Raw genomic sequence first — 144,179 nt, forward strand, 5'->3', positions numbered from 1 at the left:
TCTTTAAATCTGATAATACCAACTAGAGATGTGCACAAACAGGAAAAAAAATTAACACAATGTTCGTTGTTTGTTGCCACCCATGAACAGGGACTCACGAACATTTACGACCATGACCTGTTCATGAAAATGTTTGTGGTTGGAAGTTCGTGGGGGCTAGAATGGCCTCCTTGGGGCTTAGAGAGCCCATTTTCGCAGGGAGTGTTCAGCAGGCTGTCCTCCAGCCATCATCCAAGTTTGGTCAAGATTGCAATATGGAGTTATACATTCCCAAAGCTGGCGTCCCCAGGAAACTCCCATTCAATACAATAGAAGGAGGCACAAGGAAAGGTAACAATAATAAATAATAGCTTGGCCCCAGAGCCTTTCAGCAGCCCTGGAATCTGAGGGTAGGTAGATCCTTACAAACCACTCCAATGCACTCTCCCTCTCTCAAATGCCAACAACAACTCTCTGCTGAAACTGAAAGCGAGATCTAGAAACACTGCCTTTTCCAGAGGTCCCATAGAGCAATACAGGAGGTCTGTGGTTGGCAGCCATAACTGCCTAACAGGGTTTGGAGGGATGAGATTGGTGTTCCCATGGCTACAGAACACCCCCTTCCCCCCTGCTCTTTGATCCCATGTAAAAATATGGGAGCTCCACACTTGGTAAGTTGGGCTTAGATTGGGGTTTCCAGGGCAACAGAAGGAGTTCAGACAGAGTTCAGACCGTCCCTGCCTATGTTGCCAAGGGAATTGATTGATGGTGCCAGACTGTCTGGCTTGATGAACGCAGACAAACGCAACGAATGGGGCTTGGAACGAACAGATGTTCGTTTGGAACAGGGCCTCACAAACAGCTTGCTCGCAACAGCAGAATGGGCTGTTCGTGACTTTTTTTTGTTCGTATTGCTGTTCGTGCTCATCTCTAATACCAACATTTTTAATTACAAGCCAGCAACATAAGAATTATATCTAGTGTTTTGTGCCTCACGTCAGTGAAATGTTCTTTTTAAAAACATCTACATTATTTTCAGTTCAAACCTCTGCCTACCTGCCTTCTTATTTTACCTTCTTGTAAATAAACCTGTTACACTTTGACGCTCCCCAAGCCTTGTGTGCCAATTCCAGTTTATGGGAAGTGCAAACCCCTGATCTTTCCCCTACCTGGACTTAGCTGGGTAACCATACTACTTATATATTAGGGTGGGAGGGTGGGACAAGAAATAAAGTTGAAGCTTAACATCAACCATGCTACTAAAGGCTTCCCAGCCCAGTATACAACTTCACAGCTTAGAGAGGAGAAGTTTTACCTCAGGGTAGGGGAAGATCAGCCTACGATTGAGATGTGGGTTTGTGACAGGGGTGTATTCAAATAGTAGGTGAGCAGAGTTCTCTTTAAACCTCAGCTGCAGCTGCATGTACTCTGCATTTGCATGATGAAAACAAGAAATTTGGTGTTGTGTGTAATGCAGAAATAAGAATCCTGAGCTTTAAATTTTTACAGCAAGTTTCTAATTTTAAATCCCACTCCCCCCCAGCCCCCCAAGCTCATCAACATTACCCTTACAACAGCAGGAGGTCAACAAGACTTCTTTAGTGACTGTTAGGAAGTAGTACAGGGCTCCAGTGGTTTCTGTGCCATACAGATGGGCTTGCAGAGTTCTGGTCATGCTATGAAGGTAGGTTTGACTGAAATTCCCAATGCATTTAGAATGTTTTCTTGAGAAAGTCCTCTTTGGAGCAGCTGTGCTATTGTACCAGTGCTGGGTACTTAATAGGGTTGTGCAGAACAAAAATCTCAAGCTGCAAAAATTTCCACCCACTGGTCTGGGCTGCTTGGTAGTCACAAACCCCTCCCTCATGAAATGTGTGTTTTTTCCCAAGTTCCAGTAATTACCAATGTTCCACACAACCGGTGGACCGAATGTCCCTTAGCCAATTTCAAAAGAGACACACGAGGAGTCCTGTGAGAGAGTGCAAGACTACAAAGTTTATTAAATGTGGAGTAGGACAGGCACACAGAAAGTCAATGCCCCTCTATGCCTGTTGCTCATCAGGGCTCCCACAGCTGTGCATGACATTTTATACCTGTTGGTTCATTAGCACAAATTACAATACTGGTGACCACATTGGTCTGTGCAGGTGACCACCCCAATCACTTGGCAGTCTTACATTGGCAGATCAATTCTGGACATCATGAACCATGCATACTTTCCCAATTAACATCACTTATCACTTTAGAAATATTATCATTTCAAGGAACATCTCCTTCTCCCCTGTCACTTTCCCAATAATACAGTTGCCATTTTGTTCTTGCACCACGGAAATATGTTGCCATCCAAGGGCACCTTGACTGTCATGTTTTTCGATACTCTGTACTTTATGATCATTAAACAAACAATTAGCATTCTAATTGTAACTACTTTCTTCTTTGTAACTGTCTTGCTTCATAGATCAAAGTCCAGCTGGCATTCTCTTGCCTCTAAAAGTTATCTATTTATTCTCTTTTTCTTGGTTCCTTGGACTACATGATTAACTTGAGAGTCTCTCCTACTAGTCTACAGATATAATGACATATATGTATTTTGCTACTCCTTAGGCTATATGTATATGTATGTATATAATCTTCTATTAAATTGCATGTTACAGACATTCAGATACATTCACTGTAGCTGGCATCACACAAGTGGTATAGCCTCCCTGCCTGATTCATTCGCCTCAGTGCTTGCTCCCTGTCTTACACAGTGAGGGTACAATAAAGGTGGAATGAAAATATTCCAATCCATTTAATCCACATCCTGCACCAACAATGAAGCATGAGCTCATGTATCAATTGACTCTGTATTGATTTTTTTTTCTCCCTTCCAATCAGATTGTTGCTAAGGAGGAGAAAAGATCACTCCCAGTCAATCCCAAAGAGAGTTGCCATTTTCCTTCCCCTCTTCCTTCCCTCTTCACATCTCCTTGGGGGCTGGAGAGAGAGACCTTTTTTTTGTGAAGTAGAGAAGCCTAATGGTGGGTGGGGGGCTTGCTCGGAGGTGTGTAGAATTCAAATGCTTTGCCAAATCGTTTGAAACTTGAGGGTTCTTTCAAGGAGAGGCAGAAGACACACCGTTGAAATTTTGTTGACATATGATTAAAAAACAGCAACTCCAGCCCCTCCAGAAGTCCCCAATAGGAATTAATGGAAGTAAACAATGGCTGAGTGTGTTGTCTGCAACGGAAGCCTTCCTCACAACAAACCACAACAAATGAGGGAAGGCAAATGTAGAGTTTTCAGTGGAAAGGTATTTTTTTTTTAATTGTCAGGCACTGTAAGAGTAGGGAAATGGACAGAGTAGGGAAATGGACAGGGAGAGAGTGGTGGTGGTTATGCCTCTGTCCGATCTGGTGCTCTCCTACTAGGCTGCTGTCATTTTAGAAATCAATAGAGATAAGTGCAGCTGAACAGAAAGGTACATACTTGGGTAGTCTGTAAAATGTCCCCCACTGTTCAATATACTTGAAATTTAGGGTCTTTTAAGATTAGAGGAAGGAGTGTGTTCTGTGTGATTTTGGTGCCATTGAGTGCAAAAGCAGCTGCCCCACAGCCTCCAGTTGGTTACACATGTATATTACTATATGGTTAATATACATATGTAGCCATTATTGTGATTCTTTGTTATTGGATGTGTAACTTCATCTTGTTACTGTATATTATGATCTGAGTTTTTAATGGTACCTTATGTGGTGTTTTTAATCCTAAGATTCTGTGCACTGTGTAACAAATAGCTGTATTTTATTTTCTGGTTGCTCAGCCTTTCGATTCCTGACCTCCTTCCTCCTCTCCATTAAAAAGTATGGCCATGAGAATCATGAGGGGGAAAAAAACCTAACAAATTTTGAGTCAGAACCAGCAATGCCCATCTGAATAACTACCCAATCACAATAAACATTTCAATCAACAGTCACAGATTTGAAAACATCACAATTTTTTAAAAAATGCATACCCCCAGTGCTTAGCATCCAACCAAATATTCAGGGTTCAATAATCAATCCATTTGGACTCAGAAAGTCATTCCCTCTCAAGCAAATGATTCCAAAGTACTTTCAGCTGACTTCTAGCTGCTTTGCCCTAGATGACTTTTTAATTGTTTGTCCTGTAGCATAATGAGTCCTACTCTTTGTGTATTCTACAATGAATGATGTGGGCTAATCCGTGAAGAATGTTTGCAGATTGTGAGGGTATGAGTTAAAAAGGCAGAAAAAAATAAATGGATGACCCCAGCTCCGTTCCAGTTTTTACAATTTAATGACTATATAGGTTTCTGAATTCCTTTTTTAAAAATAGAATTTTATTCACGTAAAAAAGTACACAAATATAAACACAATTAGACCCCCCCCCCGGAGATTGTAAAAGAATATACTAGCTTCAAACATAAGGACAATCAAAGAGAAAAACAAAGTCTATAGTCTTTTCTTCATGCTAGGATCCCTCTGAATTCCAAATAATCAGAGATAGGGTTCCAGATTTCTGAATTCATTTTCAGAAATACCTAGAAATGATGTTTCTGCCCCCTCTGCTGGCCAGGTGATGCAAGTCTCATCTTCAGAAATCTCTTTGGAAGAGTATTGCAGGCAGATGCTGAATAAGGAGAGCCATTGGTTGGGATACTCAAGGGCCAGCTTTTATTAATTTCACTTCTAATCAGCATTTGCAGCAGCCAAGAGCACTTAACACATTTCAGACCTGTTCTGCAGTATAGGTGCTTGATGGGATACAGGCCTCCTTTGTCTGCATATCCGATTTCAAAGTGAGGCCACCCTAGTTCTGAGACCCAAGCTGTCACACTGTATATAGCTCTGGCTCCTCTTTGACAAGCATCAGATAAGCTCTTGAGGGAGGTGTGCCATGTCCTTTCCCCCAAGCAATGTATTTGGGCCAGGATAATGGTAGCTTAATACATACCCCTCAACTGGTATACAAAAATGCAAAGTTATCTGCATGCCAATAACTTTAATTTAGTATAGGTGTGATATTTCTTGATCATCTGTAACACTGTACATCATCATTTCCTCATGCATTGTTCTAGCATGAGCAAATTCAATAGAAAATAGTAGGGTACAGCAACAAAAGAAATAAAAGTTCACATTAAACAACAACTCCCTGGTTAATGCAGCTCCACAGACATGATATATACCTGTGTTTTGAATGTTAGGGTAGTGGGGAAATTGCTCTTCCTCCAACCCAAGGATAGGAAAGTCTTTTAGCAATCTCTCTGTACTATTTCTCATTCCATCTTACAAAAGTTACCAGAAATCTATGTCAACATGTGTTAGAAAGGACATTACTTATTTTATATGACACACTAATTATATTAACTAGGAGTGTGCATCCTGAAAAGATTCGGGTTTCCCGCTTCAGCAAGCTGCTTCAGAATTCTGGTATTTACTTGCTTTGGAATGCTCCGTAAAGATTCGGAGCATACTGAAGTGAGGGGGAGCAACCCCCCACCCCACCCCCACTTACCTTGGCTGGCAGGGAGAGGGGGAGGGTGATCAGCTGGGCAGCAGGCTGCCACCACCACTGCAGCAGCAGCAGCATGTGCGAGGCTGGGACAGCCCAGAGCCAGTTCCTCTGCCGCTGCGAGGCCAGGAGCTGGCTCCTCTGCTGCTGCACTGCCTCCTCTGGGCCTGCAGCGGCTTGCAGGGCAGTGGGGAAGGCCGGAACCACCTCCTCTGGCCCTTCCTGCCCCTCAAAAGGCCGCCGTGGCGGACATTTGAGGGGGAGGAAGAGCTTTCTCCACCGCCTCCACCACCCCATGATCCCCCCCAGGGCAGCAAGGAAGGCTGGATCTGCTGCCACCGCCACCATGCTGCCTTCTCTGGGCCACGGCCGCCATTTGAGGGGAAGAAAGGGTTTTCTCCACCTCCTTCACCACCCCGTGGTGCCACAGGGTGGCAGGGAGGGCCAGAGTTGACAGTGCCGCTGACGCCACCTCCACCACCAGTAGCAGGGCCAAGGTAAGTGGGGGTGGGTTGCTGGGGGTGGGGGTGGGGAGGATGTTTAAAGGGCCCTGCCGCTTGCAAGTGGCAGGAAAGGGGGCATTTAAACTCGGCCCTGAAGCTTTCTGAAGCATTACGAATGCTTCAGAAAGCTTTGATTCAGGATTTCCGAATCGGGGCCAGCATGCTGACCCCAGTTTGGAAATCCCAAATCTTTACAGATAGGGTCCAATTTGGGTATTTTACCCAAATCAGAAACCCGAAGTGCACACCCCTAGTATTAACCCTATTCTATGCAAGTTACCCCAAACTAAGGGGGGGGTGCAGCCCTAAGAACTAACTATCTCTCAGAGGGACTTCTTAGATGAAGGGGCAGGATTATCTAGGTGGGATAACCTTAACGTTTACTGCATCTAATATATTTTTCTAATTGATCTTTTTATTTTCCCCTCCACACCTACAGCTCATCTCCTCACCTTCTGTTTTCAGTAAAACTTCACCACCTTCTCTCACTTTTCTATGTATTATGTGTACATCATTTTTCATTTCTTTTTGTAAGCCTGATGGCATGAATATGTACAGAGCTTAGCTGCTGAAGGCACTTGATAAATATTAAATATTTATCATGGTTAAGAACTGCAACATTGCAAGATGAGTAACAGACAGCAAAGGAAAGCAAGGGCAAAGGGGGAAACCAAGCCTGAAGGAAGCCGTTTGGGCAAGGCTGACTAGTTGTGTGTGGGCAGTTGGTGGAATAAAACATAGCAGACAGCAGTATATAAAAGAGCCTGAAGAACAAACGTGAAGTAAAGTCACACAAATACTGATCAACTACATTCTCTCTGTGTATTTTCAGTCTTTAAGAGGGAGCTATTGTTTGAGTATATATCCCTTTTTTTCTGAATACCAGTTGTCCCAGGTATCGCTTCTTTTTTACTACCAGCCTGTCTTTTCTCCCAGCTATACAGACAGGGAAGGCCTTACCTATGGGGCAACAAGGGCAGCAGCCAAGGACTCCCACTGTGGGGCCCCCACAGTGACCCCCAGCTGCCATGGTGCTGATACTGAAGTCTTTCCTAGAGTCACAATGCTTAGCATTCATTTCAGGCCAATGGCTACTCCATTACCTAGGAACCCAGGCATTCCACCCACCCACAGGGCTGTACTCTGGCACCTAGTGGTGGCATCAAGCTAGGAGACCAAAAGAGGGATGGTGCTAAGCTGCCTGTAGGAACTGCACAAGGATGTGTTGCTGGGGCGGGGGGGGGGGGTCAAGGCAGCACTTCACAATTGGCTCACCTGCCTCAAGGTTGGGTAAGAGGAGCAGGCAAGCATGGCCTGCAGTGGCTGCTTGGGCCCATGCACTTGTCCCCTTGCTGTGGCAGTGGCTGAGTTGGATACAGTCCCATGCAGGGCTTGGCCCACCTACTCACTGCCATTGTGTCTTGCCCTCTGCCTGTGGGAGCACAAGCCACTCCTTACTTGGGGCTATGGTGGCACTGCCAGGGGGTCAGCAGTGATTCTTGGGCCCCAAAATCATTAAGACCACCCCTACTTGGAGAAGTTAATTTAAATCCCGTCAGATATATCACAAAGACATGGAACTGACATTACCTTTGACTACTATAGAGAGGTGAGGAGTAGTTAATGTAATAATACTACCTCTGAATTTGCTATCAGTGATAACTGCAAATTACTGTTTTTGCACTTCCCTGACAAACTCTCCAGCCACTTGCCTTTAAACCTCATGACTGTAGGCAACACTCAATTAAAAAGCTGTAAGTTAGTTGCCTTGAATCCAAGAAAGACAGAAATGCAATTGAAAAAGACATCTTTTAAAAGTACCAGACAGAAAGGACACTGTTGTTTTAATTGTGCAGGCTGGGTACAAGACTCCAGAAACCTGAATTAACTTTGTGGTGATGGGTTGCATACTATGTCACAGCATCATCAATTCATTCAGGAAGATGTGTGAGAATATTTAAATAAGTTTTACATCATTCTATGTTTGTACCCACAATTAGCCTAATTTGACACAATGATGCTATTAACCCAGTAATATGGCTATCAAAATTTAAGTTAAGTATTTTTATTCTATTTTTGTTCTGTAAATGAAAAAATAGACTCAAATGACCATCAGAAACTTCAGCAGATGCTAATATTGGGCATTGAAGAAGAGTCTCTGTTTAAATTCCTCAGATAGCTTATTCTACCATGTTGCTAAACACATTTTATGCAGTGTCCAAAACTAAGCCCCACAACCATGCACTATGAAATAAGTTTTTGTGCTGATAGGCATATGGGATCCTTAAAAACTGAATGAGAAATTATAAAAAAGGAACAGAAAATGATGAATACTGTTTCAGTCTTCATAATCTTACGTATTACATATGGCACTGATTATTTAACTAGTCAAAGGCACATGTTATTGACACATGTTGAAATCTGCTTAAAGCAATGGTCCAACCAAACCATTCAATGAAGTTTCAAGTCTTCCTGTCATAGCACTTCTATCTGAGGAACAGCCATGTTTTCAAGAGGAAATCTCCTTAAGCTGGAAGAAGGCTTCATACTTTGCTGAGTGGAGTAGGGTGGAAGTCAGTATATGTGTGTGTGCAGCTGTTACACAGCCGTACTGAGAGAGAGAGAGAAAGAGATTTTATTCCTTCCACCCAGTTTAGGGTCCCCAAGCCAGCAAACAATAAAAAGATTAAAACATGAGTACAACCACATATGTAAAGCATTTTAAAACTATTAATACAAAACACATACAGACATGAACAGGAAAGAGGTCCTTTCTCAGGTTGCCACATGTCTAGCCTCAGATGGTGGACCACCTAAAGCAGGGCCTTAAAAGATAACCATAGTAACTGGGTAGATTCATGTGGGAGTAGATGGCCCTTAAGAGCATATGTGCCATGGTACGTTTAACTGAGCATGTCAAAATTTTGTCCCTAAAGCAGAAAGTGGAAAACCACAACTGGAGGGCAAATAACCCAATAGAATTTTTTTTTCTTAGTTTTTAATGAATGGTAAAGCAACTAGTGCTCTAATCAGTTAAATAAGTTACCATATATGAATAAATAAATATATGATAGCTTATTTAACTTATTAGAGCACTAGTCACTTTATCATTAATTAAATACTAAAAAAAAAAAATTCTGTTGGGTTATTTTCCCTCCAGTTGTGGTTTTCCACTTTCTGCTTTAGTCTTATTTGGAGGGCTCTCCATTTTTATATTCAAAATTTTGTCCCTAGCAGCTATATTTTGCCTCAGCCTTTGAAATGACTTCTTCCTGTTTAGCCCTTCAGCAGGACTTAGCCCTGGAAGCACAGTTAGCCCCTCTCTTTTTCAACAGGCAGCTTGGCCAGCACCCTCCCCCAGTTGTTTTATAATTCTTTATTTGTAGTGTAGTGTTGTTATATGTTGCTGTTTTTTTTTCTTTCCTTCCCCTGCCCCCCTTCTTTCCCTCCGTATTGTTAGTCAATGTAGGTAATAAAAAAATAAAAAAATTTCCAAAAAAAATATGATTCTTTATTCAGGATCTTTGTCCTACCCTTCTTGAACCCTTTTATCTTCTGTAAATCACAGCAGCATTTGCTACACAGGTCTGGTTTGGATCATGCTAAAATTCCCTGGATTCTTGTGGCTTTGTTTGCTAATATTAGTTTTGTCCTTCCCCTATCTGGAAGAATCAAACTTCGAAAAAGGCTCATATCCTATGACTAGATTTCTGGAAGCTCTGGAAGCCTCCCCACTTGATGGTATACTGATCCAGTTTGTACTGTTTTCATGAGTGGCCAGAAATTGCAACATGTCAAGCTATTTGCCTCTTTTGTAAAGGCTTGCCACATATAATAATTCACAATAAAAAAGGGATCTACTGCTTTTGTATTAACAAATCCAGTTTAATGACTGAAAAGCAATACAGGGAGTATTCATGCCATTATTTTTGGGTAACTAGAAGTTGCTGTATATAAAAACTGAACCCTGAGAGATTGCACTTGGAATTGTCAGAGTATTAGATATTTTTTTTCTCAAAAAGCCTTGCTTTTCATTTCTGTGTATTATCTTGTTCTCCACTTCAAGGATAGCAGTATGCTACAGGATGTGGTTATGTCAGTGAATTATGATTCACTTTTGTGTTTTTCATTGATATTTTCATGAAGAATTCTGTTTAGCATTCAGAATATGTTCTACGTTATCCTTTCACTATCCTCTCCATGGGTAAACAGACTGTGGAAATTTTGCCAGGTTACCATCCTGTGTACAATTCCTTGAGATTGTCATGTTTGGCTCCTTGGTGGCTTAGGCTTTGGAGCCAAATCCATCAGGAAGTTTTCTTTAGACCTTACTGAAACAGACTGAAAAATTGCAAGACCATAGCTAAATGTTTTGTGCTGTTGAAGTGTTCCTTTGCCTCATTGATCTGCAAGTAGAAGTGAAATGGTAACAATCACACAGTTCTTAATATTTTAGCCTCCTTAAATATCTGCAAGGCTTGCCTCAAACAGCAAGATCCAATATTATCTCAACTTGAAAGTAAGCCACTTTCAGCACATTATTGCTTCTCTGCGCAACTGTTGCTTTAGATTAATGTCTCAGCTGCTTCTGCAGCCCAGCTTTGTGCCTCTGTCTGTGAACAGATCCTTACCTGGGACTGGCGGAGAGAACATTACTGCCTTTCTCTCAGCTAAAAATGTGCTCATTATTGTTTTTGTTGTGATAGTAATATTGTAATTATGTGATGATGATGATAATACAAATAAAGAATCATCACATTTGCTTTGAAGGGGGATAAAAAGCTTCTCCTGCCCCAGGTAAAGGATATATGCTGGAATGTTGGACCATCAGAAGGGAGAACCAGAGACAAGAGCATTTAAATGATTTGTACAGTAGCCCTGGGAGGTCTCAGTAGTGCCTTTACTGTCTGCACATGATGGCTGCTATAGATCAGTTCACAAAAAAAAATGACAAAGAACAATGCAAATGACACTGTAGTACAGTGTGCTTATCTCAATGTCTAGTCTCCTATAGCAGCATGGAGAAATCAGTCAATCCTGGTATGCATTGGTGGAGATATTGCTGTTACCCCCTCTTGCTGCATCTCCTTGAATGCTAATTCTCCCAACTCACAAGAAGTCCCCTCATTTATGGTAACAGCAGAGTTACTGATCCAGGATTATTCAATTTGATCTGGCGTAGTCAGATTATGATGGGCATAAATCCAGCTATTTAGCCCAATTTTGAATCCCAGATCATACACCCACATCATAGAATGATGTTGTGTTAGTGTCACGCGGATAGCACCAGAACATATGAAACTGTATCTGATTCTGCTCTCAAGAAATGCCTTTAATTGATGAACCAGCCTAGACTGATAAAAAAGCACACGTAACATTCTGCTTTTCTGTCAGCAGAGCCAGGAATCCTTCCAAGCTGTGATCCTGATCCTTCAGGAGAGAGCAACCTTGATGCACAATACTTTTATTTCTAAATTTGTTTAGAAATCCAGCCTTGTATTGACTTCAGACATCTTTAGGGTTTCCATCACCTACCTGAATTTGATAGAAAGGAGAGATACTAATAAATATCAGTTTCCCAGTATTTTGTGTAGATATTAAAAAGCATGGAATGGAAAACGAAATTCTTCTATGCACCATATGTCAACAGCAAACTAAACTTCCAACAGTGTCTTCTGAAAAAGATTCACAGGGTAAACTAAGAGCCACTACAAAAAAGTGCCAAAGATACCAAAGTCAATAGTATTAAAAAACTGCAGACAGCTTCAGGAAAATGAGCAGGTCACCATATGTCACTTACTAACATAGTTTCCATTCGGAATGTGTGCCAGAAATCAAACTTAAAAGGGTCCAAATAGTCCATATAATCCAGAATATCTGGAGCTGGGATGCCACCAGAGTCCCAGCATCCCAGAGTCAATTTAAGTAGCCAAGATTGGCAAGGGTGGCAAATAGTGGGTCTTATCTATTTAGGTGGAAGTCCAATAAATATGATTGAATTGATCAGTGAAAATGCTGCTCAAACACACAAAGCCATATTATATCAATTCTGGCAATTGGTCTAGCTATTTCAGTTTAGTGTGTTTTGACTGGCAATGGATCTCAGGCAGAGAAAAGTCTTTCCCATCACTTCTACCTCAGATTTTTTTAGCTGGAGGTATTATGGACCTGAACCTGGGATCTTCAACATATAAAGCATGTGCCCCCTCATTGAGAGTCTGACATGAGTTCTTCATGTGTCAGGAGATGCAATGTTAGCTGGGAAGTGTAGTTTTAAAAGACAGAGAGGATGGATTTTCTCACTGCCCTCCGCCACTTTTGGTGTGCCCTTTCAGAGCCTTTGCCCTGTTGAGGCAAGGACGGCACTTGATGACCGTGGTCCCAGGCATCTTATGTAGAGAGACTCTATGGCTCAGTTTCTGTCAGTCGACACTGACCATTGTTATCTGAGACCATTATGAAAGTGATCTGCTTTCCATGCATTTTAGTTTTATATACTGGAGACACTCCTTCTCCTAAGTGGTGCTCATGTGTTTCGTTATCTTGGCATAGTTTTAAATGTTTACAGCTTGACATGGGGTAAAATGTGCTTGCCTGACTCCTCTTTTCCCAGTTTGCAAAACTATAGACAAAGGGCTGTTTTCTTGAAAAAAGTATGCTCCTAGTTAAGAATTGTGGCAAACTAGATGTATCCAGCTGGTGGTGTCTACCATAACAGCTTGTTGTCTGGGGAACAGTGTTATCCTATTATTTCCTCAAGCATTCATACTGAAAATGTGTTTGTATCTCTCTACCCAGAAAAATAAGCCTCTCATTTATAACAATGTTGCATCATAAAATCCAGTGAAATACAACCCCAAATCCTCACCTTGCTGCCTCATAAGCTTATTCAAGTCAAACAAAAAGAGAAAATAGCCAGCCTTTGCAAACAGCTTATCAATGCACAACACTATTTGGAACAGCAAAAGTTCCAGTAATTGTAAAGACAAATAAAGATGCCACATAATTTAAGAAGCATAGAACAGGAACTGATTTTTTCCCTTTTGTATAAAATGATACCCCTATACCCTGGACAATAGCCTAGGGTGCGGCGGGGGCGGGGGAGGGAGAAGTTTTTCCCCAGGCCCCAGTGCTGCTGCCCCAGCCAGTTGGCAAGTGAGCCTTGAGCTGTCCAAACATTTGTGTGTGAGTGTGTGTGTGGGGGGGGCACTGCTCAGGCCAATGCTTCTGAGGTGTAGAAAATCCTTGGGCCAGCTCTTATATCTACATCAACATACTTTTAGCAGCATAGGACAGTTACCATGACAGACAAGTATTCTGTAAAATTGAAATTATTTTGTCATGTTCTCCCCACCTCCTCTTCCCCCTGAGTGGTGTTCACTGCGAATCGTCCTCTGGCTTTCATGCCAATGTATTTGAGGAGACATAAGACCTGTTTCCATTTAACTTCATTTGGAAATATTAGGGCTTTTGGAGAATGAACGCTTTGTACTTCTGCAATCCTTTGCCCTTGTTCTGCACAAATGGAGGCATTAATATTAATACCAGCTTCGCTTCATGGACAGTAGAATGAACATCTGTTCAACTAAGATCTTGCTAAATAACAAGTTACTATCTATTAATGAAGCAAGACAGCTTCTGTTTGATATATAACAATGGGCAGGGGGGATGTCAGTGCTATCTTAGAAGTGAGTTTTGCTCTATGAGCTCTCCTGCCATTCTTCATATTTATATGAAGGATACACATTGGTTTGCCTACCATGGCTTGGCAAATTCCTGGAGATTTGAGGACAGAGCCTAGGGAGGGAAGACATTGGGGGGAGGGGGAGCACTCAGCAGGGATGTAATTCCATACAGTCTAGCCTCCAGAACTGCCCTTTCCTCCAGGAGATCTGTTCTATATAGTTGAGAGATGAGTTGTAATTTTGGGAGATCTCCAGGTCCTATCTGGAGGATGTCAGCCCCTGCTACATGGCCCACTTGTTAAAGAAGAATAAAACAAGTGTGAACGAACTTTCCTTCTATCTTTTTCATTATTACTGTTTTTTACAAGAAGAGTTTCATGGGTCATTGAACATACATGGCAGCAAATGTCAAAGAAAATTTCTCTGTAAGTGCAAAGAAAGGAGTTAGTTGATTGCAGATGTACATTTTCTTTGATTCAGTCACAACACAGAACGGTTTTTCAAATATGAGATACTGGTCCTTTTTATAATGTACTATCATTGATATGGCCAGGAATATAGGGGAATATTTGTTGGTCTTGGACAATGGTTATAGAGGATGTCTTTGTACATAGAAACAAAGCTAGCCTGGCCTCTCAGCTAAACATTTTATATATTTTATTTTTATTTTACTTCATTTATACCTTACCTTTCTCCCAAATGAGGACCCAAAGCGGTTTATATAGAGCTGCTGTAGCATAGTGGTTAAGTGGCTGGACTGCAAATCAGCACTGCTTTGAATTCCACTACTGCCATGGTGGCCTTGGGTAAGCCACTCCTCTTAGCCCTAGCTCCCCAGCTGCATTGTGGAGATGATAACAACAGTGACTTTGTTCACCACTCTGGGTGAGGCACTAATCTGTCTAGAAGTAGTATAAAAACACAGTTACTACTACTACTACTCCTCTCCTCCATTTTATCCTCACAACAACTCTGGGAGGTAGGCTAGGCTGAGAGTGAGTGAGCGTTCACAGTAGAGAGCAGATTCCAACCTGGGATTTCCAGATCCTAGTCCAACACCCTAATCACTACACCACACTGGCTCTCAAACATGCCAAAAATATGCTAAAAGAGAGTTTAAAGACCCCAAATAGACTAGCCTTGGAGAGGGGCAAGAAACAAAGAGTAACACAATTATATGGCATGTAGATTAGAAGCTATCTAGCCCATATAAATAGATATTATGTGTTGAAGCCCAGGTATAGAAGCATCTAAGAATGGCAAGAATGTACAACTTCACATAAGAGAAGGTATAATGTTCATATGTATGAGAAACTTGTAATCACAATTTTTAAACTTAACAAAGTCTGTTTAAAAATTGTGATTACAAGTTTCTCATACATATGAACATTATACCTTCTCTTATGTGAAGTTGTACATTCTTGCCATTCTTAGATGCTTCTATACCTGGGCTTCAACACATAAGAGGAAAACAGAGGAAAAGTAGCAAGAAATCGTAAAACAAGAAATGGAATGTTTAAACATTGTAGTCCTAGGTGTGAGTGAACTAATGTGGACCAACTCAGGACATTTTTAGTTACAAAACCACACAACGTTTTATTGCAGAAATGAACTCGAAACAGTATTGCTCTAATAGTGAGGCGAGACATAGTACAAGCAGTCAAGAGTTACAATTGAATACTGTGTAGGAAAAAGATTGTATTTAGTTTGTGAAGATACACAGGAGTTGGAATAGGAGATGTAATATTGAACTCTGATTAAGATATGTTCTGCGTACTCTGTATTTTATTATAACAACTCTTGTAGTGTAAAATCTATCTTATTGTTCCTTTGACCCTATTACCCCCCCTTCTTTCTTCTGTACCTCTCCTTGTTCTGAAAAAAGAAAAGAGCTACAATGCAAAGTCTGACCAAGTAATATCTATCAGACTTCAGGGAAAGCCTGTTAAGATAACCATCATTCAAGTTTATGCACCAATTACAGATTATGATGAAGAAGAAATTGAAAACTTATATGCAAGTTTCCAAGAAGAAAGTGATCATACACCTAAACAAGATATGCTGATAATCATAGGTGACTGGAATGCAAAAGTAGGAGATAAAGCAGAATCAAAACAGTTGGAAAATTTGGACTAGTGTCACAAAATGAAGCAGGAGAGCAGCTCATAGAATTTTGTGAAGCCAACACTTCCAACTACTTTGTCAGATTGCACAGGGAAGCCACTGAAATTCATAAGCATAAGCACAATTTTAACAGGAAAGAAGAGAGGTTAAGAATGAATTGGGCATGGTTTCCAGTCCTGAAAAACACCAGAATAACAAAATACTCTACATCTTACAATAGCCCTGCAGATAAGATTAGCATATCAACCACCAATCCGTATGTAAAAGAACCTCCTCAGGATACAGTGAACCTTTCCCCCATTAGCATTCCAAACCCTGGGAAACTCTTACAGGATGACTCAGCCCAAACCCACCTTCTTGAGTAGATATAAATTACCTGCTAACATCTTCTCCCCACATTGACACTGAGATATCTCTGTCTTTCAGTGCTACAGCTCTGATGATGCCAGTCACAGCTGCTGGCGAAATGTCAGGAACTACAATGCCAAGACCACGGCCATACAGCCCAGAAAATCTACAACAACTAACCTGTTCATTGCTAACACATTCTTCAGGCAACCCAAAAGACTATTGTATACATGGAAATCACTGGGTGTCCGATACAGGAACCAAATAGATTACATAATTGGAAGCAAAAGATGGAGAAGCGCTAGTCTCTGCTAAAACAAGACCAGGAGCTGATTATAATATAGATCATAAGTTGCCAATATCAAAAATTAGAATAAAGCTGAAGAGAAACACTAAAAAGAATCATAGTGCCAAAATACTATCTAAATAATATTTCTGAAAATTTTAAAGACCAGGTAAGGAACAGATTTGCAAAACTAAGTTGAATTGATCATTAGCCAGAAGAACGATGGGCTGAGACCAGAGATATTATCAAGAAAGAATGTGCAAAAGACAAATCCTGTAGCCAAAAGAAAGGAGAAGCCTAAATGGATGATTGAGGAAACTTTTAAAATGGCTAAAGATAGATGAGAAGCAAAAGGCGACAGAAGTAGCATGCAGAGACAAAGAAATCTATTATAATAAACAATGCAAAGAAATAGAAGACACCAACAAAAAAGGAAGAACAAGAAATCTGTTCCAAAAGATCCAAGAAATCAAAGGGGAATTCAAGCTATGGCTTGGGATGCTGAAAGATCAACACGGAAAAATTTTGTCCTCATCAGGACAAAATAAAAGAAAGATGGAAACAATACACCGAAGAACTATACAAAAGAGATGGAAGGATGACAGATACTTTCAACAAAAAATCTTTTGATGAAGAACCAGAAATCCTAGAAAGTGAAATAAAAGCTGTACTCAAAGCAGTTGGGAGAAACAAAGCACCTGGAGTAGATGGAATACCAATAGAGCTACTTCAAGCTACAGAAATGGAATCCATCAGAATCTTAACAAGAATCTGTCAACAAATATGGAAAACAAAACAATGGTCCACGGATTGGAAATGCTCAGTCTACATTCCAATTCCAAAAAAAGGGGATACCAAAGAGTGCAGCAATTATCAGACTATCGTATTAATTTCCCATGCAAGCAAAGTGATGCTCAAAATTCTACAGCAAAGACTCGTACCATACATGGAACAAGAAATACCAGATGTTCAAGCTGGATTCGGAAAAGGAAGAAAGAGGTGTGTGGCGGTGGAGCCAACAAAGATGGACGCCTGCTGAGCAAGCTCTGTCTTCAAGCCAGCACAAAGCTTTATAACAACCCTATTCTGATCTCTGTTATGGCCAAACAAGAAAACAAAAAGAAGAAGCTACCAAAAAAGCTGTTAAAAACCTTCAAGAATACTTTATTGCCTCGAGCCAAGCCAAGCCACAAGAGACGAGTGTCAGAGACCTCTTTAAGATGGTGGGTGAGCAAAAAACAAACACAGCTAATCTGCAAGAGGCTTTTGATCCCACTCTATCACCACAACTGGCTAAATTAGAGTGAAACATTTTAAACCAAATGGCTCTCCTAATTCAGCCACTTGCTGCTCAATTAGCTGAAATTAAATTGGAATTAAACAAAACAAATATAAAAGCTGAAAATGCACTAGAAACCAGCAACCTGTTGCAAAATGAAATGAAAGCTTTACCAAAAAACAAATACTACACTACAAGAAAGAGTGCTTAAATTAGAAATAGCCGCTAAACAGAGAGACCTCAAATTTAGAGGTGTGGATGAGTCTCAGACAACAAACGAAGACCTCCCAATTTTCTTAGCTACTTGGCTAGCAAATGCTCTCCAGTTGGAAGATGGGGTAGCCCCAGTTATAACAAAAGCCTACCGAATGGGTTAAAAAAACAACACAACATTCCAAGAGACACTGTTGCAGAATTTCCTGAGCAGAGAACCCATAAAAGAATAATCGATGATGCAAGGAAAAAAGGCTTGAACCTGTTTAAAGGTTCTCCCATATTAGTCTTTACTGACTTGCCTAATGAAATACTTATTAAAAGAAAGGATCTAAAATCAACAATAGAAAAGCTAAGACAAGCTAACATTCCATACAGATGGATAGATTTTGTCAAACTGCAAGTGACTTTCCAAGGAAGACAACACTATGCTACAGATTCAGAATCAGGATTGAAACGTATTGCGAAGCATCGTCACCAATGGAGCTCGATAAGACTTCACAAAAAAGAAAAATATCTCCCTCTCCTTCTCCGACTAAAGGAAGCAAGATCCCAGTTCACTTTAATTAATGGCAAAGTAGAGAACTCTATATTCTCAGCAGTTAGGGTAATGTTACAATTTATAAGATCCTAATAGTATGTTCCACTGAGGTTTTGAGGTAGGGAGAGAAAAGACCTCCCAAAGTCTACCTCCTTAGTGTTAGTTACAATTCAATGATATTGGTATAAAACCAATAATTGTTGTGTGACTTTTAACACGCCAGTTGTAGTGTGCTGATATATTTGTTTAATTTGCATTCATTTATAGTGAACTAGAAGTAAAACAGGGGAAGGGAGGGTAGAGTGGGAGGTAAAAAGAAGGTAAAGGGGTAAAAAAGGGGAGGGAGGGAAAAAGGGGGTTCAAAGGGGGAAGAAAGGGCAGGGTCTACAAAAACCAGTGTTTATACACTAAAACAAGGGAAGGGGGCAGATTGGAAAAGGGGGGTAAGGGGGAGGGGGGAAGAAGAGGGGGAAAAGAGGGAATATTGTGTCCCAAAATTACCAATTAGCAGATATTTTATACCTGTTTATTTATACCTGTTCAATCTCTATGCAGAGTATATCATAAGGAAAGATGGATTAGATCTAGAAGGTGGAGTGATAATTATGCAGATGACACCATGTTATTGGCAGAAAATAGTGAAGACTTGAAATGACTACTGATGAAGGTTAAAGGAGAAAGCGCCAAAGCAGAATTACAGCTTAACATCACGAAGACAAAAGTAATGACTACTGAGGAACTGCACAATTTTGAAGTCAACAATGAGGAAACTGAAATTGTCTAAGATTTTCTATCATCAACTGAAAAGGAGACTGCAATGAAGAAATCAGAAGACAGACTTGGAAGAGCAGCTGTGAGGGAGCTAGAGAAGATCCATAAAGATAAAGATGTCTCTCCGGGAACCAAGATCAAAATCATCCAAACTATGGTATTCCCCTTTAACTATGTATGGATGTGAAAGTTGGACACTGAAGAAAGCTGACAGGAAGAAAACTGATTCATTTGAAATGTGATGCTGGAGAAGAGCTTTGCGGATATCATGAACAGCCAAAAAGACAAATAAGTGGGCACTAAATCAAATCAAGCCTGATTTCTCCCTAGAAGCTAAAATGACCAAATTAAGGCTATTGTACTTTGGTCACATCATGAGAAGACAAGATTCTCTGGAAAAGTCAATAATGCTAGGAAAAGTGGAAGGCAGTAGGAAAAGAGGAAGTCTTAAAACGAAATGGCTTGATTCAATAAAAGAAGCCACATCCTCCAGTTTCTGGGTACTGAGCAAATCTGTTAATGATAGGATGTTTGGGAGGTTTTTCATTCATAGGGTTGCCATAGGTCGGAGGTGACTTGATGGCACATAACACACACACACACACACACACACACACACACAGAGTTAAGAATGAATTAACTTTTTAATATATATTTCAGCTACAGATAACTTTGTATGGTGTTTGAAGTTGTAAAATAGTTAGCTAAGAATATGCACCCTACCAAGGGGGACTGCTAGCTATTGTTAAGAAATTTTTAAAAAATCTATAAATATGAGAAGTTGAATTCATTGGGAGCTTCTGCTCAGAAAGGGTCCCTTGCTTGTGATCTGTTTATTTTTGGGTAAGATACTTTTATCTCCTGTAATTGCTCTCCTTTAATTATCTATGTGATAGTAATGGATGGTATAGATTTCTGTTGATTTAGATGTTAAAATTGTAATGGTAATGTTTTAATAAAAGATTAAAATAGAAGCAGGGTTAGTCTAATAGTAATATTACTTGAGTACCTCTGCTTCCATTGTAATCGTTGTACAAGTATTGCTTGCATACTGTAGCCACATAACCCATAACAATGCAATCCTATGCAGAGTTACTGCATTCTAAGCTCATTAACGTCACTGTAAGTCATTGATTGCAATGTAAGATCTTATTGTGGTTTCACGTTTTGCCAGGAAGTAAATAATCTGATATAGGAAAGCTAAAAATTAGACACTTATTTAATAATAAAAAAAGCTGGAAACTTAGACGGAGGGGCATGCCATACTTTAAGAGTGGGGATTAGAGATATACCCTAGTCTTTTTGACTGTACATGTAAAATGAATAACGGAACGCAAAGTAACGTCTGAAGACCTCATCTGCTACTTTTGAGCAAAGCTGAAGTGATTTTCTGATTCAAAGTACAGGCATGGCTTCACTTCCTGCCACTTGAGCATGCCCATATGAAACTTGTTCAGTAGTAGGCCGGAAAGGGAATCAGGCTGGGCGAGGTTGTACGGTTGAGAACAGAACGAAGCCCGGCCACGACTGACTCGTTTCCCCCCCGCGGAACCGATCTTCTCCAGCTGCTTGGCAGACCCGGATGGTTTGGGGGCAGGGATCGTCGACGCTCAGCCCGCAGAGGACGCTTCCTCCTGCAGCCTCCGGTCCCTTCCTTGTTCGCTGCCGGCCCCTCCGCAACTCGAGGTTTGTTTCGCTTCGCCCTCCTTTCCCCGCGATGCAGCCCTACATGGTTAACATCAAGCTGTCAGCTCGGACGCTCACTGGGGCGCTCAGCCCTCAGAACCGGGGAGCGGCGGACTGGTGAGTGGCGCAGGGCGAGAGGAGCGCGCTGACGGTGCGAGCGTGCGCGGCAGGCTGGGAGGCGGGCCGGTGTAGGGTTTGGTGCCGCGGATCGGAGACTGAGGGGGCAGCGCGGTGTGCCTCAGCTGTGCAGGCTTGTTACGCTCCAGACCCTCCTTGTCTTTGGTCCCTCCCTCCCGTTTTCTGTCCACTTCTCCTGGCGAGGGGAGCTGGCTAGTGCGTGCATTGGAGTGGATAGAAAATGGGACGGAGGGACCGAAGGCAAGGAGGGTCTGGATGAGAAGTGTGCGGGGTCAAACTAGTTGCCTTCTATTTTGCAAAGTGCTCTGGAATGCCTATGACAGGGTCTCAGATCCATTTAAACCGCCCTTTTCCCAGGTGATGCACATTCCCCCCCTCCCCTTCTCTTATTTTTTTTTTGCACCACTAATTTAGGCTGCGGGAGTGTGATTGGCCTAATGTCACCTAATGGTTTCATAGTATAGTGGGGATCTATAGTCTGGTTTCTCAGATGTTATAGCTGCTAGTGTTGAATACTGGCTCATGCCACTTCTGCTTGATGCTCCTCAGCAGCTGGCATTTAGGTATGCTAGCTCTAGGCACTGAGTTCTCATTCAGCTGTGATGGCTAATGGCCTAGAACCTCTGTCATTCCCTTTTAAAATCATCTAAGCCAGTGACCATCATCACATTCTGTGGGAATGAGTTCCATACGTTAATTAAATGTTGGGTGAAATACTTTATTTTGTCTGTTCAGAGTCTGCTGCCAATCATTTTCACAAGGTGATTTCCAATTCTAGTATTACAGTAGAGGGAGGAAAAGTTCTTTTTATCTGCTTTCTCCAAACTAAGATATAATTTGTGTGAACCTTTATTATGTTTTCATCCTTAGAGGGAAAGTGTGCAACCTGTTGATGCTTTTGGTTGCCCTTTTTGCATTTCTTCCAGTTCTTTAATAACTTATTTGAGAAGGGGCAACCAAAACTGTTTATACTGTTCCAGGTGGTGCTGTGCTGTAGATATAGACAACATTTAAAAATGGGTGCTTTATTTTCAGTCCTGTTCCTATAAAATATCTAGCATAGAATGTACTGTTATCATGGCTATCACATATTCGACATTTGCACTAAGCTGTCAACCACATTCACAAGGTCTCTTTTTTAGTCAGTCCCCACTAGTACACCTCTCTCTACCATGATATCTGTATATGTAAATATGCAGAATATTTTGGTGAACTTGGCCACTTCATTGGTCACCACCAATTCCAGATTATTATGAACAAATAAAATGGTGCCTGTCCCATTGCTGGTTCTGTGGAAACCCAGAGCATCTTCTCTCCAGTGTGTTCATTTACCTTTTTTCTGTCATTAAAAAATTAGTAATCCATGAGAGGACTCCGTTTACTGAAGTACTTTTGGTGATCTTTGGCAAAAGCTTTTTGAGAGTCCTAATATGTGTCATTAGTTCACTCTTATCCACCTGTTTGTTAATATTCTTGAAGAATTCCAAAAGGCTGGTGAGGCAGGACATTGCAGAAATCATGCTTATTCTTCCTCAGTAAAATTTGTTCCTGTGAGTGCTTAAGACTATAATTCTATCTTTAATAGTTACATCCACCAGTATATATGGAATAGGCATTAGGCCGACTGGCCAATAATTTCGCAAATTCGTCCAAATCCCTGTTTAAAAAATCAGCATCATGTTAGCTACTTTCTATTAATCTGGTAGGAATGCTGATTTTAGAAACAAGTTGCATATTATTTTCATCAATTTCACATTTAATCAGTAATTTTACATTTAAGTTCCTTGGGCATATGCTGTCCAGACTCTGTGACTTTTTAACTTGTAAATTGTTAATTAGTGCTAAAACTTCAGCTCTTCTTACTTCCATTTGACGCACTCCCTTTTTTATTTTTTTATTTTAATTTTTTATTAGTGCAAAACAAAAAAAATAAAGCAAACAGGAGAAAAAAAAGCAAACAGTGCTGGCTATAAAAATACTATTGGTAAATCTATACATAGGTATCTATAAAAGATTTCCAAATATGAGATATGTATACAGAGTTCTCAATTAATAGTTATCAGGTTGTGACAGCCAGCATTACCAGCTGATGTCATCCTTGGATGCCTCTTTTATGCTCAGGCTGCCATGAATGTCAGGAGCCAGCTCTTCCACAGGGCTCGTGGACAGCTGACTCACTTGTCTACCTACTGTGTAGGATAGCTCAGGGAGATGAGGAAGGGTCCCACAAAGTATTGGGGCTTCTGCCAAGCCATTCCCAATGGGCTGCGGTTTCTGTAGATTCCTCTGGGTAGATGTGGGGCACAGCAGTAACCTTGAGTATCTAGCATGTTTGATTGACTGGCAACCCTTTCCCCAAGAGTCCCAGATAGTAAAGCTTTTACTGTATAAGATTGCTTACATAATATAAACTTGTTTGGTGTAATAAAAGTTGCCTTGAGGGTCTTTTTTGTTTACTGTAATTTCTCTATTGTGTCTGATACCTATAAGACTCACCCCTCATGGAGACCCCATAGCTGTTAAACCCTAAAGGTCTTCTGGCTAGATTACTGAAGGTAAAATGTTCAGTTTGATATTAAATTGACGGGGCCCTGAAACTCCCTTGGAAACTCAAAAGGAAATTTCAGGTGGGTAGCTGTGTTGGTCTGCAGTAGAACAGCAAGATTTGAGTACAGTAGCACCTTAAAGACCAATGAGATTTTAGAGTGTAAACTTTCAAGAGTCAAATCCCTTCATCATGGTATCTTATGAAGGGAGTTTTGACTCTCTGAAAATCTTGTTGGTGTTTAAGGTGCTACTGGACTCAAATATTGTTGTTCTAAAAAGGAAGTAACTCACCTGCTGGAATTATGTTTTAACTCTTTCGAAGTGGCATATTGTTACATGATGCACTTGCTGGTATGTTACGGCCTATGGCTACAACAACAATAAGCTCTTACTATTACTTACCTCCTGGAATGCCCTATGGAGTACATTGATAAAACATCTTAAGTCTCTAGAACTTCCTCACCCTGTCTATGAATAATTGATTCAGTTCTGCTGGACAATAACTGAGGGCCAAGCTACAAGTGACGAATGACACTTGAATGGCAAGTGGATTGAGTGGAGGGCAAGTGAACAGGGAGAAATACACTTGCCGTTCAAGTGTCATTCGTCACTTGAGCTTGGCCCTGAGGCTCCTGACTTTCCCCAAACCTCTCTAATCCCCAACTTGATTCAATCAGGTTCCTAGGTGGAACTTCCAGCCCTGTCTCAGCCACTGACTGAATTGTACTCATTACTCCTTAAAGGGCCTTGAATATATGTAATTTCCCTGATACTCCACAATAACTCTGTGAGAAATGGAGTGATAGCTGGCTTGTATGATTGTGAAGAAGGCATGTTTTGATTTATAATATAAACAATGAATGGGCATATGGATGTAAACATTGAATGGGAGGGATGGGTGCAACCGCAAAAATAACACTTAATAGAAACGAGTTCCAGAAAGGTACCAGAGGAGGGACTTGTGTCAGAGGCCACATAGAACAAAGCTGCAAGACCATTCTCACTAGAAAATCGAGAAGATCCTCTCGCAGGCAGTAAACTGAACATGTTTTAGAGGGATACGAAGTGTTAGGTTCATAATAACTAAAACTTTGGGTCATGAAGTTTAATTCTGCAGTTACTGTGTTTCTACACTGCTTTGTCTTGTTTTTGGATCCCAGCAGCAGCAATTCTGCTAAGTTTAAACAAATATTAAATGCATGATGATATAATTATCCTTTTTTTAGGGGCTGGCAAGGCTTGATTGCGTATGGATGCCATTCTCTTGTTTTAGTGATTGATTCCAAGACTGCTCAGACCCTACAGGTTTTGGAAAGACACAAAGCTAATGTTGTAAAGGTAATCCTTTTAAAAATATTTTTGGAGGATTGCAAAGTTAATGTTTTATTATATAATATGAAAATGTTTAACCTAAAATGAACAAATGACTACAAATGAAAATCCAAAACATTCATTAGATTGTAGCTTTAGGGGACTTTTGGGAGAAGCGTAGGATGCAGTGCAGAAAGTTGCTGCAAGTGGGGAGGAATCAGCTGAAATTTCCCTCTCTCACACACACACTCCTGTGTGAGTTCTTGCTCTGTTTATGGACAAGGGAAACTGCACCCCCCACCCCCTGCACTGCATCAACTCTATTCCAGAGACTTTTAGGACTAGATATTTTGAGGTTTCAGGAGATTGAAGAATGGGAGAGATCTGTTCTGTGAGCTTGTTCCATTTTGGTTCACAGTTCTGATTCACTGTCTTATTTCTGTTAGTATTGGTATGTAACATAGGCTGGGACTGGTCATTTGTAAGAAGATTATTTTTATTCCATTTGGTTGTTGTGGGTTTTCCGGGCTGTATTGCCGTGGTCTTGGCATTGTAGTTCCTGACGTTTCGCCAGCAGCTGTGGCTGGCATCTTCAGAGGTGTAGCACCAAAAGACAGAGATCTCTCAGTGTTGACACTGAGAGATCTCTGTCTTTTGGTGCTACACCTCTGAAGATGCCAGCCACAGCTGCTGGCGAAACGTCAGGAACTACAATGCCAAGACCACAGCAATACAGCCCGGAAAACCCACAACAACCATCGTTCTCCGGCCGTGAAAGCCTTCGACAATACATTTATTCCATTTGTTTATGATATTTTTCCTTTTAATTTATATTAATAACCTGTCAGTAGTGAAAACTAGCCCTTTTCTTTTAGAACTTTTTAATGATACTCTGTTGTGAGTCAAAAATAATCTAAAATCTTTGCTGCTCAAATTTATGTTACAAATGCTTGCCAATTTTATTTTGTATATTTAGGTTAAATGGGCTAAAGAAAACTATCATCACAATATTGGATCACCTTATTCTCTGCGCTTGGCTTCAGCTGATGCCACTGGAAAGATCATTGTTTGGGATGTGGCTACAGGAGCTGCTCACTGTGAAATCCAAGAGCACACAAAACCCATTCAGGGTAAGACAACTGCTCTGTTTTCATATTATATTGTGGCAGAATAGTAAATAAATGCATAAACAAGCTCCGTGAAGGAATAATAACACTAACTTATTCACTGCTCTGGATGAGGCACTAATCTGTCTAGAAGAGCGGTATATAAGCGCAGTAGTAGTGATGATGATGATGATGACGACATGATTCTTAGCCAGATTCCAAATATTTGAGCAGTTGTCTGTCTTTCAACATATCCTTTCATTCATCATTTCCTTTTAAGCAAATATACCTACCTACTCCTTGTGCACACACTGTGGACTCTTTTTCCTGGCATTTGTTTAGAAGTATTTTACTCGTCCCTGGAACTGGCGTGAGGTGGGGGGAGACATTTTAACTGCAGTGTAACACATGGATTCCATGCTTGCTGTGGCAAATAAAACTTTATTTTGCATGTGAAAGTAGTTTCAGTCTTTTTGTGCAAATTAGTGGTGCTTGGAAAGTATTCGTTATAGCATATTTAACAAAATACTAAGTGTTTCTTTAAAGAATTGTTAGATAATGGGAATGCATATAAAATATGTCCTATGGGTTGCTAAGTTCTTTCATTGATGAGCAGGACTTCACCCCCCTCCCCTGCCTCGCTTTGCATTTTGCTGCACTTAAATTAAGTTATGCAAGATCATGGCTTGCATGCTATGGTAAATTTCTGCTAATGAGGTGTGTGGCTTGCTCTCATTGATTTTGTTTATATGCATGGTTACTTCCCCCTTCACACAGTCCCTATTGATACTGCCTTGCCTCAGGCTTACTGATACAATATAATAAATATAGATTGCTCAGAGCTTACTAGGTGCTGTTACATTTTAATGAATGTGTTTAATTCAGCTTGCCTTGATATTGCTATATGTCTAGATTAGTCCTTTGGGGAAAGGACTACAGGGTCTGCAGAGCAGGCCTATGGCTTTCAGTTCTGTTACACATGGCAAACTATGGCCCCTCTAAGTGTGCTAACGCTTGAGTTTAAGAAGAGAGCCATTCAGTTGCTAGGCAACAGTTTCAATTGGAATTACCTCTGTAGCTGCATGTCACTAGGTGGTGGTGCTTGTAAACTAGCATATATTGTGAGAGGGGATTGTTTTTGTGGCTCTGTAGCATTTAATCCTTGCTGGGCATATCAGTGCTTGCTTTTCCATTTTACAGTTTTGGGGGAAAGAGATTTTTGGTCTTTCTCCCAGGTAAGAAAGTCACAGGTACTCCCAATAACTTTCCCTTCTTTTCAGCTCTCTGAGTGCTTTTTTATCCACATCAATGGAACATTACAGAGGAACACATACAGACTGACAGAAGTGAACCAGAGCAAAGAATATTATATGGGTTCCCATGTTAGCAAATAAATGGGTTGAACCCTACTGGGTTTTCTGTTGGCACAAGAAGAGTAATCTTGTTCCATTTCCCTCCTCATGCAGCTATGTCTATTGTGGGGGTTTTTTGTCCGCTTGCGTCCCACAATTCTTTATTATATTTATTTTTGCCCCCCCCTTGCACAAGTTCCCCCGTTGCACAAACAGAAAAGGTGGTAGTATCCTACCTATAATCTGTAATTCTGATTGTCTTTATTATCTGTGCTATAAGTTACTGTATTATTTATACATTGTTATACCTTATTTAGCTGGCACATTTTAAATCAGTGTATAGTACACTATAGAAGTGATATATACCAAACTATTTCTAAACACATCATAGTACTTGTATTGAATTACTATGTACCAGTGATAGTACTTAGGTTTGAGATATGAAAGAGAAAGCTAAATCCACAGGTTATTTAATGCTTTACTATGTCTTGTTTGTAAGAGGAACATCCACAAAATAAACAAATGACAGTTGAAATGGAGTATAAACATTGGCTTAAGGTCAAGTTCGCCAAGTCAGCAGCTCTCATTTTTCATAGCCTGCTAATCTATTTACAGGCTGCTTGGGTATAACTGTAGTGTCTACAGTGAAGACATAGTCCGATGAATTTGTTCGTAAAATGAGAGAAATAGAGGGGAGATTCTGCAGAAGTTGGAGCACAATAGATGAAATGAGGAATGTCCAAGCCTGGCTGTTCTGATTTTTCACTTAGTGTTTCTCTGCACCCCAGATGCACAAATTTGACCGGGTTTTTTTTTTTTAATTCTAAGTCTTTACATCAGTAGCACCAGTCATCCAGCCTAAACTTGAAACTTGTAGAGACTCAACTATAGCTTGATGGGAGAGTAATTGTTTAAGGCCTGGATCATGCACATACCCATATACTTTTTTTGTGAAGTAATCTATGTATGCTGAGTGGAGGAGCATCAAAAGTGATTTAGAGATGGCATAAACCTAAATATGTCTGATAAATAATACTATGAACACCTGTTTGTTTTAACGCAAGTGCCTGTTACTTAAGAGATGTTGAAAGGTCTATGCCTGAGGCAGTGTGTGAAGTGGGATGCAACTCCCACCACAGGTGGAGTGGTAAGAGATGGCTTTAAGCAGTGATTCATTGACTAAAATAGGACATGTTGGAGTTTACCTGTTTGTGGCTTCCTCCTTGTAATGTAGGAACTTGTCCCTAAGTACTGGATAAGGTTATGTGTGGTTACTTTGTAATGAAGGACTTTGGATGCAGGGGCCTCTGGCCATGTATTTTGCTGGAAAAAATCTTGGTGATCCTTGATGCCATGGTGGGATGGTAAAGAGGAGAACAACAGCATCTGGCTTTGTTCATTTCAGTCTGGATTCAGGCCTGGGTTTGGTATGGAAATAGCCTTGGTCACCCTGATTAATGACCTTCACCAGGAAAACAACAGAGGGAATGTATGCCTGTTGATTCTCTTGGACCTCTCTGAGACTTTCAGTACTATCGACCATGTATCTTCCTGGATAGGTTGGTTGGTTTGGTGTGGGGAGCACTATGCCTTGGTGGTTTCTCTGTTACTTTACTGGCTGATTGTAGAAGGTGATACTGCTTGGCTCCATGGCATTTATGCTGGGGGGTCCTGTAGGGCTGCTTCTTGTTCCCATGCTGTTTAACATCTCAATAAATTTGCTGGGAGAGGTCATCCTGTGGATTGGAGTTAGGTGTCACCAATAAACAGATGATATCCAGCTCTGTTTCTCCTTAAGACCCAAGTCAGGTAGATCTATGGAAGTCCCAAGTTGTAGCACCTTGATCAGCTTTAGTTGATACGGAAGCTGTGGCCGTTCCTTGAAATGAGTGATCTGACCACCGTAATCCCTGCTCTGATAACATCCAAGGTGGGTTTCTGTCACATGCTCCAGAATTTTCAGTTGGTCCAAAATGCAGTAGCCAGGATGTTGTCAGGGGCTCGTTACCACACTTATGTTGAAAGATGTATGCTGGCTACCCATCTTTTTCTGGGCACTTTTCAGTGTGTTGGTTCTTATCTGTAAGGCCCTTTAATTGCTTGGGGCCACTGTGCCTGAAATACTGCCTTCTTCTGTATTGTCCAACCACCAGTTCAGATCTGCCTCTCAAACCCCTGTTATCTGTGCCTTCACCTTCCTAGGTGAGGCAAGTGGTGACTAGAGACAGGACATTTTCTGTGGCGGCACATGGCCTTTGCAGTGTCCTCTCCCTTGAGGCTGGCCTGGTGCCTATTTTACTACCTTTTAGGTTCCAGGACAAAACATAATTTTTCACTTTTATGGCCTGCTTCTGATTTGAGTTCTGTTTTATGGACAGTTTTATTCTATTTTTATATCTCAGGGCTTATTTTAATGGCTTGTTTTAACAGCTTGTTTTTATATTGATAATTTATTATTTTATTTGCAAGCCACCTCACGCAGGACTCTGGAGAGGTGGCATAGAAATTTCCTAAATAAATATTAAATAGCTCAGGCACAGTGAGGCTGTTCAGGAGGAAAACAGGTCCAGTGATACCCAGCTCCACCTTGCAAGGAGGAACACAAGTAAGTTGAACCCTAGATTCTTCCTGTGCTAGCACAGGTCCAGTGTGGCCAGTGAGGGAGAACACAGGCTGAGTGGCAGCCAGGTTGGCCAGGGAGAAGGAGCGTGGGCATGGCAGGGCCTGGCTTCTTCCTGTATTTGCCTGGGCCTGCCTGCACCCTGCAAGGAGGAATGAGGGTATGGTGACACCCAGATTCACACTTGTGACACGGTGGCAGCTGGTGAGGAGGCGCACATGCATGGATGCAGTGTCTGGCTTCGCCTCACCTGCCCAGTATGTGATGCAGCCACCAAGGCCAGCAGCACCTACTTTCTCTTCAGCTGGCTCTGTGGCCATTCATCAGGTGAGGGAGGGGGAGCATTTTCCAGGCCCATTTTGACTTCCCAGTCCACTCTTATCTGTGTGTACCATCTTCTGTTTGCAATTTTAGTATTATGAACTGGCCTTATCACTGAGTAAACTTGCTTCATATTCTCCCCATAGACCCCCTTTTCTGTAGTGCAGAGGTATAAACCTGCAGGAGAAAAGAGAAAATGGTCCCTGCTTTCTGTTTGTGAGAATATCAAAATCTGAGAGATTTTCTCTCTTACAATCAATGAAATGGAATGAAATGTTTGTTTTTTATTTTCTGTTTGCTTTGTTGCACAATGGAAGTTCAATCTCAAATCTAAACTCCATGTTTTGTGGCTGCCCCCTGTTGTTTCTCTCCTCTGCTGACCATCAGGCCTCTAGGATATCTCTTCATAGAACCTTGGAGGTCTTACAGTGCATTCCTAAGAAGAGTTACTCCAGTCTAAGACCGTTGAAATCAGTGGGCTTAGGCTGGTGTAACTCCTCTTAGAATTGCACTGTTAGATAGTCAGGTGGTCTTTGCTAGAGCTTGTAGAATATGATCTTTGTAATTTTGGGGGGGATTGTGCTTCCTTTTACCCACCCAACTTATTTTTTATTGCTTGACCATCCCTAAATAATGGACGGCCTTTTTTTTTTGGCTAGGTGAACTTTTCTTTTGGATTTTTTGGGGGAAGGGCTTTTTTTTGGCTTTTACCTCTGCTGTTTTGTTCAGTAGATTCCAAGCAGCAGCTTGCTCAGACAGATTGTGTCCTTGTGGATCTGGTGTGACTGAAACTTTAGCTTATATATTCTTTGACAGTGTATTGGTGTATCTCCTGCCTTAAGACAGTGATAACTGCTGGTGTTTTTTCTACATCCCTGGCTTTTCTGCTAGTTGATACAGATTTTGGTATCGCATTGATTATGGGAAAAATTTTGGCTTCAGTGGCTTCAGTGCAAGAGTGGAACTAGAGGGTGTAATTAGAGTGATTCAAGACTGCTGGGTCATCAGATTATTTGAAATTAAGAAATTATATATATATTATACATTAATAAGTTAATGATATTACTTTAACGCAATATTCAAATTAGCTGATAGTCTTTAATTAGAGCAGGAGGACTGTCATCTGAGAAGTGGGTTTGATTCCCCATTCCTCTGCTTGAAGCCAGCTGGGTGACCATGGGTTAGTCACAGCTCTCTCAGCCTCACCCACCTCACAGGGTGATTGTTGTGAGGATAATAATAACACACTTTGTTTACCACTCTGAGTATGGCATTAAATTGTCCTGGCGGTATATAAATTGAATGTTGTTCTTATTATTATACTATGACCATGTGACTTTTTTCTAAATAATAAACCTTTTATGGGGAGTGGGCCACCTCTCCTTTTATGAGGAGAGGATGCTCCAATCAGGAGAGGAGCAACTATTGGTGGTCCCTGGCCCAGAGGAGGCCCACCTGACCTCAACCAGAGCCAAGGTTTTTTTGGTCCTGGCTCCTGCCTGGTGGAACTCTCTGTCTATTGAGACCAGGGCCTGACAGGACTTGTTATTGTTTCACCAGGCCTGCAACCATCAGGCATATGGTTGAGGCTGGGCTTGGCCTCCACAGGCCAAAAAAGAGGAAAAAAGGAAGATCTGAGCCCTCCCTCCTTATTCGGTTGTCCATCATCCTGCTTCTAATTTAGCGTATACTGACTGCTGCCATCTATTTGCTTGTATGTTAAGTTTTTAAATGTTTTATTGCTTTATATTATATATAACTTATGTAATGTATTTTTAACTTGTTATAATTCACCCTGAGCCCGCTTGAGGGGAGGGCGGAATAAAAATCTAAAGTAAATAAATAAATAAAAATGTTGTGTATTTACAAATTTATGGTTTCCCTTTAACTGTTTTTTCTTCTCTAGTAACAAAAACTATTATGTAAGTCCTTAGGTACCAGAGGGTACAGAAATTTACATTTCTCAGTCTAGCATTGGTGTATGGGGAAAAATTAAAACATTTCAAATTTCATAAATATGCCAAGTAACAAAGTTATGAACAAAGTTTATGCTCTTAAAACAGCAAAATTAGTTGACTTGCTATAAAAGTAATTACTGTACTTCTTTTAATTTTTCCTGACATCTCCATTTTTTCCACAGTTTCAGGTTGCATCTCTAGAAAGACGATGGGGCTTAAGAATGTCTAGATATTTATGCCCTCTTAAATCCTTTAGCCCAATACAATCCAAACTTATTTGTATGTAATGAGAGGTTCTGGGGGTTAAAATATACCTGCGCGTTGTTCCCATCTTCAACCCTTTAGCTCTAGTTCCAAATTTTATAGGATGTGGGATTAAAGGTTTGTCAGAGGTTACTAACTGGTGTGTAAAAGCAGAGGCAATTTACAAGAAGGTGGCTTACAGTGAATGAGTAGAAATGGATACCGTATTGACTGAGATGAGGGATTTGCTTTTCTCACTGTCCTCTCCAGTTCAAACAGAGAGAGGGCAAAAGTAATATAGATCTCACTCATATTTTCTGCCATGTAATAGTGATACTAATACTGCAAACTGTGCGAAGCATAAGCAAAGAAGGAAGCAGGGAAGGAAGAGGTTGTGGAAATGATTGTATGAGAAGAGGTTCAGCCTGTAAGACGGTAACTGATTTGGAACAAGAGACAGATCCTCCCATCTCTTGCAAGGCAATTGAGTAGATCAACTGTTTGCATATTTTTCCTTTTATTCCCAAGGGCTGAAGATGGGAAGTTGGAAACTCAGAAGCAAAGCCTTTTATATCTAAAGGGCCAGGCTTCCTTGAGCTTACAGGTGTAGTTTAGGTTCAATTCCTAGAGTTTCTAGTTAAAGGCACTCAAGTAATAGGATTGGGAATTGCCTGCCTGATACTGTGTGCCGCTCTCTCTCATGACTCAACTGTGTGAATTATTGGTTTGACTCAATTTAGTAAATACAGGTTTGGATTCAGCACAGAATTGTTGTAGGTTGAAGAATTGCACAGAGTGAAGTTTCTTCATATCCCCTCACTTGCTGTAGCCGAAGATGCTCCCTAAAGTGCTACTTCTTGGAGCCCCAATGTTTTCCAGTAGCAGCATTTCAGGGGGCATTTTGAGCTACAAAAAGAGGGAGGAGGCAAGAAAATTGCACTAAATTCTTCCGCTCTTAGAAATGCTGTGCTGTATCCAAGCCACGGTTGGTATTTTGCAAGCATAAAGTATGTTTTTGGTTGCCACTCCTGCTCCTACCCAAGTCAATGTTAGTTCAAGTTTCTGAGATTAACCTTCCTCATCTTTCCATTTCACTGCTTGTTTGGTTTGGCTTCTCTACTTGGAACATTCTCTACAGTTATGAGCTAGACAACCTGAGATTAGAGTGAGGCATGAAAATGATCCCCCTTTTAGGCTTCTCTAATCACCAAACTATGCCCTCCTTTGCAGAATTACATCAATATCAGCCTCTGAAATCAGTAGGCTTAGGTGGAATACCTCTACATAGGGTCGCATTGGTTAATAACATTTGGTTATGAGGGTATATATTTCTTCTTAAGAAGCACCTTTGCAATTTCGATGCCCCTCTAAGTGAGGCCCACGGTTAGGGATCCCCAATTTTTTTCTGGCCTTAGAAGCCAACCCAAATTTTTGATTTACCAGAAATCATAAATTGTTTCCCTGATAGAGGTAGAGTCTTGATAGTGACATGGATTGTGACATCCTCAACTTGAATCAATGGTGAGTCTGTTCAGGACTAGACATGAGCACGAACAGAGGAAAACTCCAAACATGGTGTTCGTTGCCATCCATGAGCAGTGAACAATGAACACTGACGAACATGATCCTGTTCACGAACATGTTCGTTGTTAATTGTTCATGGGGGCCAGCAGGCTCTCCTCCAGCCATCAAGATCCCTACCGCACCACTCCCAGAAACCCTACCTGAGCAGGCAGCAGGAAAGGTACCTATAATAAATAATAGCTTGGCCCCAGAGCCTGGCAGCAGCCCTGGAACCTGAAGGGGTAGATCCCTATCCCAACACACACAAAGAAAATTCAAGCTCCAATGCACTCACCCTGTATCTCTAGCTGCAGCTGTCTCTCCCTGAAAGCCAGAGCTGGGAGCCCCCCTCCCCCCTGGTCTTTTCCTCTTGTAACAAATTTGGAGCTCCAGTCCACACTTGGAAGGAAGACCTGCCTATCAAGCTAAATTGGGCTTAGATTGGGGTTTCCAAGGCAACAGCAGGAGTTCAGACAGAGTTCAGACAATCCCTGCTAAGTTGCCAAGGGAATTGATTGCAGGTGCCAGACTGTCTGGCTTGACGAACAGCAATGAACGAGGCTTGCAACGACCACCTGTTCGTTTAGAATGGGGCCTTATGAACAGCTTGTTCGCGAAGAGCAGATTGGGCTGTTCGTGGCTTTTTAAAGTTCGTATTGCTGTTCGTGCCCATCTCTATTCAGGACCAGGGATTTGAGTTCCTCTGTTTCCGCAACTCTAGAGCAGCAAGAACAGTCCTTTCGGAAGAGAGTTCTGAGGCTCAGCACAAGGTCAGAGAAACTACCTCCAGGGTTTTGTTCTGTTTTTTTAATCTGGAGACAAGTCAAAGTAACCAGATCTTAGAAATAACTGGAAGTGCATGAGATTCTAACAGTATAAGCATATGCATCTCAGTGGCAACCTGGAAACCATATTTTATGGTGCCTACCCTAAGGAAACAGATTTTCTCACTCAAACATTTAAGGTCATCACTATAAAGTAGGATAAGTTGGTTAGAAATCTGATAAATGCATCTATGGGATTGTGACATTGACTCAATAAAGGAAGCCACAGCCTTCAGTTTGCAAAAGCTGAGCAAGGCTGTCGATCATAAAGATGTTTTGGAGGTAATTAATTCATAGGGTTGCCATAAGTCGAAAGCGCCTCGATGGCTTTGACATACTTTCCAAAGGCTGATCGAATCGAATTGAATCAAGTCGACATACTTTCCACTTACAAATGAGCTTAATATTTTTTTCTTCAGTAAAAGGCATTAATGGATATACTTATGGAGAACCCTCCTCATGCAGTGGATGATGGAAGCTTGAAGAAAATGAAAAACAATTCATTCTATATTTTTCTCTTTTAGAAAGAGTTTGTGTTAATATTCTTTGATATCTTTAAGCTCTCTTGTGGCTTCCCCCCCCCTCCCCAAGAATCAGTCATCTCCTGCTGTTTTTAGTACTATTTACATCCTCATTATCATCACAGTTGTAGATTGGTTTTATTCCTGAAGTAAAATTCACAGCATCTCAGTGAAATGAAATTTCCAACATGTGCTTCCACAAGCAATTGATAGTTTATTTTCAAACCTGTCTTGTAAAATGTTTTGTGACCCAGTATGACTGAAAGTTTTTTTCTTCCTTTAACTTTATTGCTTGAAATGTCACTAAAGTAATTTGAATTTTGTTTTGATTGCTTCTTATGATGAAGTGGGAACAATGTGGTAAAAGCATAATTTGAAGACACAATAATGAATAATGCTGTGTAGGCTTAAGGATTTGGATTTTTTTTTATTCCATGCATGATTTATTATTGATGTCATTTCATTCTGCTTCTTCTCCAGTAGTTTATTTGTAAGTATTGAATATTTGGGTAGTTTACAATTAAGGTAATTTTGATTGTGTTATCCAAAGTCTGTCAAGATTAAGGCAGTACCATTGTACTCCTCCACCTCCAAACTCAGAGTAGACATCTGAAGGCCATTATAGCTTAAATATATTAAAATGCTCAACCTTTCCAACCTTCAGAGTTTTCTTTGACATTTATTTTTCTTAATATCATTTTTTCCTTAATTTTTGTTGGGCTTTTCCCCCTTTCCAAACCTTGCTCAAGTAGCAAGTTGAGTGCCTCTCAACGAACGATGCCCCTTAATTTATGCCACCTATGTTTTCAGCAAGGTGCAGCTGCCAAACTGGGGCTTGGGCTTGTGTGAACTCTGGACCATGTATTTGCATGAGGAAGAAGGTGCCATCTGTGAATATTGTTTAGGCAAAAGGTTGTTTGTTACTTTTTGTACAATTGTGTTTGGGCAGGAGAAATAGTATTAGAAAATATTGGTGATTTTTCATAGCCTGCTAATCTACTTACATATGATAAGGGATAGCTATTCAATCCAATTTTTTACTACTCTTCTTGGTCTCTCCTCCTGACGCCCATAAATCATGAAATATTTAGCTTGGTGGTTTCAGTATGTCACTTATTCTGATTTTGTCTTAGAAACACACCAAATGAAAGAGAGAGTAGTTGCTATTAGCTTCAAGTCTGGCTCCTTTTTTCTTTTGACAGACATGCAGTGGCTCTGGAGCCAGGATGCCTCTCGAGATCTGCTGCTTGCAGTTCACCCTCCAAATTACATTGTGCTATGGAATGCAGATACAGGCACCAAACTTTGGAAGAAAAGCTATGCAGAAAACATCCTTTCTTTTTCATTTGATCCCTTTGATCCATCCAATCTAACATGCAAGTATTATACAGAAAAATATTCATGGAACTTCTGTCCCACAGGAGTGACTGTTATGGTTGTTTACAAGGTCAGTGTGGAATTTTAACAACTGACAAAGGCAGAGAATGTAGTGAGAAAAATGAGAGCAAAAGTAACCTAGGACAGTAGTTCATTAACTTGGTTGCTATGTGAGATTTCAGAAATAGCTTAGAAAAGAAATATGAAATGGTGAAATGGAGCTACTGGCCAGCATAGTGTGTCTTGTGAAGTCCTGTGTTTTGCTGGGCTCATTGCAGTGCATACTGCCATAATTTTGACAGAATTTTCTTATATAGGTAAGAAAAGCTAGAAGCTCTGAGAGGATAATGCTTAGAGTACTGTTTTCCTTGGGCTAGCACTGCTTTTGGCTGTATTCTACATCAAAGGATTTATGGCTAGTAGTTTCTCAATGTGATAAGCCAATATGGAAAGCTAAATTTATGTGCCAATAGCTTTGCAGTGTATGTAGGACTGGATTCAGCCAAAAAGCACACCATGGGATGGGGGAATCTGCAGTGGTGGAGGAGGAGGCAATTGCATCCAATTCTCTCTAACTGTAGCTTCTTGTACTGTGGTGCATTTTGTTCATAATGGGCGCAGGACCATCAGATAGGATTTGGTGAACAAAAAGCAGGCTGCTGGGAAAGAGAAGGTGGGAAAAGATCCATTCCACCAACTTCTGTCAGCTTTTCTGCTGGATTCACCCCATAGTTTTTCTCTTTAAAAGTTACAGAATTAATTTTCAAAGCCAACTTCAGTGACCTCTAGTGAATTATAATTGTCTATATTCTCATCTTTCCCCAGAATTATATTTTTACAAGTTTGCTACGAACATCACCATTCATAAATTTTTTGTCAATTTTACCTCCAAAGTTACATTAAAATGAAACTCTATGTTCCACTTGTCCCTCGTATTTTGTTATAACACCTTTTTTCTTGTTACAGTGCTTACAAGTGAGGGAATAGTGTTTATATCGGACTTCTCTCCTTCAAAGGCCCCTGCCAGTTCAGGGAAAAAAGTTTACATTTCCAGCCCTCGTTCTAGTCCCATTCATAACAAGCTAGTATCTGCTACAGGTGCTAAAAAGGCACTGGACAAAGTAAAAATTCTCATCACAAATGAAAAGCCAAGGTAACTATTAAGCATGTTTTCTGCTACGTTTTCAGGACTTGTTCTATATGAATGAACACGAATAATATCCATGTTCATGGCAAACTCATTGAGGCAATTTGGTGATCAAAATTCCTGTATAATCTGACCCTAAGGATAAAATTACCTGGGAACTTCTCCTGCTCATAGTCCTTTTAAAATGAAAGGGTTTCCACCCTTTTTTCCATCTGGAAGTTCTTTTTCAATTTGCCAGTGATTGTGTGAACAAACTCATCAGACTGTATTGTAAACTGATGCTTAACACCAGATGTTGGTGCCTAAGTACGACTGATACTTTAATTAGAGCTTTACATTTCAAACAAAAGGCTTGATGACATCTCTGGTTGTAATCATTTGCAAAAATGTGATCTTTTAATGTTGACTTAAATGGTTTGAAAAGCCCTTTTATTTCGATTTACATTTTAGAACATAAACCATTAAAATTTTCAGATGTTAATATCTCTGTTAGGTTATATATTGGTACCAGAGCCAGTCTCATTAGCATCTGGTGCCATCTTGAACATACATTTGTGTTTTTTTAAAAAAATGTGCTATCAAGTTGCAGATGACTTATGGAGACCCTATAGGGTTTTCAAGGCAAGAGATGAACAGATGTGGTTTGCCATTGCCTTCCTTTGCATAAGCAAGCCTGGGCAGGACCAAACCTGCTTCACTTCCAAGATCTGAAAAGATTGGGCCACCCACACCATCCAGGTCAGGGCATTATTACATTTGTGTCTTTACTAAAATAGTTATAACCCACCATTTTTTCTGTCAATGGTGACTTGCAGTATCAATTGGAATTAATGGTCTGAAATTTCAACAGGACTTAAACACGGCTAATTTTCTCTGAACTGGGGCATTTCTATACAAATCCAGAGATGTGTTATGTTTCCTGTCCCCCGTCCACCCTCTTCCTCCACCCCTGGAGGATGTTATGTGGTATAACTAAAATGGGATAATTGAGATAACCAAATAAAGAAGAGAGTATCATTTACATCTATTAAATTTCAGTCATTGTATTTGATAATCATCATATTCCTCCCATACCACCAGCACACAGGAAACAGGATTCACAAGATTATGTGTCATGGAGTATTTTACACCTTAAATGATGGCAAGCTATGGATTTGACACATTTAAAACTAATGCTGGACCACTAATGAGCCTAGATATATTGAACATTAATTTCTAAACACATGTATAACATCCATACTTTGTGTGTCTGTCTCTCATTTTTAGCACTCAGTTCCTTCAAAGAACTCGGGAAGATACACATTGTTCTCCTCTCCCCATTTTACTGCTCTCCAGTTTTGTAATATATGTTAGTCCATAGAGGAGTGCCTGGCCCAAGGTCACCCAGGGAACTTGGTGGGAATTTGAATGCAGGGCTCTACAGTCCTATTTGAACACTTAAACACTATTACTTCTAAGTCATGTTTTTAAGACAGGGCTTTCAATAGCCAACCACTACTTTAAATTAATTAACAAAATGAAGCAGCTACCTTTTCTTGGTCTAGGCGAAATGTGTGTGCTCTACTCTCATGGAGTCTAAAAGAATGCTTCTTACAAAGATACTATAGTACTGTAGCTGTATTGCAAGCTGTTTAAGAGGGAAGACCATGAAATGACCTTGGTTTTCATTATCTGAACATTAAATGCTTTGATACAAGCTTTTTCTGCTTGCATATTTGCATTTTAGAAAATGTACTTAGAAAGGAAATGTTTGTGGTATATTCCAGTGCTGAATCTGTAACACTGAATGACTGCCTTCAGCTGTCCTACCTGCCTTCCAAAAGAAACTACATGTTGTTACTCTACCCAAGAGAAATACTGATTCTTGACCTAGAAGTAAACCAGACAGTGGGGGTGATAGCAATCGAAAGAACAGGAGTGCCTTTTCTACAGGTAAGAAATCCTGCAAACAGTTGATTTTTAAAATTTATATTTTATAAGTTTTTAATTTGATTTCCAATTATCTAGAAATTTTAGAGAAAATTGCAGCCTTAATAAACTCAGCGTTAACTAAGGCAGCTTAGTCTGAAGGGCAAAGTAGTCATTAACTTTCACAACTTGGCACCCTAGCCCTTCTGCTTAGCTTCCTTGTGGAATACAGACGTTCCTGTTCATAGAAAGAGTATATATAATAATCATCCAAGACAGCAGTTGCGCTTCAGTGGAAAAACATGAGATCAAAAATTTTAGGGCAAAACATATGCTTATAGAACCTTACAAATGATAGTTACATCCCTGAGGTTAGTTAGCATTTGGACAAAATAATTTTTGACAATTCAATGTGTGCAAGTTGTTGAGGGTATGACAATAGGAAATAGTAGTAAAGTCAGCAAAAGTAAATAGCAAAAACACATTCAGTGAGTGCTTACCGTTTTTTATTCTGTTTGGGAGATGGTTACATTTTTGTAGTTAACTTGATGAGCAAAGCAATAAACAAGGTGGAGGAGATTAAACCCTGACATGTCAAACACTATTTAATTTAGCTCTCTAAAGCCTATTTTCACCTTATTTTGTGGCATTATAAAAATTACCAAAGTGGAAACAATCCTGTGGTGAAAGGAACTTTCATTTTATGGTTGTTTAGACTTTTCCTTCAGCATTGACATGCGATTTTCTGAGCAGCTGCCTCTGCTTGGTTAGGCAGCTAAGTCAAGCCTGAGGGCTTATCTGAGTTTATTTGATCTTATGCAATCATTAATTTATGTGGGCTAGAGAAATATAAAGCTGAACGTTACAGCTATTGTAAATCTGTGAAAATAAAGCATGTGTGCTCATGCGTGTGGGTGGAATAAACACTAGAACAAATTTATGACAGCAAAAATGGTGGCATTTTAAAGGTATTGGTCAAAAACATTTTCTATCCATCAGTAAAATAACCTTCATATAACTTACCTCAGAAGTTTCAAGCATTCAAGAATATTGAAACTTTAAATTATTCTGCAAATACACTTCCGCTCTTGAAATGTATTAATATGGACTCCTGAATAATCCTTGTGAATAGTTTGCTTGCTTATGTTATTTAGAATCTGCCTTTCTCAATGCAACTCAAGGCGGACTACACAGTGTGAGTCAGTACAGTCAATTTTAAACACATTTCAATAAACAGTGCAATTAAGTATATAAATGCAAATTTGCACGGCTTTAAAACTAGAAGAAATATAATAGAGTTGAAGAAATGCTAAACAAAGCATAAGCAATTCTAAAACTGACACATTAAACAATATATAAGCTATCCAGTAGGATTGTACTTCAAGCAATAGACAGTACGTAGTGGTAAAGTCTATAGGCCCTGTCCCTTTAGTTGTGCATCTCTTTGAGACCACCTACTTACAGCACAGCCCTCCTATCTAAGTAAAAAGCTCTTTTGAATAATTCAGTTTTGCACAGTTTGCGAAAAGCCAGGAAAATGGGAGCCACCACAGAGAATGTACATGAATCGGCAGCTGTTGATTTTGCAAGGTAGCATCTGCAGAAGATCCAGATGAATGAAGCTGTTGTGGTAGAACAAAGGAAGAGAGACGGTCCTGTAGATAAGATGGACCAAGGCCATGAAGAGCTTTGTATGTGATGGTCAATACCTTGAATTGAGTCCAGCAGCTGATAGATAGCCAGTGGAGTGATTGCAGAATGGGAGTGATATTCATGCTCTTCTTAGCTCCTGATAATAACCAAGCTGCAGCATTCTGCACCAACTGACATCTCTAAGTTAACTTAGACGGGAGACCTGTATACAATACTGTTACCCAAACAGGCAGTCTCCTAATTAGTTGGGGGAATTTGCTTAAGGAGACAAGTGAGAGGGTATAACTGGGATTCTCCGCCTATGTTTACAGAGATTATTCCCTTAAGAGAACTCTTGAAATAAGTTAGGAAGATGTTCAGCTGGAAAGGTTTTTTTTAATTAAAAGAGAAATAAAAGAGCAAACATATACAAAACCATACACAGCATACACATAAGAATCAAAAAAATCAGGGAGGAAAGGAGAAGAAAGCAGTTTCTGGGAAGGCAAATAGTTACCAGTCTCAGAGATAGAGGTCCATGGAGACAGCAGCAAAACGACAAGTGTTTCATGGAGAACAGGCCCAAATGGATTTGGGTGTGTGTGTTTGTACCGAGAGAGAGAGACACACACACACACACAGAGGTAGCTAGGGAGCCCAGATATAGGGCAAAATGCTCCCTGAGGCACGCTGACGTTTTTGCCCCCAAAACAATAACTTGATGGGTGTTCTGGTGGTAAATGAGTGTGAATATTGCTTAATGACCCTGTGAGTACTGGATGGGAAAAGCTACCAGGTTTGGTGAATAGCATTAGGTGGTGCTTAATCAGGGTAAATGAGTGAGGGGAAGTGAGGCTGGGTGTGGATGATATTAGTCAGGAGTTTCTTAGGAGACCCATTCTCCTAAATTATGTGTTTTAATGTAGAGGGGGGCATTAGTCAGCCAGCCCCTCTGACTCTCATTCTAAAATATCCAGGCTCTTACCTGGCTGGCATCCATTTTGTTTCATTTTGGGCCAGGCAGTGTCTGCACTTATGCTATATGAGGAAGGAAGTTTATGATTTTATATCTATAAACTACCCTCAACATGAGGGGGGTCTGACTGCTAACAATACATTACTATAGTCTTGATGTTTCCATGGCATGGATTCAGGTGGCCCGATCAGCTGTATCCAGGTAGGGGGCCATCTTCCAGGCTAGACTGAGATTGTAGAATGTTTTTTTTGCAGCTGCCTTAACTTACTTTTCTAGCAGTAGTACAGAATCCAGTATAACCCCATGATTCTTAAATGAGTCTGCAAGGGTCAGACCAACTTTATCGAAAGTGGGGAGTACGTTGCCGTTCAAGATCTCTGCCTGCTAACCAGCATTAATTCTGTCTTGTCTGGGTTCAGTTTCAGTTGATTCACTTTCAACCACCAGAGCACAGCTGTCAGGAAGCAACCCAAGATCTTTACTGTATCCTGTGGTGATTTAGATAGTGAGATATAGAGCTGGGTGTCATCTGTCCCTTGATGGTATCCAATTCTATAGCTAAGAATGAGTTTTCGTAAAATCTTTTATGATGTACCCCCCTTTACTCGCTCGCTCTGAGACAGATTTTCCTGCCAAATTTCAGTTTCCCAGCTTTGACTGAGAAGCCCCAAGTAACATGTTTTGAGATTTTAAAAATATGATTGTTCTGTCCTCAGAGGCCCATATAATTTTGGCTTTTTAGCCCAGTCCAGGAACTTGATGGGGAAAAGCAAGAATCTTCGTACTTTTTGTTGGAAATAGCACCAGGGACTGATAGCATTCAAAAAGAACTAACAACTCTGTTTAACAGGCAAGGAATGAATAAATGGAGTCAGAGAATGGAAGTGCTGAGCCAAAATTGGGTTGGTAGTACAGAATACAGTTTGAGTAACAGACAAGATAGTATCCCTGAAGTTTAGTTTCATATATTCTTGGTTCTTAACAGTAAGAGATGTTTTACTTAGTACTTTAGTTACAGCAACAATGTTTCTTCACAAAGTTCCCTATGACAATTCAGGTTTCATAGAGTTAGTTTAAAACTGTTTTCCATTTACAGCAAATCCTCCTCAGAGCCAACCCCTTTTTAAAAACTAGGCAGGACTTAATCATCTCCTCAGAAGATAAAACCCTTCTTTTGTCTTGAAAGGGAGTCTCAACCCACTATACAATCACTCTTGCCAAAACACATTCCCAGTTCTCTCATTTCTGTGTAAAACAAGTTTCAGCTTATGTGGACACTTACATGTTGAATTATTAAATAGAATTCTTCAGGACAGTAAAGTTACAGTTAAGGCACAAGATTTCTCTTTTCTCATACCAAAGGGAACTTGTCTGAGCTCCCTTGTTAGACTCATTCACACACTCTCAACAATCCTGTCAGAAACCAACGGACTCACTTTACATTGGTTCTAAACTGACCAATCAGAGAGGAGGGTGAGGCCTGTCTCTCAAGCTCTCCATTCCAGGCAATAGTTAACTCTTTCCCTCCCAGCTCTCTGATTGTGCTGCATATAGGAAATCTACTTTTAAGTGCAGTCGTCACAGCTTTACATAGAGGTTGAATAACATGGGGGATAAGATTGTGCCCTGTGGAACCCCACAAGATAATTCCCACTCTAGAGATAGCTCATCTCCCACAGCAATTCTTTAAGTATGTTCCATGAGAAATGATTTGAAGCAGTTGAAGGCACATCCCTCAACTCCAACTTCTTATGACTGAAATTGTATTCTCAATATAGACTTTTTTTCAACTGTGATGAACTCTCTAAATGTGTTCAGTATAAAATGGCTTTTGGTAAACCCCTATGCGGGACTGTCATGTTGTGACCAGAGCAATTTAAGATTTTAAAATCCCAGCCCTCTGGTTTCCTGTTCTATGCTCTATATCCCAACCAGTAGAAAAATAGAGCTAGAGATGTGCAATCCAACATTTGCCTACTTGTTCATTAGCTAGATTTATGCTGATCTGGCAAAATCTGGCTATGCTGGTTCAAAATAGAGGATCCTGGATCAGATCTGGGAAGCTGGATACTAATGGGCCAAATTAAACCAAGTTCATTTGGTTACATCTAGCAAACACTGCATGCTGTCTTTTTCTCTCTCCAGGCATAAAGGGGAGGAGGCAAGACTGTCTCTCTCTTCCTGTGCCCTCACGGCTCCCCATGCTTGGCTGGCTTCTCTCCCAGCCTTTCTGCCTGTTGCCTCCTGCCCTCCGCCAACCTCACACCACTGTTTTGCTGTTGAATTTGCCCTGGTGCTTCAAACCTCTTTGCACTGCTGCCTTCTCACTTGCTGCTGCTCCACCTCTGCTGCCTGCTTTTCTTCAAAAGGCAAGGGTCATAAAATTCCCCTCCCTTCCTGCTGCCACCCCCACCTGAGCTCTGAAAAATCCCTTCAGGCCATTGCTGGCCACTTTTTAAACTCTGCAACTTGTCTGGCGAGTATCATCTTTTGCTTCATTTTGAGATTCTCTAGTTTGATGCTGGGAATCTCTGGTTTGACATCCCTTGCTGTAGTTTGGTTCTAATGGGCTTTGTTGGCTCTGCTTGCATTGGGAGCAGCACTTACACTGGAATTATCTTTTGGCTAGTGATTGCCTTTGCTTAAGGTTACTTGGAAATGTTTTCTCCCTAGGAAACAAGGGAAAGTGACTGGGGGCAGCTTGTTCAGGGGCCCATAGAATTGGCCTCTGGGTGCAATCTTCCTGAAACTTTGGTGTGTGTGTGTGTGGGGGGGGAAATCTTTAATGGACAGGAAGAAGTAAGTTCCCTGCAAATCAGGTGGAGTTTGCTTGAAAAATGTCCCCTCCCAGTCCTCCAGATAATTTTTCCCCATAGGGAATAATGGCTGGATAAATTAGAGATTCTCTAATGCTGCCAAATTGGATTAGAGGATTTGACCTGGATTTCAGAGATACCAAATGTTTATGGTATCCCTGAAACCCAGATAAGCTTCTGCATGATCTTCTTGTGCTTTAAGATGAACCTCCTATCAATACTTAAATCATGGCCCAATGCATTTTCATTCAGAGCCACTTTGAGACAGTTGTACCTTTCCTCTATGTCAGTCCTGAGGACAACTGAATCTGGTGGAAGCAGGTAGCTGAGGTTGTTCCCAATTTTTCTAAGACAGTTTTCCAGACTTAGTCACACAATTGTGATAAACATACACCTATTAACAGGCATCTTGATGTAATGCAGAGCACCACTGCGGTAGCAGCAACTGTTTACGGAAAGGGCATGTCTGAATGTGCTTACTGATGGCAGTGGGATTAGTCTTAGTTTAATTTTGTTTCCTTTAGAACCTTGGAAAAATGTTAACTGAGGTTACTTGTCGCAATGTTTAGGTAATCCCATGTGTTCAGCGTGATGGATTGTTCTGCCTACATGAAAACGGTTGTATAACTTTGAGAGTTCGCAGATCTGTCAGCAATATAAGCAGTACAAGTGACGATCCAGGTGAGGAGTGCAAATGTCTAGAAAAACTAGAGTTTGATACTGTTTTCAACATGGTAGTCAAAATTTTCATTTATCGTTGTTAAAATTTGACCTGTCAGCTTACTATGATCTTTGTGTTAAAGATTTATACTCTGTCTTTTGGTCAATTGATCTCCAAGGTGGCTTTCAGTATATTAAAATAACAAGAAAGATGACTTTTAGAGCAACGTAGCTCCTGGCAGTGCAATTAAGAGAGAAATTAAAGCTTTTCCATTTGTCTGATTTTCTGGTAACTGTTGCTGCTCTTGTTTTGAGGACCACAGTTAAAAGTCAGTATTGATATTAGTATTAAAGTCAATGTGATGCAATCAGGATTACCATCGTTATATATTTTAGAGCCCCAATAGTTTGAGGATATTTGACTGCAATGAAGATGATCTCTGTACAATAAACTATCTTTGAACTCATCAGGCTGGATCCTGTGAATCTGGTCTGCTAGCGGAGAAACTTTCCTTTGGTGTAAAGAGCTTTCTACTGACAGAGCATGCCTCTTCTGCTGGCTCTAGTCTTCTCGCATCAAAGGAATGCTTTGCCACTAGCAAAATATATTCCTAGGATGTGGTCTCTTGTCAAAAAGATAAGCATTACAGAACCGTTGAAGGGTTTAATTTTCACAGGTTATAAACATAATTAATTGATAAATATTTATACATTGTTCTTTTTTCTTGTCTGTTCAGTTGTTAGTTTCTCTGACTTTATATCTGTTTATTTTTCAGTGCATGGCACAATATGGCCTAGGTGCCTATGTATTAACAAAAAAACCCCTTCCTTATTTAGCTCAGTATTACCTACCAATAGCAGAACTGGCAAGAGAACTTGGAAGTTATAATTATTTGACATCAAGTATTTTGATATTCACAGACCCTGATCCCATTCAAGAGCTCATTTATGACTTACGAAGTCAGTGTGATGCTATCAGAGTTACCAAGACAGTTCGGCCCTTCAGTATGGTGTGTTGTCCAATTAATGAAAATTCTGCAGCTCTTGTGGTCAGTGATGGCAGAGTAATGATATGGGAGTTGAAATCTACCATTTCAGGCCGAAGTCTACGCACTAGGTAACCTTGTTTTCAGTTTTTATTACTGCTTTAACTGTACACAAGAGAACATATTTATGTAGTGAATGCATGAAAGTAATTATAGTACTGTACCAGTTAGCATTGATAACCAAAGTTGAGGTTTGTTCAGCATGGACCATACTACAACAAAAGTTCTGTAACCTCCCCATGTTGTATATTAATATGTGTATACTGGATCATAATGGGTTATTTGTTGCTACATGAGCCCCAATTTGTATGACATCTCATTTTTCAGAAATGGTGGTGTGTATTGATGAGTTCTCTTTTACCATCTACAGATTTAAGCCTCTCTTAACTCAAACAAAATTGTGAGAAAACTTACACATATTGTATGTGGGGTATAATTCCTGTCCCAGGCCAATTCTGTTGTACCTTGGGGTAGAAGAAGTTCCACAAAGCTATTTTTGTTTGTGGCTGCATAGAAAACATTGAGAACACACTTCAAAATGAGATAGAATATTACTTTTTGCATAGATTCATCTTTCCCCTTTTTTGAATGTGAAATAACTCCCATCAATATGGTTCCTTTACAAAGTTACAAGTTTTTATTTCAACAACAAAACTATGGTTTGAACGGAAGATATTGAACAACTAACAAACTGTCATGAATTTTAAAAGAAAACATGGGAAAGCATCTAACATTAATAAATCCTAATGTTTTTGATACTTGGTTCCCCCCCCCCCCCCAATCCTATATGTGCTTCTCTCTGTTAGGATGTAAATATTCTCTTGATTGTCAAGAAGTATTCAGGTGGTCAGGAAGGGCTGCATCTCTCTAGACCACATAAAATAGTTTCTTGGACTAGAATTTTCTTGATGAATTTGTCGGATATTATTTCTACTTAAGTATATTTCATAGAGGGATGAAAAAACTACCCTAGTGGCAAAATACTTAGATTGTTACCTGTACAACAGCAAACAATGTCTCCAAGATATAGCCAATTACAACTCCCTATTAGCTTTCTGTAAATAAAAAAAGCACTCTAGTAAAAACAATGACCGAAAAGGAAAAGTTTTAGACCCACTTTCTCTGCATTCTACCAAAAAGGACAGCCAGTTTATGGAAACACCCTGCAAGTGTTTCTTGAGGGTTATTTTGTCAATTGGTAATCACATCTGTGTAAGCACATCAGTGATTGCTTTGCCTTTCCTCTTCCTCAAGCAGTGGAAAGTTCAGGACAGTCCTTACGGTCTCAGCTTGAGTTGAAGAAATGTAGTTTGCTACCTTGCATTTCCAGGTATGTGAATGAAGCAGGCAGCTAGTCCTTCTGTAGCTGTAGGATCTAGTAGTTAACCAGAAATAGGAGCAAAGAGTTTAAATCACGGCGATGGCAGAATCTTTGGCCACATACATAAATAGTCTGTTTATAAGGGTTGAACTACATGAGATGAATTACACTTAGAGAACGCGTGATTGCACTTACATGTGTTTCCCCCATTTCTTTCCTGTTCACTTGCACACTTCAACCACATGGCAATCAGATCCCATGTAGGGGATTCCTCCGAGACAAAGGATGGTATCCCATGCTGCACCTTCTCTTTGTGCATGCTCAAATCTTTCTTGGCAGTACAGAGCAAACCTAGGTGAGCTATTTAGGGGAACTATCTAGGGGACTGGGGTGGCATTTTGCAAGCAAAATCCACCAAATTTGCAGGGAACCTACTCCTAACTGTCCTCTAAAGACCCCCAAGTTTCAGAGAGATTGGGCCATGGGGGCCATTTTATGGCCCTGCAAAAAAGATGCCCCCAGCCACCCCATTGGTTTTTATTGCAGGAAAAAACTGACTCCCTCTGCAGAAACACATAGATCATGGCTGCCATGGCCACAGGGACACTCTCAATTCTCCGGTGGTCCATTGGGAGTGGTTCAGTCCATGCTATTGGAAAACGACTTCAGTGCAGGGTCATTCGATCTGATTGATCCCGGGAGGGGCTTCCTTGGCTCTCAGTTTTTCCTGGCCCTGCTACATTGACTGCAGTGCTCCATCAAGCACAGGATCAAAAAAAAAAACCTGAGGCAGACAGAGAGAAAGGAGCTCATAGGGGAAGGAAGGGCTCTCAGCCCCCCCCCCCCCCCCGGCCGTTTCCCCGTGCCAGAATCAAGCGGCCATGAACAGGGAGATCGACGGCGTTAGGCAAGCCTAGCTTCCATGGCTCCCATGTCGGAAGTGGCAGCGAGCGGTGGCAGCGAGCGGTGAGGCCAATGGCGCTAGGCAGGCCTAGTTTCCATGGCTCTTGCAGAGACTCCTGCGTCACATTCCAGCCTCCGGGCTAGGAACCCCGCTCCCTTTCTGATCGGCTCCTCGTCAGGGGAAAAGTGGTAGAGTCAGAAGAAGCCGGCAGGAGTAATGACGGGCTGAACAGCCTCTGCTTCAGCTCCTGCGCGGCTGACTGGAAGCTTCTCTGCACATCAGGGGAAGGCTCACCGGCAAATGGAATGGTAAGAGGCCTCCCAAGGCCAGAATTTTATTCTCCACTGGTCTTGCTCTTCCCTGCCTCCTTCCTGCCCTTTTTTGCAAATGGCCATACATTGATTAATCATATTTTTTTTGGCAGGAAAAGTGTTATATGGCTGCTAAGGCAGGACTAACACACATGGCAGGGACAGGTGGTGCTATTTCTGACCTGGAACTCCCTAGGTCTCCAAATTCACTCTCTTCTTATCATTCCCCAAGGGATGAAAGGGGGAATAATAATGGATCAGACCCCACAAGTCAGGAGGTTAAAGCCCAACTATTAACCTGGCTTGGCTCTGAAATGCGGAGAGAATTTAAGGAGGTATTGAAGGAGCACAGCTTTGTAAAAGGGGGCCCCTCCCCTTCAGACAGGGCAAGTAGGCAACCCAATTGGGCACATACTGCAAAGATAGGCAAACACGGAGGGCCCTAACCTTCCTCACCTAAGTCCAAGATGAGAAAGGAAGAGGAGAGTTCCACTTATGGGGAACAAAGCCCTTTGGAAGATGAGCTTTCAAAGGATGAAATGAGACTTATCCTCCATCAACAAGGAGGGAGAGCTATCAGAGAAGGAAGAGGATAGCACCACTACGACACAAGTGAGGCTCTTTCCTCAGGAGGTTTTTGCCAGACTCCTACCCAAAGTGTTAAGGGTCCTAGAGATTATGCCATCGTGGCCTGAGAAAAAGGACACGGAATCTGGCTTTCCACAGGGGTTCGAACAGACCTTGCCTAAGAGAGGCAGTGTGCGACTGGGTGTGCTGCTACCGGCCGTGTTCCATGACATCATGACGGCGGAATGGGAGACGCCGGCAAAGTTAAAAACCACGCAGCCAATTGTGTCCAAGTTATACTCCTTTACTCCGGACGCAGCTATGGAGGTCAAGTTTCCCATAACGGATGACCCAGTCTCTAGCCTGGCCATCACTTCTATGCTTCCTATGGGGGTGGACAGCCTTCCAAAGGACCCATGTGACAGAAGCATTGAATATTTTTGAGGCCTCGGCAACATCTATCAAGGCATCAGTGACTGGCTCCCTCTTCGTTAGAGCAGCCTTCTCATGGGCATCCAATCTGGCCAAAGCAGAGAGTAACGTGCCGAAGGAAATCAAAGATGGTCAAGAAAATTCCACTTGCAGTGGCCTTTGCTGCGGATGCATCCATGAATGCCTTCCAGTTCTCCTCTAGAACCATGGGGTTCAATGTCGTGGCTAGAAGGAACACATGGCTTCGGAAATGGGATGTAGATTCCTCAGCTCAGGCGAAGGTGGTGGCAGTCACCTTTAAAGGGGCTGACTTTTTTGGTGAGGCATTGGAGAGGTATCTTGTGGAAGACAAGGAGAAGAAAAAGGTGCTTCCATCTAAAAAGAGAGATGTGCAAAGGAAGCGAAGGTTTCAGTCCTTTAGTGACTTCAAGAAGGCTCCAAGGTATGGGACTTCTAGATCCTCCAAAGGGCATTGGCACCCAGGTCCAGATTGGACAATAGATCCACAGCCTTTTCCAAGTTCGGACAGTACAACAAACAGCAGAAAAAGGAGCCTTCTGCATGACTACGATGCCCCAAGCCTGGTCACCAAGACAGGGGGCAGGTTTCATGAATTTGCGGATGTGTGGCATCAAATGGTCTCAGACAAATGGGTACTAGACACTGTAACAAATGGATACTCTTTGGAATTTGTAACAAGACCAACGGACTGCGTCTTTCAGTTACCCAGAAGTCCATCCACTCAAAAGCATCGGCTGTTATTACAGGCGATCCAACACTTATTAGAAATAAGGGCGATAGAACCAGTTCCGCTAGGTCAGAGAAACCAGGGAGTTTACTCCACCTTCTTCAAAGTACCCAAGAAAAATGGGGACATCAGAGCCATGCTGGTCCTTAAGTGGCTGAACCGATTCATCCGGACTTGCAAGTTTCACATGGAATCCCTTCGATTGATTGTGACGGCCATCCAGAAGGGAGACTTCTTGGCTTCCATCAACCTTTTGGAGGCTTACCTCCACATTCCCATAAAGGAGACACACCACAGATTTCTCCGTTTTGCTTACGATGGGAAGCACTTTCAATATCGAGTGCTCCGTTTTGGGCTCAAGTCATCGCCCAGAGAGTTCACCAAGGTTCTGGTAACACTGATGGCCCTACTCAGACTGCAAGGGATATCACCTTTTCCTTATGTAGATGACATCCTGATAAAGATGTCTTCCTTGCAAATGGGACTGGAAGCAGTACAAACACGGCTTTGTGGTCAACACAAAGAAGAGTTCTCTTTCTCCACTGCAGGAAATTTTTCACCTGGGAGTTCTACTGGACACGGTAGAGAACAGAATGTTCCTATCCCCAGAACAACAAAGGAAACTACATTATCTGTACAGATTTGGAAGAATCCATACCAAGAGGTCATGGCTCTAGCACAACTGGTAGGCATGATGGTATCATGCCAGGATGTGCTGCAATGGGCAAGATTCCACATATGCCCATTTCAATGGTCCTTGCTTCTGTATCAGAGGGCAATAACTTGAAGAAGGTATGTCATGGTAAAGGTGCCAAGAAAATTCTTCGACAGTTGGAGTGGTGGATGGATCCGAACAGGTTTTGGCTAGGTGTTTCCCTCAGGGAACCAAAGAGAGTGACGATAACGACAGATGCCAGTTGTTGGGGCTGGGGAGCTCACTTCCAGAACAGAACTGCCCAGGGGCCCTGGTAGTAGAATGAGAAGTCCAAGAGCATGAACCTACTAGAACTGAGAGCAGTGAGGAATGGGTTGCTACAGTTCAGTCACCTGGCAGGAACTCATGTCCTAGTAAGAACAGACAACATGACGGCAAAATCTTACTTGAACAGACAAAGAGGGACCAAGTTCAGGACCCTAAACGAGAAGACCAGTCTCATTCTAGAATGGGCAGAGAAAAAGTCCTATCTCTGAAGGCAGTTCACGTGACGGGACTAGACAACGTCCTAGCAGATCAGCTAAGCAGAGGAAAGATAGATCAGGGAGAATGGATGCTGCACAGGGAAGTTTTCCATCAAGTATGCAACAAGTTTGGCACTCCGGACACGGATTTGTTTGCCAGCAGTCAAAACTGCCAAGTACCAAGGTTCATGTCCAGAAGGAGGAAACCGCAAACCCTTTGCACAGACGCCCTGAACTGCGATTGGCCAAGGAGGCTCGTGTTTGCCTTTCCGCCAATTCAGCTGCTCCACAGAGTGATGCAGAAAGCCATGGACCAAAGGGCGCTGATACTGATAGCACCACATTGGCCCAGGAGAATATGGTTCCAGGATCTGATGAACCTATCAGTAGCGGAACCGTGGCGCCTGCCTATCAGGAAGGATCTTCTGACTCAACGGCCCCTCCTACATCCACAGCCGGAGATGTTCCAGCTCACTGCTTGGAGATTGAATGCCACCAGCTTAGACAGTTAGGCTACTCAGAGGAGGTGATCTCAACAATGCTCGCCTCAAGGAAGAGATCTACTAGTAGCAGTTATAATGCCACTTGGCAAGTGTGCCAGAAGTGGTGCTCAAGCAGGCAGAAGGATCCTCTACCGATCATCGTTAACGAAGTTCTTCTTTTTCTACAGGAAGGTCTGAGCAAGGGCTTGAGCACCAGCACTTTGAAAAGGCAGAAGGCAGCTATTTCAGCCATAGGGGGGTGCAGGAAGGGGAAGTCCCTAGCACAACACCCACATATAAAAAGGTTTTTACAAGGTGCGACCTTAATTAACCCACCTCAAGTTCATAGGTTCCCCACTTGGAATCTGGACATAGTGTTGAGGGCAATGACTAAAGAACCCTTTGAACCAATGGCAATGTGCCCCCTAAGGGAATTAACTTTCAAAACACTTTTCTTAGTGGAGATTACTTCAGCCAGAAGTGTATCTGAGTTAAATGCATTATCAGTAGATAAGGAATTGTGCATTTTTCACAATGTTAGTCGTTTTGAGACGTGACCCGGCCCTCATTCCAAAAATTAACTCTGCCTTTCATAGGGGTGAGGATATTAATTTGCCATCTTTTTGTACAAACCCTAAGCATCAAAAGGAAAGGCAATGGCACTGTCTAGATGTTCAATGTGCCCTTAGTTTCTGCATAGATAGAACTAAGTCTATCAGAAAATGGGGAATAGAGTATCTTCCTCCACCCTGAGCAGGTGGGAGTGTATTGTCTGGGCCTATAAGGCTAGAGAGCTGAAACCGCCAAAGGGGATCACAGCACATTCTCTCAGGGGCACAGCCATATTGGCTGCATATAGATTGGCTGTCCGTCTTTAGAGATGATATGTAAGGCAGCCACTTGGAGATTAGTTCACTCTTTTACAAGGCACTATAAGATAAAGCCAAGGCCGCTTTTGAGAGAAGAGTACTCAAACACATGCTCTAAATCTGAATAGTTGAGTAACCCTCCCTGGGACACACTGCTTTTATATGTCCCAATAGTATGGACTGACCCACTCCCAATGAACCACTGGAGAATGGAAGATTTAAGTATCACTTACTGTGAAGCTTCCTTTCTCAGTGGTCTGGGAGTGGGTCAGTCCAACCCACCCAACAGAGAAAGAGGGTGTGCTACAGTACGCCTACTACAAAAGAAGGGGTTATGAGTGTGAGGGTTGGAATCTGGATGTGTATATAGTTGTCAACATGTTTATTACAAGTTGTGTTAATGTTAGTATGTAGAATTTATGTAGTAAGGTGGAGGGGAATTACCCAAAGGCTACAAAAGCTAACAGGGACTCAAGGCTTGGGAAAGAACTGAAGAGCCGAGGAAGCCCCTCCCCTTCCGGAATCAATCAGGTCAACTGACCCTGCACTGAGGAGTCGCTTCCCAATAGTATGGACTGATCTACTCCCAGACCACCGAGAAAGGAAGCTTCATACTTAAATCTTCCACTACAGTCTTCACACCAGACAGCCCAAAAGAACCAAAATAAAGCCCCTCCTCAAAAAAAACCCAGCACCCCCTGAGCAGGCTGACCAGCCACTCTCCATTTGTTTCTATTGTGGGAAAAATTATTTCCACTCCAGACACACATGGATCATTGCCCCCCCCGGTCTAATCTCTCTGAAACTTGGATGTTCTTTAGAGGACAGTTAGGAGTATCTCCCCTGCAAATTTGGTGGATTTTGCTTGCAAAATTCCACCCCCAGCCCCCTAGATAGCTCCCCTCATTTTCCCTATACAGAATAATGGAAATTAGAGGTAATTAGCGGCACCTTCTTTAGGTGGCCATAAAATGGCCCCTCGAAGTCCAATCTTCATAAAACTTGGGGAGTTGTTAGAAGAAAGTTAGGCATAGATCCCCAGCAAAATTGGTAAAATTTGGTCCAAAAATGGCCCCCAAAAGCCCCAAATTGCATTTCCCATTGAAAACAAGGTTGAATTTTGCCAAATGCGGAAAGAGAAGGTGCATCTTGGGATCACTTTCCTCATCTCCCCCATGCTGACCAAAATTAGTATGCTGCACTGGTGACTCTCTGATTATGACCATGGACAATCGCAAATGCAGCTACACGAAGTTACAGGACAGTGCATGGACTGAAGTTACAGGACATGTGCTCAGCTTGGGGAAAAGTCAACACAGGGAGGTTGGAGCGTACGTATTTCTAACCACTCACACAAACTCACATAAGTTGTCTCATGTAGCTTAGCTCTAAGTCTACATGCAAAAATTTATATAGGTATGTGTGTAGCAACAAGCATACTGGCAGTGGTATTAGCCCCCATTCCCCATGCATATTTCAGAGAAATACACATCCAAGATTGATAGCCTTCAAAAGAGACTGATACAGTTTTGCTATGCCAGATTGTCCATTGATCAGTTTTATCTTGGTTGCTAGGTTCTTCCATTCCCAGACCTTTAAAGAATAGTAGGCTACCCCAATACTAAACTGAGCTAAAAATGCAGGAGAAAATTGATCCATTTTATTTGTTTATTAAACAGCTATTATGAGAAAAATCACTGTTTACATAACAAGATTGCATCTCATTTTGCCTCTTCAGTATCACTTTGTCAACTGAAATAATATTTTAACAATAGCAAAATACCCACTGTTATGTGCTATGACAAGCAGAGCTGGAAAGAATTCTTCTGTATTACTCAGTATTTCTGTGTGTTCTGAGCATGAAACACAATGAACCCCAGAAATTTCTGTCAGTAGCGAGCTGGCCCTCCAATATTAGGGGCTGATATGAGTATACCTTCTTTCCAACAATGTCCTCTAGTACAGTATTTTGCCACTCATACCCAGCAAGAAAAAAGAAGATTTGTAAATCTCCTCCTTCAGTTAATAATGAAGTCTGCTTCTAACCACATAGCCAATTTTGTCTTCTATTGCTTGGTCATATTACAATATGACAGAATGTTGTATGCTCAAGTGATATGGTTTTCTTTTTCAGCAATTCAAGTGCATCTCCTTTGTATTCACCTGTCTCTTTCTGTGGAATTCCTGTTGGACCATCTCAGAACAAACTTCCAGATTTGTCATTAGATAATATGATAGGTAAGAATGTATAAGCCAGGTGTTTACTAGGCACTGAATTAAAGAATAATCTCACCATGTAAATATGAATGAACAGTTGATCAACTGTTGGTTTAGAATTGAATGTTGGCTTAAACTGAATGTTGGAAAAATGCCTGGAGCTGTCCCACCATACCCTCAACCTTGTATTTTCTACTGGGCCTAGGGATTAAGGGGTTGGGGGCAGGGTCCTACTGTCCCATTGTCATGGAAGGTCCATTTCTTGTTAAGATTTGAAATCATGGGGACTACTCGCCTCTACATAATTGCAGAACCATTTAGATTGATCCACCCTTGACAAAAAACAGTTTGAGCCACAGATTTTACTTGAATATCTGAAAATAAGGCTGGATCTAAAAGCACCACTAAACTGTGAACCAGTTCCTTATTGAAGACATACATGTCGAGAACTGGTAATAAACCACTGCCACATTCTGCGCCGCACCAACAATATCTCTTGCTGTTGGGGGTTTTCCGGGCTGTATTGCCGTGGTCTTGGCATTGTAGTTCCTGACGTTTCGCCAGCAGCTGTGGCTGGCATCTTCAGAGGTGTAGCACCAAAAGACAGAGATCTCTCAGACTGAGAGATCTCTGTCTTTTGGTGCTACACCTCTGAAGATGCCAGCCACAGCTGCTGGCGAAACGTCAGGAACTACAATGCCAAGACCACGGCAATACAGCCCGGAAAACCCCCAACAACCATCGTTCTCCGGCCGTGAAAGCCTTCGACAATACAATATCTCTTGCGTTTGGTTTTAGTTTATCCAGTCTCATCAGCCCCACTATTAGATCGGGGCACCTGTTCAGCATATTCTCCGCTCTTCTTGACTCAGGAAAAGCCGGATGTTGTTTATTGTGGCACAGGTTTCAGGGGCTAGAGGCCACCTCTAGATGCATGAAGTGTTAAGCTCAGAAAACAAATATAAAAGTTTATGCTAGTCCTTTGAGATGCCACAAGATTCTTGATTGTGTTTATTGCTTCCAACTAACATGGTCGCCCCTCTGGAATTAGTTACTAAGCAATCATATTTCATTATTTCACATGAGATTCAATATCTAATTTCTCTAAATGTTATCTTCCCAGATAAAAAGCTGGGTTATTGCAGTGAGGTGGAAATTGTAATATTGTGTAAGCTCAGTATTAAATCAACAGGTAATAAAATTGTCTGTTATGTTTTTTTATTAAGTAAAAAGCTATTTAAATCTGCAGCTCATGTAAGCAAATGACATACTCCACCAATAACATCTCTTCCACAGAAGTGAGTGTGGTGTTGCCCTTGTGATTCCTCTGACGTGCTGAAATGATGCTTGTTTAATGATGATAACTCATGATGAGAAATATGATGACATTTCTAGTTTATATAGCTTATAGTATTTTGTATTTGGTTATTATCTATTGACAAAAACCCCTGGTTTTTGTGTATGTCTCTTCTGTTCACAATCAAACAGGTCAAGGCATGATTTCTGGTGAAGATCAACTGAAAAGTTACTGTGTGCAAGAAGTGCATCTCAAGTTCCTGTTAACAGGGCTTCTTTCAGGACTTCCTTTACCTCCATTTGCTACTCGTATGTGTCCACCACTCACCACAAAAAATATAAAGCAGTATCAGCCCCTCCTTGCTGTTGGTAAGTATCCTAAGTGATGTTTGGCTTTTTATATTCATAGGCACATGAGTAAATTGTTTACCATACCAGTGCTGATTTCTGTTTAAAATAGAATGCCGTTAAGCTGCTTCAGCCCATGAATTATTTTTTCAGAATAAATGCTATTGCCTTCAACAGAGGTTAAGCTTTGCACATGCCTCAGCTTATTACTTTAGACTTTGTATCTTGTGTTGTTGGTTGCCTTTTTACTCTTTTTTCTTCCTGAGATAAAGACTTATTTAGGCTAAAAGTATATTTTCATACTGATTAAAATACAAAATGCTTAACATGTAGTGAATTACAGTGATCCTGCTAAATACCTATTTAACTCTGGCTCCAAGTGCTAGCCATGCAGAAAGATCTGACATTGTTTTAATGGTATATATTCTTCAACCGGGTTCACTGTGCTCTTGTATCAGTTCAAAGCAATTAATGGCTTTAATAAACAATGGCTGGTCTGATTACATTCTCTCTAAGTAGTACTTTTCCTGGCCTTAACAGTGCATCCTTTAAACATTTTTTTTGCAACTTTGGCAGTTACACATACTATTGGAGAGTGTCAACTTTGGTTTCTTAAGGATCCAACTTAGGTTTCTTTAGGTTCAACTACTCTAAAGTTTTTAATCTGGATTTCTTGTGACTCAAGTTGGATCCTTAGAATACTTTTCTTATCTGGTGTATTTCTCACTGGCTTTTTTAAAGAAACACCCATGTATGAAATAAATCTTAATAACTGTGCAGCAATGCTACTTGTCTAATAAAGCATGCTGTTGAGTCACACACACATATCCTCCTTATTTCCCTAATTTTTATTCCTCACATTTAATAATTGTGAAATTGGCCTGGACCTCGTAATTGGTAGTACTTTTCAGATCTTTGATTAAATACGTAAAATCTAAAAAGCTCCTCTGTAGAAGCAACTGCCTTACTGTTATTAGATTGGTGGGGTTTACTGTCCAGTTTTTCCAGTAGTTTAGGCTACCAGCTATAAAATGTGACTGGTGTCGACACTGAACTGTGGATGAACTGAGAATGGGGAAATCTGTCCACCAGATTAAATTAAATTTGTTTCCCTAGTATATATTTGAAATGTTCATGAGCTTCTGTGGATTTTATAAAAGTACCAATACTTTTTTGCAGGAACAAGCAATGGCTCTGTCTTGGTGTACAACCTTACCAGTGGGCTTCTACATAAAGAGTTAAGCATTCATTCCTGTGAAGTCAAGTGAGTCTCTTTTAATTGCTGCTGGTCCTTTGGGGAGAAGATTAAAGTGGTTGATGTTCTGTAAGCAATGCAAGCATTTGGTGTCATTGTAAATAGGAAGATTTTTCGACAGGGTAATCTTTTCTAGCAAACAGAACTGCAGTTCTGTAAATATAATGATTTATTGTGAAAAGCAGTTTATATCTTGCTTGGCATTATAAATATTTGAAGTAGTAACTAATGTGCCTGCTGGTCAGGCTTGAGTAGTATAAGCACCTCTTACCCTGGAGTACTGCAGCAGGAAAAAACTGCCTAAAGTAAATAGATTATGGTCTTATGGCCAAAGAGCAATTCTGCCATTCTTCTTCCTAAATGAAAAGTAAAATTAGGACACTGAAATCAAGGGACTGGCTGCTGAATCCTTTCTTTTCTGCCATTTGCTCACCCACAGACAAGCGAAAGGGAAACCATCAGTGCCATCCCAAGAAGAGACAAACTCTTCAAAGCCTACTGACTTCATTGGATTTAGCAGGGTGTAACTCTGCTTCGGATGGCTCTGCACATCTCCTTTTGCCTTATAAGCGGGGAAGGGAGCTTTAGAGGGAAGAGTAGACCAAACCAGCCTCTTGGCATCCTTTCATCCAGCAAGTAGATAGTGAGAACAGGTACATCTTGCAAAGATAGAATTAAAATTTTCAAAACATGGTGGTCATATTTTAATGACATTTTGGCCAAGGCAATGGTTAACTTTCCTTTTAACAGAATGACTTGAGGATAGACACTCATTCTTTCAGTCTCTGTACACAGAAAGCACACATTACCAAGAGCACTCCCTCCCAGATCTCAAAGTGGTACATGTGCATATAGAGGTAATACACTATCTGTTGTGTGTGGTGGACCAAAGTGGAGACCGGCTTATAATTATTCTAAATGCTCCAGAATACTGGCAACTAATGAGGCTTAGGTGGTCATGAAAGTCCTGCTGTTACCTAGATCATATAGAGAATTTGTACGTAGGATTTGTACATAGTAATAACTGGAGAAAGCATACAGACCTTGTGCACTTTTTTCTTTTTTAAGCTGCTAGTAGCGTTGTAATGATTTTTATATTTTGTTTTTCAGCCTTTGTTGTGTTTTTTTAATTAATTATAAAATGTGTTAATTACCAGTGGTACTATTTCCCAGCTGTGAATTAAAGAACTATTTAAAATGTGTTATCCCATTAGCGTTCAACCAGTACATTTAGTTCTATATGCAAAGATTTAAGCACAGCTTTACTTTCATCTTTTTTTTCCTATTTAATAATGGATACTGTTGCTTCAGTGTTTCGTAATCGTAAATGCTGTGGTATCCAAGTATTTAAAACATTTTGAAGATTTTCAGTTTTAAATTAAATTAAATTTCCCATGTGACTGATCTCTTGGAAATACCTCACCAAAATATGAAATCACAAAAATAGTTTTAAAGAAAGGCAGAAGAATGAGAAAATAAAAGTCCATATTCTTACCAAGAATGTAGAAATGATTCATGCTTCTTATTTTCTTCATTTCATTATGTATGAGATAAACCAAATAAATTATATTTGGGAATGGGGGAAGCATCTGTATGACTCTTCATATAATTTCTGAATTTGTTGGATAGTTGGCTCACTTTTACCTTTTTACTTGAAAATGTAATCAATTTAGGATTGGTTCATCTATAAGAACTAGCCTCTGGGCTTTTTCACACACATGACTTATTCCTGATTTTCTTAGCAGTCAATCCACAAGCACTGGAATTGGTTTGGGTATGATTCTACTGCATGTCTGCCCTCCTCAGGAATCTTACAGTTGTGGAGATGGTTCATTTTGTTCTGAACGTGCTTTAAATAATAAGGATTTTCAAGTAGGTTGGTAGGTCAATATAGTGGTATGAAAATGATGTTTAAAAATGATAGAAAGCAAAATTGGTTGAGGGGAGGAGTGGTTTGATGATGATGAATGTCATGTTACATGCCATCAAGTCGCCTCTGATCTCTGGCAACTCTATGAATGAAAAACCTCCAAAATGTCCTAAACAGACTTGCTCAGATCTTGCAAACTGGAGGACGTGGCTTCTTATATTGAGTCTAGCCATCTCATTTTAGGTCTTCCTCTTTTTCCTGCTGCCTTCCACTTTTTCTAGCATTATTGACTTTTCCAGAGAATCTTGTCTTCTCATGATGTGACCAAAGTACGATAGGCTCAGTTTGTCATTTTAGCTTCTCGGAAGAGTTTTAACAATTTTTTTTTTAATATTCAATTTATATACGGCTCTTCAAGACAACACCCACTCAGAGCGGTTTACAAAGTGTGTTATTATTATCCTTACAACAATAACTCTGTGAAGCAGGTGGGGATGAGAGAGCTCCAAGAAAATGTGACTTGATTTGATCTAGAACCCACTTATTTATCTTTTGGCCATTTACAGTATCTGCAAAACTCTCCTCTAGCACCGCATTTCAAATGAATCAATTTTCTTCCTGTCATCTTTCTTCATTGTCCAACTCTCACATCCATACATAGTGATGGGGAATACCATAGTTTGGATTATCTTGATCTTGCTCCCCAAAGAGACATCTTTATCTTTAATGATGTTTTCTAGTTCCCTCATAGCTGCTCTTCCAATTCTCAGCCTTCTTCTGATTTCTTGGTTGCAGTCTTCCTTTCGGTTGATGATTGAGCCAACGAAAAGAAAATCTTGAACAATTTCAATTTATCATTGTCAGCTTTAAAATTGATAATTTGATAAAATTGATTATAAATGTCCAGTCATCAAAAAGAGGATTGGAGGTGGGTGAGAGTGGGCGGGACAAATGAAACCAAAAGAAACATTATGCATGAGGAAAAAATTGAATCAAAATCAGCTTCTAGAAAAAGATTGGTGTAAAAATGATCTCAAAGGAACTGGAAGAAACCTGGGAAAATACCAAAAAAGCTGAAGTAAAAACTAAAGACAAAAAAAGTGTGTGGAAATTGGGATAAATCAAAGCTATATGGGGCCAGAACTAAAAGAAAAAACATAAGCCTCGTAACATAATAGAAATACACATTTGAGAAGAATAGTGAGAAATTTACATATAAGCATCCATAAAAGTTTTCCAAATATCTAATACGTTCATCTGCATTTGCGTCTATATGCTATGTATTTGAATATAGATACATTTATAAGGCCTTTTATCCATTGAATTATGAGAGGGTGGCCATTTGAGTAATATAAGTCCTTCAGCTACAGTAAGTGCATGGAGGATACAGATTAAATTTCAGGATACAGGTAGGTATTTTAAAAGTATGTAAACATCCTCAAAGATAAATGGGTATTCTAACACAAAATTAATCTGAGTAATAACTTCCTTCCAAAATGGTTCAATAACCAGACATAGCCAGAGTATATGCTAAAGAGATACATCCTGTAAACTACACCGCATACAATTAGACCCTGTTCTTAGTCTTTTACTATAAAGGTACTATGTTGTTCAGTATACCCTAAACATTTTTTTTTGCTGAATAAGTTGCAGCTTAAGATTTGTAGAAATAACAAGTACAGCATTTAAGGTGTATCCCACTGATTTGGCAAAATTGGGTAATCTAACACTTTATTCCATTTGTTCCTAAAATTCATATCATATTCATTAACCAACATAAAATATTTATAAACATATATGTAGGTTTTGTTTTTTGCATAGATTCAATAAGAGTTTTCAAAAATTCTGAAACATTCAGTGCTGCAGGGCAATGCTTGTATATCAACAACTGTTGTCGTTATAAATATTGCCATTCAGCTAAAGATGATAAATTATATCTAGACCTCAGGTATGAAAATGATAATAATTCAGTGTGGCGGAACAGTCCCACTGATCCATGAGCATTGCCCTTTCTTGCCCTCAAGTGTCTGGGATTAACCAGTGGCAGTCTGAGGGCCAAGCTACACATGACGAATGACACTTGAACAGCAAGTGTATTTCTCCCTGTTCACTTGCCCTCCACTCAGTCCACTTGCCGTTCAAGTGTCATTCGTCATGTGTAGCTTGGCCCTAAGTCTCTGCCTGGCACTTGGTGCCCCCTGTTACCAGAACTGCTCTTTATTATAATGGGGAATTAGCTGTAGCAGTCTGTAACTATTAATATTAAGCGAGGATCATAACCTATGTTTACGGAGGTCCCGATCCCAGACACTCTAGTGAAAAAGAGGCAGACAAGGAGTAAGGTCCAAACACGTGTATTGAGTGTAGCGTAAGCCTAGCTTGCACAATCATACAAGGAACATACAAGGTCTAAGAAATATAGAGTAGGAAATACAGAGACGTTCGCATTAGCGGGTTCCCAACGATGGTAAGGGAAATACTCACAATCCTGGAGCGAAGCAGAGACACGGCAGCGAGGGTGGCCCAATGCCAGCACTGGGACCACAGACGGACAGCAAGGAGGTCTGGATAGGGAATGGCCGAGGCACCGAGTGGTCTGGGAGACCAGCTTAAATACCCCAAAACGTACCCTGGGGCTGGTGCTGTACTTGGTGGTTCTCACAGATTAAAACAAAGGGTCTAATGGGCTACTGAATGGCTTGGATGGGCCACTTTGGTAATCAGATTGTGATAAGTGACACCTCAGGAAGAGGGGACAAAAGAGGGAGGGGGAAATCCAAGTGGGCTGAAAGGATGTTCCAGCGGACAGGGCTTGTCCTGATGTCATCAGCTTTGGAATGCGGAGGTTTCTTTGAGATGCATTCTTTAAGTGCTTGGGATGGTCGTCACTTAGTTCCTTCTCCGGGGCGGCTCCTAAGATATGCAGAGCGGGGCGAGGGGCTCTCGCTGCGGACGTGGTGTGCCCGCTTCACCGAAATGGCTTCTCAAAGCAGTCTTCTTCCCAGGGTCTTCTGGCTGCCTGAGAACATGGATGCCGGCTGGGCATAGCTGGGGCTGATTAGCAGGCTGCCCGGTAGCGAGGGCAAGCTCGGCGACCGACCCGCGGGAGGCTCCAGGTGGGAACTGACCAGGGAGCGCCTAGCCAGGCTCGCTGGAGGTTTCCCCGGCAGGCGCCCGGCTGCTAGCAGCGGCTTGGGCCCATATGAGGCAGGCTTCCATGGAGGCAGGGGGAACAACACTTAAAACACAGTCCAAAGCAGGGAACAGGCACGGTCCGTGGCAGATGGCAATGCAGGCACGGGGCATACTTGTAACACAGTCCAAACGCACACTGGGAAGTCCAGATACAGGGCAGGGCAGGGCTGCCCAGGAAAAGAGTCCTTTGTGCAGTTATCCAAACATGGAGTCAGGGAACTACACAGTCTATTGCAGCAGCAAGGTAATTGACACGCAGGCAGGAAACTGACACGTGTACCAGAACACACACGTGCAAAGCAGTCTTTGGTGTAGCAGTAAAACAGCAACGCAGGAAACTTTAGCACAGTTCATAGCAGGCTTCAAAGCAGGGGAGGGGGCCTACTTGGCAACACCCCCAACTCTTAGAAGAGCTTTCACTCCTTTTTCTTGTACCCACTGCCACTAGTTGACCTTTCTTGGATTTGCCCACCAGGGGGGCCAAGACTCCGCATTCCCTGGGCAGGCTTGCCTCTCTACGCTTTGCCTTGTGCCCAGTCTCCTGCTACCCAGCACCTTGTTACTTCAGGCACTGTGCTTGTGCACCACTGGAGGATCAACAAATTGCCAACAGACCATCTCCTTTCTGTGGCACCTGTTTTAAGCAGCATAGTTGAGCAGTTGAAGTCTGTGTAGTACAGAGAACAGCTACCAGCATTTAAGAATTTTAAAAGCATTTATTAAAGGGAAAAATGTTCACACTCATACTTTTTAAGTACAGCCCCAAAGCAAGCAAGGGAACTCAGAAGAAATCAGTAAAAACTCAATTCCTCTTTCCCTCCCTTTGTACATGCCTAACTTGGATCTTCTGTTAAGGCAGGCTCTACGTTATAAAAAGTTCCAGCTTACTGAGAAGTCTACACATACCTTGTAGTCCCAGCTTAGACCTCTCAACTCTCTACTTGACCAATGGCCACTGCCTGCAAGGAGCCTGCTCTCAGCTCCTTCAGCTTCCAGATCAAATTAAAGAGACCTTCCTCCCTGTGCCAGGAGATTTTATTCTACCCCATTGCCTGTTCCCTGGGCAGGTCTAAGGGGCAGATCAAAGACACTTTTCCTAGAAGTTCCAGGAAGAATCCACTCTGGTATTTTATTCCTACAAGTCTTTGTTTCCCAAATACACACCTAGATGGTTACACTTTTAGCAGAAAGTTTTCTGGCTGCTCATTTATCTTCAACCAGGTGGGCATCTGCATAACTAAAGACCCTGGGTAAAGCTTAGAAAACATCCCCCCCCCCCCAAGCTGACAACTAAGAGGGAGGAAACACTTTTTAAAACTACAGGTTTGAAGATTTTGGAACAATCCAAACCTACAAATAAAAAGCATTTCTCACCACTCATCATCATAACCTATCAGTTGATCCAAAGTAAAAATCCTCCTATTTGTCCAAGCCTTCCATTGAAAGGATTTCCTCCCAATTTTAAAATCTGAATCAGCTCATAATGTTAATTTAGCATGTGAAAATGGATCAAATTGACATTGTCGTGACATTATGTGCCATAGTTCTCTAACTGCAGAAATTACAGGAGGAACAAGATCTAGTTTAACATGAGTAGACCCTAATGCAGTTTTTTTAAAGGAGGTGTAATGTTTTTAAGTATGTGTGTTTCTTTAAATGCTTAGTGTGATACAGATGAAGAGTGGGGGTGTAAGAGAGGGATGAGTGAAACTGGTTGATGACTGAGAGCAGTGTTCCCACTATCGTGAGCACGTGAGCAATTGCTCACGGATTCTGACTCCTCCGCTCACAGATTCTCAGCTGTAGCTCACAGCTATTAACTCTCAGGTGGCCCCGCCCTCCCACTCAGCAGGTGCCAGCAGGTGGGCCCTATAGGGATGTAGCAGGGATGGAGCCTTGTCCTGCTTCTCTCCTTCCTTCCTGGCTGTGGCTGGCTTCGCCCTCAGGTTGGAGCCAGAGAGCAATTCCAGTTGCCACCAGCTCTCTAGCTGGGGAACAAAGCAGAGCCGAGCGATGGGGCCCAGCCTGACCCTGCTGTGATCCCCTCAGCCCCAGAGAGCAGAGGAGGTGACACAGCTGCTGCCATGGGGAAGGTGTCGTTTAACTTGGCCTTGGTGCAATAGGAGGCCAGAAAGAAGAAGGACGAGGAGGAGGGAGGAGAGCTGGGCCAGGTGCTCATTATGCCCACTGATGGCCACATGAGGAGGAGAAGACCATTGCGGTGCTGAAGGAGGCTGGTTGGACATTTCAAAGGCTCTTCCAAAGTGGCTTTTACAGCCTGAAATGCAGACTCGGCCAAGAACTGGATCTGGCTGCCCTGTCTCTGCAAGCCAAGCATCTCCATCTAAAATGAAATCAATGGACATAGACCAGAGTAACTCTGCATAGGATCGCGCTGTTGGGGGTTTATTTTAGTACAGCCGCTTTGGGGCTGGCTCTGGCTTGGCTCTCTTGTTTTCTTTTTTTAAGCCACATTCTTCTCTGCAGGCTCACAGGCTCACAGCCCTTCTTTGCCCTCCACCCCAAATCTGGATCTGAAGCTAAAGTGAGCCTCCAAGGACAGCTGTGCCTGACTTGCCTTCTCTCCTGCAGCAGAAGCCGAGGGAAGGCCTCCTTGTTCACAGTCTGTAGGTGCAGAATTAAACAGGAAGCCTTGAAGATTTTGCAAGGTTTGAGTCCAGTGGCACCTTAGAGACCAACAAGATTTTCAGGATATGAGCTTTTCAGAGTCAAAGCTCTCTTCTTCGGATACAAAGAAAAAGGAAACTTTCATTCTCAAAAGCTTATACCATGAAAATCTTGTTGGTCTCTAGGGTGCTACTGGACTCCAATCTTGCTGTTCTATTGCAGACCAAGACGGCTACCATGCCGAAAATTTTTTGGTGCCACAAAGTCTCCTCTTTCACTTTGTCCAAAACCAGTGGTTACTAAGGCGCCGGGTTTGCCATTCCTCAGCTTCTGTCTAAAATGAAAGGGGTAGATGAGTCACATTTTCTTTGTGACATGGAGAAGAATAGAGAGATACTGCATTTATGTATTTTGTAATTGTCTAAAGCACAATTGTTCCAAATGTTGTATGGTGTCAGATTTTCAGGTGCTTGTATAGGGTAATGGCTAACTGCCTGAGCTGAGAAATCCAAGTCAGAATCGCACCTGAACCACAAGAAAGCCAGTCAGCATGAATGTAAAACAAAAGTCAATTGGCACCTTAAAGACTAATTTTTATTTCAGTATGAGCTTTTGTGAGTCACTGCTCACTTCTTCAGATGTGGAAATCAAACTTAGAATCCTTCTTATGGGGCAGATTGGGCAGGGTGGGTATTAAGATCAAGGATGAATTCTGTCATGAGTCTTTCAAGTGCAGATTCATGTGGAAAAAGAAAACGTGAGAATGATTCTCAGGTTGATTTCCATACATATCTGAAGAAGTCACCACTGACTCACAAAAGCTCATCTTGAAATAATTGTGCTCGTCTTTAAGGTGCCGCTGGGTGTCTGCTTTATTTTGCAGCAGCAGACTAACACAGCTGCCCTTTCGTACTCAACATGAACATATCCATTTTTATACAGAAGTATATTCTGATTTTTGTGGCCCTTTCACCTAATGGGACTAGATGGTCTTGGACAACTGGTTTTGATTGTTAATTTGTTTTGATTGTAATCAAAATGTATTACATGGTTTTTGTTTTTGGATTCTACAGAGGCTAGAAATCAATTAGTTTAGACTGGAGTAACTTTGTACAGGATTATATTGTAAGTCTCTCCACCTACCTGCTGCAATCTTGTTGGAATACAGAAGCTAACGTGCCCAGGATGGGATGCAGACCTTAGCATGTGTTCTCAGATATATTTATCTTTGTATATTAAATAGATGGGAAGGAAAAGTATTAATAACTTTGCCTGAAGAGTAATGTAGTTTGATATTTAAAATCCATGTTTGAATGACTGCTTGAATTGTTGCTTCGAAGCAAGAAACAATACAAATTAAAGTAGCTTGTAGTTTGTTTCTATGTTTTGTATGTTTATTGACTGAATTTTTTTTTAAAGGAGGCGAGCTCAAAACTTTAATGAAAGTTGTTGTTTCAGCTCACAAAGTAGATTTTTAGCTCACAACACTGCGCAGCTTAGAGGGAACATTGACTGAGAGTGTGGGTGAAGTTGAGAAGTGTGACTGGAATGAAATCTAATCGGACAGTATCAGTACTCTAGGGTGGAGTGAACTGTAGTTTTTAGTTACTGAGTGGAGAGAAATGTTTCATTTGCATTCTGGTTTAGACAGGCAAGCTGTATGCAGCCTGAGAGTATCTATGTCTGGGTTCAGTTTCAATTTGTTCACTTTCAGCCATTTGACCGCAGCTGTCAGGCAGCAAAGAGGTTGAATAACAATGGGAGATAAGATTGCACCCTGTGGAATCCTGCTAGATTATTCCCACTCTGGAGATTGCTGATCTCCTAGTGCAACCCTTTGAGTCTGTTACACGAGAAACAATTTAAACCAACACATCCCTTGATACTTACTTCTGCCTCCAAATGCCTCAACAAGATGGCATGGTCTACTATATTAAAGGCTGCAGATGGATCCAGGAAGAGCAACAGAGAAGCCTCCACCTGATGAACCTGCTCTCAGAGGGAGGAGTGCAGCTCCCTCCACAATAAACAAAATATATTTTACTTCTAGTGTCAAGAGTTATTGACTGAATGTGTGCCTGTACTCCCAGAAACAAGCCCAGAGGCTGAAAAGTCTCAAACTAAAGGCATAACCCCCATGAGCCTGCTAGGAGCTTCAAGTGGCAGTAGGTTCAGCACTTGGGAATAGTAGCTGGGCTCTCAGGGTCTAGGCCTAGATGATCATGCAGGTCACAACATATTCTTACATAGGCTCAGTCACATAGATATATATAACTTTCTCAGACACACACAGTTTGCCTGCTTCGGATAGATCAATCTCTCACTTAAAAAGCTGATAAGATAAAACTTCTAACTGAAAGCATGAGTGAAAGGATGTTTTAGCCTGGCGCCTAAAAGAAATTAAGGTAGGTGCCAGGTGAGCCTCAAGGAGGTGGGCATTTCAAAGGGAAGGTGCTACCACAGAATATGCCCTGTCTCTAGTCACTACCTTTCTCTCCTCTAAAGGTGGAAGAGAAGAAAACAAGGATTGAGAGGCAGATCTTAACTGGCAGGGTGGATTGTATGGGAAGAGATAGTGCTTCAGGTATCCTGGCACCAAGCTGTCTACGCTCTTAAAGAAACAGCCCTTTGAATTGTGCCTGGAAACAGACAGGTAACCAGTGCAGACTTTTCAGCACAGGTGTGGTAGGGATCCCAGGTCCCCTGGTAGGCATGGTGCGTTAGCGTTCTTTATACTATGGTTTTAAATTGTAAGCGACCTCAAACAGGATTCTGAAGAGGCAGCACAGAAATATTCTGAATAAATTCAAGTCTGATACATTAAAGTTTTTTATTTGAGGGAAATTTTCTCTCCACGGCAGCACTTTCACACTTATACACACTGATGTTATTTTTCTCATGCAAGAGAATGGGAAAGCCTGTAAGCAGAACATCAGAATCATTAACTCTTTTCCTCTCTGAGGTAAAATTACTTGTCTCTAGGAACAGTATACTTCCATGTTCTTAACATCTAATTTCCAAATATCATAGGTAGGATTTGCAACCTTGGAGCATTCTTTGTGCTAAAGCTGGACGATACAGCTGTCCCATTAGAAGACAAATTGGTTAGAAGCTTCATATTTGAATTAGCTCTCAAACTGGGTGAAGATCAGCATTTGGAACTAACAATATATGAAATTGTGGAAACCATTCATCTAAAAATCTGTAGAGCTTCAGTGCATGCACAGAGTTAGTGTGTACGTTGGACCTGCTACCTAAATTCCAAAACTGTTGGGGTTGAGAAATAAAAGCAAGCTGAAGATGAAGTAGCTTTCAATTATTCTTTCTCCTCTTCCTCCCACATTGCTGCTGTCACTGTTCCTTATTGAGAATGTTGTAGGATTATATAATGACTTCAGTAGGTTGATGGGTTATTCAGAAGTTCTGAGATCTCTTTATTCCATAGCTCCATTAAAGGGACTGTCACAAATTGCATTGTGTATAAAAATCCATGAGCCTTCCACTTTCACAGAATAGATACAGTCTATAAAACTAGTGTAGTATAAGTTTTAATTGTACCCAGTGAATGGTAGCTAGTTTTTATGACCACACTTATGAGGAATGGAAATATTCCATCAGGAGTGCACGCTGTCAAATTCCTGTACTAAAACTGAAGCACTCTAATTTAATGCAGTGAGTTAATGCATCCCTACTTTTACTCAGAGGATAGTATACGGAAGGCTTCAGCAGAGCGAGCCTTTTTAATAGAACCACGCTGTGACTCACATCCAACCCCAGTATATTTCACAGTATGTGTTCACTAAAACATGGGAGGATGGCCTAGAATTCTACAACAGTAAAAATTGCTCTTCCTGGTACTTGCTGAATTACCAAGTGGCAAGTGGGTGAGGTGTGCCTGAAACTCTTTTTTGTGTATGTGATTTTGTTCCTAGTACTGAATATTCATATAACAAAACCCTGATTTGGTATAAGCAAGAACCCTTCTTTAAAATATCACCCAAGTTTGAAAGTAATGCTGGGAACTGACTGGTTGTGGACTGTTACTTGTAGTAAAATATAGTTCCCTATATTTATGATTTTTGTGGAAAACATATAATGTACAGATGTCACATGTGTGCACATGTTTACATATTGGCTGTAAGAAACATTGGTGCAATAAAAATAGTCAGCTCAGACCTTGTGTTGCTTGATAGCAGCCTCAAGTGCAAGTCTAAGCAGAGATACACCTTCTGATCTCTTTTTTTTTTTTGAAAAATTTTTATTGGGTTAGAACATTTTTATTTTTACATTACAGTCAATTTCCCCCTAATTTTTCGTTTCTAACCCCCTCCCTTTCCCCCCCTTTTGTTGACTTCCAACAGCTTTCCCACCCTCTGTCCCTTTTCCCTTACTTCTACTAAGTTCCTCTGTCTAAAACAGATATACATTCTCCATTATATTAAGCAGTACATCTTTAACTCCTTTACTTATTATACACCCAAACTATACGTCTTTAGATAAACAATTTATCCCATTTTCCCGTTTTGAGTAATTCTATATAAACCTATATATCATAAACCATAAAAATTTCCCACATTTAAATCAAACAATTTGATTTGTTCTCTATATATTACTCATTTCAACTTTTTATGGTAATTCTATATAACTCCTCAGATACTCAATCAATTTAACTCTTCTATACATTCAGTTTGGTGCATATAAATCTTGTCAAAGAAAGAAAATATTGTTAGTTAGTCAATCCTCATGTTTAAACCTTATCATTAATTATTCTCTATCAGTTGACCTATACATATCTATATATATCTCAATCAATTAATCTAACTGCTTATAAATTCACATTTCTCTTCCTCCCCCGGTAAAGTCACCCCTCTCTTTTATACTTTTATTATATTTCAGTAGTTCTCAAACTGCCACAGTTTTCCTCCCACCTCCCATTTCTTCTCCAGGTATTGTTTCAGCTTCTCCCAGTCTGTGTTGAACTGCCCTGAGTCCAGATCTCTCAGTTTTCTTGTCATCTTGTCCATTTCAGCCATATACAGCAATTTGTAGATCCAATCTTCAATAGTTGGTACTTCTTGTACTTTCCATTTCTGCGCATACAAAAGTCTAGCTGCTGCAGTCATATAAAAAATCAACGTCCTATGATGGGCTGGAATTCCCTCCATTCCCAGGTTTAGCAGCAGGAGTTCTGGGTTCTTATTTATTTGAAACTGTAAAATTTCACTCATTTCTCTTATTATTTCCCCCCAGAACTGCCTAGCTACCTCACACGACCACCACATATGATAGAGGGAGCCCTCATGTTTCTTACATTTCCAGCATTTATTAGAAGTATTCAAGTTCCCTAGCGCAATCTTCTTTGGTGTCATGTACCAACGATAGATCATTTTGAAAATGTTCTCTTTAATATTGATACATGTCGTTGTCTTCATTGTAGTTTTCCACAAGTATTCCCATGCCTCCATTGTTATTTCTTTATTGAAATTTATAGCCCATTTCACCATCTGTGTTTTAACTATCTCATCCTCAGTATACCATTTCAGCAATACTTGGTATACCTTGGATATTCTTTTCTTGTCTTCTTTAAGAAGGGTCTGCTCTAGTTCCGAGTTCTCTGTTCGTATGCCCCCTTTTGCAAAGTCTGAGTTGTATAAGTCTCTAATCTGTCTATACTGGAACCAATCATAGTTAGGTGATAGTTCCTCTTGCGTCTTTATTCTAAGTTTAGATACTTCAATCTTAGTTATTTCTTTGTACGTTAAACATTGTTGTACATTATCCACAGCTCTCGGATCTATCACCTCATATGGAACCACCCACAAGGGGGTTCCTTCTTGTAGGTAGGTTCTATACTTCTTCCAGATTGTAAATAGACTTCTCCTTACAAAATGATGCAGGAACATCGAGTTGACCTTTACTTTGTCATGCCATAGGTATGCGTGCCATCCAAAAATTTTTTTATATCCCTCTAGGGCTAATAGTTTCTTATTCTTTAATGTCATCCACTCTTTTAGCCAAACTAGGCAGATTGCATCATGGTAAAGTCTCAGATTGGGCAGTTGCATTCCGCCTCTCTCCTTTGCATCTTGTAAAACTTTTACTTTCACTCGAGGCTTCTTGCCTGCCCAAACAAAATCTGATATTTTCCTCTGCCATTTTTCAAATTGTTTAGAGTCTCTGATGGTTGGTATTGTCTGTAACAAAAACATTACTCTTGGTAACACATTCATCTTAACTGCTGCAATCCTGCCCAACCATGACAGGTTCAATCTATTCCATTTGATCAAGTCTCTCTCTATCTGAGTCCATAATTTTTCATAATTATTCTTGAACAAATCTATATTTTTTGCAGTCAGCTCAACTCCCAGGTATTTCACCTTACTAGTTACTTCACAATCCGTTGTTTCCATTAACAATTGTTGTTTCTGCTTAGTCATGTTTTTGCATAATATCTTTGACTTCTTTTTGTTAATGAAGAAACCTGCCAAGTCTCCAAACTCCTTGATCTTGTCTATCACTTTTGGCATGTTCTCCAGTGGGTCTTCTACAATTAACATTATGTCGTCTGCAAATGCTCTGACCTTATATGAATAGTCCTTTATTTTTATTCCTCGTATTTCCTCATCTTGTCGGATTTGTATCATCAGAATCTCCAATACTAAAATGAACAACAATGGAGATAACGGGCAACCTTGTCTTGTTCCTTTACTAATCGTCAATTTCTTGGTCAGTTCATCATTCACTACAATTGCTGCAGTCTGGTCTCTATAGATTTCCTTGATTGCTCTGACGAATCTTTCTCCCAGTTGTAGCTTTTCCATAGTGGCAAACATAAAGTCCCAGTTTAAATTGTCAAACGCTTTTTCAGCGTCTACAAAGAAGAAACCAACCTCTTTGTCACAACGCTTGTCGTAGTATACACCTTCTGATCTCAATGAAGTTAATAAGCGTACACCTGTGGGCTTGCACACTCCTTTGCCCTTTCTACCTACCCTTTCTTTCCTCGTGACTCATGTGCACATTCCCTTCTGTCACGGACTCATCAAGGAGCTTGGGAGTGGAGATCAAGAGCAAAACAGACTTCTGGGGAGCAAGAGCCTTACCTTCCATGGTAATGAGCTGCCACCGATCCCTCATGACTAACACTAAGCTTAGAGACCAAGGAACAGAGTCGCCAGCCCTTGCAAGAAGTCAGTCCTGCAAGGTAGGATGCTTGCAGGTTTTGTTCCACAAAAATAATAATTTGGTAGCAGAAGCCAAATAGGCCAAAGTACTAGGTTCAGACTGAAGCCTCCAAACCCAAATAACAGAAGTATAATAATGTTTATTAAATAATTGGGCAAAAGATTACAAATATAGAAATTGTGCAAGACAGGAAAGAAAATAATAAAAGCTAAAGACCTACTCTAAAATACTGTATAGACTTTGATTGCCTCACCCAGATGTTACCTCTCAAGTAACAAAAGTCCAACAGCACTCCAAAGTCCAGGAACAAAAGGCTTGGAGCTGACATTCCCAAGCGTAAGATGGCTTGTAAGCAACAATTGAACTACAAACAGCACAGAACAAAATGAAGACTCTTGCTTTATGACAGGCTGCTCACAGCATGACCTTATCCTGCTTGACCACTCAGTGGTGTTACTAAGACAAGTGACCTTGAGCTAATGAGATGGAATGCAAGTAGAGAGCCTTCCTCCTGGTTTCTAGCCTTGAAGCCCTCTCATGCCCATAATCTCTTCCGCACCTGAGTGCCTTAGTTTCATCTCCTTATCTCTCTGGGAAATGGCTAACTCAGAGCTTCAGGAAGTTTCTGGTGCATCTACAATAGTTGTTTTGATGAATTACCATAATTTATTCACAGTGTTGTGGAGAATGAAAGATATCACCAAACCATTGAAGGCTGTTGTTTGCATTCAAACCTGGGTTTGGTGATATTTTTGTAGTCAGTTGTTTTCCATTGTATCACTTATGAATGATGAATTGAAAGTACTCCACGGTACAAAGTGGGCCATAACAATTTTTCTCATCCTATTAACCATTTCCTACAAACTCTAATATTTCACAAAATGTACTCCATTCTTCTCTGACAGGGGCATTGAGTGGACAAGCTTGAGCGGCTTCCTTTCTTTTGCCACATCAACACCGAATAATCTGGGGCTAGTAAGAAACGAACTGCAGTTAGTTGATCTTCCTACAGGTAACTATATTATGAAACATACCTATTGGTGACAAGATAGATAAAAAATGACATCTGTGACTGTTGGTTTGTACAGAATCCACTCTGTTGACTAGCTCTCTTCAAATAGCAAAGATTGAATAACTGCATGGAATGTCTAATTTTTTTAATTGGAATTCAAAACATTCAGGGCAATCATATCTCTACAAGCTGACTGAAGAGTCTCATCATGAATAATCTTTCAAGCGTAAATAGGAAGAAAATACTATTATTAGCAAGAAATTGAGCACTATTAAAATTGTTTACATTTTAACTTCAACTGAAAAATATATATATATATGGTGCTGGTCTGATAATTCAGTTAACACAAGAGTTTTTCAAGTTTTATGAAATCTTACTTTCATTCTAAACATGCTAACATTTACACATCTTACCCCTTTTGCTGTGGGATATTCCCCTAGCTCCTGCTGCCCCTGCACTGCTTCTTGCCTGCCTACACATACTATTTCTGTCTGAGTTTAAAGGGGTGTACAGGGTTCTCCTCATCCCTTTTTATCCTTACAACAACAACTCTTAAGGGTAGCCCAAGGTTACCCACTGAATTGTTCAAGTCTGGATATGGATTTGAACTTGGCTTTCTTCAGTCCTGAACCTTAAATTATTCTTCTGAGATATTCCTCTAGTGCCTGTGATAAACTCCCAGGAAGGAGGAAACTGTAGCTTGTCTGTATCTGACAGATTTAACAGTGTTATTCAAAACTAGCAACAGGAAGCCTCCAGTGTAATGACAAATGCATAGATTCATCATGAAGGTGGTACATGCACTTGTGTCTTCAGAGAATCAGGCTGTTTCTCTGGTCAGTTTCCTAGGACTTTCCTAGGAATAGCTTGTATGATCAAGGCACCTTAGAGGATTTCAGTAATAAGCACTTACTGTTCAGCTGTTGCTATCTTGAACAGATTGAGTTAGCAGAGCAATGGAGAATCTTATTTTTCCTTAATTAAAAGAGTGCTTGAAAATTCCAGTAAAATATGGTTTGACATTGCAAGTGATATCCTTGTGGGAGTCTGAGTTGAAAAGTGATATGTAATGGGATGGGTGGAAGTGGAACTAAAACTCTAGTAATGCTTCCCATTGGGCACTGGGTTCTGAATTTACAATGTAGAATTGAGAAGATGAAATGTAAGATGATCATTGTCTTGTAAGAAGTAGAATATTTGACAGGTTAATTACAGCAGCTTAGCTTGTGTGGGTTATGCCTTTTGTGTATTTCTTGCGTATTAGGTAGGAGCATTGCATTTCGTGGGGAACGAGGCACTGATGAGCCAGCCATTGAAATGATAAAGGTATCTCACTTGAAGTAAGTAGATTATCCTGGAATAACTTGATATGTTATCTTGTATTGAATTATACTAGGAGCCTTGTGGCAAGCAAGAATAATCCAGTACAAAGAACTGTATACAGAGGGATGACAGTTGAGTAAACATTACTGAAAGTGTTGGTTTGCCATTCAGATATCCTGTACGCCCATGAAGGCTGTACTTGTGCATAAGGATAGAAGTTATCACTGTAATATTGTATCTTCTCTTCCTTTTCTCCAAGGGATAGTATTGCTTCAAAAATTACTTTTTGTTGCTTCTCGCACTTGCAGACTACCTGGTATCAAGGCTCACTCAAAGGCAGTAACTGCACACTATAGCAGACTCATAAAAGCAGCAGCCTTCCTTCATTAGCCCAAGGCCATATAGCAAAAATAAGAAGCTAAATTTCATATTTTAGTGGAATGTTTTATTTATTAAAAAATATTTATTGTTTAATTAGTGTAATTTTTTGTCAATTCTAAACTTGCTTTAATAATCTAAGAACACAAAATACACAGCATATAGTTTTGTATGTTCATAACAATATAAGTTATTGTATGGTTTTTAAAAGACTCAATGCTTCAGCTTTATGTATAATGTTAGATGAATCTGCAGGCTGATGCACCTGAACAGCCACATTCTGTGCACATATGTATATGGTATCTGAACGTCTTAGGTAGTCTGTGTGAATTCAGAGACCAATGAAGAAGTAACTATGTATAGGACTGCAGTTGAAATCATCAAGCTTCAGTTTACCCTGAAGTCCCAATATGCCTGGCGTAGGAAGAAAAGAAAAGCTTCCCCTTCCCCAGTTTTCACACACTCACACTCCGCTCTCACATCTCTAAGCAACGCACATGAAATTATGTCCTTATACTTGCAGTTCTAAGAACACTTTCCTGGCAATAAACACCTTTAAATAAACTGGATCTTACTTCTGAGGATTGTTCCCTACATTACAGTGGGAGGGAAAGAGAGAGAGAGAAGCCTTCCCCTCCCTCCTAGCTTCACACCTCTGGGGCAAACAAATGATGTCATTATTTTATAGTGTTCTCACCTATGAAAGAAGTGGCCAGTTAACTGAAGCAGGTGGCAGGGAAACGTATGGCCTAGATGTCACATCATGTGTGTTGCCTTACTAAATTTTAGTGAATGAGAGATATACAGCAGGGTTTTGGTGGCAGCCAGGCCATAATATGCATTTTGCCTGCTAAAGTTCTTATTCTGTTGTACAGTTTCTATTCATTTGTGTTGGCACTGGAGAATTTCCCAGTGCCCTGTGTTTCTAACTAATAAAACAGTGCTCTCTCCTTTTTTATTTTCAGGCAGTATTTGGCAGTTGTATTTAAAGATAAACCTTTGGAACTATGGGATATCAGGACGTGTACCCTTCTGAGAGAAATGTCCAAAAACTTTCCTACAATCACTGCTTTGGTAAACAGCTTTGTTTGTTGCATTCTTCTTTCACAGAATTCAAGGTAATATACAAAGAATTCCAGGTACCGACCAGGTCTAGTCCTGCATAGTGTCAACATTGTGTTTGCAGTATCATGTGCCCCCAAATTCTACCTTAGTATATCCTATCAGCTTATTATCAAAAGTACAGTCTAAACTTTGCATGATTTGAAAGGGAGCTATTTGCTTCTGGATTTATTTATGGGATATATTTCCTTTGGTTCCTTTCACTTACTGTTCCTCTTAATATAAGCAAGCAAGAAAGTGAAAGGGACCGGATTCAAATATTGTTCCCTTTCATAAGAAATATTTTGCTTGTGCCAATAAATCTGTCTGGAGTTGAAAAATAACCCCTAAAAATGAAAAGTTATAAATTATATCATGTTATACATCCTCTTCTCCCAGGAATGGTCACCTTCGCATAACCTGAAGAGCTTAAGAAAGAAGCAGCTTGCAGCCCGTGAAGCTATGGCCCGGCAAACTGTATCTGATACTACTGAACTTAGCACTTTAGAATCTTCCATGATTAGGTATCAATGCTATTCTAGTGAGAAATCACATCTGCTTTTCAGTAGGGTGCTGTCTTGCCAAAGGTTACACTTAATAGCTTTGTGAGTTTTCAGATGAATTGAAATGAAATATTCATCCATGCTGGGATTTTTGAATTCCCTTTGCTGTCTGAGAGAAACATAAGGAAAAAGACAAAGCATGGGCCAGAATCAGACTCCCAGTATTACTGTCATATGTAAATTTATGTCAAGTTTATTTGAGTGCCCCTGTGTAGGACAACCATACTGTAAATAAGCCAGTAAATATTACTCAAGGCAAAAACCACAAGACTTTTTTTTAGTGATCAGTTGCTATAATATTCATGTGTGCCTAGAGTACAGTGGAATGGATCATTGAGCAGAAGTATGTGGGATCCTTTCTGCATTTCCCTTTTCTCTGCAGTCCCATCCAATTACAGAAAATTTGGCTGTGGGATCATGCAGATGGGGGGACAAAATCACCCTGCTTTTTGCATCAACGGAGCTGGTGCTTGCAGAAGAGGGGAACAGGATATGCATGTCAAATTGTGCCCTTTTCCGTCCCAATTTCAGTCCTCCCCAAAACTCTTGGTTGTTAGTCCACGTGGGTCATGCACCCCTCAAAATCAAATTTCTCAAGGACATCTAGGTCTGCTGAGAGACAAAACACAGGAAAGGTCTGCAGCCTGAAAGATTACAGGATCCAGCCCCATTGTGGTTGACATGCTTGTATGTATGGTCACTTGTAGTTTGCTCCAAAGGGACCTAAATTCTGTGTCAAGAACCAAAATCTGTTTTGAAAAGCTAATGCAAAGTGTTTGCATAAATTATTTCATTGGGGATTTGCAGAATTTGGAATATTTTTAAAGATTTGGTTGCATATGAGATACAGGAGGGGAAGCAGGTGATCGATTCATTCTCTTAAACAAAGATTATCTTTGAGGTTCCCTTTCATTGTATTGGTAGACATTCACCTGAATTCAACAACTCCTTTCTTTCATGCCATGGCTTTCCCATTCATTTTTAAATGGAGATAGATTCTGTACACATCTATTCCTGACAAGTGTGCATGAAAGTCCTTGTGCACAAGAATTCCATACTCATGTTGGAATTTCTGGAGAGCTTTGATGCAGACTAAGTCAGTGTACACTTTCTAGATTTTCCCTATAAACACATGTATAAGAAACTTATTTGTAAAACATAGCTGCTTCAGATACTAAATTGATTTGTGACCTCATTTAATATGGAATGGCATGAATGGAAGTACACAGCTGTGGCAAGCTGCAGTAAAGTTTTGTAGTAGCTTCTTTGGCTCCTAGTCCATATATTTAAGCCACTTTGTTTTGTGGTTGAAAGCCTCATGTTCAGACACAATACTTTCCCCATTTATTTATGTAAATAATATGACTGGATCTGAGTTATTAATAAATAAAATCATTGTTTTTTCTTCCAAGCTTATTACAGGAAGCTGAGAGCAAGTCTGAACTGAGCCAGAACATTTCTGCTAGAGAGCACTTTGTGTTTACAGATACTGATGGACAAGTTTATCACTTGACAGTAGAAGGGAATTCTGTCAAAGACAGTGCAAGAATTCCCCCTGATGTGAGTTCATTAACAATTTATCATAACATATGAGGCAAACATTGTTGGTATAATCCAATCATTCCAGTGTCCATGCAATAACTACATACATGGAAGTTGATATCCACCATAAGAGAACTGTTTGTATTTATTGATTTAGCATTCCCATACATGCGTGGTGATTTGGACTATGCCAGTGATCTGTGACAACAGCGTTCTGAAGTTCAGCCCGCTTGCTATGTTGGCCTGCACTACCACCAGTGTGGTTGCTCTGGAAATGATGAGGGTTCCAGGATGTGCTGTTTCATATGCCTTCCATTTACAGAAGCATGCCTAGATATGATTTATCTTTGAAGTCAGAGTTATGTAAGTGAAATGCTGACATCCTGTGGTTATGTAACTTCATTGTTAGATTTTTTTATTGTTATAAATTACATTTTTAACCACATATTTGGACCATTTCCACCACTTTTTACCAGTTCTAAGGATGCAAAACTTGAAATAACAATGTCTTGGATCCAATGGATTCCATGGATATTCCAGCCTTTGCCATTGAACATGATTCCTGTTTGGTTAGCACTTCCACTTGTGCTAAGGTCTATTTGAATTCCATTGGTCTTGCACAAATAGAAGTTCTAGAGAAAGAAGCATGCTCCCTGGTAGATGCTAATGCAGAGAGACTTCATCCATAGGCTTCAAGCCACAGTCAAGGTTTTTTTTCAGTTCAGATGACTTTAAATATTTTCAAATAGAACAAAAATGTATTTAAAAATTTTTGAAGCATAAGAATATGCAAAACATATTGGTGTGTTCTACACTCACAATAGGTTTTCTAGGTATTTAATCCACAAGGATCAAATCTGCTTTGGGCCTCTGTGATTCCCCACTTGAGGGAGTTGAACTGAAGTGATGTCTGTTTATTTTTTCTGCACTAGAAAAAAATTCTCTGTTTCTGCTGCGGGGCTTTTTGTTTCATCAGTTGATCAGCCAAGGACTCGTCATTTCACTCTGCTGATTGACTGAGGACTTTCCAGTTGACCGGCTGAGGAAACTTGGAAGGGTTTTTTTAAAATGCACAAACATTGCAAAGTTGCAACATTATTGTTTTTAAAAAAATTACAAAGGGATTTACTTGTTACTGCTGAGGTTAATGTGCACATACAATACACTTTTTAGTCCATTCTTAAAATTTCTCTTAACCATATTGCAGCTAATAGGTTTAGGAAACTTGCATTTTTTTTCCTGCACCAGTGTTGCAATGTTGTGGTTTAAAAAAAATTAAAAAGAAAAAAAATGAATTGGTTGCTGATCAACCAATTAGGACACTGTGTAATAAAAGGAAGAGTGAAGGCCAGGTCCAGGTCCAGGCCTCATACCAAAGGAAGCATTCTGAACTTCAAAAAAGCCCTGGTTTGACTTTGCTTGAAACAAAACATCATGATACGCATGCAGGGAGAAAATTTGTACAAAACCTGGGAGGAAATCGACTTTGCAGTTGATGCAGCCTTTCACCATGCAAAACGCACCATGCAGAACTGGGAAGCAGTTTGGAGACAGCCAGTGTAACCCTAGACAGAGTTACTCCAGTCTAATCCCAGTGAAATCAGTGGGCTTAGACTGGAGGAACTCTGCTTAGGATTGCACTGTGAATCAGAGTATTTTGACCGTACATGCAGAACACTGGAGAGAAATCAATGCAGTATGGGGACAGAACTGACAAAAAAGCCCAGTGCGGAAAAAGCCATTGTACAGCTGTTGATTTCTAGAATTTCTGTAACTTCTAAGTAACATAAAGATCCCCTTTGGCTGCTTTCTGCCTTAATTGACATATTTGACAGGAAACCGTTTCACCTTAGGAACCTTATGTATATTGTAAAGTTCTTGGGTTACTGAAGGAAAGACATGAAGTTACTCTTGGAATAGTGCAATGGAGAAAACTAGCTTTGGGCATTTGTACTCTAAATGATTAATGTTTGGCTTCTAATACCCCTATATTGGAAAGTCTCCATTTGGCTCTTTTCATTCCTTAAAAATTAAAGCATCTTTAACTAGAAGCTTATTCGCTTTGTGTTATCCTTCTCTCTTTGAATAGTCCAGCAATCAAGATATTTCAAAAGTCATTCTGTTCAAGCTGCCAGGGTGTGTGTCCTCAGAGATAATGCTAGCTTTCACAAAGAGCAGCCATGTATTAAGCATCTAGCCTGTGCTGGTTTTAGTAAATATCTTAAAGCAGATAGTGTGTGTTGCAGAGATAAGAAAAATAGCTTCAAATATGTTTTAAATGTTCTGAACCTTTTCCTTGGTTTAATAGAGTATTCTCTCTTGTTACGTATATGAATACAGACTTTAGAAATGCTGGGAAGGTTTAAGCCTTCTTTTTTGTGATGGCTATTGGTTAAAGAAGAGGTTTAGTGAACTCATAAATACATTGGCTTTACACCCTATAGGGGAGGTGGTATGTGCATACACAGGCACATATGAAATGAGAGCATTGAAGTCCCGTCATGATTAAATCAGCGTATTTGCTGGATTGGAAGCCCACCGATTGTGCTAGGAGCTATTGGTGGTTAGTGGCATGAGGGTCAAATAATATATGCACAGTAATGCATTTTGTTTGTTTTGATATCATAATGAAATAGATCGGACATGTTTTCCGCTGGCAGACACTTCTGACAGCAGAAAAGGAAGGACAATGTTTTCTGATTTCTCCCCTCGCCCCCTGCCAGTTTCCACTTCAGCACCCATGACTGGGCATGGTCCTGGGCATGACTTCAGGTGGAATAACAGAGTACAGTAGGAGGCAGGGAGGAGGTTCTCTTCCATGAGTACTGCTCCTCTTGTGCTAGATAGGGTTCACCTCAATGTACAGAACAGTACATGCTGTTAAACAAAAGAAAATTCTGTTCTCAGTCTGTATTAATGTGACTTGTATTTCTTGTATTACTGATAAAATTGGTTTGTTAAAGTCCAGGTTTACAGATAGTGTTCCAAACGTTTGTCATATTGCCTTAAATAACTGTTTATTGTATAGTTATTTATAAATAACTATGAATTGTATTGTTTGGTATAATCTCTACTTTTGACATTTTTGTAGGGCAGTATGGGCAGCATTACATGCATTGCATGGAAAGGTGATACCTTGGTTCTTGGAGATGTTGATGGAAATCTGAACTTCTGGGATTTAAAAGCCAGAGTGTCTAGGTAGGAATTAGCATATAACAAGTGGCGGACCCACAAGGACTTGTGGGGGTCGGGTGGAGGGATCTCATTTTCCCTTTCCCTAGAAGTCCTCATAGCTTCTCCCCATCTCCTGCTTCCTTTTCTCCTTCCCACCCACCAGCCAACCTATGTTTATCTGCTCCCTTGTCTTCAGCTTTCCTTCATTCCCTCCCCCTGGCAGCCACTACCTGGGAAAACTACGATGAAGTAGTGTTGTTCTGATCACTGAGCTGAGCCCATTTTGCGGTTGGGAACTGCAAGGACTTGCGGGGGGCACCTAATTTTCTCCTTAAATCCCTGTCTCCACACTTTCCTCTTCCCCTCCTCCTGGCAACCCCCATACCTTCACCTTCCTCACCAACCAACCATCTTAAGCTATATTTATTTACATCATTTATACCACCTTTCTCCACAACAGAAACCCAAAGTAGTTTACATCATTTCCCTCTCCTCCACTGTATCCTCACAACTAGTGAGGTAGGTTGTGCTGAGAGATAGAGACTGACCCAGGGTTAACCAGTAAGCTTCCATGGCAGAGTGGGAGTATGAACCTGAAATTCTAACCACTACATAACATTGGCTTTTTGTGGTGGCTGTTGTTGAATAGTAAGCAGATGGGCCTGGGTGAGTCATAGAACTTGGTTGGTAGTTGCTGTCAGGCTTGGTCCCAATGAGTCCTTCCTCAAAGCCCAAAACAGCCTGCAAGGGGCCCTGTCCTCTCTCCCTGCCCTTTATACCCTTTACTGCCTTTTATTGACAGAAACCAAGATATGGATACTGGCGATACTGTTGTGTGGTTCTCTAGCAATGACCTGCAAGAACTGTTTCTATTACTTGGGGAGTGTATTTTTGTTTTGTATTTCAGATTTTTCTGCCAACCTGGGGCTTTTCTGTTTTGTCTGTTCATGGCTCCAGTGTCCATATTTAATTATCCACAGAGTTGGCCATGTTGAGAATTAGATATATTGGTGGAACTCTCTGTCTGATAAAACCAGGGCCTGGCAGGATTTATTATCCTTCCGCTGGGCCTGTATGACAGAGATGTTCTGCCAGGCATCTGGCAGAGGCTAGGCTGGGCCCCCGCCAGCCATACTTTACTTGACTTGAAAAGATAGGTCCACCACCCTATATATATCTATAGATATGGATATATGGGCCACGTCTGAAATGAAGTAACTCTTCCATCACCATCTGAGGGGAAGTTTTTATTGTATGTAGTGTTTTAAATTTTATTGTAATGTTTTATCTGCTTTTATGTATTTTTATGTAAATTAAAATGTTGTGTTCTGCCTTGAGCCCACTCGGTGGGGAAGGTGGACTAAAAATCTAATATAATAAATAAATAAATAAATATTGGTTACAGCATGATATAATTCAAATGTTACTCATGCCTAGAAGGGTTATTTTTTTTTTAATGTGAAGTGACATCTGTTGTGCTTGGGCAATTTTTAACTATACAAAAAGTACTTAGATAAAACATTATATGGCACACGTTCAAATGTTCTGGCACATCTAAAAATGGTCAGCGTTTGACACAGAATTAACTTATCATGCAAAATAACGACTCTTGATACAAATGTGGTTTAATTTGCGGGATTGTGTTTGAAATCACTTTGTACTTTGCTGCCAAAGTACATCTAAAGTAGAATATGAGACTGTGTTCTGTTTTTAAGGTGCAATATGAGACCACTGTATCTTTAAAACAAACACTTCCATTTACTGGAACATATCATAAGCCAACAAAATTCCATGGCCTTTTGAGTGATGTTCTACTGATCTTTCTGACCAGGTGAGAATTCACCAAATAGTATTTACTCAAAACAAGAGTGAGGGTAGGCAGCAGAAGGGATAGAGGCACTAGCATAACTCATTTTGTTCCTCAAGCTTGTTTCCCCATAGACTTCCATTTAGACAGTCTTTTCATTCTGTGAATTTGTGCAAAATCAAAAAGTAAACTCTTAAAAAGTTAGTTACTATTTATGTCCTTATGTTTATCTTCCAGAGGCATCCCCACACATCGAGGCTGGGTGAAGAAGATACGCTTTGCCCCTGGAAAAGGCAACCAAAAACTGATAGCCATGTACAATGATGGTGCTGAAGTTTGGGATACAAAGGAGGTAGTTAGCAGTTCTATTTTTCTTTTCTAAGTTTGTTTTAAAAAGAAAAGTGTAAAAGGAAGTAGGTTCACATACTTAATCATAACTTATCAGTATCCTTCAGTCGTTTCAAAAGACTTTTTGTTTTCCTGGCTATTTCAAACTGCTTTCATCTATTTCAACCAATAAATGTTGCTCAACTCTGTTTTATTTTTAATTATAAATTTCCAAACAAAGGCACAGAAGCTCCCTTAGAAGTTTTTAATGCATTCTTCAGGAAACATAACGAAGCATTATCTAAAACTATTGAATTTTGCATTTCCCTTGTTTTTCAGTACTTGGGCTTTGCTTAGTATCTATTGTCAGTTATCTGAATATTCATCTTGCAACCCTCCCCTAAATGAGACTAGTGCTCTGACACGTTCAGTGGTTTATGTAATGGCTATCACTGATTAACAGTGAAATCCTAAACAGAGTTACTCCAGTCTAAGCCCATTGATTTCATTTAATCTCTTGCCATCTACAGCCAGCCTTCCATGAAAGAAAGGAATCACTGAGAAGTATTATATAGTGAATATTTGTGTACAATTTTTTTAAAAAATATATTTTTTTTCGGAACCAATTATCAGTCTATGGCACTTAAACCTTTTGCCTTACCTCCAAGTAGCCCAAATAACACCGATACCTGAGATAAAGATTGACAATTAGAAAATTGTCTAATGTAAAAGCATTTGATTGGTCTCATGATTGTGAAGATGTTCACCACACTTGTTAAACCTCAAAGTCCAGATGTTCCTAACAGCCTTTTAAAAGTAAATGCTAACTTTGTAAGTTAGACCTGTACGTCTCCCTCTCCCTACTCCAAGAATGGTGGAAGTAAATTTAATTTCAGAAATGATTTATAAGGCCCTTTAGGGAGTCAACTGATGTATCTGGTGGACAGTTTTTTGCTTGTGATAGCCTTTCTAAAGGTACAGTATGATGCATCTTTCAGGTACAGATGGTCAGCAGTCTAAGAAGTGGAAGAAATGTCACCTTCCGAGTACTTGATGTTGACTGGTGTACCTCAGACAAAGTGATCTTAGCATCAGACGATGGATGCATCAGAGTGCTAGAGATGACAATGAAATCAGCCTGTTTTAGAATGGATGAGCAAGAACTCTCAGGTATGCAAGAAAGGGCTCATTTTTCTATAAGACTACAGTATGTGGCATTTTAAATTGTAGATTCAGGAATGCTTCCTGCTTCAGACTATCTAGAAGATGAGATGACATTTTATTTAAACTGAGAACTGTTTTATATTGTAGACAATGTGTTTCTCATTCTAATGAGATTTGGTAGTAAGAAAAACTCCACTGAACACACAATAAAGTTTGATAGCCTTAACTTTGCTTTTGGTCATAGCAACAACCTTCATAGCTAGTCAGAAACACCAACATTAAGGTAAAGTGGTGATTAAAATAATTTTAAATGATGTAATCAGTTCCCATCAAAAATCACTGTGCGTGAGCAGAAGGTACTTCCATGCTCTTTCAGGGAAGTTGCCATGTTTCTAATAACTGGAAAAGTAGTCTAGTACTGTATGGCTATTGATTTTCTTAACACTGCTTCGTGTTCTAGAGCTATTTGAATATTTGCCTTTAAATGATATTTAATTCATAATAGTACTACAGGAGGATATGAAGATTGGTGTCTTATTTTGGGACCATATCTCCTGCAAATCAGGCAATGCAGCCTCACTTGTGAACTAAAGACTTTTTTATCAGGTATTGGCTGCTACTCAAAGAAGGTTGAAACTATCTCTGTGCACACTTCTTTTTCTCTCAAACATATCACACAGCAAACTGCTGTTTGTGTGATGTGGATTAGGGGTCAGATACAGAAAGAAAAAGTCACCATGATAGTCCTTTGGAATAACTTGAGGAGCTCTTTAGATCCTGGCTACCATTCTAAAATATATTAAACGTATTTATTTAGTAGATACTTCTGTATAAGGGTGGCTTCTCGCTTGTCACTTTGATGGACAATGTTTTTATCATCAATATAATGACTGAAAGATATCTCTGCCTCTGTGTTTCTGTGTACTGGCTCATTCTTTAAAATAAACTTTTTTTTGATAAGTGGATTTGTGATTGTACATTTTCACAATCCATATTTTTGAAAGCTGCATCTTTACTTCTAAAGAAGGTAGTCTCACATATTGTGCTACTTGAATTAAGCCTAGTGCTCTCTGCTATTCCTTTAGAACGTCAACATGCAGGAAGTATAAACAACATCTATTATTTCTTACCAATTTACATTTTGACTCATAGTTCCAGATTTTCTATTGCACTTCATCTTTTCAAAACTTTCAGTATTTTTACCCTCTGAAAACCCTGATACTTAAGTGAAATATCTTGCATTATCTCTAAAAAGGTTTTTCCCATCACATCTCTGCATTTTGATAAGTGATTCCTCTAATGCTGCCATTTTATAAGACTCTGCCTTTCATCTTGTGTTCAAGTGTGATTAATGCACTAGAATCAGAGTAGCAAAACAGTGTTATTGCTGGGGGGAAAGCCTTTGCAGTGAACTCTCATGTACATAGATTGGCCCATCTCAAATCCATTTTGTACTTGGTGTACACATGGATGGAAAAGATCAAGCTGGTCTGACCAAAGTCTGGCATCCTTGCAGATCAGCTTGTGAAAACTGCCCTGCCTGTTCCCCCATCCAGGTTGTTGCCAAGAAATAGCTATAGACCAAATATTGCCAGAAGAGAGAGAAGCACAAACAAAGCACAAACGCTTTTCAGAGCATTCCATGAACCAGATAATGGACCCTGTTAAAACCCTCCCACTGAGTACTCTCAAAAACAAATTGCTGTCCTCTTACCCAAATTAATCCCTGTGCCCAGCTGTCCCTTACATCACAGCTCCCCCTTACGTGTGTACTGCAAATGCACAAAGCACTGGGATAGGTTTGGAATTATCCAGTCTATTTTCTGCTTAAATCCCAGATTCATACAGTAAATATCTTAGACAAGAAAAGATGGGAGACGAAACACTCAACCAGCAAGTAACTTGTTTACCCCAACAAATTACAGATTAGAAATGAAGGGATCAGAAGGAAAATGAAGGCAGTGAACAATAATATCATGAAATTAATAAAGTAAGCTAACTAAAAATAGCAAGTTGTGTTCTTCCCACAAGGCTAGTCCTGAGCAATCCAGCCAGGAGATAGGTGATGGGTTGCCAAAGATGGTACAAATAATAGGATGGAGGGAAAAATTGGATGGAGCTTCAGTAAGAAGGGGAGTATTCCCTGAATAGGTTGCTATAGAGCAAGACTGGCTGGACAGCAGACCAATCCTTAACAGGGAAGGAGAAGCTAAGAGGAGGGTACCTCTGGTAAAAAGATGAACTGAATCTTGAGACCCATCCCAGCTGCGGTGGCCGAGTGATGTGGATTCCCAGTGTCGCTAATTGCCTCCTTAAGGACTTTGATGAGCATGCTACACTGACGGGCGAGGCACGGTGAGGTCTGGCTAGAAGAGCATGCACCCTCCCCCCCAGTAGCAGGGCAGCTGTAGTTGACAGCTCCCTGACTGGGAGACAGAGGCAGAACCAAACTGCAGGCCATGATCAGCCTGCCACTCCCATGCCCTCCCCTCTAAAGAGTCACTGTGAGGGGCACAAAGTGGCACCCTTTGACCACAGTACACCAACAGAAGCACCTGGCCTGAGAGAAGCCCACCCCTGCCAGGGGCACCAATGGTGTAAGTACAGCAACCGACTCCCCTGGCAAGAGCCAGGATGGCAGTCGTGGCACCACTTAGCCACAAGCCCCCCCACCACCACCATCATAGCTTCCCATACTGGGTGTGCACTCCTCTCTCAGGAATGTGCACCCTCCCTCAATGCATGCCCAGGACAGCCTATGGGTCCATTAGAAAGGTGCCTCCAACCCACAGGGGGCCTTCTGGGACCCCTAAAGGAAACACTACAGGAGAGGGCCAAGGGCTCCAACCCCAGGCAACTTCCCCAGAGATGATGGGGCCCACTAGGTGTGGCACGCTTATGGATGGTAGGGTCTCCCAGCAGGCTGTCACTACTGAGGGTGACCTTGTGGTATGCCACAGGTGGGGGAATGGGAAGGGGGGCTGATAGCATGCCAGGCCTGTGCAGGTGACAGCAGAGGCACTCTCTAGGCACTCAGCAGCCCCTGTCATGGATGCTCACAGCCCTGTCATGCCCTCATGTCCCCTGGCATAGGTGATCTCTACTTGTGGCAGGTCTCCAGGCTTTCCCTTTCAGTCACCGCCTTCATGGTAGAGAGGGTGGGAGGCGTCTGCTAGGTCTGCTGATGGCCCTGTATGTGGGGAACCTGGCAGGGGCTCCTAGTCCCCAACTTCCTCCTAGTCTGAGGCCGTGGTCAGTGGCTCCTGGCCTGCTAGCTCTGCCATCCCGCTGCCCACCTACCCCATCCCTGGTAGACATTGTCCTGCCCCTCTCCAAGGAGGTCAAATCCACCTGCTGCACCAAATCCCCCACTTTGCCCCAGCTATGTCCTATGTCTGGAGGACAATAGACCTTGCCACAATGGCCTGTCTTGACAAGGTCAGGGTCCAGAGCTGCATGGCTTGAAGTTCGCTGATTGGCAAGGCTGATCTGGTGGCTGTCAGGGTCTCCATAGCAAAAGCGACTCCTAGGAATGGGTGGACATGTCCCCCTCCTGGGCCTGCATTCCCCCTCTCTGTGTGCCATGTCATTTGTCTGGAGCCACAGCAGCCACCAGACGGGCCAGTCACTGGGGTAGGCCAACCAGCTACATACTCCTCACTGTACCAGCGGCCTGTCTCAATTTCACCAGCTCCCAGCATCCACCCTGTTGGCTGGAAGCGCAGTTGCATGTCACCTGAGTGCCACTTTCCAACAACTCCCTCCTGGGCATATGGTGGGGGTATTGAGTGGTCCATGACAGTCACAGTTGCCAGAGTTTTGCCGTGCAGTAGGGGATGGTGGGCACCCCAATACTGGCCACACCAGCATCACAACATTGTCTCGGTGCATTATTGTGCACCCTGGTAGGGAATGGTTGGGCGCATCTGCCTAACTGTGTACATGTGGCTATATGGAGGGTGTGCCTCCACCAGCCCACGATCCCCCTGCTGCATCAAGGGATCATTTATGTAGATTAGGGTGGTTCCCTAACAGAAAACTCCATTGGAGAGCCCCACTGAGGAGATGCTGGCAGGCATGTTGGCCTAGTGGATACCGCAGTCAGTCAGGGACTTTCTGCTGCTGTTTGCCACTGCCTTGGCGCCAAGGCAACAGGGCCAGTCATCACAACCAAAGAAATCCTCCAAAGATGGAGGGTCAGGGTGTGGGAGCAAGAGCTTCATTGAGCTTTATTTACAGCTCAAACCTATGTATGTTTCCTCAAAAGGCTGTCTGAATTCAGTAGGGCTTACTCCAAAGTATGGGCATAAGGACTACAACCTTATTATTAACTTGGTTTTAACCATCATTCAGGAATAATTTGGACTCATCCCTCCCTGCAACTGTGATATCCCCTACAGCTACTTGGGCCAGACACAGGGTATCATGCTGCTCAGCATACCATGGTGGGGGGACCCCAGGATGGCTCCAACAGTGGAGCTCCAACTCTATATCTGGCTCCGTGCCTCCTCTAACAGTGAGAGAGGAGTGGGCTGGCCCTGCAGGATTGGAGCCCCAGGGATCCATTAATCCAGGTGGGACATCACGTTGCAATGCCACACACACATATCCCGGCATCATCCTCACCCCCCGCTTACGTTGGCCTTCTGCCTGGCTCATGAGATGCCATCAGCGGTAAGGTAAAAAATCACTATGGGTCTCTCTCAATGACTGTTTAAATAGTTATTGCTCTACATATTTAGCAGCATGTTCTGCAGAATCCTACATATATAAACTAGAGAGGTGTCTTCTGTGAGTGAACTGAAGAGCCACATAGCCCTAATACAGCTGATGAAACCCTGTCTTTACTACTTCACAAAAGTGCAAGTCACGGTAAAGAGTTTTGTGAAATCCTAGAGACACAGAGCTCACTTTAGCAGATGCATGACCTATACAACTGATGCTTTGTGAGCTTTTCAAAATATATGATCATACTTCGTAACTCTTTTAACAACAATAATAATAACATTTGATGTATACTCTGCCCTTCAGGACAACTTAACCCCCCCCCCTGAACGTTTTACAAAGTATGTCATTATTATCCCCACAACAAACACCCTGTGAGGTGGATGGGGCTGAGGGAGCTCCAGAGAGCTGTGACTAGCCCAAGGTCACCCAGCTGGCTTCAAGAGGAGGAGGGGGGAATCAAACCCGGCTCTCCAGATTAGAGTCCCGTGCTCTTAACCGCTACACCAAACTGGCTCCCCCATTAGATCTTTTTTCCCATTGGATCTTACTTCTGTCTGTTTTGTTTATACTAATGAGCTGGAAAGTCAGAGCAGCCTTAGGCGAACCAGTGTCTTTTAGCCTTGCAACAGGCATGTAGTAGTGTGGCTATTTTCATGAGCTTGCAATCAATATAAACTGTATCAGATTCTACTTGCAGGTGCATTGTGAGTGGGATAGGTCCCAGCAAGTTTTACAGTGCAATTGTAAGCAAGTTCCATTGAAGTCAATGGGCTGAAAAGGGTATAATTCTGTTTAGGATGGCACTGTTAATCTCCTTTATCCATTTTTCCTTTATTCGTTGTGGATTGACCCTGATTTTTTTTCCTCCCCTCCATCCTCTTCCCTTTTAATTCTAGAACCTGTGTGGTGCCCGTATCTTCTTGTTCCAAGAGCTTCCTTAGCTTTAAAAGCATTCTTGCTGCACCAACCTTGGAATAATAAGTATTCTCTGGATATTTCTCACATGTAAGATATCTTGTTAATATTCTGTTCAAACTTCTGGTTTTATACAGTGGCAACACACATACTAAAAGTATGTTGATATCTCAAGAGATTGGGGAATCAGTCCCAAAGCAGTGTTATTTCACATAGTTAGAAGTAACAGAAGAATGTGAGTGAGGCCCAAGCAGCTCGTCAGGCGGACCTAAGAGAACACTGCCACTCCCAGGTCCACTGGCCAGGCCCATCCTCTTGTGCCTGGCTGGACAGTTCAAACCCATTGGCTCCTGTGTGACCATGTAAGGCCTTTGGGAGCCACCTAGGCCCAGTCACAGCAGCAGGAGCCCTCACCCTGCACTGGCACCCCACAGCCCGCAAACCAGACTCTCCAGTAAGTTGGGTGGTCCAAGGCTTATTGGTCATCATTTAGTGTGGCTAACACTATCTGAAGAGAATATTTTCCCTCTGTTCATGTATTGCATTTATTTTATACAATTCTTGATTCAGTTAGGTCACAAAAAGGCAGAACATATTCGAGTGGTCCACTGGTTCCTGTAAAAGTTCTCTGATTATTGTACAGCTTGTTGTCTACCTACATGGCTTTTTCACATGCATGGAGGAATAACTGTGCATGCATACAGGCACACCTCTTTGCGCACATGGTGTTTAACTCCCCTGATTCACTTTAGGGAAGAAGCAGATGTGAAGGCACAAATAATAATAACAACAACAACAATAACAACATTTGGTTTATATACCACCCGTCAGGGCAATGCCCACTCAGAGCAGTTTACAAAGTATGTTGTTATCCCCACAACAAACACCCTATGAGGTGGGTGGGGCTGAGAGAGCTCCAGAGAGCTGTGACTACTAGCCCAAGGTCACTCAGCTGGCTTCAAGTGGAGTAGTGGGGAATCAAACCCGGCTCTCCAGATTAGAGTCCCGCGCTCTTAACCACTACACCAAACTGGCTCTCAAAGAAGTATGACAACAACAAACAATTCCCCTCTATGCTATCACTATACAGTACTAAGATTGTAAATAATTTTAATAAAGTGCTACTAGTTAATAAAGTGCAGTGGATAATAAATATCATATACAACAATTCTATATATATAAATTACAATCAGCCAATAAATATACTATGAATAACATATATAATGAAAAAATTAGTCCAGTGGGAGAGTTTTTGGATCTTTTATTTAGGCTCCTTAGCACCCAGGGGTTTGAATGTGGATATGACTTGTTTTTTGTAGAGACTTGGTTGATGTTATAATAGGGTGTTGCCAGTTTAAATGTATGATTTGTTTCCTGTAGTGAATTGGCTGATATTCCAATAGGACATTGTCACTTTAAACGTAATTAGTGTTTATTCAGGGATGTTAATTGCCCGCTTTCACGGACATTGTTGCTCCTGATATCAGACCAGACCAGATACTTCTTATGTACTTGAAGGTTTTCCACTATACATGAGTATAAATCTGGAATATGGAGAAATTGATTTAAGTTATTCATTTGAATCATTGTCCAGAGCATGAGTTTTATGTAATACAGATACGGTAGCCCCTGAGAAAGCTTGCACTGCGAAACAAATTTTGCTAGCAGTTTATCGGGCTGGACTATCTGCCAACAACTCCCATGATTAATCGGACTATCGTTTGAACTACAGGCAATTATACTACGGACTCCTGTGGAGAGAGTGGCTGGCAGCGTTTTGGATTTCATTGATTATTCGTAATGGACATTTTGGTTGTGGAACCTTGAACAATTGTTATTGATATGGAATGTATGGTTGTTGTCAGAATTGCTCATTACCTGGATTCTGTTTGCTGTTTATTCATTATATATGTTATTCATGGTATATTTATTGGCTGCTTGGAATTTATATATATATAGATTTGTTGTATATGATATTTATATTATCCACTGCACTTTATTAACTAGTAGCACTTTATTAAAATTGTTTACAGTCTTGGTACTGTATAGTGATAGCATAAGGGGAATTGCTTCTTGTTGTTACAGTTTTTTTCCTCCGGAGTGGCTCTCAGTTGATAGATATTCTCGAAGAAGTATGGACAAAAGAAATATAGGCAAAACTCTGGATCTGGCACTACATGTCCTTACATTTTGTTCATCTTGCCTGGATGCAGTTTGTAATCTGAACTTGATTTGAAAAATGAAAGCACATTAGTGATATTTAGTAGCTGTATTGCATAGTACCTTGTAAATTATGAAATTGCAATAAAGTACAGAAATTCAGACAGGAGTCTTGTGACACCTGTAACAGCTACCCTTCTGCAATGTGTTGCCATGGTTATTCTAGATATAGCAATATATTTAAATGCCATTTAGGCTGGAGTGAGATAGAAGGCTCAGGTGGGTTTATAGTGTTACAGTGGTCTCAAAGGCATGGACTTTTGTGGTATCAGAGATTTCTCAGTGATCATTTCCCTATGTATGGAGCTAACATTGCTTTGGAAGGAGAAAATGTTACATGCTTTGGAATGTGTGCGCAAGGGGTTCCTGTAGACATTTCTGTTAGTGTATTGGTGCTCCTCAGAAGGGTCCCACAGTCCTGTTCTGTCATGGGGGTACTAAAAGTAGTACAGTTCTACTTATTAACTAATTAAGCTTTTTATTTCTTTGTAAAAGAACCTAATGTGACATGTCCAAGCCCCTTTCTCACTATTTGTACCCCATCTAATAGTTGATTCTTCTTCATCCTCCCCTTCCCCTTTTTAAGTTTGAACATAGCAGAGAGAATGTGAAGTACAATTTCAGGCAGCCTATTACTTATCTATTAAACCTAATGTTTACTTTGCAGAAATTATCCAGAGAATGAAAACATTAAAAATCTGTTGCAAGAACAATTGTATTCATTGTCCAAGTAAGTATTTTTTTTTAAAAAAAGAAAACTAACATGACATGTCTAAAGCACATACTTATTTTCAATCAGGATTCTTCTGTAAAAATTAAAAGTTTAGAATTAAATATGGAGGCAATAATAAAGAATGTTTAACTTGGAAGTGCAGGAATGGCTCTCAGTCTCACCGTCATTTTTCTGTTAGTATTTTCCCAGCAGTCAAGGTTATATGGCAGCCAGATCATTGCTAAGTATTATCATAGTTTGACAGGCATAATAGACTGTAACATAAAGTACCTATTGGTGTAAATTTCATGTAGTTAAATATGATTTTATTTCTATCTCAGTTTAGCACATTCTAAGAGTGGAGAGAGCACAGATCTCCCGCTGCGAGAACTGACAAACTTTTCAACTATTAAAGTGCACTGTGCAAAAACAATAATGTTCAATATTTTTATATATTTATATATGCAGTTATAAAGTGCAAGGTGCAATAAATAACAATAAATAAATAATTCTCAATTAGAAATATACGTTCACGTCCAATAAGTATCTTCCAGTCACAACAGGAATTCATAATAATATACAATAATATACACAGATCATGTAGTCAGGAAGTACTTGTCTACTGCCCTTGCAGTCAAAAGGAGTCAAAAGGAGGAGACAGAGAGGGTTCAAGGCCGCTAAGAATCGCTCATCAGGGGTTAGCAGTTCTCCTATTTTGACCAGCTTTTTCAAGAGCATTCTGAGACAGCAATATTCTCCCTTTCTTCAAGGCTGTCTCTAAGCAACAAAGTCTACATCTCACACCTATATCTTTCTCTTCATGAAGATTTTGGTTGCCTTTCAGCATTCTCCCGGGGAGCTTCACTGTCTCCCAAGTGTGGAGTTTGCACCTACGAAGGAAGAAGAATAGATCGCATCATATGAATTGTGTTGATACATAAAGGACTCATTTTAGGACACCAAGTCTTTAATGCTGTATTACCAGCACTTATGGCCGGGCAATAGAAGAGTACTTCCTGACTACATGATCTGTGTACATTATTGTATATTATTATGAATTGCTGTTGTAACTGGAGATATTTATTGGATGTGAACCGTATATTTCTTATTGAGAATTATATATTTATTGTTATTTATTTCACCTTGCACTTTATAATGGCATATATAAACATATAAAAATATTGAACAGTATTGTTTTTGCATGGTGCACTTTAATAGTTGAAAAGGTTGTAAGTTCTTGCTTTGGGAGATTCGTGCTCTCTCCTCTTTCCTGTGCTTTCTGCAGCGTTTCCCCCTGCTCTTTTTTTCTTGGACATTCTAAAAGAGTGCAAGCTTTTTCCATTTAAAATGTGCAATATATACATGTGTTTGCATATGCTGTGTCATAAATCACTAGCGATACCTGGCTTTCTTTTCTTAGTGACATCAAGAAACTTTTGCTTGATCCAGAGTTCACCCTTGTGCAGCGCTGTCTCCTGGTTGCAAGGTAACAGACAGCTTGTTGAAGTCAAAAGTGAAATACCTGTCTTGTAAATACTTGTCATGTAATCTTAAACCTGAGCACCTAATTTTTTTTGTTAAAAAGCAGTAGAATAGATTATACTTAGATTAATATCATGCAAAAATGTTGTGTAAAGATCAACTCTAAAGTATAAACATACTTCTATAGCGAGAGATAAATATTAGCTTATTTTGCAATAAAAAGTTTCCTTTGGAGTGTTAGTCTGACCATAGTGGTATTCTGGAGAACAAGTCACCAGCCAGTCAGTTATGAAATATCAGTAGCTCTCTGACTCTCCAAGAGTTCTTTCTGATCCTGGGGAAGCCTATTGTCATACAAAAAGTCAAAAACATCCTCAGACTTTTCCATACTGTATATTTTGAGTGGGAAAAAACTTGTCTTAGAAATTTCTGTCGTTACAGAAGTACTTTATAGAAGTTCTTTTTCAGTGCTTCCCAAATTTTTTTTATTTTTTCCATCGGAAAATTGAAAAAAGCCCACAGAAACCTGGGCTTTTTTTTTTTTTAAAGCTGATTTGCAAACTGTGACTGAATTTGACCATGGTTATTACAGGTGCTAATGTAATATTCCAGAGTGGTTAACCACTGGTACTCATGTATATGGGAATTCATGAATTTATGTAAGAGAGTGAAAGTGAAAAAGGAGAGTCTGCTCAAATCTGTGACCCAGTCCTATCTCTAGACCATAGTTAATAGATGGCAGCATTAGTTTTCTTTGGGTCTTTTAGTCCTACTTTGTGCTTTTTACGAACAGTCTCATCTGTCTCCATTTCCAGTTGTGTGCATTATGTCTCAATATTTTTAGACAGAGAATAACAAAATTATAAAATTGCATTGAAATGAGTGTTACAGTCACCTTAAATAAATGAGTTTGGATCCTAATCCTTTCTTCTGTTTCTGTAGCACTCTCCTGCATTGCAGAGGTTGTGCTTTATTGCAAACCATGTTTTTCCAGTAGTAGGTACTTTTGCTCATTGCAAGATTTGTGTGAGTTGAAAGCACCTCATGCCAGAGAAGGACTCTGTCTAATAGCACTAGGGATGTGAGGCAAAAAATAAAAATCCAGATCTGGGTTTCAGGGATCATGAAAAAAATACGGGATTCCTGAAATCTAGGAAAGAATCTCTAATCCGTTTAAGACAGATGAGAGAATCCCAGATTTATTCTGCCATTATTCCATATGGGGAAAACAATCTGGGGGCTATCCATGAGGATTGTGAGATCATTTTTCAAGAGCACTAAATTTGCAGAGATCTTACTCCTGACTATTCTCTAAAGACCCCACCCATTCAGGTTTCAGGAAGATTGGACACTGGGGCCAAGTTCTATGGGCCCCTGAAGAAGGGCCCCCCAGCCGCTCTCCATTATTCTCTATGGGGAAAACTATCTGGGGGCTATCTGGGGACTAGGGTTGGGATTTTTCAAGCAAACACAACAAAATTTTCAGGGAACATACATGTCTTCTAAAGACTGGCCAAGCTTCAAAAAGATTGAACCCTGGGGTCCAATTCTGTGGGCCCCTGCAGAAGGTGCCCCCAACCACTCTCTATTGTTTCTTATGGGGGAAACCTCTCCAAGCAGACTTTTAGGCAGAAACACACAGGGGCAAGACTGCCAGTGGCCAAAGGCACACTTCCAAAAACAACCTCAACCCAGAGAAAGCCCAGCAGATCCAAACTGAAGTCCCCCTCAAAGCCCAGCAGATCCAAAACTGAAGTCCCAAGCACCCCATAGAGAAGCTACCTCACCACTCTCCATTATTTCCTATGGGGGAAATATTTCCAAGCAGGCTCTCAAGCAGAAATACATGGGCAAAACTGCCAGCAACCAAAGGCACACTTCCAAATGCCAGAGGGAGCACAACACAACCAAAGTGAATCAAGGGGACTAACATCAAACTAGAAAATCATGTCAAAACAGAGAATCTCACCCAAATCAAACTGAAGCAAGGGATGCTATTGCAACTTAGCCTAGCTGAACAAGTGTCACTCACCAAAGCCAGGCAGACAAGGAGAGCTCCTGCACAAATTGGCCACTCCCTCCTTCCTCATCCCCCTCCTCTCTAAGGAAAAAAAGCGGGAGAAGCCCAGGAAGGAGCCAGCCAGAGGTTGAAGCCACCTTTATCTGATTCACCTAGATCTATCTCAGGGTCTGGATTCAGGTTTCCAGATCAGATCTGGGATTCTGTGATTTGATTCAAGAAAGCCAGATTTAGCCAGATTGCCAAAACCCCGGCTTCCCCCCCCCCTTGAATCCCAGATCTGGATTGCACACCCCTAAACAGTGTCGTGAAAATGGAAGAACGGGACAGGATTTTTACTAAGTTTGAAATCAAATGAAAAGTCATAATTACTGTGTTAAAATGTTATTCTGCTTATATGTGATTTTTTAATTCATCATGTTGAAGCCAGATTCTAGATATCTACACTAAAATACTCCTAATAGGTTTGTTTTTATAAATGTTTTTCTGCCATGATCACAAGATGGAGATTTCTCCAGAAATATGGTCATGGCAGAAAGAGACTTAAAGCCCTTTGGAGTAGGATTAGATAAGGTTTGATTTCAACTCACATTTTGTCTGAATCATACAACATTCCAGGTTTTGAAACTGCAATGGTGAAAGCCTCTGAGTGACTGAAAGTCTCTGTTTGACCTACCGCAGTTTAATAAATCACCTACATTTAGCAGCGTGGTGTTTTTAAAATCACAGTTGTTCTTCATTAATTTAGACGTTTGCTTTCCCAGGCTGTACGGGGATGAATCTGAACTGCATTTCTGGACAGTTGCTGCTCATTATTTGCATGCTTTTTCCCAGGAGAAAACATTAACAGCAAAAGCAGAGGATCTTTTTTCTCAAGAAAAATGGATCAGTCCATTAGATATCTGTTATGATACACTCAGTGAAAACTCATCTTTCCAGGTACTGCAACATGTTTTGATAAAGGCTTCACTTTTATTTATTTTATTTATTTATATTTCAATTTATATACCGACCATCCCCAGGGGCTCTGGGCGGTGAACAGTTAAAATCGATAAAACAAGAACTAAAATCAATATACAAACAATAAAACAAATTAACAAAGTGCAGTGGTGGGGAGAACCCTCCCCCACCCCAAAGGTGGGAGGCCGACATGGCACCGCCCCCTTCAATCACCGAACGCCTGGTGGAACAGCTCTGTCTTACAGGCCCGGCGGAACGATAATATGTCCCGCTGGGCCCGGGTTTCCATTGACAGAGCGTTCCACCAGGCTGGGGCCAGGACTGAAAAGGCCCTGGCCCTGGTTGAAGTGAGGCAGGCTTCCTTAGGGCCGGGGACCACAAGTAAATATTTATTCGCTGATCGAAGCGATCTCCGGGGAACGTACAGGGAGAGGCAGTCCCGAAGATATGCCGGTCCCAACCCACTCAGGGCTTTAAAGGTAAGAACCAACACTTTGAACCTGATTCAGAATTCAACCGGAAGCCAGTGCAGCTGGCACAGGACAGGTGTGATGTGTGACTGGTAAGGTATACCAGTCAGGACCCGTGCCGCCGCATTCTGGACCAGTTGTAGTTTCTGGATCAGGCCCAAGGGTAGCCCAGCGTAGAGTGAGTTACAGTAATCTAGCCTGGAGGTGACTGTTGCATGGATCACTGTAGCCAGGTCCTGGGGCGTCAGGTAGGGGGCAAGTTGCCTGATCTGACGAAGATGGAAAAATGCAGACTTGGCAACCGCCGTGACCTGGGCCTCCATCGATAGGGAGGCATCCAGGAGCACACCCAGACTCTTTACCACTGGCAAAGTTGCCAGTGGTGTCCCATCCAGGGCAGGGAGCTGGATCCCAACAACTGGCAGCCCCCGTCCCAGCTGCAGGACCTCCGTCTTCACTGGGTTCAATTTCAGCCTGCTCTGTTTCAACCATGCTGTCACAGCCTCCAAAGCTCTGGCCAGATTGTCTGGGGCCGTGTCTGGCCGGCTGTCCAGCAACAGAAAAACAGTTTACATAAAACTGTTCCTGGCCTCACTTGAGCCTTTTATATTGAGGGGAATATATAACATTTTATTATTCATAATAGTGAAGTGTATTCTGACACCACCTGTTTTGTCAAGCAGTGAAATATAAGGCCTGTCGATTTCATGGAAATTCTGTTGTTTTGTCAATCTTTCCTTTGTGTATCTTTAGTGCAAGGAAAGTCTTGGAGAAATTCCCCATGTCATAATCCAGAACACTTGAAGTACTGCGATATAAAAATCACTTTGTTTCCTTAGATCTGTGGTGCTTCTTCTTAGTAAATTTTAGATGCTTGTTATGTTTTTTCATATTCTAAGAATATAACAGGAGCCCTGCTGGATCAGACCAGTGGTCCATCTAGCCCCGCATCCTGTAGCACACAGTGGATGACCAGTTATTCTTAAGAGCCAACAAGAGGTCACACAGGCTGGGGCCTTTCCCCAATGTTGCCTCCTGCCACTGGTGTTCAGAGGTTCACTGCCTCTGAATGAAGAAGATCCCTTTAGTCACCAGAGCTAGTAGCCACTGATAGATCTACTCCTTATGACTCTTTTAAAGCCATCTATGCCTGTGACCATCACTACATCCTCTACTTATACCTACAGCTACATCTCAGGCTGGGCCTTCATAACCTGCCCCTTTGCAGTGTTCACATGCACTGTTCTGCATATCTGCCTTTCTAGGTTTCATTTTGACCTCCGCTACTGTTTGCTATAGTTCTGTTTCCAGGACTTTTCAACTTGCTAGCTATCTCTCAGTTCCCTTAACATGTTCTTCTTTTTTTAATCATTCATCAAAATCTTTCCACTTTTAAGCATTTTCTTAGCCCCATTTTTCTCTGTATCCCCTAACACCCACAGAATTTACCAATCACCAGCATCACTACTCCCCCACGCTTCTGTTTTCATTTCATTTCCTTGAAACTCTTCCATCTCCGTTTTTATTTTTTATCTTGAGATAAATTTACACACATTTTATGGTGAAGTGCATTAAAAAGAACACTTTGGAAAGCTAGTGTTTTGGGAGAGTTGATGCCTGTCTTTCACATGGGGGACATGTGAAAGTGTTGTGATAAAGTTGCTGCATGTTGATTTACAACATAAACTATATGGATCTTTGAGCTCTAAATTCACCAGGCAGGTTTTGTATATTTATATACCAGTAGGTCTCATAATTGTTGATTTACAAATAATCATTGTCAGTTTTCTTAACTGTGTTTATGTATGATTCTCTGCAGAAATTCCAGCTTGAAAGAGTCAATCTTCAAGAAGTTAAAAGGTCAAATTATGATCACACCAGGAAATGCACTGACCAGTTACTTCTGTTGGGCCAGGTCTGGTAGCGTGTTTAGGCCTTTTATGGTCACATCTGTTCAGTTTTGGATCATACACATGGCTTCTTAGCAAAGCGAGGGAGGGGGTAAACAACAGTGACATTAGACACCGGGCGATTTTTTTTAAAAAGTCTCTTAAGCTAGGCAAGTAAGTTTTCTGAGTTAATAGGATGACTTGAAAGCATCATAATGTTATTTTCCCCCTTCCTAGACTGACAGAGCTGTTCAACTACTTTTGGAGACAAATGCAGAGAACTCCTGCTACTACTGTGATTCACTCAAGGCTTGTTTAGTCACAACAGTCACCTCCTCAGGTCCTTCCCAAAGTACCATCAAATTGGTAGCAACCAACATGATTGCAAATGGAAAGCTGGCAGGTGAGAGTTTCATTATCTCTCTTGTACTCAAAAGCAAGAAATGGTAAGTGACTATGACAGGTTTTCTTAAATGCAAGTCACCCTGGAGTTGGTATAGCTGGTCCTAGACATGTAAATAGAAAAGAATGGCAGCAAACCACTGCAGAAAAAAAAAATGCTTACCCTTATTTTAAAGGAAGGGCTCAGACTGGGTTGTTGTTGTTGTTTATTGCATTTCTAGACCATCCTCCCCATCAGACGGGATCAGGGTAGTGTAACAGCATACAATTTGTAACATACAGTTTAAAAACAATAAAAATATTATAAATAAATTATGAGCCCTTCCTTGGAAAAAGAATATAACATGACCAATGAAATCAGCTGTAACTTGATTTTTTTTAAGAGGACTTTTTTTCCTCTTGGGCCCTCAGTGTGTAGTTAACAGTGAACAGGAGAGTGAGTTGAGTTAATCTTGGGCAGAACTGTTCCATTTTTTTCTGCAGAATATGATCCATTATTCAGTTTCTATGCATGCGTTTCACACCTGTGTGGTGCTTTCATTCCTTTTGCCTTTGGGAGTGGTAGAAAGCCTAAAGTACTCAAGACCCAATTTTAAGCACCATTTCCATTCTGTTTAAGAGAAGGTGTATCTATACAGCTCTTAGGCTTTTAGACAATGCACAGTTATAATGTTAGGTAACATTATAAAAATACAGAGTTTAAGATAAAATACAAAACCAAACTCCCAAGTTAAACATCCTTATAGTCTCCAAAACGTACACTAACTAGTAGATTAACAGCAACGCTAAAATTATAAGCTATTCTTAAATGAAATAGAAGGCTAATGTTCCACAGTAATAATTAACCTATGTTTAAGTAACTATCTCAAAGACATAAGGCCACAGGCCTCTATAACAACTAGGGAAGGACAATAAAGGAGGAGAGTAAGCAAAGATGGTCACAACAACTCCTCATACAGCCTACGAGAGGGAAAAAAAGTTGGATAGTTTCTGGAGTCTCAGAATCAAAACAACAAAACCTTTGATCATACAGGACACTGGAGAATCTTCTGAATGGTTCTGTAATTGACAAAGCATTGAATTTTAATCACTTATAGGTAACAAAATTATGTTGTCAGGATAAAGCTGCTATAGGGGGCTGCCCTTACTCTACACACATAAAAAATAAACAAATGGCCATTAAAGCAGAGGAAAAATATAAAAGAATTATTTACAAAATACCACTGCTGTAACTAAATATGTCCTGTTTACAATGTTTCATTGATCCATTGGTCTCTTTATAACAGATTGCAAAGTTTGTAATGTAGAAAACTTAACCACTTGGATGTCTGCTGTGCAAAAGATTTTCAGTCAGGAGAAGTTAGCCTTTGAACGTCAGAGATAACTGTAGTCAGGGTTTCTCTGTTCTCCATAAATGGCAGGGGAGACTCTCCGGCTCCTTGTATTGAAATTGCAACTAATTAAGCTTAGCTGATTTCTTTTTCAGAGGGTGTTCAGTTGCTGTGTTTAATAGATAAAGCCGCTGATGCCTGTCGTTACCTGCAAACCTATGGTGAATGGAATCGAGCAGCGTGGCTTGCAAAAGTAGGCAATATTCTCAGTCAGATTTACAATCATACATATAAGCTACTACTTTTTGATAATATAAGATCACTTGCATATGCCAGATAAGCTAGGAGGATAGCAGATGGAATGTTCATAGTTCATTTACAGTAGTTGGCAAAAAAGTGTAAAAATAGAATGAAATTGGTGGGGAGAAGATTATAAACCACCATCCTTGGCTTCATGTGCTTACGGCTTATGAAAATTAGCTTTCAGGATTTGCAGATTTTTGCGAGCCAAGAACTCGCTTTCGCTCATAGGACTGTCTCACTGGTCATGGGTAGCCATGACTCTTCTTTGGTGGAAATTTTTATTTTATTAATAAAATTAAAAGCCCAGTAAAAAGGGCAAAGAAATAGAAGAAAAAAGTAAAGAAAAAAGAATACAAAGAGAGAAAAAGAAGAACAAAGGTTGAAAATAACAGAGAAATAGTACATATTTCATTTTCCATTTTTCTCTATAACACCTATCATATTTTAACAAACATTATACTTTTAATTTTAATATCTCCCAAATTTACTTTTTCAATACTGCCACTTTTCTATTTATTTTTTCCAAATTTATCTTCTTAAAAATCAAAACCACAAATCATCAGTTCATTTTTCCTCGTCTCATGCAGAAAGTCAATAAGGAGTTTCCAGTTAACTATAAAAGTAGACAATGTTTTATCTCTGATCAGAGTGGTAAATTTAGCCATCTCCACTAACTCCGTCGTTTTCATAATCCAGTCCTCAATTGAAGGCAATACTGTACTTTTCCATTTTTGCGCATATAAAAACCTAGCCGCCGTGGTCATATATAGAAATAAGACACCATGTGTATTTTCCAACTGTTTATCCATTGATCCCAACAAAAAGACTTCTAGTTTAAATTATATATTGATCTTCAGCATTTTTTGTATTATCATATGGATTTGTGACCAATTTTTTTTTGCTTCAGGGCAAGTTACCAAAGATGATAACATGTTCCTTCATGTTGCTCACATTTCCAACATTTGTTTGACTTATGTTTACTCATTTTTGGTAATTTATCAGGAGACGTATACCACCGATACATCATTTTATAGAAATTTTCTTTAAGTGTGGAACTCAAAGTGCATTTGAGCCCGTTTAACCACATATTTTCCCACTGGTTCATTGGTATATTATACCCAAATTTTTTAGCCCATTTTACCATGCAGTCTGTCACAGATTCTTCTTCCATTTCAAATTTCAACAAAAGTTTATCCATTTTGGAAATCTTTTTGTAATCAAAGCTGGGTAGCCATGACTCTTCTGATTGATTATTGACCCTTTGGGGGATAAAAAGTGTACAAATTAGACTCGGGCTTTGGTTAAGCCTATCCACCTGCCCCCTGCAGCTGGCCTTCCTTTTCATCTCATCTTTATCCTTACATTATATCCTTCTTCCCAGTTCCTGATGCCACTCTAATCTTGCTCTATCTTGTACTGGTTGTTATGGGTCTTCATGACATCTGACCCAGCTTGTTGTTACTTGTTTCATGCCAGCCCACTCTCTGTGCTTCATTAGAAGCTCCACTTTTCAGGGCACATGCATGTTCCCAGGCTATGTTGTTGCAAAGACTTTATGGAGCTGCCTGTGGGAATTTTAAGTTTGGAAAAAAGCAATCTTTTTAATGGACTTCTTAAAATTAGTATTTCAGTACCACTGGCCACAGGTCTGAAAGATTCTAATAGTCAACATGCCCCCCTCCCCCCATTTGTAGGTACTTAAATCCGAGGATTGTGGCTTCTTAGGCACACATTTCTACAAACCTGAGTAGACACTCAGGTTTGCAGAAAAATCCTAAAACTGAAAACAATGGTGGCTTACCAAAAACCCATAACTGAGTACAGTTTACTGTGCAGTTGCAGTCATCTGTTCTCCCAACACACATGTGAGTGCAAGGAGGAGGAAGGTGGGAGAGAAGGAGTGGAATCCTCTGCCCCACCCTCAGCCAATGTAGGTGTGATGCTGAAAGCAGGCAGAGGAGTGAAAGCTGTAACACCCTCCACCTACCCCCAGCCTCTGAGGCAGATGGATGTGGGACATTTTGCGGGACACTCTGTACCCACTGAGGCAGTGGCGGTGCCTGTACTGGGCAGGGAAGGAGGAGCAGGAACCCCCACTGTTCCCTGCCACCACCGAGACAGCAGAGGTATGGGTGAGCAACGGAGTTGGAGCTCTTGTTCTCCTTCACACTGTTTATGGTGGGTGGGCAGGGAGCCACTGTGGAATGCAAATGGCACTTCACCTGGGGAGTTTGGCAGATGGCCAGCCCACAGAGTGAGGTAGGTAAGCATGGGATTCGTCCCATTCCCCCCTCCCCCCCCCCCGAGTCTCAGGGGTCTCAATTTGTATTTCCGATTTTCCAGATAACTGGGGATTCTTCTTCATTATTTGCCAGATATTTTTTAATGAGCTTCTGACCAAAGGAGTCACATGGTACACACTGAAAGCAGCCTGTCACAATCAATCAGTTCTTACACCTTACTGCCTGCCTTGGATGGTCTGATTTGGATTCTAAAATTCAAGTCAAATATTTCCAATCTCTCATAGGTTCGCCTGAACTCAGAGGAATGTGCTGATGTTTTGAAGCGTTGGGTTGACCATCTTTGTTCTCCACAAATCAATCAGAAGTCCAAAGCCATCCTTGTTCTCCTTTCCCTAGGTTGCTTCATAAGAGTGACAGAGATGCTGCACAGGTAACGTGAAACATTTTTGTTCTCCCTTTTATATGCTTATTTAAAAATATTAGCTAGTTCTCTGTAGAAGGAGACTGAAAGATGCATGTATGCAATAATCACAGTTTTGAAACAAGCAGCAGGGAAACAGAAACAAAGAAGAGAAACAGCAAAGAGAATTAAGCAACAATGCTGCTTCAAACATCTTTTAAAAATTAAAATGCCTCCATTCATTTTTAACAGTTTTTGCTGTAAAAGAAAGTTACTACTATGTCTACTATTGTAGCACATCTGGTGTTACTTGTTGAGGAAGCCCGTGTCGCTTTTGCATTGTTCATTCTTGTTCAGAACTGGGAGGCTGAATCCTTGGCCCTTTTAAAGCTTGACATGAAAGCTCTCATTGAATGTTCTGAATTTCTGTGACAAACCTGTCAAGGTGACAAGAAGCTCTTTAAGTTGCCTTTACATCCTTCCTAACTGTTTGTTCTCTTCTTCAACAGCATGAGGTATTTTGACAGGGCTGCCTTATTTGTTGAAGCCTGTCTAAAGTACGGTACCATTGAAGTTAATGAAGATGCAAATATCCTTTTGTGGAAATCACAGTCACTTTCTCTATTAATAGAGGAGGCAGCGGCAGTTTGAAGGTTTATGCAGTATGTTTATGCTTAATTATTCAATCTAAGTGGAAAGGAAGAAAGAGAAAATATGTGTTGTTAAAAATAAGAGAATGGTGCTCTCTGAGGAAGGTCATTAAAAGCACAGGATCTAATGGCTGAGCAATCAGAGCTGGGAGAGAGCATAGCTGGGCTTTTCCTCTTATAAAAACAGTGTGTACTCATATTTATTTAATTAGTAGTTTACAAAATTTATATCCCACCTTTCTGCCCAATCATGGCCATCAAGATGGCTACAAATTAAAAGCAGAATTTTATAAAACATATTATAAAACCAATTTAAAACCGAAAGTAAAATAGACTTTTTAAAACAGAGAGCCAAGAAAACTAGGGCATGAGAATGGGTCGTTGGGGCAACACCAAAAGAGGTTTTGACCTGCTGATGGAAGACACTGTTATAGGTAGTGGACACATATGAACATCCCTTGGGGAGGGAGGTCTATAATCTTGGTGCCAGGACTGAGAAGGCTCTGTCTTGGGTTGCCACCTGCCTAACCTCAGAAGGTAGAGCACTCAGAGCTGGGCCTCAGAAGATGTGTGTAGAGCTCAAGTAGGTTTGTATGAAAGTAGGCAGTGCTTTAAAATATGCTGGACCCAAATCGTGTAGAGCTTTAAAGGTTTAGTTGGGCCTGGAAACAAATTGGAAGCCAGTGTAGAATGGACCAAAGCTGGAGTGACAGGATCACTATGACCCACTCTTCTTGGGTAATACTGCCTTTAACTATCACTACCTTCAAACTTTCCATAGCTGAGTCCTGTTTAGGAGAGATGTGGTAAGGAGATCAAGTACTTGTTGCCTCCGGCAATTCAGTTATATATTTCTTAATCCAGATTTTACAGAAACTAATCCATGCAGTGTTTGCAGACTATGCCAGAAACTTGAAGACTCTGGGCTTTTTGCAGGCTGCAACTTTGTTTGCCTCCAAAGCAGGGGCAGCTGGCAGAGATTTACTGAATGAACTCCAGCAGCTTAAAGAAGAAGGCCTTACAGAGTGAAAACCCTAAATGAACCACTAAAACTTGAGATGTTCTATCAGACTGAGTCGTCAATGCAGTAACTCTTTACAGATGATAAATAGGGGATTGCTTTGGTGAAACAAATGTTCTTGGTCATAACAGAAGTTATAAATACATGTGTGAAGATTTTTTTTCACAGTTGGTATAGAGAGCTTGATTAATATAAAGCAAAAGTTTATATTTCACTTTAATCAAAAATTCAGGATGGAAGGAAAAGCAAATGCTCATCTCTAAGGTGTTTCAGGAAATTTATGAAAAATTATAGAAAGACTAGTCCAAGACATTTTACTGCCTGAGGCAGCTGTATCACATCAGCTGACAGGTGCGGCCCATAATCCTTAGCAAATGATGTAGGTGACAAAACTTTCAAATGGCACGAAGCCATATATCATCCAACATTCTCCGCAACATTAGGATTTAATTCTCCATCATATTTTCCCCTCAAAATTGCTGGCCCAATCAGCCATTTCAGATTGTGTGCTTATTCAGTACTCGAGTTGAATTGATAGCCTTTACTCACAGCTATGCAAATAGCAAGAAAGCAAAAGTGTTTCTCTGGGGGTTGTTAGACCAACCTCTGGCCTCTAATCACAGCTCAGGGAGCTGGGCAAAAGCATCCAAATGCTCATAGTTCCAGGGAACCTTGCATCCCCTGGACTAGCCCACAGGGAAGCTCCCAAAAGGATGCTGTGAAGTCCATGAGCTTGTCTTACCAAGCGTGGGGAACGCTCAGTCTAATTTAAGTGGCACATCTTGATATTCACTTTGTAAGCTCTTCCACTGTTCTCTCCCTTTCCTTGGATCAAGGATATGATGATCAATCAAATGCATATATTATCTCAATTTAAATTCTCTCTTTAATGTCCTCTTCAGTTTACATCCTTCACATTTTTTGCATTCCATGGTTTTATAATATTTTCTATGTGTTTCACTAGAAGCAGCAATTCTTTGTTCTCAAGCACTTGCAAATAAGCAGCTTTGTTCACTGAATTAAGTTATTGATCAGTTAATAGTGTGATAGGTTGCTGAGGAACAAATGTATCTGTCTTTAAATCACAGCAACTGCAAACTAGTCTATCACTCTTAACAGGAAGTGCTACTTTGGAGCAGCAAAGCAATAATGAAGAATGATACCAGTGGGAAAAGAACAAAGTGACCCCATGCCAAGTGCTCATGAGAAAAATGCTCTTTTGCTTGTATTTTCAAAGGCAGCTCTGAAAGCTGGATAATTGATTCTCAGCGAAGTGTAATGTGCATTGGACTGTGAATTCATTTAACTGTCTTTGAAAATCTCTTCAGGCTTTGTACCATATGGGCTGGTTTATAGGATCAGTACACTAGAAAATCTTTTGATACATCCCCTGTCATTTAATCAGCAGGGTGTGATTTCAAGAGCACAAGGGACCAGAACCTGAGAATAGTTTCATCCTCATCTTGCTGATTTCCTGGAACACACCCTCGCATTGGTTCAGCACTTCAGTGGTTTAAAGTTTCTTATGGATAATGATTGTTGAATGAATGTATCACTTTCCATTGCAAGTTATAGTTGCTAATTTGATGGCTTGAGTAAAATAGCAGACCTGACGCTTATTGCTTCAGCACTAAAGGTACTTAGAGACATCCTGAAACCATCTCAGGCAATTATATCTTGACTAAAAGCTAGAACTGCTCAGGATTCTCTTATACTATTTGGAAGCATTGTACACCTCCAGCACGATGGTAATCAGATGAAAATTCTTGTCTGAAATTACTTCTTTCAACCTAAAAGACCTGCTTTTAATTGGACTAGAAGATCTATACATACACATTGTTCTATGCATACAGGTCTGATACCTACATTGGAAATTAATGAGCATGTACCCATGTTAGTTACACTTCAGTAGCAGCAGTTTGGAATATGACAGCTGTGTAGAAGAGAATTTTGTATTTTTGGTTCACTGTGGAATTTTCCCCCCATTCTGTGTAGGGGACCAAATTTTCTGTTTTGGAAACACAGGCTGAAAATATAAATCCAAAGTGTACTTGCACTTGAAATCTGGTTAATCCTTAGTAATTTAATGCAATTTATTTTAATATTCATCTAACTTGATATGAAGGACTTAACAAAAGTAAGTTTTGAAGTCTGCTCTTCCTTGTTTCTATTTGTCTGTCTTCCAGCCTTTTTACTCTCCTTTTTTCCTGACATTTTGCTCACTCTCTCCTTCCAAAAGGCAAACATCTCCTTTGAAAAGCTCACCTCTGCTTTTCTTCAAATATATATGATGCACAGTTTCTCAAAGGTACACAGCAATTCCTCTCCCCACACACGCATACACATGACTACAAATTTGTGAGCACATTTCTTCTTTTAATTTTACCCAGGATAGCACCTTAAGGGGAAAATGTGAAAGTAATGGTCTTTATATGAATAGTAGACTTGTCATTGTTTATATGAGGAAGAAATTGTTTTAACTAGAATGCCTTTGAATTGTTTCTCCATACATGTTACACATCAAAATGTATACTCCTTCCAGTGTATTCTAATGCTTAATTTACTGAGACAGGAAATTCATGATTGCTTTTGAACCAAGATTCCCAAGGAAGATGTTAGAGGAAACTGAGGGTCACTGGAAACCATAGAGGCATAATGCATATTTATGCACTTATCAAAGGCTATATAAGTTTAGCATTGAAAAGCTATCAATAAAACTGGCCTTTATACTTGTAATAAAGAATAGAGTAAGTGAATGTTAAATTATATTACTAACATTCCTTACATGACTCAATCAGGATGTTGAGTAAAGCATTAGTTTTCAGTAGGTTTTAGCAGAATTTCCCTTATGGTACTTGCAGACTGACTAGCAGTCTCTGCAATTTTCACCCTAGAAATTGACTTCCTGATAAGTTACTGATATTGAGGGAAACCTTACTTTTACTGGTCGTATTTCTCTGTATGCTTTACAGTCCAATTCTACATGTGTGTACTGAGAAGTATGTCTTGCTAAGTGGAGTGGGATTTATTCTCAAATAAATGTGTAGAATTACAGTCTTATAATACAGTCTGTATATTTTGCACAGCACAGAAGTGATTTCTATCAATCTCTTTGTACAAAGATGAATGAATCATTATAAAATGCTTTTTTGTTAAATCAGGAATCGGTTATTAAAATCAGCTCTAAAAACTGTTACATTTGCTGTGATTTAATTCCATAAATACTGTAGCTACATAATTTTAATGAGTTGTATTTAATGAGAGTTCAGCATATATCTTTCTCACTAACAGTGATAGCAATTATATTTTTTAATTCTGAATTGATTATCTGTAAATAGTGAATCCTGGATTCTGCCCAGCTGAACTGTATAGATATTTCCATTTAATACTGTAGAAAAGTTTAGAATGAAATAGCTGTGACTTCATGTTAGATTCATTACATCATGGCATAAGTACTTTTATATCAGGCTATAATTGGTTTTGCTTATAAGCCCTCTTTAATTATTTGCTAGTTTTTCTGTGGTGCCATAAAATGAGAAATTGTATCAATGAAATGTTCGTAACCACTGCAATGCTCTAAGGGAAATAAATAGTCCAGGAGACAGTTTAGGAAAAGCTCCTGGTGTCTGGGTACAGAAGAACCTGTTTCAGGAAGACTGAGAAATTTAGAGATGGAGAGTTGAGAGGAGAGAGGCATCCTCAGACTGGCAAATAAAGCCACAGGGGCAGCTGTGACTGCAGAAAGAGAGAGAATTAGGCTATGAAGCAGAGATCTGAAGGAAGGTGAAAGTGGAAGTCCTAACAAAGAGCTAAAAGAAGGCGCTAGTAATAGTAGGAACCTGTTATGACCCCCTCTGACCAGCCCAATGACTCAATGTCCTCAGAGGAAGAGCCTGAGGAGCCAAGGCCAGGGAACCAGGAGACCACCGGGGTCAAGGAGGGTTAGACATTGCAGAGGCATTTACTGACCTTGCTCTAGCAGTGCCTACCAGAACTTGCAAGAGAAACATTTCCACAGACTTCTGAGAAAACCACTAGGCCTCTACCAGGCAGGACATGATCCCAGGCCCACACCCCCTCAGAACCTGCCTCCCATGCCACAAGAGTGGCTGCAGCAGCATGCACTTCCAGCCTGGATCCAGAACAGGTGTCTGGGAGCAGTAATTCTTTGCAGAATCCTGGCCCAGGCACAATACAGTTTCAGGAGCCTCAGTGCCTGCTAGCAAATGCGACTGGACCAGATCGACCCCCAGTCTATTTAGGCTGAGGCTTGGGAAAGTTGCTGGATCAACTGGTCCACTAGATGCAAGTCCTATGCTCCAACTCCTCCCTGCCTTCAGCTCTAAGCCCCAGTCTGTGCTCCCAAGTCTAGCCAGGCAAGCTTGAGGCCTTACTCCAGAGAAGCCTGGAGAGGAGAAGATCAAGATGCCATGTTAGTCTGTCTGTATAAGTAGAAAAGAGCAAGAGTCCAGTAACACCTATAAGACTAACAAAATTAGTGGTTGTCAGCTAGGCTTTCAGCATATCTGCCATGCTTCATGCATCATATGTATTTTGGATGTATGTATTGCTTCAGTGCCACTGCATGCATGCAGAGTAGAGCCAAAGTTGTGTAGACCTGTTGCTAACTGCTTATCTTCCAGGCAAGGTGTTTTGGTTACGAGTTCCTGCCAGAGCCTGAGAATGTGACCTTGAAGTTACTACAGGAACTGAACTGAGCTCATCCTCTCCCCCTTCCCTTCTTCCCAGGTGATGCACGCCAAAACTCCTAACTGCCTCTTCTTCCTACTGGGAGGGGGAGGAGACGTTGACCTGTAACTGATCTGACTCCCACCTTTAGGCATTCCAGTCAATTCCCTTGTTACAGTATCTTGAAACAGGTATTTACTCTAAATAAACATTTTTAACTCATACACTGGAGTGATGCAGTAAAGTGTTTGGGAGAAGTACCTGACAAGACCTAACAGTGGTAGGGTATGAGTTTTTGTGAGCCACAGCTCACTTCTTCAGATACCATACCCTACTACTAACTCGGTTAGTCTTATAAGTGCTACTGAACTCTTGCTATTTTCCACTGAAGAGGACAAGACAGGAACTAAAGAATAACCTAGAGTAGGGAAGAGACAGAAGCTCCTAAATACAAGCAGAGAAGGGAAATAGGGTAAGGATTGTAGGGCCCCATATAAGCAGGGATGGAAGTGACAGGCAAAGGTACTTAGAAAGCTTGATGTCTGAAGGAAAACAAATGCTGAATACATGTTAATTTGAACTAACTGGTCAAAGGTCTCAAATTGTTCTTCTGTTTGAAGTTTCTAAAGCAATGACTATACTGGACAGATCTCTTGAAGTGGTTGTGTGAGAAAGATTGTGTTAAACTGCTTTCTAATGTGATTTATTTAAAATTTTTAAAAGTACAAAGGGGAAGAATATGGTTCATGCGTTTTCTACCTTGTACAAGAAGCCAATAAATTATGCTGGGATTATAAATGAGGTTTTAGCATTTAGTCTTATAGTCTACTCTCTAAACCATTCCTTTTATCTAAGTGTTCTCAACTAATCCACATCATATCCTTTTAATTTTCATATATAATATGCTATGGTGTTACATGTTTCTAATAACTAATGAGTAAACCAAATGATAGGTTATCAACTTCAACACCTCCATTCCAACCAATAACACTGGCAGCACAATTGAACAATTCTCCCTCCCCTCCCACCCCCGAATATATTATCTAATAGTAGCCATATCTTGATTGCTGAATATAACAACAGTGTGCTTTTCTGAGGGTTTGGATATAAACAAGATCATTGCCAAACAGGAACAAAATAAAGAAGTTCATAAGGTATTTTAGAGACTGCTAGGCTAATTTCTGATACAGAAAAGAATGGTAGTTTAAACAAGCATTAAATTTCTTCACAAAGCATACTTGGGGAGAGGTGTCTAACACTGTATTTCCCAGATGAGAGAACAAATAACCAAGGAAACTCAGTTAAGAGCCTGCATGTAGCAGTCATTTGTTAAACCGTGAGAAGAAATAAACAGCTGAAGACTATAAAGTGCATTAAAAAAAAAAGCATCTTAAAAGCATAGTAATAAAATATACCCAAAATATCAAAGCAATAAGAACATTTTAAGAAAATTGTGTGACTAGACAAAAAATGGTAGGAACATAATAGACTAAAAATTTTAAAAGTGTGTGCCGGCGTCGATCCCCGATCAGCTTGATTGGTAATTTTTTTTGGATCATGCCCACCTCTAGTTCCAACCTCTAGCTGGCTCTTCCTGGTCTTCTGCTTTTTTTTTACAAGAGGGGAGGGGGAGGGGGAATGAGGCAGGGGGAGGGGAAGTGAGAGGCCAATCCTTGCAGGAGTTCTCCTTGTCTGCTTGGCTTCACTGAATGACACTGGTTCAGTTGGGCTGCAACAGTGTTCCTTGCTTCAGTTTGGTTTGGATAGAATTCTCTGTTTAGACATAATTGTCTGGTTTGATGTTGCTCTCCTTGATTCACTTCAGTTATTCAGGGATTCCATCCATTCCTTTGTTTTAGTTTGGTTTGGTTCTATTAGGTTTTGCTTGCATTTGGGAGTGTGCTTTTGGCAACTGGCAGCCTTGCCCCTGTGTGTTTCTGTCTGAAAGCCTGTTTGGAACTGTTTTCCCCAGAGGAAACAATGGAGAGTAGCTGGGGACTTTCTTCAGGAGGGACTTCAGTTTGGTTCTCTTGGGCTTTGTCTGAGTTTAGGTTGCATTTGGGAGTGTGTCTTTAGCACTGGCAGTCTTGCCCCTGTGTCTTTCTGGCTGAGAGTCTGCTTGGAAATATTTCACCCATAGGGAATAATGGAGAGTGACTGAGGTTACCTTCTTCAGGGGGATCCTAGGGTCCAATCTTCCTGAAATCTGGGGGTTCTTTAGAGGACAGTCAGGAATAGTTTCCCTACAAGTTTGGTGGAGTTTTCTTGAAAAATGCCATACCAACCCCACCAGATAGTTTTTCATATAGGGAATAATGGCCAAACAAATCTGAGATTCTCTGATCTGTCATAATCAGATCAGAGTATCTTTCCTGGATACAGATTTCCTGGATTTCCTTTTTGGTGCACACCGCTAGCTTTGATTCTTGAAAGTTCATACCCTGGAAGTCTAGTTGGTCTCTAAGGTGCCACTGGACCAAATGTTGGTTTAAATAATGCTTTCTTAAATACATCATTTTTTTCAAGAGTTAGTAGTTTACTCCTGAATTGTTCATAGCTCTTGCCCAACCCTTCTCTTTGCTTGCCATTTATTTAATCCAACAACATATGTAGCTGGCTGCAAGAAAGTACTGCAGGGACATATGTCCCCTACTTTGTGGACTCTAGGAATCCAGATGTAAAGCAAAGGATAAGGATTGTTGCATGATAAAGGGGATAATGTTTGGGCCACCTCGTATACATGCCATTAGATTTGCAAATATATATAATAACTTCAAGATCTTAAGCTTTAGGCCACAACCTGTGCTTTAAAGCATAAAAACAGATCACTATCATTATGAACATTATACTAAACGTTTACATTTATATAGAGAGTTGTCAGGTCCCTCGTTAATTAGTGGGAGCTGGAGGGTGGAGTGGCAGCAGACACTCACCTCTCTTTTTTTGCTATGTTTTGGGCCAGTTCCTAAAGAACCTTCCCCACTGTGACTCTGTCATTTCTGGGTTGCACCAGAAGTGAAGTCATCGCAGGGTGCTGCATGCAAGTTCGCACCAATATCCATGGCTTCCTTGCCAGGTTCCCTGTGATGGTGGGCAATCTCTGGGCAGCCTGCCTCTTCCCACTGATAGCTGGAAGTTAAAATTACCATTGGAGGGAAACAGGCAAACCTATTTATATACCACTCCATCCAAAGTCTCTGGATGTGTTAACAATACATTAAAATAAGTATATGTCGTCCCTGGGGGTTAACAACCTACAGACTACAGAGATCAGTTCCTTTGAAGGAAATGGCAGCTTTGGAGAACGGACTCATATCCCCAGTAGGTTCCCTTTCCTTCTCTGCCCTCCTCAGATACTGCCCCCAAATCTCTTAGAATTTCCCAAGCTGGAACTTCCAAAGTTGTTAGGGTATCATATCCCTCTGGTACCTTATCTCTGACTCCCCAAAGTCAGCCCAAACAGTCAGGTTTTATGCTATTTTTCTTAGATCAGTTTTTTTTGTCATAGCATAGACAATGCTGCACTGGGTCAGTTGTCTCTTTCACTTTATTATAGTTGCAAAAGAATACTTCCACCAACTTTCCAAAGCTGCTGTGTAAGCAGTCAGCCTGGCCTTCACCAGTTGTACAGCAGTTTTGCTATAGCTGCATGAAATATTAAAAGTGTACAAGCCTCTGGAGTTTAAAATGGCTTCTGCATAGCCACCAGAGAGCCTCTGTCGTTACTGCATCCCGCCCGGGAAAACCAGGTATGCATAGAATACTGCCTTGGAATGCGGAGTGACCATGGCTTGATTGGATTTACTATCTCGCTGGCCCCACCGGTGCCCAGAGCAACAAAGGACTCACAGAGGCACCCCCACTTAGCACATTCCTTTCCTTCCTTCCGTGAAGAGATCTCCTGTCCATGATTGAGGAGCTAATCAAATGACATAAGTATAGACAGTTGTTCCTGGCATAATGTATCCCCTCCCTAAAAACACTTAACCTAGCTCTGATGTACTTCATCAGCAAACTGTCCTTTTTGTGCAGCGCTAGAACTAGTTTTACATTTGTATTCACACACCCTGGCAGCTATCAATCAAAGTACTCAAATCTTTTGTTACACCCAGGAACCAACCATTGGACTCTTTGTCCTAAATGCTAGGAGGACTCTCCTCCACCTCAGGGCACATTTTACCTGTAAAGGTTGAGCCCTGGCCTCATTCAAATCATGCTAGCTTCCAGGATGCTGCTCCCTTAGGGTCTCTTCCCTAAGCCTCTCTTCCTTTGAACACGTTTCCAGATCCACAAGCACTGTTTGCTTAAGCCTCTTGCCTTGCCGAGGACGCTGGATGTTTGAAGCCTCTCTCTCTCTCTTCACTGCAGACTGGACCCCCTTCTCCAGGACAGGTAGATATATTTGCTCCCTCTCACTACCCCCAATTTCTGGCTACATTTCCTAGGACTCTCTCTGTGTGTGTAATTATTTTACCTAGTAATTGGTGTGTATGTGCATGAAGTTCTTGTGTTCAATAAAAGTTATTGTTTTATTTTAAGCACCAGACTCGCTTGTTCTGTTGTAGAAAGGGACCTGGTATACAAAGGTGATCGATCCCAGTTACTGCCTCTTGTATAGCTGTCTTCCTTGCTAGCTAATTCCCCCATAAATCATACTTTTGCAAGGAGACCATTTCCGGTAACAGCTATTAGGAACTTCGTTCCCTCCCCATCACTATAGTGTTGATGTGAATATTCTTAAGCTGTTGATTTAAAATAAAATAATTAATGGGTTCCAAATTCCAAAGTGTTCATAACTTTAAAAATTCTCTCTTTGCCTGCCAGCCTGCCTCATTGATTTATTCACACATCTGTAGCCTGTAAGATTCTTTTGCTTTGGGTTGAGTTTTTTTTTAAAAGACAAAGGCTCTCTGCTCTCTTTTTAAATTAGTTTTTAGCTCTCACTCTTCATTTGGTGTCAGCCAGAGGTGAAGATGGAAGGAAGGTGTCAGTTGACTGCTGATACCTTGGAAGCAGTGAAGGGGGCAATCAGTAGGAAATGGGGAAAAACAGACAACATGGATAGCATACAGCAAGACCATTATACAGTTTGAAAGATGGAGGATGAGCCCAACAGAATCAATTACTAAAAGTTAAGTTCATTTTGATTGGACTTAATCTTATTAAAGTACATGTTTTATAGTAATGCAAAGCATATATCTGATATTCGTTCAGTATTTTTGTTCATTAATGTCCTTAAATAAAATATTATTTTAAAGGAAGAAAAAAGTGGAAAGAAATAGGAAGAAATTCTTTACTGAGATATCCAAGCCACAGTATGTTACATTTTGTAATTTTGAAATCAATGTCCTAAAGGCATGGCAGCTTTTGTGTCTTCTGAATTTAGCCTAGAGATAATTCTCTAGATACGGCAAGGTGTTCTTACATGCCAGTGAATCACTTTGTTCTGGCTATTGAAATAGTGAGAACTTATTTATAAACCAAAAGGAATTTGGCAACCTATCTAAGAAGAAAGTTGAGTCATTTCTTGGAACAGTCATTAATATGTTTCCAGCTTTAAAGCAAAATGATTGCAATTACAGATATCAGCATTCCTGGATATATATTTTGGGGTGGGGGTCTATTTATTGGATTATGATAGAACAATTATCATTGCGCACATCAGACTTGCCAAACTTTTCAGATAGAAATAACAAATTTATAGCTTTAAAAAAAAACGCTGAAAACTCTTTGTTACATGTAACCCCAACAAAACTCTAATGTTCAAAACGTTTGAGGAACTTGACGCTGCAGAAATTTATATACGCAACTCCCACCATTTTAAAAATCAAGAGAAGGAAAGATAGTTGGACAACTTTAGGGCACAAGTGTAAGAAAAGTTATGGAAGAGTATAGTACTGCCGTGAATATGAGAATATATATGCTACATTTCACTAATATATTACCGTACAATGGATGATAGTTGAATTTTAAAAACACCTTTCCTCCTATCCAGCTTTGTTTAAAAGGTTAATACATTAACCATAATACTGTCTATCTGTCTGTCTGTCTCTGTCTGTCTGTCTGTCTGTCTGTCTGTCTGTCCATGTTTCTCACTGAGATCCAGGACAGATTACACAATGTGAGTGAAAATACAATACAATCAACTGCTAGGACATTTACTGAGCAAAGTACAATAATGAACAACTGTTAGGGCATTCAGGGAAACAAATATAATAGGGAATGGTAGCAGAAATATTTTAAACACGCATAAAGCTGAATAAAGAGATGAAATCTATATGAAACAAAGCATAACTAATTTTCATGGCATGTTTAGCAATGTGGAATCTCTCTAGCAGGCCCATATCTACATCAGCAAACAGTACCCAATAGCATAGCATTTACTCCCTGTCCCTATTAAGGCATTTCTCTGAGTTAGTTCTAGTCCTATAATCTGGGTAGAATAATCCAGTTTTGCATAGTTTGCTGAAAGCTGGGAGAAAGTGAGCTTTCCTGATCTCTTCAGGCAGACCATTCCTTATTTGGGGGCTACCACAAAGAAAACACATGTGCAGGCAGCTGTTGCTTTTGCCCTATTGCAGGGTGTTATCTGCTGAAGGCCCTGAGCAGATGAGCAAAGCTGCTGTGATGGGACATGGCGGGGGGGAGGCAGTCACACAGCTATGAGGGGCCAGGGCCATGAAGGGCTTTGAATGTGATCGTCATGACCTGGAACTGAGCCCAGTAACTGATTGGAAGCCAATGGAGTGGCTGCAGAATGGGAGTGATATGCATGCTCCTTCTAGCTGCTGAAAATAAATGAACTGCAGCATTCTGTACTAGCTGGAGTCTCCAAGTCAACTTTGAGAGGAGACCTATGTAGAGTGCGTTATAGTAGTCTAGTTTTGATGTTACTGTGCCATGAATCCAGATGAGCAAATCAGCTGTGTCAAGGTAGGGGCCAACTTCTAGGCTAGTCTGAGTTGGGAGAAGGCCTTTTTGCAGCTGCATTTACTTGCTTCTCAAGCAGCAGTGCTGGGTCTAGTATAATGCCTAGGCTCTTAACTGATTCAGCCAAGGTCAATTGAACTCGATCAAAGGTCAGAAGCACAATGTCCTTCAAGATCTCTGCTTTACTAACCAGCATCGCTTCCATCTTGTCTGTGTTCTATTTCAATTTGTTTGCTTTCAGCCAACTGATAACAGCTGTCAAGCAGCTACTCAGTATCTCTTCTGCATCACCAGGGGATTTGCATAAAAAGATATAGAGCTGGGTATCATCTGCATTTGATGACATCCAATTCCATAGCTACTAATGAGTTCTCCTAAAGGCTTTAAATAGAGGTTGAATAACATGGATGTCACAGGTCAGGCTGGGGTGGTGCAGGTTGTGCTGTCAGAGCATGGAGCAAGTAAGGCAAGAGCACTAACTTAAGCAGTGAAGTCAAAGGTCTGGTCCTAGGTCAAAGAATAGAGTCCAAAAGCTGTCAGTAATCTGGTTTGAGGGGCAGTCCAAATCACAAGGTCTGGAGTTCCAAGAATTATCCATAGGCAGGTTCCAGGGCTAGACACAGGCAGAGTCAGAAGCTGGGCCAGAGACTTGCAGGAGCAAGGCAAAGTCCAATGCAGTGGTCACCAAGTCAGAGAGATTATGACTTCTTGCTTCTACACCTAACAGTCTTCCTTGGTTGGGTTTATAGCTGTCTGCTATGGGGCCATGTTTGCAGCCAGCTGCTTGGGAGTTATCCTCTGGCTACTTGTCATCGCTATCAGTGAGCAGCTGGCATCGGACCAGGAGGCGTGTGTTTTGTTGTCTCTCCTGTAGATCATTTCTTAGTCCCTGTCTACAGCGCTCCAAGGGCATGGATGATACAAGAGGGCTGACAACGATGAACTGGGCTTTACCTGTTGAATCACGGCTAGAGGGTATCAGTGCCTCTGCACCAGCTATTGGCTGTGAATCCTGACAAGCTTGCGGCTCTTCCTCCTGCTTGCTGGTTCCTGCTGGTTCAAAGCTGGCTACACAGGGCTCCTCTTCTCTTGAGGGGTCCTCTTTTCCCGAGGACCACTCATTACTGCTGAGCCCTTGCTGGCCTATAACAACAAGGAATAAGATTGCACCTTGTGGTGCCTCACAAGATAATTTCCACACTGAGGATAGCTAGGCTCCAAGAGCGCCCCTTTGAATCCATCCCGTGAGGAACTATTTAAACTAGTCCAAGGCTCATCCTCTGATACCTACTTTTGTCTCAAACACCTCAACAGGATGGCATGGTCTACCATGTCAAAGGCCGCAGACAGATCCAAGAGAAGCTGCAATGGAGCCAGGGCCTGCGCCACCATTGAGGAAGTGAGGCGGGCGCCACGGGGCTGGAGGGGGTGCCAGAGGGGTTGCTGGGGGCAGAGGCACATGCCACAGAGCTGACATGCCTGGCCTGTAGCAACTGCTGCAGCCGGCCAGCCCTGTGCCACTGCTGCCACCTCCACATGCCCTTGGCTGGGTGCAGCAGCCGCAGGCCAGGCATGGCAGGCAGCCAGGGTGGCATGTGGAGTGCGGGCAGCCTCCTTGCGCCATCCCAGCCACCCACCGGCCAATGGGACAGGCTTTGCTGCATGATGAAGTCCTCACGTGATGATGCCATCATGCACTCCGGGGGCATGTGCGCGTGCTGTGCACGTGCGTGCATATGGGAGGGTAGCCGCAGGTGCCAGAAACCCTGGTGCTGGCGGTGAATGGAGCGAGGCCTTTGCCTTTAAGGAGGAGGTCATCAACTACAACTACCAGAACCATCTCTGATCCATTGCCTGGCCTAAAACCAGACTGAAAAGGATCTAAAGCACCAGAGTTGTCCAAGAAGACCTGGAGTTGGTCAGCAACTGCTCTCTCAACCACTTTGCACAGAAAGGGCAGATTAGAGACTGGGCGATAATTGGCTATATTATTTTTGTCTAAGAATGTTTTTTTAAGTAGTCGGCATATGACTGATTCTTTGAAAAGTTTCAGGAAGGTGTCTTGAGTTAGTCTATAAAGTATATAACCAAGTTTCTTAAGTATATAATTAAAGTGTGTCATAAAATCCTTGCTCTTCTAATAAAATTCCTTCACCACAGTTTGCCTGTCCTTTTTTTTATGGTTTCCCTGTGCTAAACAGTATAACTCTCATGTGTAGCACATGGCAGAGTTTATACAGTTTAGAGATATTCCCTTTTATTTAATAGTGTAAAGAAACTGGTAATTTGTGAACTTTCCTTAAGATCACATTACCTTAGTTGTTCTATACAAGATGTTTTATTTATTGTTCATATTAAAGTTGTTTTAAACCACAGTTACCTATATTTCACTTTAAGATATTTTATTGCTACATTAAAATTATCTGAATTTAAGAAAAGAGCTCCAATCAGTCTGCACCCAAGGACCAAAAGGGCATGGAACATGAGAATTTAGAAAAGCTAATTTTAGGTGGGTAGCTGTGTTGGTCTACAGTAGAACTGCAAGATTTGAGTCCAGTGGCCTCTTAGAGACCAACAAGATTTTCAGAGTATGACCTTTGATCATCAGAGCTCCCTTCTTCAGGTATGAGTAGCAATGCAAAACCATGAGCCTTTATCCAAGCCAGGAGGTTGGATAAAGAAGAGAGGATTGTTACAAGGAAGGGCATCAGGATGCAAAGGTACAATGCAGCTTGATTAGATGGGAAGGATGTAACAAAGGAGGATGTTAAAGTAAAATGGTACAATGCAGCTTGATTAGGACAGAAATTAGCATCTGTAGTGAAAGCTTGTACAAGTACAAGCTGATATTATCTTTTTCACCAAGTGCAGAAGACTGGATATTATGCCTAAGGGACTGAAAGTAAAAAATCCACTACAAACCACTTATCCTACAAACTATGGCAAAGATTTGTGCCATGCTTTCTCCAAGAAACTGCTTAAACATCTAATTAGAGTCTTGCACTGTAAGAAACAAATCAATGAAAACCTCTCTGAACTGGGAATGTCCAACTCAGGTTTATTCACTTGTTCATCTTCCAATGTTATATATGCAATCAAGTGTCAGCAATGCTCTTCCACTCTCTACATTGGACAAACATGTCAGTCCCTACATAAAAGAATAAATGAACATAAATATGACATTAAAAATCACAACACTCAAAAAACAATGGGAGAACATTTTAATCTTTGAGGACATTCCATTGCTAACCTAAAAGTGACTGCCCTCAAACAGAGAAACTTCAAGGGGGAAATTACAATGTGAGATTGCTGAAATGGAGTTCATTCAAAAATTCAGAACAATGGAGCCCCTGTGACTACATGGAGACATATGATTCTTATCTCACTACAGATGCTTATTTCTGCTCAAATCAAGCTGCATTCTATCAATGTACCTTTTCATCCTGCCATCTTTTTCTACACCGGCTGATTCTACACATGTTGGATAATGCACTTTCAATGCACATTATCAATCATTTGAGGTGGATTTTTTGTTCCGCACACAAAAAAATCCGTTCCAAATGATCTATAAAGAGGATTGGAAGTGCATTATCCAACGTGTGCGGAATCACTCACCCTTTCCCAACTAATCCATTTACATTATATCTTTCCATCTAGATGCCCTTCTTTGCAACATCCCTCCCACCTTCTGGCTTGGATATAAAGAATAAGAATAATAACATTTGCTTTATATACTGCCCTTCAGGACAACTTAATGCCCACTCAGAGCGGTTTACAAAGTATGCCATTATTATCCCCACAAAACACCCTGTGAGGTGGGTGGAATGAGAGTTCTCCATTTCTACTTGTATCTGACTCTTGAAAGCTCATACTCTGAAAATCTTTTCGGTCTCTGTCATTGCACTCAAGTCCTGCTGTAGCAAAGCTAATATAGGTAGTACATATAGGCTGCTTCCACACATGTCGGATAATCCACTTTTAAAACTCTTTAGTGAACATTTGAAACTGATTTTCCATGTGTGGAACAAAAAATCCACTTCAAAAGGATTGCAAAAGTGCATTGAAAGTGCATTATTCAACGTGTGTGGAAATGGCCATAGTTAGGAAAGCTACATTATCAACAGCACCATCACAAGTTCAGAACACCTTTCCTTAGGAGGCAAGAGTGGTTCTGTGCCTGTAGGCTTTCTGAAGATATTTTTATTCCTGAAAGCTTTGAGCAAAGAATGGTCTCAGTTGTCCCAATTTTATGTTAGATGTTTTATGTATTGAGAATTTTAGCTATGATGTTGGCTTTTAATTACAATTTACTGTTGAAATTTTAAAGTTTTTACCTGCACTAGGTGAACAAGTAAAATAAAAAGAGTTCCTTTGACAGAATTGTTATCACTGCCTCTTCTGAGGCTTCATGAGAGACAGTGGTGAACTCTCTAATAGCCTGGCCCTGACCTGGATGGTGCAGATAGACTGATCGTGTCTAATCTCAGAAGTTAAGATGGGTTGGCCCTGGTCAGGATTGGGATGAGAGACCACCAAAGAAGTCCAAGATATGTAGAGGCAGGCAATGGCAAACCACCTCTAAATGTCTCTTTCCCAGAAAACCCCTATGGGGTCTCCATAAGTTGTTCATGACTCGATGGCATTTCCCACCAGTAATAGCCTAAATGGACTTCAACTAGCCAGGAAGGCCAGTATCAAGTTTATATGTGGCGGCCCTCACAATTACTTGAGGGCAGGTATTTGACTTTTTGGCTTATGAATGTCTGCAAAGCATCATGTCTGTTGATAACACTGTATTATCAACAACAATTATCTGTAAGGTTACATCTGTTTGGAGTTAAAAAAAGAAAGACTGAGCTAAACAGTTTCAACAGAAGAACGCAGAGTGCACATGATGAGAAGCATGTTTCTTCCCAAATACAGGCAGGGGAGGTGGGTAAAGAGAAAAGTCTGCCTTGTGCAACACAGCCAATGAGAGAGCAGAGAACCAAAGGCCACTTAAAGCTGTTCCCTCATTGTATTGTTTGACACTCTTTTCTGCTGCAGAGCTCTCCTTCCCTCCTTGTAGCAACAGTGTGGGATTAGCCAGTCGCTTTGGGGCCAAGCAGGAAATTTTGGGTCCCGGTGTTTGGCAGAGATAAGGGACCGAGGATGCTTCACACTTGTTGTTGTGGGGTGGGGTTTTATAAATAGGCCTGATCCTGAAGGGGTTAACAAGGCCCTAACTGGGGCTGGCAGAATTTGTGCAGGTGCTTAATTAGATTGTCAAGTACCCTGAGGCATCCAAGGACGGGGGGAGGCGGCTAAACCAGCCACTGATGGCTGCATGGTGCCAGAAGGCTGGGGGGAGTTAATCCCTTAGTGCTGTGCACAGGGTTACCAGGAATCCTCTGTCCTACTCCTGTTTTGCACCATTGCTCTGACGCCCAGCAGGAAGGAGGGGAAATCACCGTTTGGTGACAGTGTCACTTCACTTCCAAGGAAACTCAGCTGTAACATCAGTCTGCTCTAGAAATGACCAAAAACTCTTAAGGTTTTACCACAGAGTGAAGTCACTTTGCGGGGGGGGGGGGGGGGCTCTCTGGAATTGACATCACGCTGTCATCTGATCAACCCTCTATGTCCCTGCCCCCCAACTCCTGCCAGTTGCCAGCCTCCGGCAATCCTAGCAATACATCAGTGCTTGAAGCTTCACACTGCATGGTAGGGGGATGGGGTTGATGGGCAACATCTCTCTGTACAAGTTTGGTACAGGCAATGAAAAGCAGTCATGTCCTTGTGGTTATGCCACGCTTGGAGCCTGGGTGGGTTGCCCAAGACCTGGCAAACCCAATGAGCAGCCTGTAAGGGCCAAGCTAGACATGCAGGTTTTTAAAATGGTTCCCCAGACCCAACTTGGGCTTCCGCAGCTATACAGCAGTTAAAAAGTAAATGGATGTTAAAAAATAAAGAAGAGCCCAAACAGCCTCTGAATGCCTATGTGGAGGGAGGAGGAGCTCCTCCACCCCCCTTAAGCCATTTCCCCATGTTAAAATAGCACAGGGGAAGCCCCCCCATTTTTACTATTCCACATGCACAGAATACTCCGTGGAGCAGAAGAAACAGGGGGGGGACTCCCTCCCCTGCTATTTTGTCATGGGGAAACAGCTTGAGGGGGGAGGGAGGAGCCCCTCCTTCCCCTGCAGAGGCATTCCATGGCTGTTTGATCTCTCCTTTATTTTTTAATAGCTATTCCCCAAAACTGCTGCGTAGCTTCATGGAAATTGAGCTGGGTCTGGGTAATCCAGACCCAATTCATTAAAACCTGCACATCTAGCTTGGCCCTTAGGAATCCTGCACAATGAGGGATGTCAGTTTAATCATATTATAATTAATAAATCCTTGTTTAACCCATGCATTTTTGTCTAGTGTCTTAATTTTCAGATATGAGGACAAAAGAAAGCAGGGTTGGAGGAGTGAAACTTACCTTCTAAAACATTTGGCTGTGCTGTTTTTCTTCCAACCAGTACGTTCATGACAGCAATTGATTTTTTAAAATCCTATTTATTGTTTCTATTTTTCAAAACCATAGACATCTTTTTTAGGAACAATCGACCATTTATCAAACCGCCAAAAAGTATATTATTAGCAATGCTCATTTATTCCTTTCATTTGGTTTAAAGAGCCATCTAGACATGAAAGAAATAATTTGCCAAAACAATGTTTTCATGTGTGACTCCCTACCCTGTGGCATTCATTCCAAAAACGATACACTGTAGTGGCACAAGCAAAACACGTTTTTGCATATCCTGGGTTCTCTAAATTTACCATTGGCCAAAGCTGACTACATTGTGTAAACATTTGAACCCACAAGGCATACAATCCTGGAAGTTTATCACAAATCTTTCCAAAAGGGTACTTGGTATATCTTATTAATTTGGCCTGACTCCCATTTTTGATCATCCACCCCATTTTAGAGCTCACTCATTAGAATGTTTTGAATGGGGAGGGGCCATGACTCAGTGGTAAAACATCCGTTTGGCATGTGGAAAGTCCCAAGCTCAACCCTTGGCATCTCTAGTTAAAAGGCTCAGGTGGTGGGCAACATGAAAGACCTGAGCCCCATGGCAGCTGCTTCCTGTCAGGGTGGACAGATTGTGATACACCTATAGTTTGGCTCAGTTTAATGGAGCTTCATGTGTTCAGCCCCACAGAGACTAGACAATGGTGAAGGTTGGAATACATATTTACTTAATTTTTTTTATTTAACAAAATGTATATCCCACCTTTCTGGCCTCACAAGGGCCACGAAGCCAGCTACAGAAATCTTACAATATTTTATTATACCTGTGAGTAGGGTTGCCAGGCTATCCATGGGAGAACAAGGGGGTGAGGACTAGAGTTGGGCACAGAGATACAAACCAAAGTTCAGCACGAACCAGGTCAGTTCGTGGTTCACGAACTGGCTGTTTGTCAGAGCCCATTTCTGATGAACTGCCATGAACTTTAGACTGGTTCATTTGGTTCATTTTTTGGTTTGTCACTGCAGACAGCCTGGTGCCGATCTATCTGTTTCCTAGGCAACAGGGGATGGACTTCCTGCAGACCTTCTGCTGATCTGGAAGTGGCCTTCTGCTAGCCCGGAAGTGATGATCTGCTGATCCGGATGTGATGTTTTCACGAACCAATTGAATCGGTTCGCAAACCGGGACAGGTTTGTGAAAGTTCATGGTTCATGATATGCGATGAACCACAAACCGCACAGTTCATTTTTCCCCCAGTTCGTGCCCATCTCTAGTGAGGATATGGGGGGTGGCCATCAATGACAGTGTGACGTCAATCACATTCAAGTTTTCCCAAAAGTGATGTCATGCTGTTACTGACTTTTTTTTTTTTTTACAAATTTTCTTTTTCTTGCCATCTGCTGGAGTGCCAATGGGCACATAGCAAACCTATCTGTGAGCTGCCTTGAGTACCAGTCTTTGGTTAAAAAATCACGATATATATACCAGGAATGCTCCCACTCTCCCCTCTTTCTGCAAACTATACAAAACTAAATTATTCAAGGGGACTTTTTACTCAGGAAATAGGGTTGTGCTGTAAAAAATGGCTCGAAGAGATGCCTTGGTAAAGGGACAGGGACTGACTATTCTACTATATTCTGTCTGTTGATTTAGATATGCTCCTACTGGGCACATCATTTTAAAATGTCATGTTTAATTGCTTACAGCTTGTTTCAGCAATGTTTCATCTTTGTTTGTATTTATGTTTGTTTTCAAATTTCTGCAACCCATACACTATTGTATTTGTTTCATTGAATGACCTATCTGCGCTTTTCGTATTGTGTAATCACCTTGGGACTCAATAAGAAAGGTGGGCTATAAAAATAAATAAATAAATAAAACACATACAATAAAATACATAAATATATAATATTTTATATTATGCTTTAAATTACTTAAAACACATCTTCATTAGGGAAGAGACTATTTGCTTGTTACAGTTTGACATGAATCTATCTCTTGCATTTAATTGTAGACATATCCTTTTAATGACTGTACAACAGAATAAATAATAAGTTCCAAAGACTTCTTCTGTGTGTGGAAGGGGAGAGGGAATTTTCACCACCCTCTCACTGAACTCTCAAGAGTTTTCAGATTTCCCTATCAACAGCATTTCATGGAATGCTGTGAGCTGCAGCAGGAAGAGGGAGTGAAGCTTTGCTCACGGTCCTCTACAGCCAACACAAACAATTCTGTCTTACTATATTCTCTCTTGTGTGATGTCTTTTAACTAAGTGAAATCCTAGAGGATAAGCAAAACTTCTTTAATTAAAAGTAATATTTGGGTCCAGCAGCACCTTAAAGTGCTACTGGACCTGAATCTTGCTCTTCTACCAGAGACCAAGACAGCTACCCCACCTGAAACAATCTTAATGAAAAGTAATCACTTCACAGCCATTTGTACATGCTTAATCCAGCAGAGAGCAGCAGAGATCAGGGAATTGTAAAGGAATCCTTAATTACGTCAGGGAATAGTGATCAAGTTGTAGAGCAGAGGCAAGACATCCAGCTCCTTTTTGCTGAGAACCTTCCTCGCCTCCTCCCTGCCATGTTCTGAATAATGAGGGCCAAGCTACAAGTGACGAACGACACTTGAACAGCAAGTGTATTTCTCCCTGTTCACTTGCCCTCCACTCAATCCACTTGCTGTTCAAGTGTCATTTGTCACTTGTAAGCTTGGCCCTGAGTTACCCTTAATGTTACAATTGAGCAGAACAGCAAGCATTTCCCCTGATACTATGCAGTTTTGACAGAAAAAGAACCAACAATGTTTTCTAATTTTACTTCTTAAAAGAAAAAGTGGGGAAGAAAGCAGGTAGATGATGGTATAGGATTACAATTAAAACTGAAAAATCCATACTGGAAATTTGTTGAATTAAACTGACTTTATTCACTGCTGGATTGTTTTCCTTGGCTTAAAAAAAGAATGTATTGGCAGATACTTTCTCTGACATAGGGTTGCCAACTCTGGGTTGGGAATAGGGTTTCCAGTCCCCCAGTGGGAGTGGGAGATCCCCTTTCCCAGCCTCTGCCCCACCACCTCTTACTTGGCTGGCAGGGGCGGGGGAGAGGAAGGTGCAGGGAATGGGCCCAGGAGCTCCAGAGTTCACTTCCACATGCCCCAGAGCCTTTATTGTCACACTGGAAATTATGTCATTCCCAGCACAACAATGAAAGGAAGGCGATTTTAAGGATAATACCCCTGCAAGGGTCTTTCTCTTCACCATCGCTCTGTGAATGACATCATTACCGGGATGACAACAAAGGCCCTGGAGCATGTGAACACAAGATAGATACCCCCTGAGACACCCCCCATCCCCTGGCAACCCTAGTTGGGAAATTCCTTGAGATTTGGGTACAGAGCCTATGGAGTGCAGAGTTTGGTGAGGGTGCTCAGTGGGATGTGTGATTCCATAGCATCTACCCTCCAAAACAGACATTTTCTCCACAGGGACTAATCTCTGTAGTGTGAAGATAAGATGTAGTTCTGGGAGATCCCCAGGCCCTATCTGGAGGTTAGCAACTCTCCTCTGAAGGGGGAAAGATTCAGACATTTGTCCCCTTGTCAAACAATGGGTGAACAAGGGAAGAAAATCCTCCTGTGACACGTTCTTGGTTTTGGAGGCACTGGGAAATAATGGACTGAAGAATGTGAAATATTCAACTCTAATGATTGTGAGCAGGATCAAATTAAAATCAAAACTACTAATTTCAGTGGGAAAGATTTACATGTATGCTTAACTCTCATTTGGGCTAAGTTAAGAAATGTTTGTTGCAGCTGGATTTGTGCATGTATATCTTCCATTATCAGTACATTTTTAAAATCCCTGAAATTTTTACCAGTTAACACTCTTCCATCCATGAATCCTCTCTGAGGGCCAAGCTACAAGTGACGAATGACACTTGAACGGCAAGTGTATTTCTCCCTGTTCACTTGCCCTCCACTCAATCCACTTGCCATTCAAGTGTCATTCGTCACTTGTAGCTTGGCCCTATGTGATGGAATGATGGATACAACACATACATAACTATGCATTTAAGTTAACGCATGTCATAGGCCTCTACACATAATCCTGACTCCCTGACTCCCTTCCCCCCTTTTAAGAGAAGAAGGAATCCATGAATACATCTTGAGAAACTTTTACATTTTTCAAATAAATTAATGGGAATACGACCATGTAAAACTCTCACATCACATGGTAGTGAATGTATGTACCTTCTCCTTCACCCATGATACGCGTAAGTGCAGGAACATAATGCTTTGTTACATCTACAACTGATTAAAAGACACAGTTTATGCAAAACAGATATATTTATTACAGTTCATTAAGAATATTGCATTTTCATAGTATTTTTGCAGTAAAGTCCTGTCAAACATAATGAGCTTCGGCTCTTCAAATACAAAAATACAGACATTTATGATATTCAAGTGTTCTCAAAGACAGTGATTTTTTTGATTTTGAATTCAAGAGCCATCTATTTCAAAGTAATGGGGCCTAGGCTTGAAGAACACAGGATCTTGAAATATGCATTACTCAGATGATCACTTTATACATCTTACCATATAAAGAAAGAAGGTATTGAAAATTTATGGCAGGAAAGATCTGGTCTGTCAGAGAGTTTTCAAAGTCATATCTATAGGCTTGCTTGTACATGTATGGGTTTATTTTCTTCGCTTCTGGTGAACAGCAGATTGCTGCTTCAGTGACTGATAACTGATTTAGACCTTTTCAATAAGGTATGACAAGGTAAGAGCATAAGTGACCTCAGGTGAAAGAGAGCCGTTATTGCTGGGAGATATATTTGTTTAATAAATCATCATTTCAGCAGCCAAGTTGCTTTAACTGCCAGCACTTACATCACCTGCTAAGTATGTTGTTTTGCAGAGCTGTTGTTGAGAAGAAATTCAAAATGTTGTTTCTGTTCCTCATCCTCCTCTGACAAGTTCTTCAGATAACATATTATTTAAAGTCTCAAGTAAAATTTGTTTTGAACCCAAGATAGGATGTAAAGAAGCGCAAAGCATTGGGACTCAACTGAATCTTGAGGATTCCACTGTAAAGCCATTAGGGAACTGTATTTGGCATGCTGTTTGCGTTATGTTTTTTTTTCACTCATTGAAGCTCTCCATATTTCCAGTAAAGTAGAACCCAAGCCACATCATCTTTTTGAAAAATCTCCAAAAATTGCTTTGGAAATTTCAAAATCAGAAACACATTTTAAAAGTAAACGAAAACAGGAACAAGTATTTATGGTCCAAAAGATGACACAACTTGAACACTGGTGGCATTTGTCTTAAAATACTACAGGGTCAAACATTTTCTTTAGAAGGACTTGCTATATCATAACTTAGAGCTTTTAAGAACTTCTGGCTTTCTGGATGCCATAACATCTAGTGCAAACTTAGTCTTATGTGGGATCATTTATCCACATTAATGTGTTTGTGCATTGTGGTTCTTTGTCAGCTTCCTGCACAACTGAAGCTTCATTACCCTGCAGCTTTGAACCAAAGCTCAACATGTTGTACTCACTGCCTGCAGAATCAATACCAGAAATGAGCTTGGTTATCCTGTCTTATTCTGTGCAAATTTACAAAGTATGGAGGCCTATGAACTTACCTGCTTAGGATTTGGCAGACCCAAGGCCAAGTCCTCAGTTGTCAAGCAATGAAAACAACAGGTGTCGCATCTGGACTTCATTCTCAAAATACTGGCACCTTAGAAAAGAAAGTGGTAGGATTCTGAATCCTACAAGTGGATTGCCATATAGGAGCATTCTTCATTTGGAAAGGGAAAGTGCTCTAAACATGTTCAGAGAGAACTGTCCTTGTTATATTTTCTTTAGGAAGGGTTTGGCAATAGATTGGACATAATGATGCTAAATGCTTTAAATAACCACATTTAATTTGTGCCACATCCAAGTGTAATTTTGAAGATAAACAAGATAATTATAAAATTATGTGTACTAAAAAGTGCCATAGACATAGTAAAAAAACAACCCCAAAGCACTACCCATCCCATGCTTCATCAGCACAGAATACAAAGGAACAGAAAAGACTTAAGTTCATGGGGCGGGGGGAGGCGCCCTTTAGTGCTAATATGAACATACCCATGACTGCATTTGTTGGTTGAGGAAGATAAAATACTTGGAAGTGTTATCAAAATACAAGGTTGTTCTAATGTTTATCCAACTGTTGTCTAAATAGGCCTCTGTCCTTTTGTTCCTGCTCAGACACTTTTGGGGTCATACTGTTATCACTGAAAATCTTTTTTAGACATGAAAGAATGTTGCTTTGAAAACTTAAATGGACAAAAGATGGCAGTGTTTCAAAGCACTTCTTCCAAAGATACAGTCTTTCAAGGTGTTTGAGGCTGACTACATGAAAGTGAGCTGAGGTGCAACCTAGCTTGATCAATATGATGTGTATAAACAGAGTATTGCCTCAGTGTGCTGATAAAAGATTCATGTTGACAGTTGTACAAAACAGGGTCAAACGGACCCTGTTTGTGCAGATGAATAAATTTCAATGCACTCTTGGAATTGTGTTTGCCCCAGCACTCAAATATGACAAGAGACAAGAATGTGGGAGTTCAACTAGTTTGTATTTATTGACTCCTTTAACTTTAAACTCTTGATCTCCGTCAACACTTATAAGCTGACAATTTGAGGGTGGGCTGCACTAGGCATCCTTCTTGGGTGCCCACTGGGCAAGTCCACTCTGGCTCCAAACCTGGCTGTCAGTTTTGCCCACCTTGTTTATCATAGCCTGCACAGCCATCCTGTTTCCAGCTTCATCCACCTCCCATGATGGGCTGCAAGGCACCTACCAGGTTTGAGAGACGCCGCTTAGCACCTAGGGCACTCCTTTGCAGCATCACCAACCGCATGGCATGTGATATTTTAGTCTGAACACCCCCTCCCCCCATCACTGAGATGCCTTAGGGTGTTTGATGATTAACCCTACTTATCCTGAGCAACCTGCCCTATTCCTGTAAAACTAGTCATGGCTTTAACAGTGTCTAAACCAGGTCTATTTAATTCATGCCACAGTTAATCATGTGGGCTGAGGCAAACTGGCTTAAGCCGTGGACCTCACTTCTGTATAGTTGATTGAGGTCCAGGGAAGGGATTTCTCTTTGGGAAGCTGATGATTCCACTAACAAAAAGAACAGTCAGTCCAATAAAAGTACACTCAGTTGCTTTATTGATCTTTTTTTTTTAAAAAAAAATTATTAGGTGAGTACATATTACAAATAACATTTTTATTTAAAACCTAAATATCTATTTTCCCCCACCCTTTCCCTCCCCCCTTTTTCTCAGACTTCCAAGAGCTTTCCAACCCTTATCTTATTCTATTCCTTACTTATCTATTCCATTTATATGTTATTATCTCATATTTCCCTAATAAACTAAATTATATCTATTAAATTCATATCTATTCAAAACTTATACTTAACGATAATTAAAACTTCACTTTAAATGGTAAAAATCCCTATCTCCAATATTTTCCCTTATTAATAGCTATCAAATTGCCATAATTTCCCCTTCAGATCCCATTTTTTCTCCAAATACTCCTTCAATCCTCCCCACTCCTTAAAAAATTCTTCAGAGTTCTGGTCTCTAAGCCTTCTTGCCATCTTATCCATTTCTGCCATGTACAGCAACTTTTGTATCCATTCTTCAACAGATGGTATTTCTTGCACTTTCCATTTCTGCGCATATAGTATTCTTGCCACTGTTGTCATATAAAACAGAAATGTCCTGTGTTGCATAGGAACATCTTCCATATTTAAGTTCAGTAGCAGGAGTTCTGGGTTCTTTATTACTGAAATCTGCAAAATCTCATTTATCATTTCTAAAATATCTCCCCAGTACTGCCCAGCTACCTCACAAGTCCACCACATATGATACAATGATCCTTCATGCCTTTTACATTTCCAACATTTATCAGACATTTTAACATTTCCATAAGCTATTTTTTTGGCGTCAAATACCACCTATATATCATCTTAAAAACATTTTCTTTAATACTGGTACAAGTTGAGATCTTCATTGTATTTTTCCACAAATACTCCCATGATTCCATTGTTATGTCTCTTTGACAATTTATAGCCCACTTCACCATCTGGACTTTAACAGTTTCATCCTCTGTGTGCCACTTCAAAAGAATTTTATAATTTTTTGAAATTTTCTTCTTACTTTCTTGCAATATAGCTTCTTCCAGTTCCGAATCTTTCCATTTAATTCCACTTTTTGAACGATCTGAGTTATATAAGTCCTTTATCTGCCTATATTGAAACCATCCATAACATGAACCTAACTCTTCTTCCGTTTTGATTCTTAACATATTTTGTTCCTGAATGAGAATCTTTTTATAGGACAGACATTGATCTCTATTGTAAAAAACTCTCGGGTCGATGGATTCATATGGTACCACCCACGAGGGGATACCTTCACCCAGGTAACTTTTATATTTTTTCCAGATTGTGAAGAGACTCCTTCTCACATAATGATGTAGAAACATAGAATCAGCTTTCAATTTATCGTGCCACAAGTAGGCATGCCACCCAAACAGTTTTTTATAGCCTTCCAAAGTTAGTAGCTTACAGTTCTCCAATGACATCCAATCTTTAAGCCAAACCAAACAAATTGCTTCATAGTATAATCTGATATTCGGCAATTGCAGTCAACCTCTTTCCATTGCTTTATTGATCTTGAGTTGTCAGGAACAACTTGGTCCTCCTGACTAGAGCATATTATGGTCTGTACTTGTAATAAAAGGCTTTTGTTCAGTGCTGAGTATGATTCAAATATGGCCTAGCTTATGTTCCTATTACAAGTGAATGTTATTACTAAATAATTATCCATCAATTATTAGTTAATTATCCATTAACTGGTGTTCTTAATAGTAGTTGCAGTTCTAATTTACAATAAATTTATTATTTATTTTAAAAAGAAAACAATCCTGTTTTGTTCCAAGGTATCACTTTGTCTTATTCTCTAGATTCTTTATTTCACTTTGTACCATATGCTATCCCAAAGGCACCAGACCAAACCACAACATTTAAAGCAGATAATAAAATATGAAATAAACTGTCTAAACATACCCAAAGCACATTTATTTTTCTGCCACTAAATGCCAACTAAAATAAAAGGGCTGTATAATACTTTGGTGAATCTTCAAGGCCGTGCTTCAGTTGCAGAGCAGCCATTAAAAACAGCTCTCCACAAGCATTCCTCATGCAAACAGTTTCATTACAAAAGTTTCTTCCTTATTCATACCAGAGCTTTTCTCATTGACACAGTGTAGTGAAATTTGCTGGGAAAGTTTGATTCATAAACTTATGCCCGGGTTCACTGTGTTTCTGAGCACTAAATAGAAAGTGTGCATACATACGTCAGACACCTTTTGGTTAGCATTAAGGACAAAATTATCCCTCCCCTTCAGCCTAATAACTTTTTTCTGTACTTCTGGAAAATATTAATTTTTCCTCACTGAAAAAAAAAACTTTAAAAACTGACTACTTTCAGCATAAGTAAAACCCAATCCTAAAACAGGGCTCATCAGTGTGGAAAGAAGTACAGAATGTAGTTGACAAAGAGGCAGTCTCACTGTGGCCCTTGGCACCAGCATCCTTCCTCCAAAATTAAAGGGCTGGTTCACACATTGCAAAATCCTTGTATCTGTCATGTCTCTGCCATGAGCCTTTCAGATGATGTATATACTAGGCATTCTTAATTCCCAGAAATGTACGGGCCCAATATCAATTGGACCTGTTGTGTGAAGAAGAAAGTCATTAAGCATCCCCCTGTGCCATTTTCTTGACCTGAAATGGACCTGGGAAGCTACTATTTGATTGCTAGGGAAAATCACAGGTATCCATCAGTACATGTAAGTTTCCCCAGTGAGCAAATAGTGGCTCCCTATGGCAAATTCAAGCCAGGAAATTGTGGAGTGGAGGCGAGGAGGGGCTAAGACCCTTCTTATGAAATACGGCCCTGATTTGGATCAAGTGCACATATGCCTGAGAATTAATTTCCCAGTGTATATCTGACTGATAGTCCATTTGGGGAAGACAAGTAAAATGTGAATTATCTCAGTGCACAAATTGGAAGTGGGGAGTAGACATGGGCACGAACAGGAAAAAAAACCCGAACACCCTGTTCGACATTCGGTGCCATCCACGAACAACAAACAACCAACATGGACGAACATGAACCGTTCCCGGACATGTTTGTTGTTCATTGTTCGTGGGGGCCAGAACCACCCCCACCCCAACCGCCCCACTTAGCCCCCTCCCCTCAAACCCACTTACTGGGTCCTTTAAAGATCCCTTTAAACTATCAGCTGGCAGGCGGCAGGGGGGGAATTCCCTCTGCTGACTGCCAGCTGATAGTTTAAAGGGCCAGGAGAGCAGTTGCAGAGCCAGGCTGCCTGCCCAGTGCAAGAGAGGTGGGGAGATTCTCCCCTTCCCTCTCACACCTGGGAGAATCTTCCCAATGTCCAATACCCACCAAAATAGCAGGGGATATAGTCGTCACTGTCCTCTGAAGACACCCCCCCCCAGTTTCAGAGAGATTGCACCCCATAAAAGCATGTTCCATGGCTCTCCCCCTTTAGTCTTCACTGTCCTCTGAAGACTCCCCCACTTTCAGAGAGATTGCACCCCGTGAAAGGCATGATCCATGGTTCTCCCCATTTAGTCCTCACTGTCCTCTGAAGACCCCCCCCCCAGTGTCAGAGAGATTGTACCCCGGGAAAGGCATGATCCATGGCTCTCCCCCTTTAGTCCCCATTGTCCTCTGAAGACCCCCCTCCAGTTTCAGATAGATTGCACCCCAGGAAAGGCATGATCCATGAGTTCCCCCCCTTTGCTGTTATTTTCTGTTCACAGTGGCAAAAACGGAACTTCCTGTTGGAAGGCAGCTACTTTGAGGGGTTACAAACTGACCTTCCCAATGTCCAATACCTACCAAATTTGCAGGGGACATTGTCTTCACTGTCCTCTGAAGACCCCCCCCCCAAGTTTCAGAGAGATTGCACCCTGGAAAAGGCATGATCCATGTGTGTCCCCCTTTGTTGTCATTTTCTGTTCATAGTGGCAAAAACGGGACTCTCTGGTGGAAGCTACTTTGAAGGGTTACAAATTGACCTTCCCAATGTCCAATACCCACCAAATTTGCATGGGACATAGTCCTCACTGTCCTCTGAAGAACCCTCAAGTTTCACAGAGATTGCACCCCAGAAAAGGCACGATGCATGGGTCTCCCCCTTTGTTGTCATTTTCTCTTCACAGTGGCAAAAACCCGACTCTCTGCTGGAAGTACTTTGATGGGTTAAAGCCAGAAGGAAAGCCAGAAGGAGTTCAGACAGAGTTCAGTCCCTCCCTCTGGTTGCCAAGGGGATTGATTGCAGCAGGCGCCAGACTGTCTGGTTTGCTGAACGGCTGCCGAAGGCAACGAATAAGGCTTTTAATGACCACCTGTTCATTTAGGATGGGGCCTCATGAACAGCTTGCTCGCGAACAGCAGATTGGGCTGTTCATGGGTTTTTCCTGTTCGTAATGCTGTTCATGCCCATGTCTAGTGGGGAGCATAAATATCTGAGATCCCTGTGTTACCATAAATGGGGGTTTCCTTGTGAGTTAGGGGAATTAGCGTACAAGGAGCAGCGACAGGAGGTAACTAGCAGGATTTCCACCGATGTATACCAAGATCGTTCTCTTACAGAACTTGCTGAAAGAACCAGGCAGGTGTTCAACATGAATGCTTTTATTAAAGGGGCAGTAAAACAAACAAACATGAAATCACACACAAGATACGCACAGAGCTAACTAGAAAATAGGGAGGAAAAGGGTCAGATGATATTTAGAAGACAGAGGATGTCCGAAGAGAGTAGCGGCTGAGCGACCAACACTTGGTGTTAAGAAGAAGGCTCAGACATGCATCTGAGGTTGTGCATAGGGTCCCAAGAACACACACACTGAGCACATGGTAGGGTAGTACAATTGTACTGGAGAATGTACTCTGGGGCAGGATCACATCTTCTCTAGAGACAATAAAATGAGAAAGTCTTGCTTAAAGCTTCCTGGGTGTTACAAAAGGTAAGAAAAGTGATTGATGACTTGCGATTAATGGAAGGGAAGAGTTATCAGGTCTCTGATTAACTCAGATTAGGAAGGAGGAAGGAAGGGAAGATCAGCAGTGTGTGGATGCGATTCATTCAGACCAGTCTGTCTTCTTATGATGGCCCCTGCCTCTCTGTATCCTCTCTGTAACACTGTTTGCCTTCTAGGTTGTCCCAAACGTCTGCCTTTGCCCTCTTGGCCAACTCAGTCTTTCTAAGATTTTAAGTAAACAGGGCATGGGAACCCCATCAGCAGTGTACAGAAGAACTGCCAAACCAATTTCATTTTTTCATCTTTCTCTGGATATATACTCCAACAGGCTGCCTACATTCAGTCCCTCCCCAACAGTCTGACATGAAGTGAGCAAACCGCAAATGAGAAGACAGTAATGTGCAAATATTCCTCTGCTTGAATGACAATTGGATTGCAACTTAAACTCTAAAAAATGGTAACTTTTATCAAATGCTTGGAAGTCTTCTGAACTTTATTGAAGCTATTTTTCAAGTGCACCTTTTTGTGCATTTTTCTGTGGTTATCACCCAACTCCATGTACCTAATCCTCCCAAAGAAGTGCCATTGTTGTTGTGAAGAAAAGCTTTTATTATTGTCCCTGTAGTAATCCAGCATTGCCCATTTTGCCTGCCTGACTCCAACAGCCATGCATGTTTGTGTACAGTTAGCATGGATCACTCATTGGATCAAAATACTTTATACATTCTTGAACTTCTGCCTGGGAAATATCATTTGATCCAGTAAGTTCAGAGAATTCATCAGGGTGAGGAAAGCTGCTGACTCCACAAGCACAAAATACACTCATGCAAGTCTTAAATGATACATGCACAGGATGACCCAGGAGCATATGGACCCTAAGCACACCAGGAAATGGTAAGCATGCTCCCACAGTTCTACTTGGCCAACCACCATGCTGAATATAGAAATATAAAACCACTCCAAACACTGCTCTTAAAATGTTAACAAATCATGACTGCAATCATATGGTGTCTGTTCCTAAAGTTAAAAGGCATTGCAAACTAGTTAAGTTCTTTTTGAACATCTTATTTGCAAAAACAGAATCCTCTTGAGAAGAAAGTGAACCCCCACCCCACCCCAGGGCTGGATGAAGATGTTACCGAAAGGGAAGGTCTCTTTGTGAGTTGGGGGGAATTAGCAGCAAGGAGAAGGCAGTGAGAGGAGGTAAGGTAACTGAGGCATCTCTACCAATATATACGAGGATTGTCCCAGCTAGAGAACTCTTTCAATGACCAGAGAGATGTTGCAACCAAAAAGGGGATTTTTATTGAAGATTGAGCAACCTGCGTGTCAAGGTGGGAGGACTCGAACCAAGGTTTGAGGGTGGATCCTGATCCAAAGCATGCACACAGCTTGTGGCAGGGGGGCAGTCTGATTTATACCATGGATCCTACCCAGGGGCAAGATTGTATCTTCTGCCCCAAAACAAAGACTTGAGTGGTTGTTCCTGGGGTGGGACAAAGGATTGAGAAGTTTTCTCTGGGGCGAGACAAAGAGCTGGCGCACTGTCTCTGAGATGGGATAATGAACCAGCAAACTGTCTTCGGGGTGTGACAATGAACAAGGAAGGTTTGATTAGGTCTTCCTGGACAGAACAAAAATTATCAGTTATGACTGACAACCCACTAGGTAGATGGGTGATGCTATCAGTTCCCTGAATTGTCTAAGAATAGGAAGGAGAGATCAATAGGGTGTGTTATGTCGATTAATTCAGGAACTCTGAGAAGACCCTATTGTGTCAGGAGTCTTAGCATGCCTCCATGGCATGATGGGAGGGGTGAGCTGGCCTCACTGGTCATTCTCCATGTTTGCACGTTCCATCTCCCAGCTGGGATCTGGCTTCCATGTTGTTTCTGCCTGCTTGGGCAGTAATTTAATCCTCAAAGCATATTTCAAGAAGAGGTTTATGGCATAATCATAAGGCTTCTAATCTTGTGGGGGCAAGACTAACCTCTAACAAAGACGCTCTGAGGTATACCAAGTTGAAGAAGGCCCAAAGCATTACCACCACCGCTACCACCCAGCGCTGGATCTAGGGTTGCCCACGCCTGGGGCAACCCTTGGCTGGCCATCTCGTGTGCACGCGCAGTGCGTGCACACTCTCCACGCTGTGTGATGATGTCACTTTGGTGATGTCATCACGCAGGGCAGAAGGGAGGCAGCATGCAGGGCTGGGAAGCTGCCCGCGTGATTCGCCTCCCCGCAGGTGAATGGCGCGGGTGGCCTCGCAGCCCCCTGCGCTGCTTTTGCCTGCCCCACAGGACAGGGGTGGCCGGCTTGCCGCACACCACCTGCCCTGCAGGGCAGGCAAAAGCAGCGTGGGGGGCTGTGAGGCTGCCCGCACCATTCACCTGCCCCGCAGGACAGGGGGCGGCCGGCTTGCTGTGCACCCCCTGCCCTGCAGGGCAGGCAAAAGGCAGTGTGGCCACCCATGCCATTCGCCTGCTCTGTGCCATTCGCCGGCCGCCCCCTGTCCTGCGGGGCAGGCGAATGGCGTGGGTGGCCCCGCAGCCCCCCGCGCTGTCTTTTGCCTGCCCTGCAGGACAGGGGGTGTGCGGCAAGCCGGCTGCCCCCTGTCCTGCGGGGCAGGCGAAAGGCAGCGCGGGGGGCTGCGAGGCTGCCTGCGCTGCTGCCTGCGCCCTCTGGCAGCTGGCAGCTGCTCCCTGCACCCCCTCCCTGGTGGCACCGGGGGCAGACTACCCCCCTGCCCCCCCTCGATCTGGTCCTGCTACCACCCCCAAAATATGGTAACTTAATACTTGTAAATACTTTTATTTCTATTTTGGACATTAATCTAATTATAGAGACACCAGATAAATATTAGGGAAAGCAAACTAAGTTGTGTTAAATGTATGTTGGCAGAACTCCTTTGGTTTTCTCAGCTGTTTTGCCATAAACTTATTTACTGGTCCTCTAAATCTTAAATGAAAGGCCTTTGCTACTGATTTCTTTAACAAGGCTAAATAATGTTATTGTTTTGGGTGAAACTGGGTAGGTCTGGTTTGCTTGTATCATGAGCGTTCAAGAACAGTGTAAACAGCCTGCAATAATGAGAACTCCAAGTGATACCTCTCACCCATGATACAAGATTGGTCTGGGGGGCATAGTGGTTAGAGTGTTAAACTAGGATCTAAGAGACCCAGGGTTGAATCCCCACTCTGCCATGGGACCTTACCAGGTGATATTAGGCAAGCCACACACTATTAGCCTAACCTACCTCACAGGATTGTTGTGTGGATAAAATAGAGGAGAGGAGAACAACATGAGCTGCTTTGGGTCCCTGCTGGGGAGAAAGGTGGGGTACAAATAAAGTATATAAATAAGTAAATAAGATTTAAAAATCTCCCATTCTGAAGTCTGACCTGCATTCCAGAGTGTTTCAGGACATGATAAAACCTAAGTCAAGTACTGGTAAAGTTCCACTTCATTGTTCCTTTTTCATCCCTCAGCATCCCTGTATAGATACCTCCCCACGCATTGGATCATCATGTAGGGAGGGAGAGTGCACACGAGTGTGCTGGCCTGTCCTCTGCCTCCACATAATTGTGTGGTTGTCTGCAGAATGTGACAAAGTGGAGGAAGTGGCCATGTGAAAAACAGTGTTCCTGACCATGGTGAGAGGTTGATTGTGCGCCTATTTCCTCTACTTGGTCACACTCTGCAGACAACGAGGTAATTGCATGGAGGCCAGGGCTGGTGTGCTTCTCACTACTCTCCTTCTTGGAGCAGTGAGTCAACACATGCCGGAGGGTATTTCTACCAGGCTAGTCATAACAATGATTCCCAGAATGGCTAACATATTTTTCAATGATTAAAAATTGTTATATAAAATATCAAACTCTCAGAAACATAATAACAAAAAAACCCCTAACAATTCAGTAAAGTTATTTTAAAGGGGTAGTGGAAAGTGCTGTCAAGTCACTGCTGACTTATGGCGACCCATGGTGGGGTTTTCAAGGCAAGAGGCTAACAGAGGTGATTTGCCATTGCCTGCCTCTGCAACTTTGGTTTTCGCTGGAAATCTCCCATCCAATTACTAACCAAGGCTGACCCTGCTTGGCTTCCGAGATCTGATGAGATCAGGCTTGCCTGGGCTATCCAAATCAGACATTTTTAAGTAAAGGGCACAAAATCAACAGCATAGTTGGGCAGGGGGGCAGGGCACACAATCACTCACCTAAACTAAACTAAAGCAGACATCAAAAAGATAATAAACCCAGTGCCAGGCAAGCACCCAAGGGAAGAGCATTCCAAAACCGAGGTGCTAAAACTGAAAAGACCCTGTTGCATGCTGCCACTCACCTTGCTTCTTCAGATGATGATATCAAAATAATTGGGGGGGGGGGAATCACAGAAGAGTTCAGTATGAGTTTTTTTTCCTCCATTAAATCAATGGGAACTCAACTTTACCTGGTCCTTGCTGTTTTCTTTCTCAGTACCCAAGTTCTGGTTTACAGGTTTTGGTTTTATTCTGGAATCAGTGCAGTTACAAAAATATAAATGTATCCTTCCCCTCCCTAGTTCATCAATTTGGCATTAGATCTTTCAGGAGAAAGTGCTTCAGATCATTTTGTATTAATAAGCAATTATCTAGATCCCCAAAGGTATTTTTTTTTAAAAAAAATCTGGGAATGCTTTCAAATTTTAGCTGTTTTATGTTTAAAAACATTTCAGGCTGTCTCCCCTTTGGTACAAAATAGAAATGGTATTTATGAATGATGGCTGCAGCATGAACTGAAAATTATTCACCATTAAGAGTGGTTATTGTCATTCCTGGTCAGATGCCAAATCAAGCATTGTGGCCAGTGACAGTTTTAAGATCTTATACCTCCCGAAAAAGCTAAAGAAAGACCTAACTTGTGTTATTAGAAACTGTAGAATCCCAGGTGCATATAGACTTCCTTTCTAGGCCTGGTGTCCTCAGACCCACAGCCTCCACATTACCTCATTCCAATATACAATCTCACTTTGTCCTTCCAGAAATCCCAACCCACCTGGTGTGGTATAATATTTGTTGTTGCTCATTTTATGAACTACTGTGGCCAGAACCCAATGAATCCTTAATTATAGTGTAAACTGCTTCTCTGCTACAATACTTCCTGCCTTTCTCTGCAGGGAATGTGTAGCATTTTCATTGAGGCAAGAATTTGGTTTAATTTTTTTTTTGCGCCCTGAAAAGAATGTCCTCGCCTGCGGAAATCTCCAGAGTTCACAATACTGTTAATGATAATATTAAAAATAAGCTTATCATTTCCCCTTGAACAGGATGAGGTCATGGTTGTTATGTACATGTTAATCCTTCTAATTTATGCAGGCAATAATCAACAAAGGTGCCCTACAGATGCAGAGCACAGCTGCACAGGAGTAGTTGTGTGGACAACGTGGGCAAATCTGTAACTTGAGTCTTCCCCATGGTATCAGAACTCAAAGGTAGTACAAACTGGTAAAATGGTCCTCACCTAAGGGTTGCCAGTTTCTTGCCCTATTGTACAACTAGGGTTGCCTAGCAATCTCCCAGAATTGCAGCAGATCTCCAGATGACAGATATCAGTTCACCTGGCAGCTTTGGAGGATGGACTCTATGGCATTCTAGCCCTCTCAGGTTCTTCTCTTCCCCATATTTCATCCTCCTCAAAATCCACCCCCCCCCCCAAATCTCCAGGAATTTCTCAAGGTGGAGCTGACAACCCTCCCCCAAAACACACACCAGCACCACAATCCATTTTTTTTTTTTTACAAAAAAGGGATTATCCTGTCAATGTCTAATGGACCAACGTAGCTGCAAAGTTTATGCCAATTAATTTAAAGCTTTGTTTTTCTGGCTTTTTTCATTGCAAAATTATGGACTAGCGCCCTCACCCCCAAGTCAATTTATCTCGCAAGTGCACACTCAATAGACAAGACTGAATGAAATATCTTCAGGA

At 41.1% G+C, this 144,179-nt stretch overlaps 1 protein-coding gene across 1 annotated transcript; it reads left to right on the plus strand.

Moving 5' to 3' along the window:
* Positions 1-20,889: 20,889 nt before the first annotated feature.
* Positions 20,890-111,129, plus strand: WDR11 (WD repeat domain 11). Its single transcript, XM_054983063.1, has 29 exons — positions 20,890-21,043; positions 24,838-24,949; positions 25,899-26,052; positions 36,633-36,806; positions 37,774-37,960; positions 39,721-39,886; positions 45,856-45,967; positions 46,868-47,063; positions 55,940-56,043; positions 57,511-57,687; positions 58,846-58,930; positions 74,705-74,811; positions 76,076-76,151; positions 77,478-77,586; positions 78,013-78,137; positions 79,589-79,736; positions 82,810-82,916; positions 84,937-85,051; positions 86,025-86,196; positions 91,815-91,923; positions 94,721-94,783; positions 96,186-96,251; positions 99,032-99,206; positions 101,517-101,612; positions 101,824-101,989; positions 103,475-103,572; positions 106,150-106,295; positions 106,775-106,854; positions 107,787-111,129. The coding sequence occupies exons 1-29, from the start codon at positions 20,958-20,960 to the stop codon at positions 107,942-107,944; spliced, it is 3,669 nt and encodes a 1,222-aa protein (XP_054839038.1). The 5' UTR covers positions 20,890-20,957; the 3' UTR covers positions 107,945-111,129.
* The last annotated feature ends 33,050 nt before the right edge of the window (positions 111,130-144,179 follow it).

Source organism: Eublepharis macularius, chromosome 6 (assembly GCF_028583425.1).
Source record: "Eublepharis macularius isolate TG4126 chromosome 6, MPM_Emac_v1.0, whole genome shotgun sequence".
NCBI lineage: Eukaryota > Metazoa > Chordata > Lepidosauria > Squamata > Eublepharidae > Eublepharis > Eublepharis macularius.

Coding starts and splice junctions, on each gene's coding strand:
- WDR11 (XM_054983063.1), top strand. CDS start 20,958: ATGCAGCCCTACATGGTTAACATCAAGCTGTCAGCTCGGACGCTCACT. Junction 78,138..79,588: donor TTAGAATCTTCCATGATTAG/GTATCAATGCTA, acceptor TTTTCTTCCAAG/CTTATTACAGGAAGCTGAGA. Junction 106,855..107,786: donor TGAAGTTAATGAAGATGCAA/ATATCCTTTTGT, acceptor TCCAGATTTTAC/AGAAACTAATCCATGCAGTG.